Genomic DNA, 144,179 nt, shown 5'->3' on the forward strand with positions numbered 1-144,179 from the left:
TACACCACTGGTGATCGTCGAGGGGACACTGAATAGTGCACGGTACATCCAAACCGTCATCGAACCCATCGTTCTACCATTCCTAGACCGGCAAGGGAACTTGCTGTTCCAACAGGACAATGCACGTCCGCATGTATCCCGTGCCACCCAACGTGCTCTAGAAGGTGTAAGTCAACTACCCTGGCCAGCAGGATCTCCGGATCTGTCCCCCATTGAGCATGTTTGGGACTGGATGAAGCGTCGTCTCACGCGGTCTGCACGTCCAGCACGAACGCTGGTCCAACCGAGGCGCCAGGTGGAAATGGCATGGCAAGCCGTTCCACAGGACTACATCCAGCATCTCTACGATCGTCTCCATGGGAGAATAGCAGCCTGCATTGCTGCGAAAGGTGGATATACACTGTACTAGTGCCGACATTGTGCATGCTCTGTTGCCTGTGTCTATGTGCCTGTGGTTCTGTCAGTGTGATCATGTGATGTATCTGACCCCAGGAATGTGTCAATAAAGTTTCCCCTTCCTGGGACAATGAATTCACGGTGTTCTTATTTCAATTTCCAGGAGTGTATATTTTGACTGAGAAACAACTGCAAAGTACATTGTTGGATGTTGAAGTGATCAACAGGTCAATGTAATGGACAGTGACGTGAAAGGACATGAGATGAACGTGAAGAAGAACACGAAAAGGATAATGGAATGTAGTAGAATTAAACCAGGTGTTGTTGAGGGAATTATATTAGGAAACGAGACAATTAAAGCAGTAGATGAGTTTTATTACTGAGGCAGAAAAATAGCTGATGACGACCAACGTAGAGAGAATATAAAATGTAGACTATAAATGCCAAGAAAAGCGTTTCTGAAGAAGAGAAATTTTGCGACATCGAATATTGACTTAAGTGTTAGGAAGAACTTTCTGAAGGTATTTATATGGAGTTTAGCCATGTGTAGAACTGAAACATGGACGATAAACAGTTTAGACAAAAAGTGATTGGAAGCTTTTGAAATGCGGTACTACAGAAGAATGCTGAAGATTAGATGGGTAGATCACGTAGCTAATGAGGAGGTATTGCATAGAATTGGGGAGACAAGAAATGTGTGGCACAACTTGACTAAAAGAAGGGATAAGTGGATAGCATTCATTCTGAGACATCAAGGGACTACCAGTTTAGTACTGGAGGAAAATGTGGGTGGTCAAAATAGTAGAGGGAGGACAATAGATGAAGATGAATGTAGTAAGCAGATTCAGAAGAATGTATGTTGCAGTAGCTATTGGGAGAAGAAGGGGCTTGCACAGGATAGAGTAGCACGGAGAGCTGCATCAAACCAGACGTTGGACTAAAGTCCACAAGAATAACAATATGAAATGTGAGATTTATAATTTACCCGTCGAATTAAATGTTCGAAGATGTTTCGGAGTTGCAGCCGGTCGTCGTAAGCTTCACTCCCCGATATTTCGACTGGACACCTGTCAGTCTTTTCCGTGTTAGCCGTCAAAGGGGCAACAACATGGGATGATGACAAATATAAAAAGAGTTAAGAAAACATTGCAAGCATATTGGGCGACCAAAAAGTTTTCTTTTGAGGTTGTTGCTGCAGCGTTTATGCAACGTAGCCCGACTCCGATGCGGGTATACAAGCACTGACAGGGTAGGGATTAATGTAGCATTAGCATCTTTCTAACGTGCGTGTGGTAAATGCGAAAAACGTGAGCTGTGGCGACGTTATCACCAAATGCTTCCAAATATGGCCAACGTGCTGTTATTATTTTCTTAGCTGTTGAAGTACAAACACCGGTACACATCCATTGGGAAATGAAAAATGTGTATGGGACAGCAAGTCTGACGAAAACCACGTTTTTGGAATGGTGCGCCAAGTTCCATGTTGGTCGCGATTCGACACAGGATGCAGTTGATCTGGAAGAGTTCAGAAAATACACCAACTCAAGTGAGACACATTCGAGCACGGACCCTATAATCCTTACCTCTCTCCATGCCTTGGTCCCTTTTCAAAACGCCTTGAAATGTCGAAGATTTCTATCGGAGGAGGATTTGCAGCAGGCAGTTACGGAATTCTTCAGGTAGCTGGACATAGTGTTTTATCAAACCTGGTACGTCGGTCGGATGATTGCTTCAATGCTCATGGCGATTTTGCCTCATTCGCATACCGATACTGGACTGTACGGCCTTCGAAAGGAAATCTTTTTGGCGCCCCCTTATACCTAACAGACGATAGTGAAAATCTTATCAAGGATCACGATAATACTAAACAAACTAGAAAGTATATTTTGATGAGTTGTTAAATGTAAATTATATACCGCATACACAAGAAGACGCTGTATCACATCCGTTCGACTCAGATAATGCTACAGACATAACACGCAAAATATGCCTGGAAATACATTGAAATTTGAAAACTTGTGGTGTTAATGATGTAACTGGAGAAATGGTCAAAGGCACGGGAGTTATTGGAGAGCAATGATCCATGGACTCTCTTGTAAAATATGGAAATAAAGGAAGCTTGCTGGTGACTGGAAAATGGTCATCATAATCCCAATCACTTCAAAATCTCAAGAGGGTAAACTTTTTTAAATAACTGTTCAAATGGGTCTGAGCACTATGAGACTTAACATCTGAGGTCATCCGTCCCCTAGAACTTAGAACTACTTAAACCTAAGGACATCACACACATTCGTGCCCGAGCCAGGATTCGAACCTGCGACCGTAGCGGTAGCGCGGTTCCGGACTGAAGCACCTAGAACCGCTCGACCACAACGGCCGGTTGAAATTGTATAGCGTAAGATCAGATCCCTCGTTGAAGAAGATCTCATGGAAGAGCAGTATAGATTCAGGAAAGGAAGATGAAAAACTTCCAAGATGCTACTCCAGGCGGGTGTAAAATGAATGTAACGGAAAATACTGAACGCTAAAATGAAGATTATGCCCTGTCTGACTACCACCTGAACCAGATCTTAGGATCTCTTAATTGTGATATCATTTCATCCCTCTTGCTGTTTAACATATGATAAACGTTGTTTCTGTTTATACATTTATTGTAGATTAAAAACCCTTTATATTACAAATATTTATATTTCCTAACTAAAATTACTGATCAACTGCCCAAATCTGCCCCTTTTTAAGGCTACGCGATCTAATATAAATAACGCTGGACGACTGACATCATCTACGTACCAAACACTAGAAGACACTACTTTCAAAGATGATCTACAGTGGTGTGCAACCTCGGTAGAAATAAAATTTACATGATCATAGCTGTTTAGCTTTATAGCCCTAATAAGCCGAAGCAATTAGCAATATCACCGTATCTACCGCGTCCAGTGCGTCGGAGTGATGGTTCTCATACACGTCTGCGACGATGGAAGGACCCCAGCCAAAAAAATAAAACTCTTTCAAACACTAGGACGGCAGAAGATGGTCCTCTGACTATTACAGCCTAATACTGTCTTCTCCTCTCTGTGTTCTAGAGACAACAAACGCAAACTCCCAGCCACAAGAACGGAATTCAGATAACGTCTCTAAGTGAGTATAGACACAGGAAGTGCTCTCAATCACTGAACGCTGCGTTCTCAACGACTCCCTACCTGGAGGCGAAGTCCAGAATCGTATAAGTTCGCAACAGTACAGTGCCTAACGGTTCTAACTATAAAATCTCCTGAGATCAAGGACAGTAAGTCCCTGTACCAACAAAAGCTGATACTGAGCGACCGTCAAACCCAGGCGCTCAAAACGGAAGACCTATTCTCTCCACCGCTGGCTTCCCAGCAAAGCTCAGCTCCCTTTCCTCGTAACTCAGAAGGCGAATCTTATTCTCGAAACCACGGAATATTCTTCCTCTCTACAGATTCTTCCGAACGCCGACCAACCATATTTTAATCTTTTGTCGTCCAGCGCGGAAAGTTTGCGAGGAAATACCTATACTCATACAATGGTACGCTTCTCAGAGTAAAAATCCTCGGAAATAACCCAGCCTGTGATTTCCGAGGTAACGTTTCCTCGTTCCTCTCTGCTGAGTCCAAGATTTTCAGTTTCCGAAGTATTATCCAGTTATCCTTCCGGCCCCACTACCTCACCGGCCGGCCGCCGCTGTATTGTGCTTCCGCGCTCAGGTGCCCAGACCGTCCGTCTTGGCACTTCCTGTGTGAAGCAGGACCAACACCTGTGCGGGCTTTTCCACCCAGGGCTTGCTGTTTCATTTCCACTGGCGTTCCAACCTCTACTAGTATAGGCAATCATTCATTACGCCGTTTTGATAATAAAGACACTGCGTCACTTTTCATGCAATAAGCGTTAGCAACTATTTGCAAGGTGTATGTGACAATGTCAGTCTTCTTTAAATATTCATATATACGATATACAACCTGTTAAATGATACCTTATTGCGGTTGTAAATCATGGAAAAGTATGTAAATGTAGGCCGCGAAATTATAGCCATCTTTCAAACTTATTTAATTTTTGCTCTCCCCCAGTTAATGGGTAAATGCTACGAACACAACTGAGAGCTACTTTTTTGGATATAAAGAATGCGTTTGATGCTGTAAAAGGGGAAGATGTGTGGGAAACAGTGAAGAAAACTGTACTAGCGAATGACATGTCACATACAGTATTTGTACGAAGAACCTCACAGTAAAGTCAAACCACCCATACGAATGACTGAAACCTCTGACGTGAAATCTGGGTTAAGGCAAGGTGAAGCTACTCCTTTTTTCATTACTGTAATGAAGGAGATTGAAATAAGAGTACACTAAACCATCGGAAGTGAAAAAAATAGAAACATATTGTTCACTGATCATGTATGTCTGTCAGGTGACCAAGAAGGCATTCAGGATCAAATAAACACCTGGGCAGAAGCTGCTTAAGTATACGGTCTCATCTTGAGCCGGAAAAAAAAAGCGAGGCTCTGTTCATGAAAAGATGTGGGCAACCAATGGGATATGCTGAAATGGTGGAGAAGCAGCTACCGATGACCTGTCGTTTCAGATTGTTGTCTCGGATACACGTTCTACAGACAAAGATATCACTCACAGAATTCAAGCCGGTAGTAAGTTTTATCGCATAGCTGATGGCCTAATGTGGAACAAGAAAGTACTTCTAAAATGTAAGAGAATCATCTCGACTATAAAGGCCTGCTACACGCAGCATATTAAATAGCGAATATTAAAATCTGGGCAAGACCGGAACTCAAACCTAGAACCTTAGGCAACGCTTCTACTGACTGAGGTACCCAAACACGACTAACACCCGTCAAGCATTTTGTTGCCACTATGCCAGTGTGGTAGATGGTAGTCGAACTGTCTAACATTTTTATTCAGTAACAATCAGTTTTAAGGTTGTTTAGTAGCAACAAGCAGGTAACAGGCCCTACGAATTTTGATACCTTTTGCAACATACTACTTAAGCGTGGTAGGCTTTTCAGCATTGGCAGTCGTCAACACGAACTGTAGATCGCGAATGAATATGGAGTAATAGATGCATAAGCACATGCAGTTATCTTCGGGTCTTTGGGTGCCCCTTCCTCGCTCCCTCCCCCCCCCCCCCTCCCCCCTACCAGGCATTCAAAATATTGCGTTCTACGAGCTAAAAAGTACTCACAAGTGGATCACGCCTATACATCAGCACCAATTTTATCCAAAGTTATAGAATACGCAAGGCTTGTCAGAAAATAAAAATGAAAGAAGTGGGATCTCCAAACTGCCAAGACTTCAGAAAAATAGCAATTTTGGCTAGCGTCGAGAGGTCGAGTTCCGAAGCGGAAACTTTTTTATTTTCAATTTTTACATTACAAAACTGCTAATAAACCTAAATAATACTCAATACATTGCATTTATTAATATTTTCGTATCATGGATGAAAAGGAAAGGCGAAAGATAACAGACGACCGTTTTTACAAAACTCAACATCTAGTAAAAGAAATTTTGCAGGAAACGCACTTTATTGAATTACTTGAACGGTATAAATTGGTAATGTCTCTCAAAATCAGCCTACATTCTACATATAAACTTTAGATACATATCAGAACGGCGGAGAAACATTTCTATCAGCTTTAGTTTGCAAATAATAAAAAAATGTAAAAACATGAATTTGTTCCAAAAATGAACATCTACAGATTAATTATTTTATAGCAGGAATGTTCTAATTTATTTTAATCTACAAAACACATAACACTTAAATAAAATTCTTTATGGTACTGTACATCATTTTCATTGTCTTTTTCATCTCAACATTCTGGACTCTGGAGCCTTCCCATAGAACACTCGGGCTTCTTGTGATGATGTAATAAAAATTCCCTGTAGTTTCTCTACATCGTCAGTTTTATTGTACTCACCTGGTTTCTAGATTTAGTTACAGCTGACTGATCATTGTTCTTGAAACTTTATTAATTTTCTCCACTTCAGCAATGATCGGAGGGAAAGTACTCGTATGTTGTTTCGACTTTACAGAATAAGAACTCTGGTTTCAGAGATTTTGAATGGTAGCTTCTTTTGTATTAATTTATTAGTAGTGGTCTTGAAATCCATCCTAGACATATGAGTCCTTGTCCAGAACCACACAGGTGCTACAGTAGCTCGAAACCTCCTGATAGTGCTATAGTAAGCTTATGGTTTTAAGATCTCTCAATTACTTTTTAATGGTATCAAATGCCCTATCATGGGACATGTAACTGTGACCCCTTACTGGAAAGTAGTGAGATACTTTGTCAAAAACTAGTAATAAATGTCTATCAGAAGCAGTAGATGTGCGTATTTGGCCAACCTCGTTTTCTGTAGATATCGAGTGTAGAGAAATTTCACAGCGTTGTGCGCAAGAATAAGCAGACAAATAGTAAGTCTTCATAATATCCTTGTGCTGCCACAGATTCTTTTCATTTAGAACTGTACGAACACGTTTATAACTCTTTAATGTAAATTTTGTAGTTGCTGAGTTTTGTGAACAAGGTCCTCATTTTGGGATTTCCAGGAAGGGATTGTAAGGCGTACACGAAAACTTCGTATTTAGAATTAGATACTTTTATTATTTTATAGTTGATGATATACATATGCTGGGTAGATATTCATAGTAAAAACAGGTGAAGAAGTAATTTTCTCGGCATTTTTCAAACGTTATGAAAGCCGCATTTTTGTAATTGCATGATAATTTTAATGTTTCTATAAAATAACAGACTTGCTTTAATTCATAAAAGGTTATCTCTCATCGCATCACTGCAGTAAACTACGCTGAAAGCATCATTTATCCAAATATTGTCGACGATATAATTAACTTATTTTGATGAAGTCTGCTCGGGATGTGATTTCTTTTTCTCTCTCAATGAGATAAAAACAGATTTGAAGGTTTTTGCTCAAATTCTTTACCTGACGACAAAAAGACACTGGAGGATTGCATTAGCTGCTGAGGGCTACCCGAATTTCAAGATTAAACTAAAGGAATACGAAAATGTATTTGCAATACCAGATTTTCTTCTGCCTGTTCTTTTCATGCGGTACATGTATTAATAAATAAAATATATTGACCATTATTTTGGTTATTTCTGGTGCAAGCAACGTAAAAACGTTTCCGCATAGGGACTTGATCACACAAAGCTCGGATTACTGTTCTGCGCACTTCCCGCTGGAGCACCTGCTGCCCGAGAACTATACTGACGTAAATGTCTCATGTCCCGCCCGACCTGCGCCAAAAATGCTGTTTTCTTCTAAACGTTTGATTATCTATAGCTCCCACATTTTCCACTTCCAGTTGTGGTCAAAACCTTCATGCACTACAAATTTTGACGACGTCTGTGACGATGAGTACTAGCGCTTCCCTTGCTAGTCCAGTAATTGGCATCTTTCGTGCCTCATGTGAACATATTTTGATTAGCAGGTGTTGGTATCGTAGAAATTGAACACATTTTCGAAAGTGAAGAAACTACGCACACCCAAATTACAAGAATCTATGAGGACTTAAATGTGTTTCTCGATTTCACCTTGGTTGCATTGCGTTATTACATGTACGAGTTAATTTTCCCTGCAATCCCATATTCAAAGAAAACATACACTTCGCAACACCAGAACAAGACCCGCATACAGCATAAAACACATGTCACGAAACACAAATGAACAAGTATGACCTACGTACTGGAATTACCGTCGCTTCATGCGGACGCGTGCAAAACCAGAAAACCGCGAATAAATTCAGTGGCAGCTTTAGGCGACAGTATCCGTCATTTAAATGAGAGCTGGCATTTTTCCGTGATGTAATGGCACGTCCAGCAATGCGAGTCTCCACCGTTGTCCAATTTGTGCATATGCGCCCACTAAGCTATCTGCACTCTTTGGAATTAAATAATTTCGAAATACTGATTATACTGATTTATAATTCGTGTTGTTTATTGGCATCGTTTTCTGTCGCGATCCAATTAAAATTTTAATTTCGCTCACTTTAAATGGCACGCGAGTGCCAGTTATTCGTTTTTATAATTACTCCTGTGTTTATCTATCGGCGTCTGCCCTCAGCAACCAGCGTCAGCGGCAGTTAAGCCTTATCATGTGGAGCGCGGCTGGGGGGGAGCAATCTGGATGGAAGCCCGTTTCTTATCGGCGCACAACAGGTAGTCCGGACTAAATCCCGCCGTCTGGTACATGAAATACGCGCCTCGCCTGAGCTAGGCAGCCGGTGTGTGCTACCATCTGGTGTGTTTATAGGACGAAGACAAGGCTCGTGGTCGTTATGAGTGTTCCTCCTGAAATACTGACTGCTCAGCCCATCTGCAAGAGCAGGATGAAGTAGAATAAGTAACAGCGACAGAAACAATGATGCGGGGCTTCAAATATTTTGGGTTCACGGCTCCCTTGACATGAATATAAACACCCGTGGCTCCTTTTGCACATGACTTTCGACTCGAAGTGTTGGCTAAATAAAGTTAAGGTTTGAAAAGAAATGAATAAGAGAAGTTATTTCTGAATTAAATGTTGAAATACATTTTAATCAACTTTTAATGTTATTACATGTTATTCTTCCCACGAAATCAATAGGACAGATGAATTCGTTTCTTATACGTCTACATCTACGTGGATACTCTGCAAATCACACGTAAGTGCCTGGCATTTTTTCAGATATCGGCACAAGAATGGAAACTGAGACTTGAATCTATTTCCAGACTATTCTTATAATGCATGAATGACTTTGTCAACAATATTACTTGGGACCGCAGAGCGATTACCTATAACGAAGTGTCACAGCACAGTGTCACAAAATTATCATTTTCAGCGTGTCTGTGTATTACGAACACACTTATGACGTAATCTTTGGCTTAGAACGGATTAAACTGTTACATTTTTGGATGTGAATTTTGTTTTTCTATCCAGAGCTACTATAAGTCATTTCTCATGGCGTAATCAATCTCAGAATATCAAACCACATCATCAAAACCCATACACAGACACCCACCCACGAGACCAGTGGGTGTGTTTGCGTTCATTTGCGAATGGGACTGGACACTCCCAAACCGGTCGTGCAGTGAGAAACGATTAAATTGGAGTAGTAGTGGAAATAGTATACTTCATATCCCATAATCGTGGAATTGCAGACGCAATATTCACTTCACGAGGATGAAGTGATGCTACAGTTCAACATTCTGTTTACTTCCACGTGATTCAAGACAGAAAGTAAGCGAAATCGCCTTTTTGAAGGAACCATCCCAACCATCACCCAATGTGGTTTAGTGCAACCGTGAGAAACCTAAAATCAATATGGATAAATGGACACTTGAAACGCGCCTCCTCTTTCCTACTGTTTATTAGTATCTTATGCTTCATCAGACTGCTAGGTAGAAGATTCATAAGAAGATGACAACTTTCCCCGGGTATCGAACGGGAGCACTTCAGGTGTGAAACCATTGCCTCACAGTGCTACAATCTGGAAACCTCGCTCGATAGTGATTCCATCAGATATTGTGCTTCTTCAGTACTGAATAATATGTATAGGACGATTCCGTGATGGTGTTACAAACTTTGAGGAATGATGGAGAAGGGTTAAATGTATCAATTTGAGGTAATGAACCCTGATCCTGATACGTCCGAGCCTAAAGGTGTAAGCTAAAATCTACTGAAGTTACGCCTCAGCCTTGCGCAGAGCTCAAACTAAGAGCTCCATCTTCCTAACCCTGACCATGACGAACAGAATTCCCACAGAATACTTCCCAACACCGTCAGAAAATTTCCAGTGTTTATGGACTAGTAACAGCCCACGTAACTTGATATCTGATAATAATGAATTTCGTATACCTGCACAAGCTTCACAAGTTGTTGCATTTGCTCAAAATGGCGTCCTCCAGAGTCAATGCAGGCATAGAATCGTAGGACGAAATTTTTCGTAAGCGTTCTAATATCCTTGGTGTCGTTGGAACAGAGTTACAGCAGCGAAAATTCTTGCCAAGAGATCCTCTTCAGTCTCGACAGCTGCTTCTTACCCAAGACTTTTCACATGGAGCCACAACAAGAAATCAGTTAGGATGAGATCAAGTAAACGTGCTGGCCACGAAAATAGTATTTCCTATTCATATCTACTTCTTAGGGAGTATCTGATTCAGGTGTTCACGAACCCTCAGTCCATCACGTTGGAACCATATCCGTTGACGAATAGGAACCTGGGCAGTATGTCTCTCATAAACGTTTTGTACACTGGTGCGTTTAAGCGGGGAGGAAGACGATATGGCCTAAGTGCTTGCCCATACACTGACTGATAATCTGTGTTGATGGTTCTTCACGGCTGTTGCATGGAGATTCTCATTGGCCCAAACATGACGATTTAGCATTTCGTCTCAGGTGAAACAGGTTTCATGCGTGAAAAGTACATATGCAGGAAACAGAGGATTGACTTAAGGCGCTGCCACATTCATTGGCTGAACACGACACGAGATCCAAAGCAGAAGTCGAAGCATGCACTTCCTGTGGATGGTAAGGTTATAGCTGCATTTCCCGCCACACACTACTCTGCGAAACACTCATTTCACTTGCAGCTGATCGACTGCTGATTGCAGGCCCCTCATCCACTCGAGCAAACACTGCATCTTCCAAGTTGGGAATCCGTGTACTTCGTCGTCCTTTGCCGTTGTACTGTGGTACCACCTGCCCCGTTTCGCATAATCATTGTAACAGTCTTGGAAACATGGAGTGAGCCGGGTGTCTTCTACGGGGACAAACCTTATCGCTTCTCTGCTGTTTCCATATGCCTATCTATACACGAAAAATCATGTTTGCAATTTCTTTCACCGGATACAACTGCATTTTGTTAGGAGTGATCGACGTTAGTACGTCAGCTTGGCCGCGCGGGATAGCCGCGCGGTCTCAGGCGCCTCGTCACGTCCGTGCGGCTCCCTCAGTCGGAGGTTCGAATCCTCCCTCGGGAATGGGTGTGTGTGTTTTGTCTATGGCGTAAGTTAGTTTAAGTTAGATTAAGTAGTATACAGGCTTAGGGACCGATGACCTCAGCAGTTTGGTCCCATAAGATCTTACCACAAATTTCGAATTTTTTACTTCAGCTTGTAAATACAGTCTGCAGTCTTCTACAGTACAGACACAATGCTCCAGGATCGCTTATGTCAGTGGAAAGGACGCCATATGCATTGGATTAGTTACTATCACAACCCCTGCACCTAAGTGTTCCTCGGAATTGGCTACAATGCACTATTAACAACAGCAGAACCAGGATTACTTACCTCAAATTGATACATTTGTGCCTCTCCACCATCCCTAAAAGTCTGTAACATGACCACTGAATCACCCTATATGAGCTGCGTACTTGAAAATTATTGCGTTGGAGAATGATTACTTCCTCTTCTACTTCCCCGAAACATAAAGGAACCATAGCTCGCACGTAACAATCTGTGACTCTATCAGAAAAGAAATTATTCAAGACCGCCTTGAAATGCGAGGGCACGTTGAACAGTAACGCCTCCGAATTCTATATGTGAAAAATCTTAAAGCTTTTTGGGTAAAACAGACATTATTAACATTATACATCTTTATTCCTCAAGTCTACACCCACTACCGGAAAAAAATTAATACACCCTATTAGAGGTCTGCAATTCACTCAACATTTATTGTAGCAACGGTGCATGTGAGGTACATGAAATGATTACATGTAGATATGCATAGCACAAGCACCTACGTTTCTAGCATTTGTAGACTTAGAGAAAGCTTTTGACAATGTTGACTGGAATACTCTCTTTCAAATTCTGAAGGTGGCAGGGGTAAAATACAGGGAGCGGAAGGCTATTTACAATTTGTACAGAAACCAGATGGCAGTCATAAGGGTCGAGGGGCATGAAAGGGAAGCAGTAGTTGAGAAGGGAGTGAGACAGGATTGTAGCCTATCCCCGATGTTATTCAATCTGTGTATTGAGCAAGCAGTAAAGGAAACAAGAGAAAAATTCGTAGTAGGAATTAAAATCCATGGAGAAGAAATAAAAACTTTGAGGTTCGCCGATGACATTGTAATTCGGTCAGAGACAGCAAAGGACCTGGAACAGCAGCTGAACGGAATGGTCAAAGTCTTGAAAGGAGGATATACGATGAACATCAACAAAAGCAAAACGAGGATAATGGACTGTAGCCGAATTAAATCGGGTGATGCTGCGGGAATTAGATCAGGAAATGAGACAAATTAGTAAAGGAGTTTTGCTATTTGGGGAGAAAAATAACTGATGACGGTCGAAGTAGAGAGGATATAAAATGTAGATTGGAAATGGCAAGGCAAGCGTTTCTGAAAAAGAGAAATTTGTTAACATCGAGTATAGATTTAAGTGTCAGGAAGTCGTTTCTGAAAGTATTTGAGTGGTGTATAGCCGTATATGGAAGCGAAACGTGGACGATAAATAGTTTAGACAAGAAGAGAAAAGAAGCTTTTGAAATGTGGTGCTACAGAAGAATGTTGAAGATTAGATGGGAAGATCACATTACTAATGAGGAGGTACTGAATAGAATTGGAGAGAAGAGAAATTTGTGGCGCATCTTGACTAGAAGAAGGGATCGGTTGGTAGGGCATATTCTGAGGCATCAAGGGATCACCAATTTAGTATTGGAGGGCAGCGTGGAGGGTAAAAATCGTGGAGGGAGACCAAGAGATGAATACACTAAACAGATTCAGAAGGATGTAGGTTGCAGTAAGTACTGGGAGATGTAGAAGCTTGCACAGGATAGAGTAGCATGGAGAACTGCATCAAATCAGTCTCTGGACTGAAGACCACAACAACAGCACAAGCACCCATGCTGAAGCACTCAAATTAGTACGTGGTGTGGGTCTCAACGGACGTCAATGCAGGTACTGACTCTGGCATCCAGTCGATCGTACAGATTGCATATATAGTCCTGAAATAAGTTATGCCACGCCTGATCGACCTGTTCACGTAATTCTGTAAGGGTTGTTGGTTGACGAGTCGCACGAGCCACTTCTCGTAACATCATACCGCACACGTGCTCTGTTGGAGGCAAATCAGGAGATGATGCTGGCCAAGAACACGTCTAGCAGAACACGTTGTTTCACGGGCAGTGTGTTGGCGAGCAGTACCCTGTTATAACAAAACATCACCTTCCTATAGGAAGAACGGCAAAGGAACTGGTCTAAAAACATTCTGCATGTATCGAACGCTGGTCAGCGCCCTCTCTGGAAACGGCAAAGTTGAACTAGAGTTGTAGCTTATCGCACCGCAGACCATAATGCCTTGGAGAGGCCAATGTATCTGGCAGGAATGCACTCTACGAGACAGCGGTCACCAGATCTGCGCAAACGACCATCACTTGCATGCAGGCAGGATCTGCTTTCATCGCTGAAGACCACTGAGCGCCATTCCATCTTCCGAGTGATCCTCTGACGGCACCAGCCGAGCCGTGCCCGTGGATGCTGTGACGTGAGTGGAAGACCGGATAGAGGTGTGCGTGCCCGCAATTCCACTGCTGCTAACCGATTCACAACATTTTGTGTTGACACGTTCGGTTCAAAAATGGTTCAAATGGCTCTGAGCACTATGGGACTTAACAGCTAAGGTCATCAGTCCCCTAGAACTTAGAACCACTTAAACCTAATTAACCTAAGGACATCAAACACATCCAAGCCCCAGGCAGGATTCGAACCTGCGACCGTAGCGGTCGCACGGTTCCAGACGGAAGCGCCTAGAACCGCTCGGCGACAGCGGCCGGTGACACGTCCGGGCTCACAAGTCCTCATATCTGTGCTGTGGTGGCTGTACGATCTGCCACCCTTGCCCTTAAAATACGAAAATCCTGGCTGATGTATGTCCAGCATGGACGCCCAGAACCTTGCCTGCGGATGTGTGAATGTTCACGTGATCACTGACAGAACCATCGTTGCACAACTTCAGCAACACGTCCGACTTATGAAGGAAATCTATGGGAGGATCATCCCGCCACTCGGAAGGCCACAATTTGACCCCCCAGTCTCGCTCAGTGGGCTGTAAGAAGCATGAGTACATCTCCGTGGTGAGGATGCCTGCTTGCTTCACACCTTTGCACCACACTAAATGTTCTCGCTGCGAGCATTCCCTATTAAAGGGTAGACACGTATGGCAGTCCGGTAGCTATGTCACTACGCTATCTGTTGGCAGTTGAAGTTGAAACCATTATCCCCCAAGTGACATATGCTCTCATCAAGTCAAAATCGAAGTCGTCTTTTCAGGTGTACTTCTTTTTTGCGGCAGTGTGTAACTGTATAAGTAGGGTACCTGTTCGAAAGAAAACTCAGGCTCTCGTTGAACTTTTCAGCAGCTATGTCATCTGCGTCGGGGGTCCTGTATAACCTCTACCCAAATAAACTCACAGCAACTACCAAAAAGGACGATATTATAGTCATTTAAGGCATTTCCTGCCAAGTTATACAACAGTTTCAAGAATATCCATATCACACCACACAGGACCATCCATCGCATGAGATTCAATCAAACATGGAAAATAAATAATTTAATTCCACATATGTTAATATAAAGGTCATAAAAATCATTGGTAGCACAAAGAAGGAAATATTTTGGAGAAAAGCCTTGGTTGAAAAACGAAACAAATAGCTTTACACCAAGAAATTTATGCGGACTTCTAGAGTTATTAGCAATTATTAAAAATCCAGAAATGATGATTAGAATATCACAGAAAACTGAACATATCAGAGCAAGAACACTGAAATATACACAGAACAAACATATACGCAAAATTAAAACATTCACTAATAACGACTACCTGCAGACAAGCACAGCAAAAATACAACACACACATCACCACACATTTCAACTGAAACTAATAAATCCCACAGATACAAACTAAAACTGAAAGAAATACAGCTGAAGTACCAAGATAACCACGAGATACAAAATTTGATTGTAGAAACAGAAATCATCCTGAGAGAGGAAGGAAAACCTAACAGTAGCAACGTGAAGGCAGGGCTAACACGAGGACTGATCCACAAAGAGGTAAACAACATAGTCATGAAAAATACGGAGCAAACAGGAAACCTCAATTAGACAACAACACGCAAAAAATTAAAAGGAAAAGTACATCCCAGCAACTTCATAATCACATGAGTCAATACACAGAACCCAACAGTACTAATCAGTAAAGAACATTACACAGAAAAAACAAAGACTTCATGTCCTCAAACAACATCACAAAATTGAAATGCGATCCAGTGGCACCTTTCTAGACATACATACATACATGAAAAAACAATCTCAAGAACACCAAGCATATATTCACAAACAGAACCATCATACAAAAGAATCGAAAAGCACCAACACTCAGAAGCCAAACCAAAATTCACAAACCAAATGCCTATTCTTATGAGATCTGCCACAGATTTCATGAATACATCATATTATATTGCAAAACACGTAAACAAAGTCATACACCAAGGAACTTATAACACAAATAAAAAGAACCTTAAAATTCCACAAAAAAATACCTTATCTCCTTTGACACAGTATATGTACACCTCAATACCAACTTCAGGCACACTAATTGAAGAGAACCTACTGACATACAACGAAATAACCTCAGATAATATTAGACAAATAACCACAATCCTTAAAGTAATCACATATCAAAATTACTTCCAGTTTGGAAAGCAATATTACTGTACTCACAAAAATATGTCTTTCCAGTGGGAACACAATATTGCGAACAATGGCAAACATTTTCTTCAGTCGCACAGAAAATGCAATCTTAGATATAATAATCACAAAGAAAGGGTACAATTTTTTTCTCATACTGGTTTGTATGATGATATAATCTGTATGGTAGATAAGCCGGCCGGTGTGGCCGAGCGGATCTAGGCGCTTCAGTCTGGAATCGCGCGACCGCTACGGTCGCAGGTTCGAATCCTGCCTCGGGCATGGATGTGTGTGATGTCCTTAGGTTAGTTGGGTTTAAGTAGTTCTAAGTTCTAGGGGACTGATGACCTCAGATGTTAAGTCCCATAGTGCTCAGAGCCATTTGAACCATTTTGTATGGTAGATAAACCAAAAGAGGAAGTAAATCAACTTCATGCCAACATAAAGAGCATTCATGAAATATACGATCCACCACAGCCAAAGGAACACGAAAACAAATACACTTCTTGGATACAACAATAAAGAGTGACGACAGTAAGTACATTTAAAGCAAGCCAATATCAACGGACACAATGATACGAGCCCATAAACCATCCACAAAACCACAAACTAGCAGCTTCCCAACATATGATGTACGGACTGAAAAAATGGCTCTGAGCACTATGGGACTTAACATCTGTGGTCATCAGTCCCCTAGAACTGAGAACTACTTAAACCTAACTAACCTAAGGACATCACACACATCCATGCCCGAGGCAGGATTCGAACCTGCGACCGTAGCAGTCGCGCGGTTCCGGACTGAGCGCCTAGAACCGCATGGCCACCACGGCCGGCTGTACGGACTGAGTAAAATCTCAAATAGCAGAGCAAACTGTATAAAAGAATTAGAAACAATACAGCTCATAGTAAAAAACAATTAATATAACACTCCATTTAAGACGAGTGTCATAACTCCTTTCTCCAAATGAGGTTCAATCTTGCGAACATTGTATTAGACATCCCGAAGGCTACCTATTACGCCACAAGCGACAGTGTGTTCATATAGAGTGGTTACTGAGAACAAAACTGTCCTCACTGAAATAAACACACATAGTGACCACTGTCCCATTTGGGTCTCTACGAACTAATTGCAACCGCAATTTAAACTTCTTCTCGCCCTTTGGAACCCTCAAAAACAATTTTTCATAAGTTTGTATAGACGTATTTGAGCACTGTGGTACTCCACACCATTTGTAATCCATTTTAGAAACGTAAACTGCAAAGCAAGTTATCACTATGGACTAGTTTTACGACAACAGAAGCAGCATGTTAGCCAGTGACGTCACAGGCATCACATGCCTTAAATGGAGAGTTTTAGCGGGCTTCGAAATTATTTGAAATTCATTTCCGTTTTTCTTTAAATACTAAAATTTATGAGGAAAGAAAGCATGTTACAAGCATAAAGTAGCATTAATAACCATTTAAGACGATATCACTTACCCTATTATGTAGTGTTTATTGGATTGGGCTATGAGTCATGACGATGTAAGGGAGTTGTGCAGAAAATTCATAGCTGACACTGTAAATGTGCATCTTAAAAGTGACTGAGGAAGACATTCAGATGTGATTGATGAACTTGTGCAATACTTTGACGAAACTGTGCGTGCGAGATGCCAATGTCAATTCATAATTTCGGAACGCTCTGTAGACCTTTCTTAGTTGCAGTATATGAACTTTGAAACTAAGGTACACTCTGAATTGTGTAATCAGTGTCATTCTCCCAATTAGGCCAAAAAGTGGAAGCAGAAGCTGTCAAACCGCAGAACGATGATTACAGTTTATCTGGGAGCGCAAAGAAATTTTTGGAACTAATTTCATGAGTGACGAGTGAGTATACTGTGATATTACAGGTTTGTTGCGAGACTCTTACGAAACTGTAAAGTACATTCCAAGAACAAGGGCATGCGATGATAGCCGAAAGAATCATTCCGCTTCACGACAAAGTGTGGCCTCGTATTGCCAACATGTGAAACACCCAGAAGTTTTCGCAGATAGATTTATCAGCATCCTCCCTACAGTCTGGACTTGGCACCAAGTGACGTCCACCTCTTCACCAAGTTGAAGGCCTGGTTGGCTACTCAGCACTTCATTGTGAAGCGTATTATGTAAAAAGATGTTTTATTTTTTACTACTTTTACGAAGAAACCATCGCCTGTAAGAAACTGTTAATCACAAAGCGTATGTGTACTATCAATGATAGAAGTCGCAGACAATATGCGTAAGCCATAATATGTAACCTTTGTACTGCTTGCTTTTTTGTGAAAAACAAACGATGTGTTAGGGAGCTGAGACTCCCTCTTCTTGTTACTCACGTTTCAGATCTCTATGTGTTAGGAGGTAGGTGTTCTTAACTCTGCGTCATATCTGATTTATCGAATAATAGTCATTTTATCCATAATCAATCGCGTCTATAATACTGTAAAAAACCTCTGTCATTACTGTCATCATCATCATCATCATTTAAGACTGATTATGCCTTTCAGCGTTCAGTCTGGAGCATAGTCCCCTTATAAAATTCCTCCATGATCCCCTGTTCAGTGCTAACATTGGTGCCTCTTCTGATGTTAAGCCTATTACTTCAAAATCATTCTTAACCGAATCCAGGTACCTTCTCCTTGGACTACCCCCACTCCTCCTACCCTCTACTGCTCAACCCATGAGTCTCTTGGGTAACCTTACTTCTCCCATGCATGTAACATGAACCCACCATCTAAGCCTGTTCGCCCTGACTGCTACATCTATAGAGTTCATTCCCAGTTTTTCTTTGATTTCCTCATTGTGCACACCCTCCTGCCATTGTTCCCATCTACTAGTACCTGCAATCATCCTAGCTACTTTCATATCCGTAACCTCAATCTTATTGATAAGGTAGCCTGAATCCACCCAGCTTTCGCTCCCGTACAACAAAGTTGGTCGAAAGATTGAACGGTGCACAGATAACTTAGTCTTGGTACTGACTTCCTTCTTGCAGAAGAGAGTAGATCGTAGCTGAGCGCTCACTGCATTAGCTTTGCTACACCTCGCTTCCAGTTCTTTCACTATGTTGCCATCCTGTGAGAATATGCATCCTAAGTACTTGAAACCGTCCACCTGTTCTAACTTTGTTCCTCCTCTTTGGCACTCACTCCGTTTATATCTCTTTACCACTGACATTACTTTCGTTTTATCTCTTTCCCACTGACATTACTTCCGTTGTCATTACTATATTAATTTTATTTAATAATTTCGTATGTTTCAGGCAGGTGTATCAGGAAACCGTACACACACTGTTTGAAGGCAGAACAACCGATAGCTTACCGTTTCGCTTCGTTTAAGTATTGTATTCTCCACGAGTCGAACCTGCAGGTCTATCGTATTAAGTCGGAATTAATATGCATCATCACTTTTTACGTTGAAGCCAATACACTACTTGTATGGCCAACGGGCCTTCAAACAATTATGAAGTTCACAAGGGAAACTCCTCATCGCGCCCCTCTCAGATTTAGTGGTAAGGCGGCCCAATGGGAAGCCCGTCCAAAACTGAACACAGATCAAGCATGAAAATAGGAAGAAGCTGTTCTGAACTACGAAACAAGAAACAAAATAGAAACAGTGAACGGTCAAGGTTCAAGGTGTGCAACATCTGGCAAATTTCAAGAGCCACGGCATCGCGCTTTTCTGGTCACGGTGTTGAACTGCGAAGGAAGAGAGCCAGGCTCGAATCTGACTTGTGCCTCATTTATCGTCCCAAAATTATGAGCTGTGTCTGGGTCGTGCTGTAACGTACTTTCGCAACAGCGAGGTGTAAGGAAGGGACCTCTACACGTATGTATCTCCTCTTTGTTCTTCTCAAGTACCACATGTTATGACTCTGGGGTTCCCTTCTTGGAAATTTTGACCTTGAATTCCTTTATTGTAACATACTCCACAGCCGTTTATTTGTTGTTTTCATTTCTGGGAGAGGTTTTTACGGGATTTCGCCTGCTGTAACTATTCATCACATTTACTTGCGACCGTAATATATTCTTAGCACATGGCTCATATTCTACAGGGTGTTACAAAAAGGTACGGCCAAACTTTCAGGAAACATTCCTCAAACACAAAGAAAGAAAATATGTTATGTGGATATGTGTCCGGAAACGCTTACTTTCCATGTTAGAGCTCATTTTATTACTTCTCTTCAAATCACATTAATCATGGAATGGAAACACACAGAAACAGAACGTACCAGCGTGACTTCAAACACTTTTTCACAGGAAATGTTCAAAATGTCCTCCGTTAGCGATGATACAGGCATCCACCCTCCGTCGCATGGAATCCCTGATGTGCTGATGCAGCCCTAGAGAATGGCGTATTATATCACAGCCGTCCACAATACGAGCACGAAGAGTCTCTACATTTGGTACTGAGGTTGCGTAGACAAGAGCTTTCAAATTCCCCCATAAATGAAAGTCAAGAGGGTTGAGGTCAGGAGAGCGTGGAGGCCATGGAATTGGTCCGCCTCTACCAATCCATCGGTCACCGAATCTGTTGTTGAGAAGCATACGAACACTTCGACTGAAATGTGCAGGAGCTCCATCGTGCATGAACCACATGTTGTGTCGTACTTTAAAGGCACATGTTCTAGCAGCACAGGTAGAGTATCCCGTATGAAATCATGATAACGTGCTCCATTGAGCGTAGGTGGAAGAATATGGGGTCCAACCAAGACATCACCAACAATGCCTGCCCAAACGTTCACAGAAAATCTGTGTTAATGACGTGATTGCACAATTGCGTGTGGATTCTCGTCAGCCCACACATGTTGACTGTGAAAATTTACAATTTGATCACGTTGGAATGAAGCCTCATCCGTAAAGAGAACATTTGCACTGAAATGAGGATTGACACATTGTTGGACGAACCATTCGCAGAAGTGTACCCGTGGAGGCCAATCAGCTGCTGATAGTGCCTGCACACGCTGTACATGGTACAGAAACAACTGGTTCTCCCGTAGCACTCTCCATTCAGTGACGTGGTCAACGTTACCTTGTACAGCAGCAACTTCTCTGACGCTGACATTAGGGTTATCGTCAACTGCACGAAGAATTGCCTCGTCCATTGCAGGTGTCCTCGTCGTTCTAGGTCTTCCCCAGTCGCGAGTCATAGGCTGGAATGTTCCGTGCTCCCTAAGATGCCGATCAATTGCTTCGAACGTCTTCCTGTCGGGACACTTTCGTTCTGGAAATCTGTCTCGATACAAACGTACCGCGCCACGGCTATTGCCCCGTGCTAATCCATACATCAAATGGGCATCTGCCAACTCCGCATTTGTAAACATTGAACTGACTGCAAAACCACGTTCGTGATGAACACTAACCTGTTGATGCTACGTACTGATGTGCTTGATGCGAGAACTGTAGAGCAATGAGTCGCATGTCAATACAAGCACCGAAGTCAACATTACCTTCCTTCAATTGGGCCAACTGGCGGTGAATCGAGGAAGTACAGTACATACTGACGAAACTAAAATGAGCTCTAACATGGAAATTAAGCGTTTCCGTACACATGTCCACATAACATCTTTTCTTTTTTTGTGTGTGAGGAATGTTTCCTGAAAGTTTGGCCGTACCTTTTTGTAACACCCTGTATAAGCACTACACAACGTGACAATGCCAAGAGTACAGAAGGAGAACAGACACGTCAGCGACCAGAAGGGCAGTTTATAATTCTGTGAAAAATGAAAGAAAGGGGGGATTTGAAGACGGATTTCTCGGTTTGCAGTTCAATACCGTGATCACGCAACCACGTCTCATGGTTCCTCCAACTCGTTCGAGGTTGCACATCGTGAGCTTGTATTATGCTTTTTTTCCTCAGTTCCATGCACCCTCTTCCTGTTTTCATGCTTGATCTGTGTTCAGTTTTCAACTGGGCCGTCTTACCAACCATTAAATATAAGGGGGATGCGATGGGGAGTTTCCATTGTCAGTAGCCATCGGGGCATGACATCGAAAGATCACGACGCGCGATGGCGTAATTATTTGAATGACTGTTATTTGGTACAGTAGAAAGTTGATTATATGTCGACGTGTGTCATATTATTAACCACATCGTGCTATCGCATTTGTAGCGTATCTCTCCCGAGGCAAACAGTTGTTCATGTCTTGCATATTTTTATCGAAGTTTAAATATTTCTTTCACTTTTATCTGCCGGAAAGGAAAAATATGTTACAATTGGCCGACAATGAACTGAAGGATTCTGTCAACAACTGGCCGAAGTAGCAGGTAGCACTGCACGACGTATCTTTGAGTTAGGGTAGAGATTATGTGCAGAAGTAATGTCAACATCAAAGTACACCTACAGTGAAAATGTACTTAATTCATTAAATGACAAGTTACAAGCAGCAGGTATTTTCTGTGATTTGTCAAAGGCATTCGATTGTGTGAACCACAACATCCTTTTAAATAAATTAGAATTTTATGGTGTCACGGGCAGTGCTGCAAAATGGTTCAAGTCATACCTCGCTAACAGGCAACAAAGGGCGTCAGTGCAAGGGACTAGTGAATTAAGTCATCAGTCATCATCAGAATGGGAAGAAATTACATGTGGTGTCCCACAAGGATCCATCTTAAGGCCATTGCTTTTTCTTGTGTACATTAATGATCTCTCATCAGTTACACTGCCAGAAGCAGCGTTCGTTTTGTTTGCGGATGACACAAGTATTGCAATAAATAGTATGTCGAGTGTAGTTCTAGAAAGATCTGCTAATGATATTTTCATGGATATTAATAAATGGTTTACAGCCAACTAACTGACATTAAACTTCGAAAAGACTCACTATATGCAATCCAGAACCTATCAGAGGTTCCCACCCAGCATATGCATAAAGTATGAAGAAGAGAGAAGAGGTTGACTGTCTTAAATTCCTGGGATTACAACTTGATAATAAATTCAGTTGGGAGGAGCACATCACAGAACTGCAGAAATGCCTTAACAAATTTGTATTTGCAATTCGAGTGTTAGCAGACATAGGCGACATAAAAATGAAAAAGCTTGCATACTTTGCCTAATTTCATTCCATAATGTCATATGGTATAATATTTTGGGGCAACTCTTCAAGTCAGACAAAAGTTTTCAGAGTCCAAAAGCGTGTAATACGTATTATTTGTGGAGTAAATTCAAGGTCGTCCTGTAGAAAACTCTTCAAAGAACTGGGTATACTCAGTATATTTACTCCTTAATGAAATTTGTCCTAAATAATATATCTGTTTTTCCAACAAACAGCTCAGTTCATACATACAATACCAAGAACAAAAATGATTTGCACAAGGACTTAAAAGCACTTACTTTAGTTAAAAAAGGGGTCCACTACTCAGGAACACTCATCTTCAATAATTTGCCAGCAAACATAAAAAATTTAGTTACAAATAAAGATCAGTTTAAAAGGAGCCTGAAAGACTTACTAGTGTCCAACTCCTTCTACTCTACTGACGAATTTTTTAAATAGAAACAAATGATGTATTGTATATATTCATACTGTCAGTACTGTTACTTCAGCTTTAAAAAAAAATTGACATGTTCCACATCCAGGAGGATCTCCTCTGCACGGATCTATGGAACGAAAAACTAATCTAATCTAGGTGGTTTGTAATAACATTTTTTACTTATTTAATCTTTTTTTTAAAGGGTCAATCGAATGTAAATTTACGAGTAACTTTCGTAATGGGAAAGTAAATCGAAACGAAGCTTGGAACGTCAGCGACCGGCAGGCACTCAGTCGCAGCCTGGAAATGGCCAACTACGTCTCCAGCGGATTTGGCCATCTGGCTCGGCGCACTGATACAGTGCGTGGAGCGCTCAGGTATCTTCATGAAGCGACCGGCGCGGCGGCCGTTACTTGTCGCCGAGGGCGGCCATTATTCCTTTGTGGCTGCGACTGAAAGCCGATTCCGGCCGAAAAGTCGCGCGCTGCCCTTTGTGGCGAGTGCGAGGGCCGGCTTACGGCGGATCAGGACCGACTCGCGATGCTGGGGGGAAACTTATACTCCTCGGCACAACCACCACCACCAGTCTAGCGGTGGGGCCAGCAAATCTCATTAGCAGCGTGTGGCTCTTACAGATAGACGTGAACACAATGGGACACCTTCGCACTAGAGGTCATCATTTTTGTAATCTTATTCATTTTGTCGAGCTTCCAGGAGTGCGTTAATCGCACATTATGCTGAAATGAAGAGGCAACAGACATTGTTTTATAAAATTGCTTTCTTTATTCAGGCCATGTCGGATCTCATGTAAACGCAAGAGCGTTCCTACCGACGGTAAGGAGGTGGTAGCTCCCTCTCTACAGTGACAAAATTTTCTTTTATGATTTAATTTTAGGTCATCAACTAATATTTTTTTATGATAAAAAAGACACTCACGTAATATACCCTGAAATGCCTAAGCTTTTCACCTACACTTGAACATGATATCCTGCCCTATTCAAAGAGGCACACATTGCAGACATGCTGGTTATCGATGGTGTACTGTCTTCAGTGGCCTTTTGGTCTTTCCGTATGTATCGGATGTCTCAAAGGATGATCTTTGATTTGCGGTGGCCCATCATTTGCTTGCTGGTATAATTCGCTTTGAACTCAGCATAGTATTGTGACTCCAGTTACTCGCTAATTTTTTCTTATCCTTTTCTTGGCTTTGTTCCACATGGGATCTCAGGTTGCTTCAAATATTTTTGTGAGATCACTACATAGTACCGGCTTAAGCAACGCATTGCAAATCTACACTGAAGCGCCGAAGAAACTGCTGTAGACATGTGTATGCAATACAGAGATATGTAGGGCTCTGCGGCCGGCAACTCCTACAAAAGACAAGAGTCTGGCGCAGTTGTTAGATCGGTTACTGCTGCTTCAAAGGCAGGTCATCAAGATTTAAGTGAGTTTCAACGTGGTGTTATAGTAGGCGCACGAACGATGGGGCACAGCATCTCCGAGGTAGCGATGAAGTACGACCATTTCACGAGTGTATTGTGAATATCAGGAATCCAGTGAAACATCCGGAATATAAGAAATCCGATAAAGCATGAAATCTCCGACATCGCTGCGGCCGGAAAAAGACCTGCAAGAACGAGACCAACGACAACTGAAGAGAATCGTTCAACGTAACGGATGTGCAACCCTTCCGCCAATTTCTGCAGATTTCAATGCTGGGCCGTCAACAAGTGTCAGCGTGCGAACCATTCAACGAAACGTCATCGATATGGGCTTTCGGAGCCGAAGGCACGACGCAAAGCCTTACGCCTCGCCTGGGCCCATCAGTACTGACACAGGACTGTTGACGACTGGAAACATGTTACCTGGTCGGACGAGTCTCGTTTCAAATTATATCGAGCCGATGGACGTGTTGGAGATAGCCTCATCAATCCATGAACCCTGCATGTCAGCAGGGGTCTGTTCAAGCTGGTGGAGGCTCTGTAATGGTGTGGGGCATGTACAGCTGGAGTGATATAGGACCCCTGATACGTCTACGTACGATTCTGACAGGTGACACTTCCGTGAGCATCCTGTCTGATCACCTACATCCATTCATGTCCATTTTGCATTCCGACAGTCTTGAGCAAATCCATGCGACACCCCACACGTCCAGAATTGCTTCAGAGTGGTTCCAGGAAGACTCTTGTGAGTTTAAACACTTCTGCTGGCCATCAGACTCCCCAGACTTGTACATCATTGAGCTTATCTGGGATGCCTTGCAATGTGCTGTTCAGAAGTGAACTCTACACCCTTGTACTGTTACAGATTTATGGGCAGTCCTGCAGGATTCATGATGTCAGTTCGCTCCAGCATTACTTCAGACATTAGTCGACTCCATGCTACATCGTGCTGCAGCACTTTTGCGTGCTCGCGGGGGCCCTACACGATATTAGGCAGGTGTACCAGTTTCTTCGGCTCTTCAGTGTAATTGATTACATTCTTGTAGGACGAAGTAGCTTTTCTGATGTCGCGATTAGGCACTGTAAATCTTTCACTTTTGGCATTCTGAGTGAAGAAAATTAACTATTTAAGAAGGGGTTTGAGTGAAATGTCCATTTGGCGGTCTCTTTCCTTCGGACGAAGAGGCGCACGCCTGTGTACAATGATGGCTCCATAAGCAACCACAAATATTTTTCTTGAAGGCACTGACCGTCTTATCTCACAAGGGGATTAATGTATTAACTGTTATGGCTATTACCTTTGAAATGATAAACAGTTTACTTACTTTTCCCCATCTGTCTCGTTCCAATTGACTGCTCCCAAAAATGAAGATAACACATAGCTTTTTGCTGCTTGTACAGTACATGATCCGTTGTCTATTAGTTGTCGGATCCAAAGAATTTCATTACAGCATCGCATTGCAATACACATATCCGAAGGAATAACACGTAAAGTGAATACCTTAAACAACTATACAAGCAGCAATGTTCTGCAGACGAAAGCGACTTACGTTATTACGTAACTTGTATCAGTGTGAAAGAAGGCAATTTATTGTGCAGGACGCCTAACGAGTTTGGGAATATCTTAGAGTTCGTAACGAAGACTTATTCTGAAATTTCTTTCCTTGTGCCTTCATCCAAGCTACCAAAGTTTGCCCACAGGCCTATGTGCCAAGCTTGCCTGTCTTTCATTCCGGTAAGGGTTGCTCTCAGGGTACGCTTTCCGGTGTTCTGCTTAATAAATCAGTCTTAAGCGTCCGTAGGCGGCCAACAAGAGGCATGAGAAAGGAGTTGTTGCTCGCCGTGTCGTGGGAGCGGACACTGTCGAGTCGCCCTCTGATGGTCCACCTTTGAGAGCGATCAGACGACTTGCTGCCGTCTGCCTTTCCCCTTTTCTCCTGAACGAGTCACCAGCTAGCTCGAAAGTTACCCCTTCCTCCTCTTCACGTATTCTGTTAATTATCACTCAGACTGTTGCCCGTCCTCACAGTCTGCCCGGAGGAGCCCCCGAGTATCCCCAGTGCTCTATTCAACTGTTTTGTTTGGCACTCCTTTCCGATGTTCTCTCACTGCCATCCTTCCTCGTGCCACCACATCTGTGCGACTGAATGTTATATTGATCTCTCTGCATGTCATAGGTGGGTATTCCCAACCAGGTTCTCTGAGATTTTGGCTGGACCAGTGACTGGCTAGCCCGTTGGCGGAGTACCAAAAACTCTGCTATTGCGTGTGAGAGAATTGGTGGTATAACTTTCGATTCTCCCCGAATCACGAGAACACCGTGACGGTTCGTTAGATAGGACACGCTCATTTCATCTCTCTAGCCTGATCGACAGTAGATGTTGTGCCCCGTGTCCTTTCATCCTGAAGTCGATTAATAGCTGCACACAGAATTAACTTGTGTGATGCAACTTCCTGGCAGATTAAAAATGTGTGCCGGACCGAGACTCGAACTCGGGACCTTTGCCTTTCGCGGGCAAGTGCTCTACCACCTGAGCTACCCAATCACGACTCACACCCCGTCCTCACAGCTTTACTTCTGCCAGTACCTCGTCTTCTACCTTCCAAACTTTACAGAACCTCTCCTGCGAACCTTTCGGAACTAGCACCCCTGAAAGAAAGGATATTGCGGAGACATGGCTTAGCCACAGCCTGGGGGATGATTCCAGAATGAGATTTCATTCTGAACCAGAGTGTGCGCTGATATGAAACTTCCTGGCAGATTAAAACTGTGTACCGGACCGAGACTCGAACTCGGGACCTCTGCCTTTCGCGGGCAAGTGCTCTACCATCTGAGCTACACAAGCACGACTCACGCCCCGTCCTCACAGCACACACACTCCGCTGCAGAGTGAAATCTCATTGTAGAAACATCCCCTAGGCTGTGGCTAAGCCATATCTCCGCAATATCCTTTCTTTCAGGAGTGCTAGTTCTGCAAGGTTCGCAGGAGAGCTTCTGTAAAGTTTGGAAGATAGGAGACGAGGTACTGGCAGAAGTAAAGCTGTGAGGACGGGGCGTGATGTAAAGCTGTGAGGACGGGGCGTGAGTCGTGCTTGGGTAGCTCAGGTGGTAGAGCACTCGCTCGCGAAAGGCAAAGGTCCCGAGTTCGAGTCTCGGTCCGGTACACAGTTTTAATCTGCCAGGAAGTTTCATATCAGAGGACATTCCGCTGCAGAGTGAAATCTCATTCTGGGAACTTGTGTGATGCCCAATATACAGTACTGGCCATTGAACCTGAACACCTTGAAGGTGGCATCCAACAAACTTCAAATTAGCCTAAAGTGCACTACATGGTTGGATGCACTAATGATTAGCATAATAGTGCTACCGCATAACATATATAGGAGTAAAGTCATCTACAATCTATATGCAAGAAAGAAAATACAGTGGGTTACTGAAAGGGAAGCAGCGGTTGGGAAGGGAGTGAGACAGGGTTGTAACCTCTCCCCGATGTTATTCAATCTGTATATTGAGCAAGCAGTAGAGGAAACAAAAGAAAAATTCGAGGTAGGTATTAAAATCCATGAAGAAGAAAGAAAAACTTTGAGGTTCGCCGATGACATTGTAATTCTATCAAAGACAGCAAAGGACTTGGAACAGCAGTTGAACGCAATGGACAGTGTCTTGAAAGGAGGATGTAAGATGAACATTAACAAAAGCAAAACGAGGATAATGGAATGTAGTCGAATTAAGTCGGCTGATGCTGAGGGAATTAGATTAGGACTCGAACTCGGGACCTTTGCCTTTCGCGGGCGAGTGCTCTACCACCTGAGCTACCCAAGCATGACTCGCGCCCCGTCCTCACAGCTTTACATCACGCCCCGTCCTCACAGCTTTACTTCTGCCAGTACCTAGTCTCCTATCTTCCTTTTGCAATTTGGGGAGCAAAATAACTGATGCTGGTCGAAGTAGAGAGGACATAAAATGTAGACTGGCAGTGGCAAGGAAAGCGTTTCTGAAGAAGCGAAATTTGTTAACAGCGCGTATAGATTTAAGTGTCGGGAAGTCGTTTCTGAAAGTATTTGTATGGAGTGTAGCCATGTATGGAAGTGAAACGTGGACGATAAATAGTTTGGACAAGCAGAGAATAGAAGCTTTCGAAATGTGGTGCTACAGAAGAATGCTGAAGATTAGATGGGTAGATCACATAACTAATGAGGAGGTATTGAATAGAATTGGGGAGAAGAGGAGTTTGTGGCACAACTTGACAAGAAGAAGGGACCGGTTGGTAGGACATGTTCTGAGGCATCAAGGGATCACCAATTTAGCATTGGAGGGCAGCGTGGATGGTAAAAATCGTAGAGGGAGACCAAGAGATGAATAACTAAACAGATTCTGAAGGATGTAGGTTGCAGTAGGTACTGGGAGATGAAGAAGCTTGCACAGGATAGAGTAACATGGAGAGCTGCATCAAACCAGTCTCAGGACTGAAGACCACAACAACACAACAACTGATTCACAAGTCGCATTTGAGTGATGTTTGTATTGGGGAATATGCCTCGCGTCCGAATGCAACTTCGGCGGGATGAGGACTATCGAGACTCCAGTTTATCGTTCCACGGTTTTGCCGGTCGGTGCTGATCGGACCACACACAGCTAGCTTCAGAGAGGCTGCTGTTTGCTTGACAGTGCATGAAGCTACAGTCACGTCATGTGCCTTGAGTGAGAAAGTGGTTTGCTTGCAACAATGCGAACACCCTATATGGGCAGTGCGGCGACGTTTCGAGTTCCACAGATTGTCAGCATGGCGATCGTTGTTGCAACTTCCCTCGACGTAGTGACAGAGAGAGGCACGACGACAATTTTGGGCCCAAAGACAGCAGTTGACACGGTAATGACCACGTCGTTTTTTCAAACAAGTCTTGATACTGCTACAGCATCTCGATGGACGCATCCTTGTGTGAACATTCCGAGGGTAATGAACATTGTCAATCGCAATCGATATCGATACAAGCCCTGTACGTGGCGTGATGGTACTATATCCCACTGGGTACACAAAAATGGTTCAAATGGCTCTGAGCACTATGGGACTTAACATCTGAGGTCATCAGTCCCCTAGAACTTACAACTACTTACACCTAACTAACCTAAGGACATCACACACATCCATGCCCGAGGCAGGATTCGAACCTGCGACCGGAGCGGTCGCGCGGTTCCAGACTGAAGCGCCTAGAACCGCTCGGCCTCAACGGCCGGCTCCCATAGCAAGTGCAACATTTGTGATGTGTTAAGGCCGTTGGCTGTGCTCTATCTTGGAGGTCTCCGAGTCCCTGCCGTGGGCGTGAACGCCATTCACAGATTACGGTTTAGGCCTGTTCAGAGTGGCCGAGCGCTGCTTGCAGGGCCGTGCGGCAGGCGATCTATGATCGTGGGATATGTGATCAGCATGTCAGCTGTTACTGCTAGTAGCTGAATACTGACGATACCGCTGCTTCTTTATTCGAGCTGTTCCTTCATTGGCCTCACGAGGCTGAGTGTACAGCGTTCCAGATCTCCTGATCTCTGAAAAACCCGAGTAGATACCGGGAATCGAAACCCGATCTTTCCGCACTGAAGGCAGTGACGTTAACCGTATGGCTTCGGAAGCGGCGACGTTATTTTTCCACAAAATAAAAGAAGATCGCATACTGTATGTTGTGTGCTGACCTATGTCGATAGGGAGGGTATTCGACTGTTTTCCTGACTAGTACTTTCTTCAGATCTCTCAGAAACTGAAAACATTTGGTCATTTGTTAATGAGAGACTAGCCCGTCAGCACTCGCCATCCACTAGGATTAATGAACGCTGACATTCAGTTGGAGCAGCATGGAATGTCGTGCCCTTTGTTGTATTTGAACCTTCTTTCGGCTCTTTGTCAGCCAGGTCCGTGGCACTATTGCTGTCAGCTTGTACGCTGCCAAATCACCCAACAAATTTAATCACTTCTTCTTCCTACGATACGGTTGAGAAAGCGATATGCACATCTACAGATGGCGGTAGTATAGCGTACACATGGTATAAAATGACAGGAAAGTGTGTTCGTTTGTACTCAGCTGATTCAAGTGAAAAGGTGTCCGACGTGATTTTGGCCGCACGGCGCGAATCAAGACACTTTGAACACGGAATTGGAGCTAGATGCATTAGACATTCAGTTTCGGAAATCGTCAGACAATTTAATATTCCGAGATCCACAGTGTCAAGAGTATGCCGAGAATACCAAATTTCACCTCTCACCACGGACAACGCAGTAGCCGTCGTCCTTCCCATAACGACCAAGTGCAGCTGCGTTTGCATAGAGTTGCCAGTTGTAACAGACGAGCAATACTGCGTGAAATTATAACAGAAATGAATGCGGGACGTACGACAAAAGTGTCCATTAGCACAGTGCGATGAAATTTGACGTTAACGCGCTACAGCAGCAAACGACCGTCGCGAGTACGTTTGCTAACAGCACGATATCGTCTACAGCGCCTCCGGAGAGGCGTATTGGTTGCACCCTAGACCACTGGAAAAATGTGGCCTGGTCAGATGAGTCTAGATTTCAGTTGGTGAGATCTAATGGTATGGCTAAGTGTGGCGGAGACACCATGAAGCTACGGATCCACGTTGTCCACAAGGCACTGTGTAAGCTAGTGGTGGCTCCATAATGGTGTGGGCTGTGTTTACATAGAAGGGATCCTTTGGTACAACTGAGCCGGTCATTGACTGAATTAATATTTTCCGGCTACTAGCAGACCATGTGCAGCCACTCGTTCATGGACTTCATGTTCCCAAACAAAGATGTAATTTCTGTGGATAACAGTGCGCCTTGTCACTGGGCCACAGTTCTTCGCGATTGGTTTTAAAAACATTCTGGACAGTTCGAGCCAATGATTTGGCCATCTAGGTCGCCCGACACTGTAAGATGGCTATAATTCCGCACCTTACAAGCACTCATCCACATACTTTGCCGTTATCTAAACCACATTAGGTATTATTTGACAGGTAGTACACCGTATATACAGGGTGTTTCAAAAATGACCGGTATATTTGAAACGGCAATAAAAACTAAACGAGCAGCGATAGAAATACACCGTTTGTTGCAATATGATTTTCAACAACAGATGGCGCTGCAAGTGATGTGAAAGTTATAGAAGCAACGCAGTCTGTGGGTGCGCCATTCTGTATGTCGTCTTTCTGCTGTAAGCGTGTGCTGTTCACAACGTGCAAGTGTGCTGTAGACAACATGGTTTATTCCTTAGAACAGAGAATTTTTCTGGTGTTGGAATTCCACCGCCTAGAACACAGTGTTGTTGCAACAAGACGAAGTTTTTAACGGAGGTTTAATGTAACCAAAGGACCGAAAAGCGATACAATAAAGGATCTGTTTGAAAAATTTCAACGGACTGGGAACGTGACGGATGAACGTGCTGGAAAGGTAGGGCGACCGCGTACGGCAACCACAGAGGGCAACGCGCAGCTAGTGCAGCAGGTGATCCAACAGCGGCCTCGGGTTTCCGTTCGCCGTGTTGCAGCTGCGGTCCAAATGACGCCAACGTCCACGTATCGTCTCATGCGCCAGAGTTTACACCTCTATCCATACAAAATTCAAACGCGGCAACCCCTCAGCGCCGCTACCATTGCTGCACGAGAGACATTCGCTAACGATATAGTGCACAGGATTGATGACGGCGATATGCATGTGGGCAGCATTTGGTTTACTGACGAAGCTTATTTTTACCTGGACGGCTTCGTCAATAAACAGAACTGGCGCACATGGGGAACCGAAAAGCCCCATGTTGCAGTCCCATCGTCCCTGCATCCTCAAAAAGTACTGGTCTGGGCCGCCATTTCTTCCAAAGGAATCATTGGCCCATTTTTCAGATCCGAAACGATTACTGCATCACGCTATCTGGACATTCTTCGTGAATTTGTGGCGGTACAAACTGCCTTAGACGACACTGCGAACACCTCGTGGTTTATGCAAGATGGTGCCCGGCCACATCGCACGGCCGACGTCTTTAATTTCCTGAATGAATATTTCGATGATCGTGTGATTGCTTTGGGCTATCCGAAACATACAGGAGGCGTCGTGGATTGGCCTCCCTATTCGCCAGACATGAACCCCTGTGACTTCTTTCTGTGCGGACACTTGAAAGACCAGGTGTACCGCCAGAATCCAGAAACAATTGAACAGCTGAAGCAGTACATCTCATCTGCATGTGAAGCCATTCCGCCAGACACGTTGTCAAAGGTTTCGGGTAATTTCATTCAGAGACTACGCCATATTATTGCTACGCATGGTGGATATGTGGAAAATATCGTACTATAGAGTTTCCCAGACCGCAGCGCCATCTGTTGTTGAAAATTGTAACTACTGTAATTTCGAAAGTTTGTCTGCCTGAAAATGTACTGTTGTCCCAAGCATATTGCAACAAACGGTGTATTTCTATCGCTGCTCGTTTAGTTTTTATTGCCGTTTCAAATATACCGGTCATTTTTGAAACACCCTGTATGAATATTTAAAGGAGACTCGCATTGTCACATACGCCTTGTAAATATTTGTTAACGCTTATTGCATGAAAGGTGACGGAGTGTCTTTACTATTGTACTAGTAGAGGTTGGAACGACAGTGGAAATGAAACGGCTGGCGGAACTGAAGCCCTGGGTGGAAGGCCCACACAGGTGTGTTGGTCCTGCTTAAACACAGGAAATAGCAAGACGAACGTCGTAGCACCTAAGCGCTGGACCGCAATAGAGTCGCGACCGGCCGGTTAGGAGCCGAACTGGAAGGATTATACTTCGGAAACTACGAAATTCTTGGACGCCGGTGAGAGGAACGAAGAGGCGGCACCTCAGAAACCACACAGGCTAGGTTATTTCCAAGGATTTTTACTCAGAGGCGTACCATTAGGTTTTTCCTCGCAAACTTTCCACGCTGGACGACAAAAGACTAAAATCTGGTTGGTCGGCGTTCGGAAGAATCTGTAGAGAGGGAGAATATTCCGTGGTTTCGGGAATATGATTCGTTTTCGGAATTACGAGGGTGGGGAGCCGAGCCGTAGTGGGAGGCGAGCGGTGGAGAGGCCTTCCGTTTAGAGCTCCCGTGTGTGACAGTCACTCAATATAAGCTTCTTGTTGGTACGGACGGACTTGCTGTTTTTGCTCTCACGAGATTTTACAGTTAGAAGGGTTAGGCACTGTACAGTTTTGAACTTACACGATTGTGGACTTCGCCTCCGGTAGTCGTTGGGTACACAGCGTTCAGTGATTGAGAGCACTTCTTCTGCCTATACTTACGTTGAGACGTTATCTGAACTCCGTCCTTGTGGCTGGGAGTTCGCACTTCTCGTCTGTAGAACACAGAGGAGCTGACAGTATTAGGATATAGTAGTCAGAGGACTGCCTTCAGCCGTCCTACTTTTTGAAAGAGTTTATTTTGTGGCTGGCGTTCTTCCATCGTCGCAGACGTGTACGAGAACCATCACTTCGACGCACCGGACGCAGTACATACGGTAATATTGCTTATTGCTTTGGCTTATTACGGGTTATAAGGCTAAACAGCTGTGAACACGCAGGATTTATTTCCAGCTGGCCGCAGTGGCCATGCGGTTCTAGGCGCTTCAGTCTGGAACCGCGCGACCGCTACGGTCGCAGGTTCGAATCCTGGCTCGGGGATGGATGTGTGTGACGTCCTTAGGTTAGTTAGGTTTAATTAGTTCTAAGTTCTAGGGGACTGATGACCTCAGATGTTAAGTCCCATAGTGCTCAGAGTCATTTGAACCATTTTTTTTTAAATTTATTTCCACTGAAGTTGTACTACATTGTAGGTCATCTTTCAAAGTAGTGTCTTCTTGTGTTTGGTACATAGATGATGTCAGTCATTTCGCTTTATTTTTATTTAGATCGCGCAGTCATAATAAAAGGGCAGAGTTGTTTAATGGATCAATAATTTTAGTAAAGAAATATAAACATTTGTAATAAAGATTGTTTTTAATATACAATAAATGTATAAGCAGGAACAACGTTTATCATTTAGTAGGATTAGTTGCCTTCATCATTTATGTTTAGATTAAAATTTATAGAATTAAGAGATCCTAAGATCTGCTTCAGAGGGTAGTCAGACAGGCCCAAATCTTCATTTTTGTGTTTATTGTTTTCCGTTGCGTACAGTCAGTTTACACCCTCTTGGAGTAGCATCTTGGAAAACGACACCCATCAAACATTTATGGGACATAATTGAGAGGTCAGTTCGTGTGCAAAATCCTGCACTGGCAATATTTACACAATTATGGATAGCTAGAGAGGCAAAAAGGCTCAATATTGCTGCAGGACGTTTCCAGTGAGCTGCTGAGTTCATTTCACTTCGAGGTGCTGCACTACCCCGGGCCAAAGGAGGTCCGACACGGTATTAGGAGACATTCCATCACTTTCCTCTCCTCAGGGTATATACACAGAGGCGATGCGCGTAGCAGTGGTGTGTGCGGTACGCGTGTAGTAGGACCTTTCGGCCAGAGCTGGCGTCGGCCGTGCGCTGATAAGCGCGCTCGGCAGGGCAGCCATCTGGCAGCCCGGCGGCCGCACGCAGCGCACCACAATACGTGTCGGCCGTGTCGCGTCCCCCGCCGCAGACGTTAATTAAAAGTCCTCCAGCCGCAATGATTACAAGCGAGCACGCCCTGATAGCGCGCCGACACTGGCATATGGCACGGCTTAGCGACCGCCGGCCCTCCTTACAGCTACACACCCACCAACCTACACACACACACACACACACACACACACAAACACTGCGACTGGGGCCAAACGTGTACTCATTACTTCACTCACTCCCAAGCATCAACTCCGAAATCCGGCGTAGGGATCGCAAACTGAGAAAGCTGATTAATAGCATCTGTGTGAAACAGGGAAGTCTGTAAAATAGTAATGATTGTAACAGAGACTAATTTTTAACAATCAGGACGGAATGCGGGGACTGATCCGTTAGAACAGCGTTTCTCAACCGCTTTGTTGCGACACATTGATGTGTAGCGAATACATGACAGGTACGTCGCAAGATTTTTTATGTCTTCTAGTCTTCCGTAGATAAAACATCAACAACATAAAAATACTGGCAGAAGTAAAGCTGTGAGGACCGTGCCTGAGTCGTGCTTCGGTAGCTCAGTTGGTAGAGCACTTGCCCGCGAAAGGCAAAGGTCCCGAGTTCGAGTCTCGGTCGGGCACACAGTTTTAATCTGCCAGGAAGTTTCATATCAGCGCACACTCCGCTGCAGAGTGAAAATCTCATTCTGGAAACATAAAAATAATTATAGTGAAATCGTTTCTTGCAGTAGCTGAATGTGCAACAATTTGTCCATCATTATATGGGTACGTGATTATGCGCATAACAATAACAAAGTGTATTGAATGTACTTTATGTGTTTGGTTTTTTGCATCTACGAAAAAGTCCCTTGTGCCGTGTTTTGACTAGGGCTCGTCCACCCAAGAGTAATGTAACAGCAGCAGAGAGGGCTGCTTTACGCTCTCTCAAAGTTGACCCTGATATTGTTATTTTACCTGCGGACAAGGGCAATGCCACCGTTGTTTTAAATAAAGATGATTGTGTACAAAAGATGCAACGTTTACTATCTGGTTCAGCGTATCGCAGAATCGATGCTGACCCCACAAAAAGTGTTGAGAGAAAGACCAACAGCCTCCTGAAGAAACGTGGTTTGTCGCAGGACACTATCAAGAGTCTTAACACCTATAGTGTTGTTCCCCCTAGGTTATATGGCCTTCCGAGATTACAAGGAAGGAGTTCCTTTCCGTCCTATAGCGAGTAACATCGGCGCTCCGACATATCGTGTAGCCAAGCATCTTTCTTCTCTGTTGAGACCACAAGTAGGTCAGTGTGAACATCATATCAGGAACTCAGCTGATTTTTTACGTCATTTGGAGGGACTGCGGTTGAATGACTCTAAGTGAGTTTCGATGTAGTCTCTCTCTTCACTCGTGTTCCTTTGTCTGATTCGTTGCGGTTAATTGAGGCCAGGTTTTGTGCTGAATTAACTAATCTCTTTCGGCATGTGTTGACATCCACTTACTTTTTGTTCAATGACTAGTATTACGAGCAGACAGATGGAGTTGCGATGGGTAGTCCGTTGTCTCCTGTGATCGCAAATTTGTTTATGGAAGACTTCGTGGAACGTGAATTGGAGTCGGCGCCTTTATACGTTGACGATACCTTCGTTATTTGGCCTCATGGTAAGGAGAATTTGAATGTCTTTCTAGAACATCTGAACTCGATCCACCCGAACATTCGTTTTACGATGGAGGTGGAAGAGGATGGTTGCCTTCCCTTTCTTGACGTGTTGGTTAGGAGGAAGGATGCTGGATCATTGGGACATGCAGTCTACAGGAAACGTACTCACACCGACTTGTACTTACTGTCTAATAGTTGTCAGCATCCGGCTCAGCGTGAAGGTACACACGGCACACATGTCGTTTCTGACGCTGAGACTTTGCCAACTGGTGATAGACAGATTGAACGTGTGTTGCGCTATCGACCAACTGCACATCAAGTGATTGATGATAATTCTGAGTCAACATCTAAGTCTACTGCCTTTTTGCCTTACGTAGGAAACACTTCCAACAAGATCGGTCGTATTTTACGGAAATACGATGTGAAATGTGTTTTCCGTCCTCCATCTAAAATTATGCGCTTTTGAGTTCCGTTAAGGATGATCTTGGTCTGCTAAGGCGGGTGTGTATCGTATTCCTTGTAGCTGCGGCATGGCATATATTGGTCAAACTATCAGGACCGTGCAGGACCGATGTACTGAGCACAAACGGCACACACGATTACCGCAGCCAAGTAGTTCTGCTGTTGCCGAACATTGCTTGGATACTGGTCACCCCAGGTTATATAATAACACCGAGATATTGGCATGCACGTCCAGCTATTGGGACAGCGTTATTAAGGAGGCAGTTGAGATTAAATTAGCGAGCAACCTCGTTAAGACGGATGGAGGTCTCTGTTTAAACTTTGTTTGGAATCCGGCTCCCTCACTTGTCAAAAAACAGAGGGACAGAGTCAGTGCTACCTCACCTTCGAATTCGTAGTCTCACTATCGATAGCTCTGACTTTGGTGGCACTAGTGTTCAGTGTGTGTGTGTTATCTTTCCTGCTTCAGTCCGAGAACCGATGTTTTAAATTTGCATGTACGTCGCCTGTCCGTTGCAGTTTGCCTTGAAAATGGCGGGGTGTTCTCCCGCCGAAATATCGGCTGTCGCTGAAAGTGTTACCTGGCTGAATTCCCGGAAGTTATCTGACAGTTGTATACGCCAGGAGAAACACAGGTCTCACAAATCCCTTGTACGGTTGTCGCGAAAGCTTGAAACATACTTAAGATGGGTCCCGAAAAAAAAAAAAAAATGTTGAGGTACGCGGCTTTACAGTAATAAGAAATATATGATCCGAGATGTACGGTTTCCCTGCTAAATGTCATTCTATTCATACCCTGCAGCATCTTGCACGGTATGTTCTAGTGAAATCTCGACAAACTGTACAACATTGGAGAACGGATGCAAGCACCAAATTACCAGCTGGCCAGGGAATTCCCCAGTTTTTCAGTGTTTGAGCACCAACCTGTAGTACTGAGCATGTCACTAGACGTGATACAACACTCCTTTACTGAACCTGATGTAAAATAAAGTGTCCTAAACCCAAACTTTGGTTTTAACAGCAGAGTGCTTCGTTAGCTACGGTCCTATTTGGGGAGGTATACCCTTGCCTAGCTGCGACCTTTGACCTGGTTTAACTAGCCAGTTGAAGGAGGATTTCAGATTAAAGTGGACTCCGAACCACGGTGCTTTTCAGCATTTCCACATTAATAAACATTTACAGAGTTGAAACAACTGATAAGTGACTAATAAAAATCCTAGGACTGACTTGGAAACGCACCCTTATTTTTATGCCAGCATGTAGAGAATCTTAAAAATGTACGTCATACCAGTTTCCTCTAAATTCAAATGTATAGTTTACCAGTTACTCTTACTACTGCAAACTTCGTAATGGCTCACGCGTTTAGCGTTGCAAAGTTGGTGGTGGTGGTGGTGATGGTGGTTAGTGTTTAACGTCCCGTCGACAACGAAGTCATTAGAGACGGAGCGCAAGCTCGGGTTAGGGAAGGATTGGGAAGGAAATCGGCCGTGCCCTTTCAAAGGAACCATCCCGGCATTTGCCTGAAATGATTTAGGGAAATCACGGGAAACTTAAATCAGGATGGCCGGAGACGGGATTGAACCGTCGTCCTCCCGAATGCCAGTCCAGTGTGCTAACCACTGCGCCACCTCGCTCGGTCAAAGTTGAGATATAGCCAATATATATGTATGTTTTTTTTTTTTTTTGAGCAAACACATTCCTGAAAACCATTATGTGGTATTACCAAGCGAGGAGGAGCAGTGCTGAGCAAATTCGATCGGAGTCGGCACGACGACAGTTCAACTCCGCGTCCTACCTTTCAGATTTATGTTTTCCGTGATTTTCCTAAATCGCTTCACACATATTTCTGGAGGTTTCCTTTGAAACGGGCACAGCCGATTTCTGTCCCCATCCTTAACCAATCTGAGTTTCTGATCCGTCTCTGATGACCTCGTTGTCAGCGACGCATTAAACCCTAATCTTCCATTCTTTTTTTTCTATTTTTTTAATATTGTCAACCATTCGTAAGTTACAGTTTTTCAGTCTTTCCACTCAAAATAACTGGAGTCTAAGTAAGATACAACCATGGGGATCATATCAGTGCATCTCCAGATTTTGCCTTACGGCCTTGTCCATTATATTGCTGGCCCTATAGCCATTCGGGACATGCTGTTAGGAGTACTATCAGCATTACGTACCAGATTACAACCCTGTGCAAATTTCTTGGCTGGTTATTCCTATAATGATGCTAGACATGTTATCTTTTGTAAATATTTATTTTTTAATTTTTTAATGACTATTGGGCATCACACATACAACCAGCCTCAGAATCGTAGAAAGAAGATACCTGTTACACCCATTTAAACTGAATTAAAATCAATGATTTAAGGAAATTAACATTTTTACTATATAATAACGTAAAATAATTCTCTAAATTCTTATTTGATCATTTGTTATAAAATCATATAGGAGCTTCTACACACTAATCTCTTCTGTTGCTGAAAGAGATTTAATGCTTGTTGGTAAAGGATAGGTAAAATATTAGTTTCACAATTTCCTGATGCGATCTGTAGCAGCCGAAAAGTTACACATGTCGTTCCACGCTAACACCAGTGCGCAACAAGAACGGCATATTCTCAGGAGAGAGTACATATTCAGCGTTTCTTGCAGGTACAGTTCTGCTGCGGTACGCCTAACACGTGCGTTGCAGTTTTTGAGTGAAATGGTGCGGCAACAGGAAACTCACGCCAAAGTTGAAGTGCTTAGGACAGTACGATTTTTGTAGGCAAATCTGTAAATTTCACACAGTTTTATCAGGAAATTCTGACAGTATACGGCCAATTGCACTGAATCGTCCAGCCGTAATGGCATGGCGCTAACAATTTGACCAAGGCCGCACGACGATGGACATCCTAACCGGGAAGTCCAGATGTTTCACCATGCTGTTTTCATCTTTTCGGAAAGCTGAAAGAACATCTGAGGAAATAGAGTTTTCCGACAGTGAGGACTTTGAGACAGCTGCTCTCGAATGGCTCAGTGACTAAGGAGCGGATATCTATCGTCGAGTACCTGAACGACTGGTAGAACGTTGCAACTGTTTTGGCTCAAATGGCTCTGAGCACTATGGGACTTAACTTCTGAGGTCATCAGTCCCCTAGAACTTAGAACTACTTAAACATAACTAACCTAGGGACATCACACACATCCATGCACGAGGCAGGATTCGAACCTGCGACCGTAGCGGTCTAGCGGTTCCAGACTGTAGCGCCTAGAACCGCTCGGCCACACAGGCCGGCGACTGTTTTCTACAGAGACGTGTGACTATGGTGAAAGATAGTGTTATGTACGTGTCACTTCGCAGTGTAGTGCAGCATCCAGTATCCGTTATTTGGCATGCCACAATAAATTATAGCTTACTTTTTGAAATCCCCTTGCACATGCGTGCATGTAATTACTTAACGCGTCTAGTTTGACAAAGATGTTTTCGTTGTGCGCTAAGCTCTTTTGCACATACGTTACTAAAACAATTTAGCTTAAAATGTCTAAACTAATGTTACACCATTCATTCGCATTGACCCTTCACTGCACTCATGGCACTCTTGATGGTGACGTGAAAAATTACGCGACCTATAGCTCCGCAAATTTACCCGGAAACAGTTATTGGGGGACCTGGAGTAACCCTCTGCACTGCTTCAGTATCGATTCAAATGAAACTATAGAGTTCCAGACACCCCTTCAAATCTCAAACAGCCAGCCGATGTGGCCGAGCGGTTCTAAGCGATTCAGTCCGGAACCGCGCTGCTGCTACAGTCGCAGGTTCGAATCCTGCCTCGGGCATGGATGTGTGTGATGTACTTAGGTTAGTTAGGTTTAAGTAGTTTTAAGTTCTAGGGGACTGATGACCTCAGATGTTAAGTCCCATAGTATTCAGAGCCATTTGAACCATTTGAAATCTCAAACGTCTGTGATGTATATACGCAGACTGAAAGGACGAATGAAAGTATGTACCGAGACCAGGATTCGAACCCGGGTCTCTGTTAACTAGGCAGATGCGCCAACCACTGCGCCACTCTGCCACAGTGGCTCTGCACAACTATCCAGACTACCCTAGCACGCTTCCCTCCGCAAGCCAAATTCCCATTCACGCCTCAACCCACTTGGTATTGTCGCTAAACTCGAATAGCAAAGCGGAAGCTCACCAACTGTATTGGAATAGCACATCAGCATCCAAACAAATGGGGGATCCTGTCTGAAACGCAGCAGGGGTCGAGTACAAATTTTCATTCTTCGCTTTAGTCTGCATATATACATCATGGATGAGTGAGACTCGTAAAGGTCTCTGGAACCATACAGTTTCACTGGACTGAAGCACCTTTATGTGTGTTTCAGGCAGGATTCCCCGTTTCTTTGGATGCTGAGGTGCTATTCCAATACAGTTGGAGAGGCTCTGTAATACTGTTCTAATTTAGAGGGGATACCAAGCGGGCTGAAGCGTGAAAGGGAGTTTCGACTGTGGAGGGAGACACGCTAGGATAGAATGTACAATTGTGCAAAGCCACTGTGCCTGGGTGGCGTAGTGGTTAGCACATCTGCATGGTTAGCAGGAAACGGGTGTTCGAATCCTGGCCATGGTACAAATCTTCATTCGTCGCTTCAGTCTGCATACACACTATCAAATCAGTCTAAATAATGGTCTCCACTTGATTCACGAGATAGGATTAAAATTGTCACTACACTTATACTACTCATAAATGCCCTATAGCGATCTAAACGCTTTCAGAACAACTCCCAGATCCGACCACTATATCGGTTAACATATACCACTGAAATTCTCTACAGCGGATCCAGTTGTCTTCTTTTAACGCCCGCCGATAATTTTCATCCAAAAGAAGAAAGAGTAACGGCTCAAAATCAAAAAAGGAAAAACTCCACACATCAAGTTTCGACAGAATTTCTTGTCTTCAAATATATCTCGTCACGTCTATCTCGTTTATTAACCACCATCTACAGCTGACTAATAACTCCATGCTGTGCTATGAGGCCTCTCCCCAACGAGAATGTTCATGTTTAATAAATTGCAACACTCCCCTAGAAAACCGACAGATTAAACAGATTTGCACGCCACTGCACGGTGACACAGTTGCGAGCTCTAGCAAAGCTTTATATATTGGTCTCTGAGGATCACTCACTCCCGACCTGATACTCCCTACCTTTAGAACCTTGTCTTCGCCCCACAGGTTCCACGACTCGCCAGCTACACTCACAACGACTGAGGTCGGACTCCTCTGTTTCGCCAGTTACGAGAAGATGTACGAAATTGTTCTGATATTTCGGTATTTCAGCAGTTCAACCTCGGGAGCAGAATCCAGGCGATTGGTCATTTTCTGCTCCCAGTAACAGGCTCCCAGTAACAGCACTCCTCTGCAATGTGCTGCTTCCTGGCGAGACTTTTCAAAGTTGATTTCCAAGAGATGCAGGAATATTATTTATCACAGCCTCTCACTTCTTGCTGAAATATCAATTTATTGCTGGTCAGAATATTGAAAAATTTGGAGCTGAGACATATAAGGACTGGATAGTTGGTTGGTGTTCACACAGACTGCATCTACATCTCTCGATAAACATTTGTCAGAAAAGGAGACTTGGCATACAAATGTAGGCTATTTACATCATATTTTAAATCATGTAGCTTCTTTAGTTAATTTATGAAAAAACAAAGTAAAAAATAAAAACATGAAAAAAAGAAATTACAATGATTCTTAAAAATCATCATTCATAAGGCAAGAGAAAATCAATGGCAAATCAATGTAGTGTACCTGACCTCTTCTATAATATTAATCTTTCTGTTAAATACGACAAAAAAATAAAAAATAAATGACGCGACAAGAAGGAATTACACGAATATAAGCAAAATTGGTAGATGTGATGTACATGTCAAATTATTACATTTTCAGAAAAACTGGATCATTTATAGAAGAGAAATAGCTTCACAAACTGTGCAAGTCAATAACGCGTTGGTTCACCGCTGACACTTATGCAAGCTGTTATTCCGCTTGGCATTGATTGATAGAGTTGTTGGTTGTTCTCTTGAGGGATATCGTGGCAGATTCTGTCCAATGGGCGCGTTGAAATCCCGAACTGGTTGTACGGTCGTGTCCATAACGATCCAAGCATTCTTCATTTGGTTGATATCCGGTGATCTAGCTTGCAAAGGCAGGGTTGACACGCGCAAAGTCAAGCAGTAGGAACGCTCGCCGCATGCGGACGGTCATCGTCTTGCTGAAATATAAGCCCAGGATGGCTTACCAAGAGGAGCAACAAACCGGGACGTAGAATATCGTCGACGTACCGGTATGCTGTAAAAGTGCTGCGAACGACGACGAAAGGGGTCCTGCTATGAAATGAAGTGGAGCCCCAAACCATCATTCCTGGCTGTCATGCTGTAAGGTGGGCGACAGTCAGGTTGGTATCCTACCTATCCAGGACGTACCCAAATAAGTCTTCGCAGTCTATCGTGGCTCAGTTTGAAGCGGGACTCATCACTGAAGACAATTGCACTCCATTCTCTGTGATTCCAGGCCGAAGATGTAATCTAAGCACAGCAATAAGTAGGCACGGCTGGAGAGCTTAAAAATTTAATGCGTCGAGACCACGGCAAGATAATCCTGACCTACAAATAACAGCGATAGGGCGCCAATAAAAGAGATAACTGACCCTTTGGCCCCTATAGACAGACAGATAACAACGCTTTTACGCGTTTCTAGTAACAGAAGATACACAGTTTATATATAAGTTAAATGTGTTCAGTACATCAATCTAACTGTAGGGAAGGAAGCTACTGGACTGAGGTTCTACGTAAGAACCCTGTGGAAGTGTAGTCTGCTGTTATCCGACAACGAAGGAGATAACTTATAACAGACTCGTTTGACCGATATTTTATTATTGCTTCTCAGTCTGCGTCACGGATTCGTCTACTAAGGATAAAAGCTTCGACAGAAATACTTACCGAAGTCCAGTGTCAGAGGATACAAAAGCGCCATTGTGCATTGTGCATAAAAAGGGCACTGTCTTACAACCCGTTACTGTTCAAATTACAATCATAAAATTATTTTCATCAAAACAATATGTTTAATGTAGCATAGTAAGTATAATCGGACAGACTCTCGTATGGACCACACACTAGTAAGCATATCTGGCGTAGAGAAACAATTGAAAGCAAATAAATCGCCAGGTTCGGATGGAGTACCAATTCGATTTTATGAAGAGTACTCTACGGCATTGGCGTCTTACCTAGACCGCATTTATCGTGAATCTCTCGCCCGGCAACAAGTCTCAAGCGACTGGAAAAAAGCGCAGGTGACTCCAGTATCTAAGAAGGGTAAAGGAGCAGACCCGCAAAATTACCGACCAATATCCCTAACTTCGGTTTGCTGCAGAATCCTTGAACATACTCTCAGTTCGAATATACTCGTAATAAAATTTCTTGAGACTGAGAAGCTTACGTCTACGAATCAGTGTGATTTTAGAAAGCATCGCTTGTGCGAAACTCAGCTTGTGCTTTCCTCACATGATATACTGCGAACAATGGATGAAGGGCAACAGGCAGATTCCATATTTCCAGATTTCCGAAAAGCATTTGACACGGTGCCCCACTGCAGGCTGTTAACGAAGGTACGAGCATTAGAATAAGTTCACAGATATGCGAGTGGCTCGAAGGCTTCTTAAATAATAGAAGCCAGTATGCTGTCCTCGAAGGCGAGTGTTCATCACAGACAAGGGTATCATCAGGAGTCAAGACAACTTACAGAAAATTTCCAGTAGGTGTGATGAATGGCAGCTAGCTCTAAATGTGGAAAAATGTGAATTAATGCGGATGAGCATGAAGAACAAACATCTAATATTTGGAAACAGTATTACTAGTGTCATGCTTGACACAAATGATATGGAACGAGCATGTGAGAAATGCTGTAGCGAAGGCGAATGGTCGACTTCGGTTTGTTGGGAGAATTTTTAGAAACAGCTTTTTTTTTTTTTTTTTTTTTTTTTTTTTTGTAAAGGAGACGGCATGTTGGACGCTGATGCAACCTATTCTTGAGTACTGCTCCAATGTTTGGGACACGTACCAGGTCAGATTGAAGGAAGACATCGAAGCAATTCAGAGGCGGGCTGCTAGATTTGTTACCGGTAGATGCGAACATCACGTAAATGTTACGGAGATGGTCCGGGAACTCAAATGGGGATCCCTAGAGGGAAGGCGACGTTATTTTCAAGAAAAACTATTGAGGAAATTTAGAAAACCGACGTTTGAAGCTGACTGCCACAAGATTCTGCTGCCACTAACATGCGTTGAGCGTAAGGACCACGAAGATAAGATACAAGAATTTAGGGCTCATACGGCGTAGGCATATAGATAGTCGTTTTTCCCTCACTCTATTAGTGAGTGGAATAGGAGCGGAAATAACTACAAGTGGTAAGGGTAGCCTCCGCCACGCAGCGTACCGCGGCTTGCGATTTATCTATGTAGATGTAATGAAATAAAATTGGTACAAATTCACCAGTTTTTTGTATCTACTCTAAATGGTTTGCCTCGGAAAAGTTTCAAGTCTTGCCAGTCGCTTGCCATCTATTCTGACGTAAGTGAACTGTGCCATCTGTTCGATGGCCTCGGGCATCACAAGTCTGCACGAGTCTTCATTAGTTAGTGGGTGTAGGGTACCGCTACTCAAAAATTAAATCCTACACATTACTTTTGTACAGTACTGTAAAAAAGAATTATGCACTGGTGAAACACATGGCTGGAAGGAGGTTAACTGAAGAAGTTACAGCGTTAAGTTTTGTTGGCCTATGTGTAGTTGTGTTGGCTGGTGAACCTAGTTATCGGTCTCTAACAGGGTTATACAGCTTTACAGAATAACTCAACAAACCAATACTATGTACTTCTGAGTTCTGAAATGCTTATAGACACATATTTGTGAACACTGTTTCCCAATGTTAAACACATGTCGGCAGTAGCGGTAATGGTATAGCTAAAATATACCATTCCTTGACTTGGGATAAAGTCTCTGAAATGTAGCCTTTCCCTTCGAAAGTGTCATGAACTGTTTTAACTACACTGTAGTGTAGTGTCTGAGTTATACTACACAGGCAGAGACAATGATCCTTCGGACATGCATCCATTCATGCAGGCTTCGGATTATATACAGTACAACATAGACATTGTACTACACTATACTACACTACTGGCCATTAAAATTGCTACACCACGAAGAAGACGTGCTACAGATCAGAAATTTAACCGACAGGAAGAAGATGCTGTGATATGCAAATGATTAGCTTTTCAGAGCATTCACACAAGGTTGGAGCCGGTGGCGACACCTACAACGTGCTGACATGAGGAAAGTTTCCAACCGATTTCTGATACACAAACAGCAGTTGACCGGCGTTGCCTGGTGAAACGTTGTTGTAGTGCCTCGTGTAAAGAGGAGAGATGTGTACCATCACTTTTCCGACTTTGATAAAAGTCGGATTGTAGCCTATCGCGATTGCGGTTAATCGTATCGCGGCATTGCTGCTCGTGTTAGTCGAGATCCAATGACTGTTAGCAGAATATGGAATCGGTGGGTTGAGGAGGGTCATACGGAACGACGTACTGGATCCCAACGGTCTCGTATCACTAGCAGTCGAGATGACAGGCATCTTATCCGCATGGCTGTAACGGATCGTGCAGCCACGTATCGATCCCTGGCTCGACACAATACGCCAGTCACTACTCTTGATGAACAGTGGTATCGTGTTGAAGCTGCATGGGCAGCTGTATCTGTACACGCCATCCAAGCTCTGTTTGACTCAATGCCCAGGCGTATCAAGACCATTATTACGGCCAGAGGTGGTTGTTCTGGGTACTGATTTCTCAGAATCTATGCACCCAAATTGCGTGAAAATGTAATCAGATGTCAGTTCTACTATAATATATATGTCCAATGAATACCCGTTTATCATCTGCATTTCTTCTTGGTGTAGCAATTTTAATGGCCAGTAGTGTATTTCACGCCTTTGCAAGGTAATGTGACGATCGGAAAACAGTATCTCAAACTTCGCACGAAACACTGTAGTATAGATCGAGCATTGGGGAATGTAGACACTAAGACAAATGGAAGTTTGGGTCGATATTGGAAGCGTGCTCAGGTAACTGAAGTTGTTGAAGTGGATAAGGTGACCGCTCGCGACAAGCGTGAAATCCTGGTTTGATTCTCTGTCCAGCACAAATTTTCATTTGTTCTGAAATAGTCTTCAACTGATGCGGATCCATAATCGGAATTTGCGAATCATTTCGGGATTGTTCCGTCTTTTGTGAGCTCATTCTACTCAACTGACAAATTATGAAACAGCCTTCGTCAGAGATTCTTGAACCTGTAATTTCATATAGTTTGCTAATGGCTTGTCGCCGTAGCCAGCAGCCTGGCGAGTCAAGACATTATTACCACTGCTCACCGCGAGGATGAATGACTACGAGCACGTGACGCAGTAAGGCAGGTGTATAACAGAAATGGACACCATCGGAGAAATATTCCAGCGATGACATGGGCTGCAAATGGGGAAATCTACTGATATAAATGGCTTTGACAAAGGACATGTTAAGGGGCGGAACCTGGGAACGATATCTCGGAAACGGTGATGCTCGTCGATTGTTCGCGCGCTGCTTTGTAAATTGGATGAGAGACTGTAAAGCCACGAATAGCCAACAAGGTGCTGAAAGTCCGCGTGTCATCACAAACGTGGAGATCTGAAGCTTGCCCACTCTGCAAAGCAGTACTGGCGTCAATCGTAGAGAGGTTCAAATGGCTCTGAGCACTATGGGACTTAACTGCTGAGGTCATCAGTCCCCTAGAACTTAGAACTACTTAAACCTAACTAACCTAAGGACATCACACACATCCATGCCCGAGGCAGGATTCGAACCTGCGACCGTAGCAGTCGCGCGGCTCCGGACTGCGCGCCTAGAACCGCGAGACCACCGCGGCCGGCAATCGTAGAGAGGTAATTTGTAATTTGCAGAACTGACACGGGCTATTTTTGTATAAGTCTAACTGCCTTCTGCGGAACTGTGGCTTTAAGTTTTAGAAAAATAGGTAAATAAGTACAGTATTTTTTGGAAGATGTGCTAAGCAACCTCACAGTCAGATTATTCATATTGGAAATCCTATTATTAAGCAGCAAAAACTCAATCTTTTGCACACAGCGCACCTGTACGAATGCATTATTCACTGTCTCCTCTTGAGTTAGCAGTCATTACAATGACGACCTCATCAGCATAGGCTACTGTTCCGTTTGCTGAATTTACCTCACGTAAAAATTCAAGGATAGTGTTTATCGTTAGTTCCTAGAATACAGGGCTGCAAATAGACCCCTGATGACAAATTTTGGAGACTTTTTTGTCTTACACTGTCCGGCAAGGTATTTTATTCAACTTCTGCAACCATCTTCAAAGCTGTTGCAGAATTATTTTGGGAACCGAAAACCATTAAGACGTGCTAAAACCGCATGCTACCGTCGTAAGACATATCTATACGCCACAACTCCGGAAATTGTCGGTGGTGTCGTATCAAGTTCTAGAGCTATCCCCAATTGTGTGAATGTGTGAGATGGCTGTCAATGTCGTGTTCGCAAGGGTACGGTCCCTCCTAAAAACTGAATTAAATTAGCCTTACCACTGACAGCCTGCAACCTCACTGACAACCTGCAACCGCGAATAATATTCGTTTCCCAAGTTGTGGTAATACTCCATTCTAGTTTAATCAGGCTCTGTATTTGGAGTCTAATGCCAGGAAAAGTGGAACAACTGGGTAATGATATATTATAAAAACAACCATCAAAGAAAAATATGCGACTTGAACAAGTGTAGGTATAGAACATTAACTCCTACCCGATCTAAATTTGAGACTGGCAAAACATCGATGCCTTGACTCGAAGTTGCACCCTCATTTATACGACGGAGACACTATGTGGTTGATACTGATCAACAGCGAAGTTAAGAGAAACCACCACTCCGACTAGAACTAAAAGTAAAGTGCTGTTCGATCAAACAAATGGAACTTAACACATTTACTGTTAAAGATTCGCTATTGCCGAGCAGTTGTGCTTGTATCACCGAGTGTAGTGGTGGGAAGAGCAGTTCTGCACCACTGATCAACACTATGCTGCCGGCTGTCGTGCCGGCGAAGTGCGCTGCTTAGGTAAAAATTCTGACTACACAGAGGACGCGCGAACCAACGTCCGTACAATGCCGGAACAAACCAAGAATATGTCGTTCATAGACAAGGACCAGAGAATTGACTCAAGTGTGGACTCTTAAAGAAGCACTTCGTAATGCCTCGTTCTTCACAAAAAAAATGACATGTTCGTGTCACTGCTCACAGAGAAAGGCATGACCCCGTTCTTAATGGCGAAATCAGCACTTTCGAATCTAATGGTGAGACTGTTCAGTGAAGCCTTTCCAGGAATGTCTCAAAACGCTATCCAACGAAGCGTGTCCTATCGACTCCGGCCAGAGAGTACCCTCGCCACGGAATACCCTGTTTGGAGCAAACCTCGCCTCGTTATCGTCAACTCTCCATGCAGCCAATCATTGTGCCCGTCACAGACGGAATGCCTCCCACCCTACGAGTTACGAAACTATTAAATAACCGCCTTCAGCTCATACTCAGTTTGATAGAAACTTCTGGTGCAAATCGTGAGTCCTCCTCTGTCTACAATCCAGCCAACCAGACGCGTTTCTGTGTCTTTTGGTGGGAATAAGCATGGCATCTGGCATGAGAACGTCTGTGACTGTTAGTTCACATCTGTGGTAGGCATTCCTCGTGCATTCCTTCGTGTTAAAAAAAAGTTATGGTAGCGGTGCTTGTAAGATGCTGCCTCTACGATGTTATTTATACTTGCTGCATCGACTCGCCCCCGTCTCCTTAGCAACCGCATGGCCGCCGCGAGAAATCACTTTCCACCTGCTTCTCGACGAAGGGCAGAGCGACGACAGTGAACGCTCGGCGTCTTCTTTTCATAAACTACCCTGTCTGCAACCATTGTTCCCTGTTGCTGTCGGAGACCACAAAGTCGCACGTTCACCCTGTTGTCAGAATCAGAGCGAAATTGCGCTCGAAGCATCCACCTCTACAGAAATGTTAGTATGACGCTATCCATTATCAACCAATATATTGATTAATAATTCTATAACCTAAATGCGTCCGCCGCGGTAGCTGAGTGGTCAGCGTGACAGACTGTCAATCCTAAGGATCCCTTACTAAGTAAATTATATAAGAATTATCAAAATTATTCATTTATGGTGACAAAATCTCGCTCCCTCTTAACGTATACACTTCATGCAACCTGCAAAAAACTCGTAAATTACTATAGTTCCATATATATATATATATATATATATATATATATATATATGAATATATATATATATATATATATATATATATATATATATATATATATATATATGAAGATAATAACTGTTCTCGAAAGAACAGATACCATTGATGACCGTGCAGCTCCTCTAGAATAAACGATAATTAATTGAAACCCTCAGCTGCCGGCAGGTGTGTTGATATATCTCGATGGAGACAGCTGAAAAAGTGTGCCTCGACCGGGACTCGAACCCGGGATCTTCTGCTTACATGGCAGACCCTCTATCATCTTTCTTTTTTTTTTTCTTTAGACCGAAATGGGTTAAAAAAATACAGTTGGGCGCGAACAGGCGACTGTAAGATTAGGATTCACGACCGTTACCACTTTTTTTTTTTTTTTTTGCCAAACTCAAATTTCTTTTTCCTTTAAGAACAAATTATGAGGAATAAATAAGGAAAAGTTTTTTTTTTCAAAAGAAAACAAAGACTCCAATTATACTGGTTTCTCCTTCCAGTAAACAAAAATGAGTCTCCTTCGTCTTGTTGGCGAAGAAGCAATCTTTTGGAACAAAAAAAAAAAAAAGGTTTCTCAAAGCCAAAATCAATTTTTTTCCTTTAAGAACAAATTATGAGGAATAAATAAGGAAAAGTTTTTTCTTTTTTTTTCTTTTTTTTTTAAATTAAAGTCGTCGTGCGACTTGTAGTTAAAGTCCAGTTCTTACAGGAGCTCCTGAAGCGTATCCGACTACAGCATGCCAGCTCGTCCAAACGTGTCTTCTCATGGCTTAGGCGTGGGTTCTGGGTAGCAGATCTATTCAGTTCGGTTCGGTTTATACAGTTTTCAGCTTCTCAGGGCTTGGACGTTCCAGCTACTAGGTGGGTCATCGAAAGTGCTCCGTAAGAAATTGGAAAAATATTGTTTATAGCGTGGGTTGCGTATCAGGACGCAGTGTCGTTCGTTGAGATAAGTCCAATATCCTAGCGTAGACTTGTCGCCAGAAGTAAAAAGATAGCGGATCGTGTGGCCACAGATCCAATTCACAGAGTGAGTTTTGGCGGATGGGTAGAAAGTCTTATCGGGGTACAAAAGCATGTAGACGTCGATCTGAACCGGTGTCTGGCGAGTAAGAAACACCAAAATTCGCCGCGCAAGTGTCCAGACGTCGAACGCTGTGCCACAGTGGAACCGGTGGACATCCGTGTCATCCACTCCACAGTGGGTGCAGAGGGATGAATCGGCGAGATGGATGCGGTGCAGACGATCTCGGTTAACTTGTTTGCTATTCACGGTGATGTACCACGCTGATTGAACGTCTGATTCAAGAAAACGCGCATGGATCGCCTTCTATATGTGTCGCCACACGTACTGTGGATACTTACGTTCGATGGGGTTGGACAGGCGGCACTGTTGTAACAATTCGGAGACTGTTTTCGTGAGGTACAAACGTGTAAGTGGTAAGGACCGGTAGATATAACTGAACTCCAGGAAAAATCGTTGGATGTAATAAAAGGGGGTTGGAATGGTCGATACCAGTACCGGGGCGGACAAGGAGGCCGGTGCAAAGTTGTGAAGCAGGAGGCTAGTAAGGCTCTGCGGGCAACGATGCCAAAGTTTTAGTTGGGAGCTGACGTATAGTGCCGTGACACGAGTCGGCACGTGGATGAGTCCCACCCCGCCACGATCTCGTGGCAGTGCAAGGGATTCATACTGCACCTTGAATAACATCCCCGAGCTGACGAAGGAGCCGAAAGCCATCAACAGTCGTCGCGCCAGGAGATTTGGGACTGGTAGTACCTGAGCCACGTGTGGTATACGGGAAGCATGATACATGTTCACGTATTGCGCGCGTTGGATAACGTCGAGAGCTCGTAGCCGGTGATCTGCGAGATTTGCTCAGATTCTCTGTAGCAAGCGTCTACCATTGGTAGTCGCTGAGCGGCGCAGGTCTGCTGTGAAATCAAGTCCAAGACACCGTATAGTGGCGGCGACACTAGGGGGGGGGGGGGGGGCAGCGCATCTCTCCGGCAAGCCCTCACCAATGAGCAGGACCTTGGATTTTGACACGTTGAGGCAGCTCCCCGACGCTTCGCCGTAAGTCGCCACCCATGTCAGTGCTGCTCGTACTTCATCTTCACTGCGCAGATATAGTACTATGTCGTCTGCGTAGGCTGTACAACAAAAACGGTGGCCTTGCACAGCCATGCCTTCCAAACGTTGGCGCATGCCCTGGAGCAGGGGTTCCAAGGCGAATGCATACAAAATCGTGGAAAGAGGGCAGCCTTGTCGTACAGATCGTGCGATGACCAGGGACGGTGTGAGGCGACCATTGTACATGATTTTAGAGGTTGCACTACTCAACAGGCGCATAACCACTGTGACAATACCGCCAGGAAAACCCATATGCTGAGGACCTGTCCGTAAATAGAAGTGGTCAACACGGTCGAAAGCCTGGCTAAAGTCCAGTGAAGCCAAGGCGCCAGGGAGACGCTGATAATGCGTTAATGCTATCATGTCTCTGTAACGGCAAAGGGCCGTACGGATGTTGTTGTCGCCTCCTAGGGAAGTCTGGTCGCAGGATGTGACGTAACGTGCGACCTTCTTGAGTCGCGATGCCAGTAGCCGTGTGAATATTTTCATGTCTCTGTTGAGCAAAGTAATTGGTCGATAGTCCCGGACCCTCGATAACCCGCGCGGTTTATGTACGGGGATAGTAATGCCTTCTAGAAAGGTGCTCGGGACCACTGTCATCGGTGACATCAGCTCTTGTGCGATTGCCGTCCACGTGGAAGCCAACAAATAGTGAAAACTTTTATAAAATTCGATGGGTATACCGTCAGGTCCAGGAGATCTGTTATCGGAACCCGCCTTGATAGCATCTACCACTTCATCTGTGGTTACGTCATCTTGGTGGTCATGGACTGCATACTCCGGAAGAGTGTTCGTAGTAAGCTGAGCGACTTCTGTGATCAGTGCTGCGTATAGCACGGCAAAATGAGCATGGAGAGTACGACCGATGCTTTGTTGGGTGTCGCGCCGGCGCCCTCCCACATCAGTGAGGACTTGGATCAGAGCTCGTCGTCGTCGTCGTTGTCTTTCCTGAAGGAGGTGGTACGTCGACGGACGTTCTTGAGGGATTCGATTAGAAGTTCGAGAACGGACTACAGTGCCTTCCAAGTTACGCCGCATGATCAAGGAGATCTGCGCCTTCGTGCGATGGACCATCGACTGCCGGGCTGGTGAGAAAGGCATCGTCGTACAGTCACGTAGAATGGTGTAGTAGAAATGCAGGGTATTAATTTGCCACGCCTTTAATTCCTTCCCATAACTCATCAGAGTCTTCCTGAGGGTCGGCTTTGCACAGGAGAGCCACCATGATAAGGTGGAGTCATAGGCTTCTCGACGATGGTGGCAGCGTGCCCACGCATCTTCGACCATACGGCGACAGTCTGAGGAGGTCAGGTGAGCGACATTGAGTTTCCACAGACCACGACTATGCCACACTTGCTGTCGGGCGAGTGTGACGTCACAGAGGTACGCATCATGGTCTGAAAAGGCCAAGGGCCAGACTTCCGCATGACGTGTGCCATCAGCAAGGGAGCGGGTAACGTAGATGCGATCTATGCGGTTTGACGAGTGAGAGGTGTAGAATGTATAGCCCGGTTGAATTCCGTGGAGCTTCTTCCATGTGTCAACAAGTCGTAGACGGTCGATGACCACTGAGAGAGATGCACAAGGGGAATGTCGCGGGAGTTGGTCCGCGGGCTCTTGTGTCGAGTTAAAATCCCCACCGAGTACCAAATCGTCCTGCGGACCGGTGAAGAAGGGTGTGACGCTTTCGGCAAAAAAAGTTTGTCGGTCATGACGGCGGCCAGTGCCGGACGGAGCGTAGATATTAATAATACGCACGCCGAACAGTGTGAGGGCCATACCTCGCCCATTGGGGAGGCAGATGACGTCCTCTGCACGGGAGTCCGTCGCGTAGCAGGATGGCGACGCCGCTACCGGTATCGGATGCGGGGGAAACATGGGCGTTGTATCCGGTGGGAACTAGGAAGTCAGCCACAAACACCTCTTGTAAGAGTGCTATATCCACATCCGCAGAGTAAATAGTGTCTCTGAACATGGCCAGTTTATGGGGGGCACGAATGGTGGCAAGATTCATCGTGGCGATACGATATTGCTGTGTACGGCCATCCTCAGTATTTGCAGAAAGTGCGGTAGAAGTAGCCGGCAGGTGGAGACCCGCCGGTGGTCCCGCAGTGGTGATAATTACTAGCGGGGCGCCAGCCCCAGTGTCGCCGAGGTGGACTCCTGTGCAGACACGCTGGCAGTCTGTTCCACTTCTTCTTCAACGTCATCGGCCCAGGAAGCTGACGACGTGGACATGTGACGGTCACGTACTTCCGGAACTGGTGCTGTGGATTCCGCAACATGAGTGGCAGGGGGACCGCCGTCATCATTCGTTGACAACGGCGTGACACGTCCCTGGCTGGGAGAGTAGGCGCCACAGGAGGGGCGCCTGTTGCTGCCACATCGCGTGACTGGACGCAATGTGGGAGGTCACCGTCAGGTCAACATCTCGCGGGGCCGTCTGTGAGAGGGCGTCATCGGAAGGCGTTCGTCGTCGTTTCCTGTGTTTGCGAGGCGACCGCTGTTTTCTGATGTGGCCTTCTGAATCAAAATGTGATCGCCCGTCGTCTGACGCCGAACCCGTCTGGACAAAGGCAGACGTCGGCACGACACCGAGGTCGACGTCCATGGTTCCAACAGGAACATCGGTTTCGGTCTGCAACCCGGACGGCCCTGAAGCGAGCACTGGAGGCGACGCCGTGCTTGTGTCCTCGACGCGTTGTGCTGCGGCGGGTGGCGTTGACGATGCTGCTGGCGCAATCGAGATTGGTACGACGGGGTCCTGTGCAACCTTGGCGTAGGTGATGGGTAAGGACGTGACCGTCGAAGCCTGGGTCTCTTCACGTAACACGGCCGGCCGCGGTGGTCTCGCGGTTCTAGGCGCGCAGTCCGGAACCGCGCGACTGCTACGGTCGCAGGTTCGAATCCTGCCTCGGGCATGGATGTGTGTGATGTCCTTAGGTTAGTTAGGTTTAAGTATTTCTAAGTTCTAGGGGACTGATGACCACAGCTGTTAAGGCCCATAGTGCTCAGAGCCATTTGAACCATTTTGAACCGTCACGTAACGGCGTCTGTATTAAACGGCGGTGTAAGCATTCGGAACGTACATGTCCCTCCTGGCCACATCCTGCGCACGTTCGTGGCTGTCCATCGTACATGACGATGGCCCTCACACCGCCAATCAGCCGGGTTCCCGGGTTCGATTCCCGGCGGGGTCAGGGATTTTCTCTGCTTCGTGATGGCTGGGTGTTGTGTGCTGTCCTTAGGTTAGTTAGGTTTAAGTAGTTCTAAGTTCTAGGGGACTTATGACCACAGCAGTTGAGTCCCATAGTGCTCAGAGCCATTTGAACCATTTTTGAACCGCCAATCAGCAGGTACGATGGGACATGTTTCGTCAGCTCAATTTTTATTTGCCGGACTCCATTTAATACGGGGTAGGTCTTAAATGTTTGCCACTTCTCCGCGACGTGACCCAAGACCGTGCCATATGGTTGGAAAGCGGCAATGACCACATCCTGAGGCACCTCGAACGGGATCTCAAACACCCGCAATGTCCGGAGACCGAATCCAGCATGGGCGACTGTCACAGCACCCATATGTCCATCAGAGTGTTTAAATTTCAGTCCGGTGGCATGACGGTGAATTATGTCATTGCAAATTTCCTCCGTCGACATCTTGGTTTAGACAACACTTCCAGTGATGGAAAAATGTATGCTGATTACGTCCTGGGGGTTCAAACGTAGATCCTCACGTATGAACTGTTCGACTTCGAAAGCTCTGGGTCGTGGATGTTCGGCCTGAAACGTTACTTTGATCGTTGCACGGCGGTACGAGTGCGCCATGGTGTACGTTAGTACTGGACTCGATAGACACAAACACCGCGACGCGGAAGTAATCACCGCCGAGAGCGGAGCGTCGGACGGCGCGCGGAGCAGCTCCGCACGCTAGCACGGCTGCGAGCCGACTGTGTCATCTGAGCTACAGAGGACACAGATGAATAGCGCGACTGCAGGGACCTATCACTTGCACGCTTCCCGTGAAACCCACATTCCCAACTGTCCACAATCTACATACGTAATGTTGCTAATAGGTATTTACCCATCCACTCATTAATCGCGCACACTTACGGGAATTGTCACCTTAGTGTGCGCGAGTAATGAATGGACGGGCAAATATCTATTAGGAACATTACGTATGTAGAGTTTGGACAGTTGGGAATGTGGGTCTCACGGGAAGCGTGCAAGTGAGAAGTCCCTGCAGTCGCGCTATTCATCTGTGTCCTCGGTGGCTAAATGAATAGATCGTCTGCCATGTAAGCAGGAGACCCCGGGTTCGAGTCCCGGTCGGAGCACACATTTTCAGCTGTCTCCATCGAGGTATATCAGCAACACCTGTCGGCAGCTGAGGGTTTCAATTAATTATCGTTTACAATAGTTCTTTTCTAACAGCTGGTAAACATACTTGGTTGATACTAGACGTACTCGTATCTCCAAGAATCTTCTACGCCACTTTTAAACTTTCGCAAAGGTTCCTCCGCTGGGCCGAAGTTTTTTCCGCACAGCAGTGCAGTTTGTATCGGCAGCTGATACAGCCCCTCCCTCGCTGTATTCTCGAGGATTCTCAGCGGGCTGAGTCAGGCGGTCTGTGATAAACGGGCCTCTGTGGCTGCCGCGGAATATGAGGTGCCGGCTGTCGGGGGCGGAGGGACCCAGGAGGCGGCTGGGGCAGAGGCGGAGGGGCGGCGGTGGGGGCGGCCGCGGCGCGCCGGATAATGAGGCCCGGTGTCGCCGCCGCATCTGCGTCCGATGCGTGATTTACGCCGACGTGTTTGCAAAGCCGTCTTGTAAATTATGACGGGGGCTCCGCCGCCGCCGCCGCCGCAGCAGCCGCGCCTCCGCGTGATCGATAGCGCGGCCGGCCCGTCACAGCCGTCACATTGACTCCCGGGCGTCCCCCCCCCCCCCTCTCCTGTTTATGTACGTGGGTCCCATCCCCCAGGCACTCACTGCGCCTCTTCCTCTGCCCCTTTTTTACGTACTTTCTGCAGGTCTCGCAGCTCCCCATTGCGAGGTCCCCTTAATCATCGGTTAATGCAGACAATCGCTCGCAGGGGAGTACTGCGGAGATGTCGACCGCGCGCTATCCGCCTGGCTGATACGGATGCGACGCTGAACCGGTGTAGCCTCTACTGTTAGTGAGGCGCGATCCCAGGGCTGACAAGTTCTAGATTCGAACTCCCTCTTGAGAACTGATGTCTAGTGTTCGAATACCACATTTGAGAACAAGAGCTACCGTTTCACGATGGGGATCGGCTCGAATCGGCAGTTCTAGAGTCCAGGACGAGAAGAGTTGTAGATGATTCTCGTAAAAGGGTCGTTTATTGGAGCATAGTAATGTATATAATTGCAACCAATAAGGAAAGGATATGCTGTTTATTGTGAAGCGGTGGACTATAAAAAGCGAAATAATAATTTTTAATGTTACAGTTTGTAATGGGACTTGAATTACGCAACCATTTTGGCACCTCACCTGAACCTCTCGATACCAGCAATATTCTACTGTGTTTCTGTAACGTAGTTGACATATTTCTGAGACAACATTCAGATTTGATTTCATTAATGTAGAGGTACTGTGATACATCGATATGTTTATATTGCAATGATATTATTATGATGTGAATTCTCTCTTTTGTCACTATGATCTTTGACGTATTTGTAACTCTGAATTTTGGGCGCGTAACCGATTATTAGTTGTTAGAGATTTAGAGAGTCGAACCTTGAGAAAGTCAAGTCTTGGACGTCATGTTGGAAAGACGCATATTGTAGTCAGCTTATAAAATGTGAACTTTAACAGTGAGGAAGATGTTTTCAAGTATGTTTTGTATTGTGAAGTGATGTTTTGTGTGTTACGTGATATTGCAGCAAAATTAATAAAAAAGAAGTGTAACTTAAATTCGGAGTGCTGATTACTTTTTTACATCACCACTGTCCTGCAAAAGTGTAATCTTCAAGAATGGTTTGTGAAGCACATCTATAAAACTTTTGAATATAGCAGAATAAAACCTAGGCCTCTTTGCATCCGAGCTTGGGATCATCACCACCTAGGTTTTCGACGATTGAGCCATGATTTTACAACGAGACCAGCGTGGGAAATACGAAAAGACGAGTGCCTAGTTTATGTATTATTATGTGGAATGACTTTATTAACTGTGCTCTGATGACACCTGCCACATAATAACTTTGTTGTTACCCGAAAATGCAGTATTTAGCAGCGTGAGCAACACCACAATCATTATTAAATTTTGACCTTTGTTGTGTTAGGGTTGTTAGAACGTGGGTGCCTTGCCGGTATAGGCAGCACCAAATATTCAAAAATTAACTGTAGATGTGTTTCAGGGAAAGTACATAGTGAATCTGTTATGAAAAATATCGACAAAAACCTGACAACCAAATATTAAGGAGGAAGAACCACAGGACGAAAAATGGACGCAAAAAACGATGGGACGACAAAGGATTTAAAATAAACACTACGAGTGGATTGCGACGGAGAAGACTTCAGCTATAAGTTAAATAAAAATTCTAACGAATTTTGTAATTTGGTATTGTCATTTCCAGTGGTTCATTTTTTGTTAACAGTTAATAATGGATAAAATTAATGCAGGGGAAGAAATAGTGGGGGAGGATCAGAAACTTGATAGGTTAGAATTAATTATGCAGCTTTTGAGTAAGCAAAATGAAAATATAAATAATTTAAAATCTGAACTGAGGGCTGAAACTGACGAAAGGTTAGGGGAGAATTTGAATAAACAATTAAATGTAATAAAAACTGAGTTAACTGAGGTCAAAGATACACTGGAAGGTAACTTAAAGGTAATAGAATCGAGGGTAGATAATGTGGAGAAAAAAAATTGTTTTTGAAAATGAGTTCATTGCTGAAAATAGTAACAGTCAGGGAAATTCAGGAACTTCAAAATGAAAATGAATCACTAGACTTGAAGGTAAACAATGTCAATGCAATCGGTAGTGTTGAGAAAAAGGTTGACAGTTTAGAATAAAATCTTACCAATAAAATAGACACATTAAAAACTAAAATAAATCAAGTTGAAGAACATGTTGTTAGCAAAAATTTGTACAGTCATGGACCAGTATGGTCGAACCTGTTATTGAAAAGTTTTCCTTGTGATAATTTGCACCCAGTTGGTTTTTTGCACCATTGCAAGGACAATTTTGTGCCAGGAATGTCTGATAATTCAAATATTAAATTTGTCAAAAAATTTCTTGAAGGGAAAGCCCTATCCTGTGCTAACCAAAATTTCGATCAGTGGGAAATCTTTGCAAATTTTGAGAAAAGCTTCTTAAACAAATTTTGGTCAGAATCTGAACAGGGGAGAATTCCATCTGAGTTTTTAAATGGATCTGTTTTCAGAGGGAGAGTGGGCATCATGAAAGCATTTTGTAAAGATCAATTGAAAAAATTAATACATTTAGATAAACCTTTTGATGAAATGACACAAATACATGCGCTGAAAAGAAGGCTACCTGAAAAATTTCAATGGGATTTAGTTCATGGGCCTGATGATTCTTTGGAAGAATTTTTAAAATATGTGGATAAATTGGATAGGGCATTAGGAAGAGGGAATATGCAAAATTTTAACAGTGGTGAACACCAACAGGGAGGGGTGGTATTCAAACAGGTATGGAGAGAGGAGAGAATACAGAGACAATAGACATGAACAACACAGGGGAAAGAATAGCGATCATAATGGTAATGACAGAGACAGGGATAGAAATTTTGGATATAGGAACAGGTGGGATGACAGAAACAGGTGGGATGACAGTAACAGGGGGGAACAAAATTGGAGATCAAATAACAGAGAAAACAGGCAGGAAAACTCTGGACCGCCTCAATGAGGGTCTGCAGTTTTGGGGCGAGAAAATTTAATCATAATAGGACCTACAATAACAACTGGGAATTTACAGACAGAGGAAGAAGGAGAAATGTAACTTATTATTATAATAAAACCAATGAAAGACAAAACAAATACACGCCACAAATAACAGACACTCATGTTCAACACCAAATTAATACTTTAAATTTTGATCAGAACTCTTGGGATACAATAACAGAAAATAATCATGTTGAAAGCAACAAGGTAACTACTTCTGAGAATAAGCTAGATGAGGATATTGCAATTGTGTCAGAATTTTATAATTGTGTAGAGAATGATAATCTATGTAATTCTGAAGCATCTGACAAACATTACAGCTTTGATTTGAATAAGTTATTTGGTGAAAATGAAAAATTATGTGAAGAGAGAGAGATGGAACTTAATGTGACTGTGGATAGGATGCATGATGAGGAAAGTTTTGATTTTGATGAAAATATGGAAGCTAATGCTGTTGTTGAGAGTTGTACGGAGGTAATTAATGGTGAGATTAATGCTGTGGGTGAGTATCAGGTATTCGTTGAGATTATTTCAAGTGAAGTAGTGAAGCTATGTGATGATGAAGTTGATAATTGTGAGCATTATGATGAGGTAAATGTGGTTAGTAATGAGGAAGTTTTAACATTGTTCCATGGTTTCTTGGTAGAACTACTTCATAATTACGAGGGGGGATCGGAAAGTAATGCACAATAATTTTTTCTCCCCTGGTATTGCAGTGAGGGTGTTGTCATTGCACGAGGATATAGTTTGAAGTCTACAGAAGGTATTTTGTTTTCGTGCGCATCTCTACCGACAGAATCCTAAACTCCGAAACAAACATGGATCACATGTTACTGTTGTCAACTTGTGAAGAGCAGCGAAGTGTGAAAGGTGGGCATGTCGTTTTGATTTTTGTAAGTTATCGACGTGCACTTCAGAGAGAGAGAGAGAGCAAGTTATGTTACTGTTAAACAATCTTTGGTCTTGTTGTGGCAGTGTTTTCCTCTGCGCAGTCTCATACATTCTTAATTGAAGGGTGTTGGGTGACGGACGTATTCAGTACTGCTGTACTGACTTGTGATTGTATTTGTTTAATGAAGGAAGCTTACTGTGAAGGACAGCAAGCATGAATACAGTTATATATTGGAAGACGAAACGAATATAAATTTTGAATAAAGTTATTATTTTTTAAATAGAAGTTTGAGGTAAGACTGCAGCTCTGTGCAGCTAGTCGGAATGATTGTCAGCTAGTTAACTTGCCTAGAACAGAGAGAGAGAGAGAGAGACCAACCCACTTCCCTGAGTCATGCATTATGATATCAACTCATTAAGCTGTTTGACTTCTTATTCTCTGTTAACATTATACCCCTTTCAAATCATTTTTCACTTTTCGAAACTTAATATTGTTCAGACCAGTGTTATGCCTGAAGATCATTCGAAATTTTACTCTGCCTTTTTGAACAAAAGGTGACAATTATTGAACTACATGAAAAAACATAAATTAGTTACAAACTAAGGCGTGCACACATTTTATCCGAAATGTAAACGTCACTACAGACAGTCGGATTTAGGTTATGACATGTTCGATGTGCCTGCCATCATTGGCGATGATGTGGTGCAGCCCAATAGCGAAATTCTGCTTGACTGTCGGAACATCTATGCTGTCGTGACCTCCTGAATGGCTCTTTTCAGCTCAGCAGTGGTTTCGGGGTTATTTCTGGACACCATGCCTTTAATGTAGCCCCACAAAATGGCGTCCCATGTGTTCAGATCCGGAGAATATGGCGGCCAATTAAGGCCCATGCCAGTGACCTCTGGGTACCCCAGAGTCAATATGCGGTCCCCTGGGGTCGAGTTCCGTCTTGCACGAACCACATCCTGTCGAAATGATGGTCACTATAGATGATAGCGATGAAATCTTCTCTCAAAACCTTTACTTACCGTTCGGTAGTCACCGTGCTATCAAGGAATATCGCACCGATTATTCCGTGACTGGACATTGCACACCACACAGTTACTCGTTGAGAATGAAGAGACTTCTCGATCGCGAAATGTGGATTCTCAGTCCCCCAAATGCGCCAATTTTGCTTCTTAACGAATCCATCCAAATGAAAGTGGGCTTCGTCGCTAAACCAAACCATGCGTGCGCATACTAATTCCCATCATGCCCCGCGGACTACCGTGCAGTTTGAACGCCCTAATGCAAACTGTTCAAAATTTATGATGATTTTATTTCATATAGTTCATTAACTTTCTACCTGTACATGTTGTTGTTGTTGTTGTTGTGGTCTTCAGTCCTGAGACTGGTTTGATGCAGCTCTCCATGCTACCCTATCCTGTGCAAGTTTCTTCATCTCCCAGTACCTACTGCAACCTACATCCTTCTGAATCTGCTTAGTGTATTCATCTCTAGGTCGCCCTCTACGTTTTTACCCTCCACGCTGCCCTCCAATGCTAAATTTGTGATTCCTTGATGCCTCAGAACATGTCCTGCCAACCGGTCTCTTCTTCTCGTCAAGTTGTACCACAAACTCCTCCCCAATTCTGTTCAATACCTCCTCATTAGTTATGTGATCTACCCATCTAATCTTCAGCATTCTTCTGTAGCACCACATTTCGAAAGCTTCTATTCTCTTCTTGTCCAAACTATTTATCGTCCATGTTTCACTTCCATACATGGCTACACTCCATACAAATACTTTCAGAAACGACTTCCTGACACTTAAATTTATACTCGATGTTAAGAAATTTCTCTTCTTCAGAAACGCTTTCCTTGCCATTGCCAGTCTACATTTTATATCCTCTCTACTTCGACCATCATCAGTTATTTTGCTCCCCAAATAGCAAAACTCATTTACTACTTTAAGTGTCTCATTTCCTAATCTAATTCCCTCAGCATCACCCGACTTAATTAGACTACATTCCATTATCCTCGTTTTGCTTTTGTTGATGCTCATCTTATATCCTCCTTTCAAGACACTGTCCATTCCGTTCAACTGCTCTTCCAAGGCCTTTGCTGTCTCTGAGAGAATTACAATGTCATCCGCGAACCTCAAAGTTTTTATTTCTTCTCCATGGATTTTAATACCTACTCCGAATTTTTCTTTTGTTTCCTTTACTGCTTGCTCAATATACAGATTGAATAACATTGGGGAGACATACTTTATTCTAAAATCGTTGTCTTGGCTTGCACTTCATAGGAATAGTTATTCTCCCCACTTCACTGTTTAAAGGTTTATCATTATCCACTGCCGCATTGTACCATATGGTATGCAACAGTTTGAGTATTTATTTAGAAACAGAAATGTAGCTTAGCCGCTGCCTGCTTGCTGTCTGCTGTTGTGCTTTCGAAAAATCTGCAACAATGTTGTCAAGACACGAGGTAAGTGGAAATTTTGATTAGGGCCAGATAACTGTTATACCTTAGTTGCACATTTAATGTAAAAACAAACTGTATTCGGACCAGTTACAGTTGACAGGTGACAAGTGTAGTTCGATATCTGTGGGCTGAAGGGCGTAAACCGGGTGAAATTCACAGGGACATGAGTGGCGTGTCTAGGGGTGACAGTATGGACCGTAGCAATGTCTCCAAGTGGCGTGCATTCTTTCACGAGAGCCATGTGAGCCTTAATGATATGCCAAGCTCCGGACGATCGGTAACATCTGCACCCGCCCACAATGTCAAAGCCATTGAGGTAGCAATTTTGAACGGCCAGCGTGTGCAACTGCTAACATTATTGCAGCAGTCCAACATTTCCTATGTTGCGGTGCACGATACTGTTCATGACACCTTGAAAGTTCATGAAGTTGGATCTAGCTGGGTGCCTAAGAACCTGACAGAAAACCACAACGCCACCGAATGATAACAAGCTTGTATCGATTAACGGGCTACGCCGCAAAAGTGCATAACTTCATGAAAGGAATCGTCACTGGTGATGAGTCGTGGGCGTACCACTACACGCCAAAAACCAAAGAGGCCTCTGTGGAGTGGAAATAAGCTGGTTCCCCAGTACGAAAAAAATTCAGTGTCCTAGTCTGCTAGGTAAATGCTTGTGACAGTGTTCTGGGATATGCATGGTGTGTTACTGGTGGTCTTCGCTGAACACTGGATGACTGTGAATGCTGCAGCCTACATTAAATGATTCAAATGTCTCTGAGCACTATAGGACTTAACTTCTGAGATCATCAGTGCCCTATAACTTAGAACTACTTAAACCTAACTAACCTAAGGACATCACACACATCCATGCCCGAGGCAGGATTCGAACCTGCGACCGTAGCGGTTGCGCGGTTCCAGATTGTAGCGCCTAGAACCGCTCGGCCAACCCGGCCGGCCATTAAAAGTTTGTTTAAGATGCACCATGCCCTTCATGACAAACGCCACAACATTAATGCTGGCCCCCACGTTGCTGCTCCTATTCGTAAGATTTTATGGGAGATGCTCCAGCGTTCACCATGCAGCCCGTTCATTGCACCGTTGGACTTTCATGTGTTTGGTTCCATGAAGAAATTCATGGGCGGCCAACGCTTCGCGAAGGATGCGAAAATGAAATCATGAATATGCAGATGGCTATACCCCAACCAAATGGACTTCTACTAACAGGGCATATTCAAACTGGTACCACGATGGCAGAAATGTGTTGAGAACGTTGGCGACTACGTAGAAAAGTAAATAAGAGGTGTAAGTTCATTTTCGATTTTTTTGTTTTGTTACCTCTTAAACTTTTTGCTAATAAAATAATTGTGCCTTACGCATAAATGAAATGCTCAATTTTGTGTATGTTCTACGGCATTAGTCTGATTTGGATAACCGGCTGAATGTTAATATTTTTCTGATTTGCTACCTGTATGTTTATTGACTGTTTCACATTTTAATTGCATTACCACTGCACTGTCAAAGATGACATTTTCTCTGTGTACCCGTACCTCACTATTGGTTCAAATGGTTCAAATGGCTCTGAGCACTATGGGACTTAACATCTATGGTCATCAGTCCCCTAGAACTTAGAACTACTTAAACCTAACTAACCTAACGACAGCACACAACACCCAGTCATCACGAGGCAGGGAAAATCCCTGACCCCGCCGGGAATCGAACCCGGGAACCCGGGCGTGGGAAGCGAGAACGCTACCGCACGACCACGAGCTGCGGACGTACCTCAATATTGATATGTAAAACCCCTTTCAGTATTGCTCACTAATATTGTACCTTCTTTGACGATGATCATGGCCTTGTAAGCAAAAAACCGTTAACAAAAATAAATTAGTGCGTACCTTCACGGAATTGTGATTTCATTTACAATTTTAATAGTTGCCTTAAAATGATGCGAGAAAGGCTACACTGTGAAGAATGCGTGACGACCAAACAAGTTTTTTTCTTTATTTTCGCTCGGAAAGGAAATGTTCGAAAAACTAACGTAAGAAATGAATGAAGCTTTATTTCATTACATAAAACTATATTCTAGGTTAAATCGTACAAGAAAATTAATAACAATACTCTGTTAATGCACTACTGGCCATTAAAATTGCTACACCACGAAGATGACGTGCTACAGACGCGAAATTTAACCGACAGGAAGAAGATACTGTGACATGCAAATGATTAGCTTTTCAGAGCATTCACACAAGGTTGGCGCCGGTGGTGACACCTACAACGTGCTGACATGAGGAAAGTTTCCAACCGATTTCTCATACACAGACAGCAGTTGACCGGCGTTGCCTGGTGAAACTTTGTTGTGATGCCTCGTGTAAGGAGGAGAAATGCGTACCATCACGTTTCCTACTTTGATAAAGGTCGGATTGTAGCCTATCGCGAATGCGGTTTATCGTATCGCGACATTGTTGCTCGCGTTGGTCGAGATCCAATGACTGTAGGCAGAATATGGAATCGGTGGGTTCAGGAGGGTAATACGGAACGCCGTGTTGGATCCCAACGGCCCCGTATCACTAGCAGTCGAGATGACAGGCATCTTATCCGCATGGCTGTAACGGATCGTGCAGCCACGTCTCGATCCCAGAGTCAACAGATGGGGACGTTTGCAAGACAACAACCATCTACATGAACAGTTCAACGACGTTTGCAGCAGCATGGACTATCAGCTCGTAGACCATGGCTGCAGTTACCCTTGACGCTGCATCACAGACAGGAACGCCTGCGATGGTGTACTCAACGACGAACCTGTGTGCACGAATGGCAAAATGTCATTTTTTCGGATGAATCCAGGTTCTGTTTACAGCACCATGGTGGTCGCATCCGTGTTGGGCGACATCGAGGTGAACGCATATTGGAAGCGTGTATTCGTCATCGAAGTACTGGCGTTATCACCCGGCGTGATGGTATGGTGTGCCATTGGTTACACGTCTCGGTCACCTCTTGTTCGCATTGACGGCACTTTGAACAGTGGACGTTACATTTCAGATGTGTTACGACCCGTGGCTCTACCCTTCATTCGATCCCTGCGAAACCCTACATTTCAGCAGGATAATGCACGACCGCATTTTGCAGGTCCTGTACGGACCTTTCTGGATACATAAAATGTTCGACTGTTGTCTTGGCCAGCACATTCTCCAGATGTCTCAGCAATTGAAAACGTCAATAGACAATAGAAATACACACGTCTTACATGGTCAATCGTGGCCAAGCAACTGGCTCGTCACAATACACCAGTCACTACTCTTGATGAACTGTGGTATCGTGTGGAAGTTGCATGGGCAGCTGTACCTGTACTCGCCATCCAAACTCTGCTTGACTCAATGCCCAGGCGTATCAAGGCCGTTATTACGGCCAGGGGTGGTCCAATGAATACCCGTTTATCATCTGCATTTTTTCTTGGTGTAACAATTTTAATTGTCAGTAGTGTAATTTTATTTGTTAAGAACAAATAGCGTCGCTACCCATTTTTTTAACAACCGTCCAGTATCTCACCATGCCAATTTTCGACAATGTAGCATAGAACACTTTATTGTATAGGATCAGCAGATGACGTCAGTTCTCGATTCTCCGACGGCCCAACACTGCCCCAGATACAAATACAGGGAAGATATTACTATAGCCGGGTGTGTGGCCGTTACGCACTGTACCCTAACAGGTTGGCTGTACTCGTAAAAACTCTAGATTTTCACTTCTCAGCCATGTATTCGACTCCTGCTGACTATCGTGAACAAAGTTTTTGATTTCTTGAAGTTATCGATCCTGACGATCGTTAGTCTATATACTCATGAATTAAAGTGAACTGCTCTGAAGCCGGCCGAAGTGGCCGTGCGGTTAAAGGCGCTGCAGTCTGGAACCGCAAGACCGCTACGGTCGCAGGTTCGAATCCTGCCTCGGGCATGGATGTTTGTGATGTCCTTAGGTTAGTTAGGTTTAACTAGTTCTAAGTTCTAGGGGACTAATGACCTCAGCAGTTGAGTCCCATAGTGCTCAGAGCCATTTGAACCATTTGAACTGCTCTGACGCCGCCAACATAGGCAGTGGTGGCAACAGTGACGCAAATAGTGTTGCCAAATCCTCTGCCCATCCAGAAGTTTCCGGACGCTCCAACGAACTTTCTGTGTTTTACGTTAACCAGTGCATATTACTATGTTATTATTTGCAGTTTTTGAAAACATAAACTTCGACACGTTCCTGTTTGATCGAATCTGTCAAATGTGATTTGAGACTTTCTCGGCGTATTCCATTCGTGAAATCTTCTCGGGTGATCAGCCGAGTAAAGGCGTCGTCTTCTCGCAACGTTTCGAAGGGTTTCGTACCCATCATCTTCGCTTGAAGATGATGGGTACGAAACCCTTCGAAACGTTGCGAGAAGACGACGCCTTTACTCGGCTGATCACCCGAGAAGATTTCACGAATCTGTCAGTTTATAACGTTCTGTTACATATTTCACCTTTTACTGCAGCCATATCGAAAATTATAATATTTTAGGATAAACGGTGCAATGTTGTTGTTCTTGTTTTGGTTTTCATTCCGAAGATTATATTTGTTGCAGGTCTCCACGCTGCTATAACCTGTGCAATCCTCTTCCTCTGCATAAATATATCCACATCCGGCAATCCAGATTTAATTACAATGAAATGAATACCCCTAGCTGCATACAGGCGTTGATAGAAGTCAACGGGGAAAGTTGAAAATGTGTTCCCCGACCGGGATTCGAACCCGGGATCTCCTGCTTACATGGCAGACGTTCTATCCATGCGAGACACCGAGGTCACAGTGGAGAGTGCGACTGCAGGGACTTATCTGTGGCACGCCTCCCGTGAGACTCACATTCCCAACTTATTGTCCCACACTATATTCATAGTGCCCCTGCCCATTAAACTCATTACTCGCGGCTTTTTGCCGATTCCCGTAAGAGCTCGGGCACTGTTTGTGCATCCGCACAGAAGAAGATGGTCAAATGGCCGGTAAGCCATATATATATTTATATATATGAAGAAGGTATCTGTTCTTTCGGACATGTCCGAATTCTTCATATATAATCCCGATTTAGGTTTTCCGTGATTTCTCTAAAACGCTCCAGGGAAATGCCGGGATGGTGCCTCTGAAAGATGCACGGCCGATTTTCGTCCTCATCCTCGACACAATGTGAGCTTTTGTTCCGTCTCTAATGACCTCGATGTCGAAAAAAAGAAGAAATTCAGATGATAAACGGGTATTCAAATTTGGTTCAAATGGCTCCAAGCACTATGGGACTTAACATCTGAGGTCATCAGTCCCCTAGACTTAGAACTACTTAAACCTAACTAACCTCAGGATATCACACACATCCATGCCCGAGGCAGGATTCGAACCTGCGACCGTAGCAGCAGCGCGGTTCCGGACTGAAGTGCCTAGAACCGCTCGGCCACAGCGGCCGGCACCTCGATGTCTATGGGACTTTAAATCCAATCTTTCTTGTTTCTGCATAAATCCTGCAACGCGCTTAAACCTGGTTACTGTATTCCAGCCTTGGTCTCTCCCTACAATTTTAACCCCCTACATTTCTCTATATTATTGATAATCCCCTCTAAATTGACTATTTCTTGGTGGCTCAGGATGTATCCTATGAACTATTTCCTTCTTTTATTCTACCTGCGACAAATTTTTACCCTAGTTCATTTCAGTACCTCCTCATAAGTTATTCGATCTACCCATCTAACATTCAACACTCTTCTGTCGAACTACAATTCGAGGTTAAGACATCTCTACTTTTCAGAAAAGTTTTCTTGCTATTGCCAATCTGCACTTTATATTCAAATTTTTCTGTCTAAATAGCAAAACTTAAAGAATGTTTTTAGTATCATTGCTGCTCTAACTCACTCAGCATCATATGAGTTAAATCGATTGCAATCTGTCACCGTTGTTTTACTTCTGTTCATGTTCATCTGATAACATTTTAAAGACACTATACATTCCATTCATCTGCTCTTCCAAGTCAGCTGCCGTCGCTGAGAGAATTGCAATTTAATCAGAGAACCGCTAAGTTCTCATTTCGTCTCCCTGATCTTATTGCCTTTCTAAATTTCTCCTTAGTTCCTTTAACTGCTTGCTCATTATGTAGACTGAATAGCATTGGAGAGAGGCTACATCTCTGTGTCATCCCCTACTCAGCTCTTGCTTCCCTTTCACGCAATTCGATTCTTGTAGCTGAACATTCCTGTATTTTATCCCTACTACATTCAGTAGTTCAAAGAGTATAGTCTAGTCAACATTGGCATAATATTTCTCTACAAATGCTATAAAGGTAGGTATGTGGATTCTTTTACAAAAACATGATTCTGTTTTACGTTACTTTTAAAGACACTGTGATGACAAATTTATCAGCTTTTGCTAAAATAAGTTGACAATAAGAGCGGAAGAGTAGTCTACCGCCTGAAAGAAGGTCCAGTTCAGTCAGTGTTTCGTGTGGTCAGGCACGTGCGAAGAATGGCAGTGTGTTGACAGCCAGTTTATGCCGTTGTGTGTTAAGGCCGCACAGAAGAAAATGTAACAAAGTGTCTTGAATGCGGATATATGCATGTTAATTTTTATAATAAATTTTTATAATGCTGAACACAATGAGGCCAAGTATCACTTAAATTGTTTACAACAACTCTAAATATGGCATTAACAGACTAGTGTGGAAGGAGGAAAGATAATAATTTAAAACAAAATTAACACACCCAAGGTATGCACTATCTGAAAAGATAGTGTACGTGAACCGTAGACGATGCTAGAACAACGAAGTGAGTCAAAAAGCTACCCTACATATTAACCTATCAGAAACAAAGGCCATGACTATGACTTGGAAGCCGGCCGAAGTGACCGTGCGGTTCTAGGCGCTACAGTCTGGAACCGCGAGACCGCTACGGTCGCAGGTTCGAATCCTGCCTCAGGCATGAATGTGTGTGATGTCCTTAGGTTAGTTAGGTTTAACTAGTTCTAAGTTCTAGGGGACTAATGACCTCAGAAGTTGCGTCCCATAGTGCTCAGAGCCATTTCAACGATTTTTTTTATGACTTGGAAGAAATTCTGATACTTGTGAATAGCACCGAAGTTAAACACACACAGCAGCGTACAGACCTCGAACAAGTATCAATCAGAAGTTGAAAATTGATATTCGCCTAAGAATACGGGGAAAACTTATTGGATATTATCTCTACGTCTAAGATGAAAGGAATTCCATAAGTGAATCAGTTTTACTCTCAGATATGATTCTCCGACCTGATGCCTCACATCTAAACAGGAAAATCACTGAGACAGAGAGTGAACTGGAAGACTGTACGATGAATGCAACTCATTGAGACGGGGCTGTTAAGAAAGAGTTAATATACGAAACAGTACTAAGCCATTCGCCAACACCAGCTGAAACACTAAAATAGCAATGGTCTGTGTAATATAATAAAAAAGTTTTATTATTACTTTTTTTATAAGTAAATCTTTTGCTACCAGTCACGATTATTCTTTATTTACTTTTCGCACGAAGCGTTTCGGGAAAGGATTCCTATTTTCAAGTGCACTTAAAAATAAATAAATGTTCTGCTACCAGTCCCGATTTTTCTTTATTTACTTTTCGTACGACGCGTTTCGGGAAGTGCACTTAAAAATGGGAATCATTTCCCGAAACGCGTCATACGAAAAGTGAATAAAGAAAACTCGTGACTGGTGGCAGAAGATTTATTTATAAATAAACCGATTGTTTTCACAGTCGAAAGCTTTCAAAAACCATTTAGAATGGATCAAATCATACAATTACTTGTTCTGTCGCAATCACAAATATCTAGTTCTTATCAATTCCATCATCTGCTATACACACTTCATTTCTGTCTCCTCGTTGGTGATAATTCTTTTTAACGTACAATGGTATCAAGCTATCGCTGGTACTTAATACAGCGTAAGCAACCCAAAATTTTCGTCATCTCACTGCTGTACTATGCAAATCCGACGTAAAGGTCGAGTGCGCTTCTGGTTTGCGCGCCGCGCGGGGTAGCCGTGCGGTCTGGGCGCCTTGTCACGGTTCGCGTGGCTCGCCCCGTCGGAGGTTCGAGTCCTCCCTCGGGCATGGGTGTGTGTGTTGTCCTTAGCGTAAGTTAATTTAAGTTAGATTAAGTAGTGCGTATGCCTAGGGACCGAGGACCTCAGCAGTTTGGTCGCATAGTTCTTACCACAAATTTCCAATGTCTGGTTTGGGCCTGCCTGCTACGACTGCTACCAGAAGAAGAAAATCTAATCAGATTTCATTGTTTTTCACCTTCCGTTTGTTACAGCTGAAAATCAGTCGGCAACAGATACATCGGGAAGTACCACGAGTAAGTTTGATGCGTGTTCCATTTCGTAATTGAGACCTTTCGTTACAGTGTTACAGTGCCTTATGGTTAGTATTACACGCCTCGTCAGGATTTCCTCTCTTTATGCCCATCGCTTCGTCTCAGAGTAGCACCTACATCTAATATCTTCAGATATATAGGGTGTATCAAAAAGAACAACCGATTTTAAAAAAATCATAGCTATTATGCAATTTGAGATATGTGCGTGAACAACGTACTGTTGGAAAGAGCAAACTCTCGAATTTTAACACGGTTCCTGATATGTAGCACCAGTGTGCGCCCACTTCAGTTCTAGTAAAAATCGTATCGGGACAACAGAAAGCGTTTTGTGTTCTATGTTTCGCGCAGTGGGCGTCAGTAGAAACTGTTCAGCGTGACTTTCGTACAGCACAGAGCATTAGATGATGGCATGAACAATTCCGAGAAACAGGTTGTTTGTATAAAGGCGAATTGCCGGGCCGTTCCGAGTGTCTGACACAGAAGACGAACGCATCCGCTATAGTTTCACAAGGAGTCCGCAGAGACTGTATGTGATTATTTCTTGTGGGTGTTTATAAAATTCTCCAACAACAATTAATGAAGTGAGACATCGCATAACAGCAGCTGGGGAAGTTGCAACTCAAGAAATTCTCGCTGGAGTGTGATAATTTGAATACTGCATTCCAATAGGCCGTGCATCTCAATCGGGGCATATTGAACACCTATGAAAAGGTGTGAAAAAAACTTTTTGAGCTTTCCGTTCATCAAAAAACGAAATTCATTGAATATGTTTATTGGTTTCGGAAATATAGACGTGCCAAATCCGATGATTCTTTTTGATACATCCTGTATTTTTCACATATTCTGACGTCCTTTACGGCTACCAGCAGCATCATCCATGATGCGTGGATTTGTATGACGCAAAGTGAATTTCGTAAAATGATTAATGTCACGGAATGTTAACACTAATTTACAGTAGTTTTTTTCCTCTTATGTCACGTCTTATGACTATATTATTTTTTAATGAATTCTGTCTTCTCACAATTCGTGATTAATCACGTACAATTTTAAGAATCTTAAATTTTAAATATTGGCGATCTATATTATCTGCTTATTTAGGTAAAATTTTAAGAAACTCTTAAACTCTAAATAATTTCAATATAAACATAGATACTTACTTATTAATGTTTTATTTAATTCCTTTTCTAGATGTGAAGATGATAATTAAACGTGATCGAAACCAGTTATCAAGTGTGATTAACTGCAAATGAGACTGTTATAAATGATTTTCAAAAGTATCTCTCTCTCTCTCTCTCTGTCTCTTTCTCTCTCTCTCCAGATTTAGGTTTTCGTGATCTCCTTAAATCGCTTAAGGCAAGTACGGGATGACTCCTTAGAAAGGGCTCAGACGGTGTTCTTCCCTATCCTTGCCGAATCTGAGCTTGTGCTACATGCAGGGTGAAAATTATTTAAACCGACAAACTCTGCGAGGTTGTAGGGGACACCAATACAAATATTTTTCCCTAATGTCATTTTTTCCTATGAGGTGTATTTAAACCGGTAGAGGAAGATTTCTCTGGTGGCAAATTAATTAAACCAACAAACATTTTGCAATTTTTTTATGACCAAGAGACAACACATTAACACAACCCAATTTCAATTGCAGTAGAGTTTCAAAAATACCACCATTGACACGTAAACAAAGGTTACACCGTCGGATCATGTTCTGTCTGACATGGGCAAAAAAAAAAACCCAGGAGTATCCTGAATTGTTCATGCTGCTGCTACTATCCGGGCAACCAGAACCTCTTCTGATGCAACAGGAGTTGCGTAAACAAGGTTGCGCTTCTCTATGGTTCAAATGGCTCTGAGCACTATGGGACTTAACATCTGTAGTCATCAGTCCCCTAGAACTTAGAACTACTTAAACCTAACTAACCTAAGGACATCACACACATCCATGCCCGAGGCAGGATTCGAACCTGCGACCGTAGCAGTCGCGCGGTTCCGGACTGACGCGCCTAGAACCGCGAGACCACCGCGGCCGGCTGCGCTTCTCTCCCCACACAAAAAAGTCCAGAGGGGGACATATCTGGGGATCGAGCAGGCCATGGTACAGGACCACCTCTGCCAATCCACGTTTCTGGGAACCGTCGTTCCAGGAATCGACGCACACGACGACTGAAATGTGCCGGCGCCCCGTCATGTTGGAACCACATGGGTTGTCTTGTAGGGAGCGTGACGTCTTCCAGCAATTCTGGCACTGCTCTGGCGAGAAAATTGTAATAGTGCCTGTCATTTAATGGCCTAGGTAGCAGATACGGCCTAATTAAACAGTCACCAACAACACCGATCCACACATTAACGAAGAACCGCACTTAATGAGCGCTAGTAACTGTGGCATGTCGGTTATCCTCACTCCAAACATGCGAATTGTGCATGTTGAAGACACCATCACGCCCGAACGTTTCTTCATCGGTAAACAACACAGAGGATGGAAATGTAGCATGCATTTCACACTGTTCCAGGTACCACTACGAAAACTGTGCTCTGGGTGGATAATCAACTGGTTCCAGGTTGTGGACACGCTGTAAGTGAAATGACGTAAAAATTGCTCTCGAAGGACTGTTCTTACATTCGTCTGATCCATCCCCATGTTACGTGCAATTGCACGAGTGCTGATTGAAGGATCCAGCTCCACATGCTGCAAGACAGCTTCCTCAAATTGCAGCGTTCTTACCGTGCGAAGGCGTCCCTGTCCAGGTAATCTGCTAAATGACCCGGTCTCACGCAGACGTTGGTACACAGCAGCAAAGGTCGTATGATGCGGGATACGGCGATTAGGATATTGTTGCTGATAAACCCGCTGTGCCGGTCGTCCGTTGTGGTGCGCTACGTAGTACGCACCAACCATATCAGTGTACTCACTCCAGGTGTATCGCTCCATTAGTAAACAGAGACAATGCACTACTACACTGGTGGACAGCAGTAGCCTACAACTGAAGAGCGTAATAAGCCCTCTAACAACTGAAGATCGTAATGTGACCACTAACAACTGAAGAGCGTAATACGGCCTCCACCGGTTTAAATAATCCTCATAGGAAAAAATGACATTAGGGAAAAATATTTGTTTTGATATCCCCAACAACCTCCCAGAGTTTGTCGGTTTAAATACTTTTCACCCTGTACGTAATGACCTCATCGTCAACACGATATAAACCCCAATATTCCCTCCTTACTTCATCTGCCTCTCGTGCTTTATGGACTGGAAGGAGTTGCCAACCACATATAATAACAGTTTGTGTTTGATTTTAAGAAACAAATGCAAATAAAGGTAATTTCACTATGTAAGTGGTCAAATATTCTTACAGTAGTAAGCCTCATTTTTTTCTGTGTCACGCTATTGGCTGAGGGTTGAATAGGGTAAGTTACCTCTCCTAATATTATGAATATTCAAATTGCTTTCGAACTGATTTACTATATTCACAGCACTGAGAAGATCTGATGGCAGATAGGGAAAACTGACTATAGCTCGGGTGCTCTTACGAAGAAAAACAAGACGTAGAGGACAGAGAAGCTGGCGCGATGACCTGCGATCATATGCAGGAACGTTACAGCCAATAATAGCATAGGACTGACATAAGTGGAAAAAGTTAAGAGTAAAGAACTTTGCCCAGCATTACGGTCAATGACAGCTATGAGGACTGCGATAAAAAATTAATAAAAATGTAAGCGATAATGGAAATTATTTCTCGAAACGCCTACTGGCCGTAATAAATTAAGTAGGAGCAAATGCTTTGATATTAAAAATTAATCGGTTGTTTAGACAGTTTCAAATCAGAGAATGGTTTATATTGAGATAAAGAAGAAATAGACGGTATATACCGAGCTTTCCTCGGGCGTTTTGGGCAATTTTTCACTTTGGTTTTGCCGGAGCGAAGAAGACGGGCAGGAGAGAACTACGTAGATTTCTCGCCGTCGGCTTTTCCTCCTTGACTGTTGTTCAGTACTAGGCTGGCAATAAATCACGCTCATCGAAATAAATACGAGAACGTATAGTGCAGCGTGAAGGGGAGAAAAATATTGCACCGGCAAACAGATGTATCCGGAGCATTACCCAGGCGAGGCGAAAAATGTCTTGCCGCTTTTTCTCGAGTCGCTATAAGCAGATTCTCATCACTCAAACTACAAGAGCTTCGGAAGTGTTAAAGGTAATGATAGCTATTTAGAAAGCGATGGAGTTTTGTAGCGAGCATTTTTCAAGCCTAACGCTTCCCGGATAAAATGATTAAGCATCATTAGCGAAAATGTCTCGGAGATGAATTGAATATATAGCCGAGTTCCGCAAGGGGCTGCGAGGGGGAGGGGGATTAAACCAGGAAATCATACGGGCGTTCCAATTTCAGGCAGAAATAACGAACCATCTGCTGCTTTTGCCGAGCAAACAATTTCTCACAACGACAGCACCGAAACGGCTGCAGGCAAATTTTTAGACAGTCTCATTTATAACGCGGCGCTTTTATGACGGGTGTGTGCGTGTGTATATATACGCTAAGGAATGATGGGCTTAAAGGAGGGAGGAAGGCGCGCAATGAAAGTAAAAAGAGACCTTGTAAAGTTTCTTCATCCCGCTATTTGTCAACAGCGCCCTGATGGATGCGGGGGATGAACAGCCATTTCAACGCGCTCCCTTCATTCTTACGTGCTCCTGCCCTTCCCGGTTCGTCCTAATCCGCGATGACTTTTTTGATGATGATGACGCCAATTTCGCACGCGCTGGCGTTCCTCGGGCCTTCCCCCTTTCTCCGTTTGTTCTGCGTTTCTTTCGTGCTGTGCGTGTGTATATATAAATTACCGGAACGCAAATCCGTCGGCGATTGTTTCGCGCGCGGCAGAGGAAAACACAGGTGGCCGAGAGGCGGGGCGCTGACGAAATGCGCCTGCGCGTATACCGCCCGCATAACTCCGCTCCCGCATCGGGGAAGGAATATTTCTCACGTTACAACGCCAGAAAGTGTTTTCGCCTTCCGGGCGCGCTATGGCATCTTTTTCTTGTTCCCCCTTCCTTCTCTTCATTTCGCATAAAGAACCGCTCGTATTACTCGCGCGAAAAGGTAAACGACAGTAATATCTCGTTCTTACTCCCATTTGGAATTCTTTGCATGTTCCGCGACGGATTGGGGGGTTTGAGCAGAAGGGGCAGGTACTTTGTCGGCAACGAAACAACGCTCTGCGATGCGCATGATCTGCTTTCCTGATTCCAAGCCGCCTGTGAAACATGAAACATGTAGCGATACACTGATACTGAAACATGGAAGCGATCTAATGCGCAACAGGCACGTCTCTTAATTCCTTTTTTTTTTTTTTTTTTTTTTTTTTGTAGTGGGTTTTGGAGAACACACCATGGACCCAGCAATTAAAACAATTGTGTGAGCGCACACAGAGCACATGATAAGAGATCGTCTCTAATAACCTTGGCGTAAACGGGATTTTAAATCCTAACAACATATTTTTATCACAGATAACAAATATAGTTGTTCAGGATTGTTGAGGGGGAGAAAGATAAGCAATAGATAAATACAGCAATTCCTTGCGCATTGGTAAGTAATCTAGTAATACAATGGTTTGCAAAAGATAAAGATTAAACAATACAAACATACAGGGCAAAACAACTACAAATACAGGATTTTATAGTATTGAGTGGACATAAAAAGAAACACTTTCCTACGCAACAAAAATGTCATAGGTGCACCGTTTTCCCGCAATGGGTCCGTTAAGGTTTAGACTTTACTGGTGTTGTTTTAGAAACTTTGCTGACATCCTGTGGATTTTCTTTTGTGGGGAGGATAAGAAATCAGGAGTGTCTATAGCTGCCTGACAGCTATAGACACTCCAGGGCAGTTGGTTGCCCGTTTGACTGAAGCTGCAGTCATTATTCATGAAACAACTGCTTGTTTTGGGCGTGTTAGACAATCGTTAGCAATCCGATGCCAGTTGGTGTATGGACAACATTTTCAGCAACGTACCTAAAACAACAGTTGTCATGTTATCCTCTTTGAATCCGAGCGAGGTGGCGCTGTGATTAGTACACCGGAGTCGCATTCGGAAGGACGGAGGTTCAAATCTGCGTCCGGCTCTCCAGATTTAGCTTTCCCGTCGTCTTCCTGAATCACACCAGGCAAATGCCGGAATGATTCCTTTGAAATGGCACGCCCGATTTACTTCCTCATCCTATAAACATTCCGAGCCTGTGCTCCGTCTCTAATGACCTCGATGTCGACGGGACGCTAACCGTAATCTTCTTTCCTCCTTTAGTCTCTGAACGTCACTAGCGTAAAATCTTCTTGGACCCCTAGCTGGAAAACAGTACAACTGTGACATTTTTGTCACGCAAGAAAAATGTGTTGTTTTTTATCTCCTCTAAACACAGATTTTGTATGCGCTGATTTTTTTACACTCTGTACTCTGAATATGATACTATCACTTGACAAACAGTCCATCTGATGGTACACAAGCGCTGCATGGGAATAAATCCGCAATTCTTTGTACAAGCTACAATATGTTGAAAAGTCCATAATGACTCTGTAAGCTGAGATACTTTCTGTTGGAAGTGGTGATATTATGAAACTGTGTAACAGATTAAGCAATTCGGAACGCCACAGTGACTTGCTAGTCGCAGTGTAGCGCACACGGTAAGGTGATTTAAATCACTTTCTGATGTAGAGTCGCACGAACACTATAAGAAGCATCTCATCTCACGTCTGTCATGTATAGGGGACTAGGGACGTTGCTGTGACGGAAGGAGGGTGGGTCAGGTTTTTGCGTCAAGCTCGGACTGGCGAAGAAAATCACTCCAGAATATTTCAAAGGAACCATACATTTGCCTTAAGCGATTTAGGGAAACCACGGAAAAACTGTGTCTGTGATTTAAACTGCTGTCTGCCCGAATGCCAGCCGGATGACTTACCACTATGACACCCCCTCGACGCTGTGATGAAAACGGTTCCTTATCGTCAGAGATGCCAAAATTTTCTTATGTATCTCTATAGTGACTTTTTCAGTAACGTCGCTGCTACGATTTATCGAAGGTAAATAATAAAAACATTTTCGATATATCGAATACGTGGTGTAGAGTTTCAGAAGTTTGATACATAGAAATGAGGGGGTCTTGTTTCTGTGCTGATGTAGTGAGAAGAACACAATTTTTGAGAAGAAAAAGTGATTTACAGTAACAATTGAAATAGCTACACTATCAATATTTTTGAGGCAGTCTATTAAAGGAAAGGAGATTTACTAAAAGCTTGTTACAGAGTCTTTTTAGTTTGTTTTCCTGTGTTGGTGTTACTAACCATTTAAAACAGATTTTCCGTTTTGACAGAAGTCGCAACACCATTTGTGTGCTACCTTGCTTAAATGTGGTGTCGGATGCACTTATTGGTGTTGAGAAGTAGAGTGATTTTTTTCTGATTCAACGTCTCGGAGCATGAGACAAAGGCATTTCATTACTCATAGTAACAGTTCGGTGCACGGCATCTGTGAAATGTTTCCGTACATAAGTTTCAGAAACAATGTCCTATCACACTTGATTGGCATTAAGCTAAACTGAGTGGGCAATTTAAAAAATAGACGGAAGATGCAATATGACTCTCTACCAACTGCAACAAATTACACAAGGTTTTTCACATGGACTTAGTGGAACAACCGCTCTGATCTGATCGAGACTCATAGTTACCTACTGGAATAAGTCGTGTAGTTCACCTTGAAATTTGTGGTAAACTTCTATGGGACAAAACTGCTGAGGTCATTGGTCCCAAGACTTACACACTACTTAATATAACTTAAACTAACTTACGCTAAGGACAAACACACACACACACCCATGCCCGAGAGAGGACTCGAACCTCCGACGGACCCGTGACAAGGCACCCTACACCGCGCCGCTAGTTAGACCTTTATATTAGGGTGAAGCACACGAACATGTCAAGGAATATAAACGAAGTCAGTAAGACTTCCAAGTCCTGCCATAATAAAGCATCTGCCATACAGATGAGTTGAGATGTCATATCAATGTGTTACTAGAAATTCTTACTGACTCTTCGTTCTCTTAAGCGTATTTCACAGAATGTGTAAATGGCAGTGATTACTTGTGTCCAGTTCCCAGTAAAAGTACATAGGAAATATAATTACGGAAGCTCGAAATGATGGGAAAATGGATCGATACTATCTATAGATCTCGACAAAAAAATCAATATTTCCGATACATCGCAGCCATATCTGTCTGTTATGAACGTCAAGTTCCTTGTTCACTTAGTCATATTCGACACGACATAAATTTCTGAAAGATGCTTATGTAGCTGAGGAACGATGTGTATCACTTCTGTTTAACATTAACAGCTTCATAGCCGGCAGCTTTCTTGGTCGTTCTCGGATGTTAGATAATTGTGAAATATTGAAACCTCCGAAACTCACCATCAGCTCTCAGCTCGGTGGGTACCGAAGAGGAATACTGAATACCAGCCTAATGAAAGGAAATGTGGATGCATTGCCAATGTAAAGATGGAATATAACGTCTACATTTTATATGTAAAACTAAACTCCGTCCGAAGGCCCAACGGTACCGACCGGCCGCCGTGTCATCCTCAGTCCACAGGCGTCACCGAATGCAGATATGGAGGGGCATGTGGTCAGTACACCGCTCTCCTGGCTGTATATCAGTTTACGCTACTTCTCAATCAAGTAGCTTCTCGGTTTGCCTCAGAAAGGGTGAGTGCACTTCGCTTGCCAACAGCGCTAGGCAGACCGGACGGCCACCAACCCGAGTGCTAGCCCAGCCCGACAGCGCTTAACTTCAGCAGTCTGTGGGGAACCGTTGTTACCACTGCGGCAAGGCCATTGGCGACATTTTATATGTAGTGGAAAATAATTTGTCACGTACAACTTGTAGTACGTAATATCATAAATGTGCCTGAAAATAACAAGTCGTAGAAATCACATGATTTAAAAAAGGTCGTTTACATTACAGCCTACTGTGGACCGTGTTTCCTTTCATTAATGATATAAGGGAGATGTGAGACTACAGCTTTCTTCGAAAATGTCCGTGAATGTTGTCACAAAACGAAGAAAATACAGGAGCCACGCTGATAACTTTTCAGATCGGTTTCTACAGCTATCTTGCCTGGCTGTGACGTATCATTTACTAGATCATAGGAGCATGTATAGATCAAGGATTATACGTGAGGTGTAATTTTCGTTGTAGTAAAATGAGCGTAGGAATATCACCGAGTTTCAGAAGACGTGGCCGGACAACCTCTACCTGGGTTGCTCCCTGAGCGACGAGATTGATTTGCTATGAGGTCAATGCATCTTGTTGGCACAATGTTAAGATTACTAGCAGCACAGAGATACTATCGGAATGAAATATTCTGTAGTAAACTGCTACTACTAACGAAAGGGGGGGGGGCAGTAGTCTGACGTGACTGCGGCAAAACACAATAACACTGTGGTAGCAGTGCTGATTGACTGAAGGACATGACAAGGGAAATGCATAAGTGACCTCTGCCAAAGCGGCGCAGCTGAGGACTACGCGACAGCGAAATTAAATCACATTTGTTTTCTTATATAAGGAGCGATGAAAATGTTTCCGTTCGAATGCCGTACAGTCCAGAATCAGTATACGTTCAGTCAGAAACGCCATGAGCATTGAGACAAACATCCCACTGACGCACCAAGGTGAAGATACGCGTTTGGGGAACACCGTGTCCTGCTGCGCGGAGAAGTCTGCAACTGCCTTCTGCAGACCCTCACCTGACAGGAACAGTTGATTCTTCAAGGCCTTGTTTAAGGGGCCGAAGGGATGATAATCACATGGGCAGAGATCAGGATTACAGGGCAGGTGTCTTCCACTTGAGTTGTCGTAACACCTGCGTTACGACATTTTCGGTATGGGGACGTGCGTCATCATGAAGCAGCAGCACCGTTTGTCGCACCATTCCACAACGGGGATTTTCGACAGACATGCTGCCCGATACATATTCTCCATTCTTCGATGGATACCTGCCGGCAACCAGGAAAAAGATAACAGCACGTTGGTCCTGTTTAGACCCATTTGGTAATAAAATCGTCATAATTCAAATTTCCGCATTTACTGCACGCACGTCGGGAAGACACGAATATCACGTAATCCCTTGCCTACGTGTCACTGCTTATCTACCCGCATTCGAGTCGAGCTATGTCGCATGTACTGTGCAGCAACGCTCTCAAACTGAAACTTTATGATCGCTTCTCATAATTCTATGTGGGTCGTTTAATAAGTATTGCCCCACTTTTTTTTCTCAGAACAAATTTATTGTTAAGAGTCAGAATTTACTGACAATATACATTAACATGTCTCGTCAAAGTCCTATTTTTCTAAGTAGTCTCCACCACGTTCTAAGGCCGTACGCCTACGTTGTGGAAGAGCGTGTATTCCCTGCTGGTGAAAGTTCTTGTCCTGTAGGCGTAGCCATGTTTTCACTGCATGACTGACACTCTCGTCATCTTAAAAGTGTGTTCCCCGTAGAGAATCTTTAAGCGGGCCAAAGATATGCACGATTCAGCATGTCTGAAGCAGTGGTTGTGACAAGACATCCCGAGCGTGGCTGATCATGGAGCTCTATTTCTGCATTTCCTGAGGCTGTAACTGTCTTTACCCGTCGCCCAATTGTAGTCCTATCAACTGCAGCATCGCCATACAGAGGAAGCAAACGTTTATGGATGTTCACCACGGTTTCTTTTTCTGCACACAAGGACTTGATAACAGCAAGCTGCTTGTAACGCGAGTCGTATGTAGATGCCACTTTGACGCTGTCTTACTGCTCTGCCATCTGCCGGAACGGTTCGAAACTTCACCGGCTCACAGAACAAACATCAAATGTGAAGCACCAACAAGGAAGTTTTTCTATGTATATTAATGGCTTTTTTTAAAAAAAATGTGTATCATTACTTATTGAACGACCCTCGTATAACACGCGAAGGCCAGGTTTGTGATATGATAGAAATAAGACGCCAAGATGAAAGTTGATTATATTGAGAGGCACCCAGATGCCTTGCTCACACTGTGGCATCAAGCAGTCAGGCCTGCAAGATGAGTGGTCTGCCAAGCGAGTGGATTCATTCTTATTTATCGAGTAACATGAACACTCGTACTCACAATTAAGTTACAAATTATCCTCCTGTATGAATAATACGCAACGGAAACGCACATCTGACTATCAGTAATTTACAGAACTCTGACTGTTCACTACGGACTGGCAATACCACATTTTCTTTTTGTCTTTTAACGGCTTTTATCAACACCTGGCCATCGCACTAAATATGAGTGGCGCACACATTATAAATTCTGGATATCATGACAACATACCATTCGAAGGAAAAGGCCACCAATCTTTTTCTTTTCACTATCTTATTTATTCCGATGAATTCTATAACCTAAACACACAAATTCTATAACCTACAACAATAACACATGAGAAATTCCGTCCAGTGGGCATGGCTTTACATTGGTGATTCTCTACCTTATGGTCTGGTAATTATTTAACGCTACAGTGCACTTTCTGGATAGGATGGTGGATCTTTTGCTATATCTCACACTTCGACTCTCACAATCATCGTCACGAAACTTTCCTCCAGGTCGAGCGGTACAGAAGGAACAAGTATAACCCACTAATCTTTTGAAACTACCTTGCTATTCTCCCATGCAAACCACACATACCCAAATTGCATGACATACACCACACTACAACATGGAATACAATACAATAAATAGTCACAACACTATCACTTTCAGCTTTCCCACTTCAATTAGTATTTATCCCAGTTTCACACGACACTGCCCCACTTTGTAACTCTACTTTCCTACTATGAATTCTGGAGATATATGCACGTCTTCCTGTGCAATGCAAGCCACGTGGCGTTGCTGGATAGACGGTCGACTCACCTTGCTTCTCTCTCAGAGTTTGAATCTGGCGTCACACGGAATCATATCACGCAAAGTAATATTAAGAACATATTCATCACACACGCGAGTCCTCAACTGATACCATGGACGAGTACTTCTCTTTATCCTTTGTCTCATACACAGATTGAGACTCACACAGTACTCACCACGTGGAAGTACTCGTCTCTAATTTCAAGTCCTGCACACGCCATTTCTTAAATATTTCTGTAGTGGACTGTTAAGGCAGCCAGTCCACAGTGAAGTAGCCGAAAGGACACGCGTCAACTCACGCCGTCTGGCGTTAAGTCTGGAACAGGATACGTGATGAATGTGATAAAGAAAAGAACGTAGCTACTAGAACACTTAACTTTTATATCGTCCTTTGGTATACAGCATTCTTGATGATACAAGTGAGACTATCTTGAGATACATGCAATGGTACAAATGGCGCCTTGCTAGGTCGTAGCCATTAACTTAGCGGAAGGCTATTCTAACTGTCTCTCGGCAAATGAGAGAAAAGGTTCGTACGTGTAGCCGCTAGCAATGTCGTCCGTACAACTGGGACGAGTGCTAGTACGACTCTCGAGACCTGCCTTGTGGTGGCGCTCGGTCTGCGATCCTGACAGTGGCGACACGCGGGTCCGACATGTACTAATGGACCGCGGCCGATTTAAGCTACCACCTAGCAAGTGTGATGTCTGGCGGTGACACCACAATTTCAACTTATGGTACACACGCTATTTCTTAAATATTTCAACTTATTTTACACACGCTAGTAATTCAGCTTAACTTGAGCACACGGAAGTATTTCAACTTATTGCTACACGTGGTTTCGTTGTGACCGTTGGTCACTTCCGAAGATTACTACGATCCCATTAATATTACCTGCCTGACATTTAATTCTCCCCACAAAAGTTCCTGAAATAGAGAAATTATTATTTCAAACTACTCTTAAATATTCCACATGCATACCATGTCTCCACTCTTTTGTCTTTACGGAGCACACCTAAGACAGGTCTTAACAACACAAGATAGCGGCAGAGTGCTGAAACATGGCCGTTCTTCAGGTCCTCTCGCACCCCTGCTGAAGTGGGGGAGCACCTTGCTACCGTATTGGTCAGCCACATTTCAGGCGCTCAAAGCTCAGGTAAATTTCATCTCTTTGGTCCCACCAAAGGTGGCCAAAGGATCGTCTCAAAGATGATGATATATTCACATTCACTATCTGCGGTTAGCAGACGACCATACATTCATTCATTTCACAGATCTCACCAAACCGGATGTAGGGATTTACTTTGTGGGAGTGCACATGTGATCAATTAAATAAATAAATTGTCATTCTTTCCCACACTGGGAATACTTCGCTGTATTAATTGAAATTGAGTTATTTTACAAAAAAAGTGTGTTGTTCTGACAAAAATAATGAAATATGTTGTACCTATTTTCAATGTCGGGCGGTACTGTACCCTTTCAATATACCCTGATGAGCAAAAACATTGCGACCACTGGTCACTGCGGGACTGAATGCTCGGTTGTGGCCTCGCAGTCACGCGACGCGGCAAGGAAAATACACCAGCGGAACCGAAATCAATAGAGAATCACTCTGACAACGATACAGGGTGAAAGTGGTGAAACACACTGACGTAAGATGGGTGTTTGGTTAATTTGCGGCAGGGACCAAACGGCGAGGTCATTGGTCCCATTGGATTCGGAAATGTTGGGGAAGGAAGCCGGCAATGCCCTTTCAAAGGAACCATACTATAATTTTGCCTGAAGAGATTTAGGGAAATCACGGAAAACCTGAATCAGGATGGCTGCCCTTCCGAATGAGAGTCCAGTGTGCATTGCGCCACCTCGCTCGGTGACGTAAGGGACTTCGACAAAGGGCAGATTGTTGTGAACCAGACCTGGGAACGAACATCTAAGAAACGGAGAAGCTGGTCAGCTGTTCTACTGTATTGTGCTACAGTCACGAGCGTCTATGGAAGGTGGTGAAACCGCGAGTAGGTGTAAAAGTTTTGGACGTCCACGCCGCACCTCAGAATGTGGAGGTAGAAAAATTACCGTGTCTGTAGAGAAAATAAGCAGCAACCTATATCACATCTGACGACAGTGTTCATACGATGCTAGTACAGGTACAAGTGCTTCGGTGCACAGCCCTCGACACACACTGTAAACATTGGGCTCCACAAAGGACAACTCCTACTTACTTCCATGGAGACCCAACAACATTGTCAATTACGGTTAAGTGGGCACTGAATCATCAAGATTGGACCTTAGATCAATGGAAACGTACCGTCTGGTTGTATGAATCACGTTTATTGTAACTCCAAGTCGACGATCGTCTCGGGATACGCCATAATCTACTGAGACACGCAGGCAGGCCGGTGCGGGCAGCATCGTGGTATGGGGGACATTCACCGTGGTCCGACAGGAAGAAGATGCTGTGACATGCAAATGATTAGCTTTTCAGAGCATTCACACAAGGTTGGCACCGGTGGCGACACCTACAACGTGCTGACATGAGGAAAGTTTCCAACTGATTTTTCATACACAAACAGCAGTTGACCGGCGTTGCCTGGTGAAACGTTGTTGTGATGCCTCGTGTAAGGAGGAGAAATGCGTACCATCACGTTTCCGACTTTGATAAAGGTCGGACTTACTCCTCGCGATTACGGTTCAACGTATCGCGACATTGTTGCTCCCGTTGGTCGAGATCCAATGACTGTTAACAGAATATGGAATCGGTGGTTTCAGGAGGGTAATACGGAACGCCGTGCTGGATCCCAACGGCCTCGTACCACTAGCAGTCGAAATGACAGACATCTTATCCGCATGGCTGTAGCGGATCGTGCAGCCACGTCTCGATCCCTGAGTCAACAGATGGGGACGTTTGCAAGACAACAACCATCTTCACGAACAGTTCGACGACGTTTGCGGCAGCATGGACTATCAGCTCGGAGACCATGGCTGCGGTTACCCCTTGACGCTGCATCACAGATAGAGTGCCATTGGTTACACGTCTCGGTCACCCCTTGTTCGGATTGACGGTGCTTTGAACAATGGACATTACATTTCAGATGTGTTACGACCCGTGGCTCTACCCTTCATTCGATCCCTGCGAAACCCTACATTTCAGCAGGATAATGCACGACCGCATGTTGCAGGTGCTGCACGGGTCTTTCTGGATACAGGAAATGTTCGACTGCTGCCCTGGCCAGCACATTCTCCAGATCTCTCACCAATTGAAAACGCCTGGTCAGTGGTGGCTGAGCAACTGGCTCGTCACAATACGCCAGTCACTACTCTTGATGAACTCTGGTATCGTGTTGAAGCTTCATGGGCAGCTGTACCTGTACACGTCATCCAAGCTCTGTCTGACTCAATGCCCAGGCGTATTAAGGCCGTTATTAAGGCCAGAGGTGGTTGTTCTGGGTACTGATTTCTCAGGATCTATGCACCCAAATTGCGTGAAAATGTAATAACATGTCAGTTCTAGTATAATATATTTGTCCAATGAATACCCGTTTGCTGGCCGGGGTGGCCGAGCGATTCTAGGCGCTACAGTCTGGAACCGCGCAACCGCTACGGTCGCAGGTTCGAATCCTGCCTCGGGCATGGATGTGTGTGATGTCCATACGTTAAGTTAGGTTTAAGTAGTTCTAAGTTCTAGGGGACTGATGACCTCGGAAGTTAAGTCCCATAGTGCTCAGAGCCATTTGAACCAAATTTGAATACCCGTTTATCATCTGAATTTCTTCTTGGTGTAGCAAATTTAATGGCCAGTAGTGTATTTTATACCACAAACAAAAAGCGAATGGCAAAAAGACTGACACCACGATTCTGCTGAATTGAAGGAATTCAGTCGTGCCAAGCGGAAAATGCCGCAGCGGAATGCTAAATCGAACGTCACGCCATACCGAGCACTTCCGAGAAGTATAGAACTAAGCCGATATGGGCCGAGTCTCTACTAGCACGCGGCCCGCACATCGCACTCGTGTGCAGTTTGCCCGTAATGTCTAATCAGGATTTCGCGATACCTACGGTTATTTTACGCAATTGTTTTAGTACATGCCTAGATTCTTTGTTTGATGCTGGTTCTTGAAACTTTTTAGAGCTGTTTCCGCGGAAAATCAAGCGTCTATCTTGAAGTGTTAGACAGTTAAGGTCTTCAGCATCTCCTTGACACTCTCACACTGGTCCAAAGAACCTATGTGATCCTGCTTGAATAACTCCATGATGCCTGCTACTGATAACGGAAACGTAACAACACCTACAGCTAAATCAACAATTTTGCCATCGCAAGTATTTTTATGATGAAAGAGCGAACAAATGTACCTAGGAAGTTATTACATCCAGAGTAACTTACAGCATGTAGTCACTGACTTTAACTAAAAATGATGTACTGATAGATGAAAAATCTTTTAACAGGATGCTTCTAAATAGCCTGAAACTGTGCAACGTAAAATAAATAAGTTGTAGGCATGATGGGGTCACTGAAAAAATTCAAAGCAACCAGGGTAAAAAAAGCATCAAACCTGTGACCATTTCTATTGCACTTCTTTGGCTACGTTCAAAACAACCTGTTACTCCTGTCTGATATCGGTGGCACGCAATGTAGCAGTATTCCATGCGGGTCACACGTGTGATTTGTGAGAAATTTCCTTTGTAGACAAAATTTCCTCAGTACCCTCAAATGAACTACAATCTGCCAGCTGCTTTGACCACGACTTTATGTGAATCATCTGAAAAAGAAATGAGGTCAATATTAACACTGGCTGCCATGTCATTGATAAATAAGATGATGAACAGGGCTCCTATCATACTTCTCTGGGGTGCACCTTAACTTACTTTTAAATATGTTGACATTCATGAAAGATTACAATCCGAGTCCACCCTTGCAAGAAATCCTTAATACACTCGTACTTCCGTTATAGTGATACGAAAGTAAGAAGATGGTAGTGGCAGCGTCCCGTGTATACGTGACTCAGGAGCCCATGGCGTCATTCTGTCGTGACTGTCCGTATCGGGCCCTTCGAAGTGCCCGTAGAACATCTAACGTGATTGTCACGTTAGGTTGGATATTGTGAAATGCTTAGCCACTGGAGTATTCATTCCAGGTAGCATAATGCAGGGGTTTCCAAACTGTGCGTCGCGGCTCCTAGAGACGTCGCCGTCTTACAGTACGGGCGTCATTGTGGTTCGGTAAACATGATGATCTGATTTACTTGCTTTCTGAGTAAAGGAACAAGGTGTGCCAAGGACGTAGCCAGGATTTTCTCAAAGGAGGAGTGGAGGGTTCCGATTCCTTAAGGAGGACCTTAAAAAGACTCAAGTTTTTCATTTATTCTTAAAATTTCCATAAAAGCGACAAACGATTTTGTTCGAAAACGATTTCGGAGTTTTCACCAAGCAGGGATATAATCTCCTTACTTAGGAGTGCTATATTATGACAAACCACTCACTTCACACACTCTTCTTCTTTCAGTCTGGATGTGAGCTGAGGAAGTGATCAAGAACGGCCAAGAGCTAATTTTTTGGGGCACCGTAATTATTACTGAGGGGACTTTTGGAATAAAGAGATCTGTGTTCGACAGAGAACCTAGAACAATTTTTTGTGGCGAAAATGCAAATGATCCAGCGTTATTCAGTCTTGCACTCTCCAAAATTTTCTCGTTTAACTATACATCTCCCATTTCTTGCAATGTAAGGAAGATCATTTTCTGTATTAAAGAATGTCCCAGGAGACAAATGCATGAGCCTGAATAAGGATAATTTTGTTTGTTACTTATTTATCATATGGTTTTGAGTGCCGGGAGTCTCTAAAGAGATGCTCGACTCGCCCTCGATGCAACTCTTTTATAAGCAAAGTCTCTGCATCTTTAAGAGAATTGGACTCTTTTTAAGGAAAGAAGGGTATTCGGAAGAAATTGGATGTGATCTATAGTAAGGAACCAACCACAGCATTTGTCTAAATTGAAAATGAGAAATTAAAGACAACCATTTTCAAGGCTGCTGCGGATGGATTGAAACCACCTTGCCTCCCGAATCTAGAGACTGCTAGCTCAGCGGATCGATACGCAGAACTACCCAAGGCGGTGGAGAATTTGAAAAAAAATGGTTGTTGTAAACTGCTTTAAAATAAAATAAAATCCATCGCAACAAAAGACTGAATTTGAAATTGAATGTTTTTCCTTTGATTGTGCATGTTTAGTCATTTGATAGTACATGAACGCATGCACATTTTAAGATGTAATTGTGTGTGGGACTGTTGGCTTCAGTTATTACAGTATTATGAGAGCTTAAATAGATTTTGGACGGAAGTAGGAAGTGGGAGGGAGGAATGTAGACTGCAGTCAGCTCGGATCTCAGATGAATTCAAACGGCCCGAAAAAAAGAAATCTTTTAGAAACAGACGAACTACAAACAATATCCTGTCATCACATACCTCTTCCGCTCTCCACCCCCCCCCCCCCCCCAGCCACCACCCATTCCCCATCATTCCGTATCGGAACTGGTTTTCGTAACTGAGTATCGCCCCAGTGACCAGATCGGTCACCAGTCTATTCCAGTCTCGTATTGTTCGTGGAAAGAAGGATTGTCGGTATGCTTCTGTGTGGGCTCTAATCTCTCTGATTTTATCCTCATGGTCTCTTCGCGAGATATACGTAGGAGGGTGTAATATACTGCTTGACTCTTCGGTGAAGGTATGTTCTCGAAACTTTAACAAAAGCCCGTACCGAGCTACTGAGCGTCTCTCCTGCAGAGTCTCCCACTGGAGTTTATCTATCATCTCCGTAACGCTTTGGCGAGTACTAAATGATCCTGTAACGAAGCGCGCTGCTCTCCGTTGGATCTTCTCTATCTCTTCTATCAACCCTATCTGGTAAGGATCCCACACTGCTGAGCAGTATTCAAGCAGTGGGCGAACAAGCGTACTGTAACCTACTTCCTTTGTTTTCGGATTGCATTTCCTTAGGAGTCTTCCAATGAATCTCAGTCGGGCATCTGCTTTACCGACGATCAACTTTATATGATCATTCCATTTTAAATCACTCCTAATGCGTACTCCCAGATAATTTATGGAATTAACTGCTTCCAGTTGCTGACCTGCTGTTTTGTAGCTAAATGATAAGGGATCTATCTTTGTATGTATTCGCAGCACATTACACTTGTCTACATTGAGATTCAATTGCCATTCCCTGCACCTTGCGTCAATTCGCTGCAGATCCTCCTGCCATTTGCACTGCTAATGATATAACATTGAGCAAATTTTTTAAAGAAACACAACAATCGCCGTTTGGGCGATATTTTTATTTATGGACGTAATTTTTGGGAGACACAGACAATGCAATGTGTATTTTTATGCACTGATTTTAATTTAATGTTATGTATAATGATATTTACTGCTCCGCTGCCTTACGAAATACTGAAATACTGCAACCGCAAAGTTCTACTAGCCTCCAAATAAGGAATCCAGTGCTAACACTAAACTGCTATTGGTAGGTAATTAGGCTATTATAGTAGTGCGTATATATTTTTAACTTGCCATAACGCTAGCAGATGAATCAAAATCGGTTTTCCTCTTCTTTTTTTGTTACAAACTTATCCATAGTTCTAGACTATCACAATAGCATAAAACAATAAACGGTAGCACTTACATTAAATTTAACTGCAAGTAAGAACCGAACTGATTAACAAAACGACAGCTGATCTCAAGCAAGGCCAACAATAGGACTTGGCTAAAATAGGAATGAGCGATAGCCGATAGTGCTATGGATGTATTTTATATTGAGCCAAGGACCTAGAAACGATGTAGAGGCTTCGTCCCGCTGTAGCCCTCAGTGGTTCACAACCCCACAACAGGCCACAGCAGTCCACCCACCCCACCGCCGCCCCACGCCGACCCCAAGGTTATTGCGCGGTTCGCCCCCAGTGAACTCCCCCCCCCCCTCCCCATCTCCCGGGAATGTCTCATACCAGACGAGTGTAGCCCCAGATGTTAGCATGGTAGAGTAATTATGGTGTACACATATGTGGAGACAGTGTTTGCGCAGCAATCGCCGACATAGTGTAACTGAGGCGGACTACGGCAACCAGCCCACATTCGCCGAAGCAGATGGCAAACCGCCTTAAAAAACCATCCACAGGCTGGCTGGCACACCGGACATCGATACTAATCCGCCGGATGGATTTGTGCCGGAAACCGGCACGCCTTCCCGCTTGGGAAGCAACACATTAGACGGCGCGGCTAACCGGGCGAGCAGCTTAAATCTATGGTTGGCCTTGCTGACTATCGATAGGCCTATTCCTTTTTCGTGTATGATTGGAAATCAAAATATGTTTCAATTTCGTTAAACGGCAACTAGGTTGTGTGTAATTTCATTTAGGTGATTTGGGGGGGGGGGGGGGCGGTCCGAACTTCCTGGACTCCCCCACCCCTTTGGCTACGGCATTGCGTGAGCGGTAGCAGCGACATCCAGCGAGCCAGCAAGTAGGTGTTGTTACTATGGCAGTGTGGTAGATGGCAGTCGAATCGTTTTACGTGTCTCATTTATTTTTATTTTGTAACAACGAGTTCGAAAGTTAGTTTTGTCGCATCCAGACTGTTTTGAACTATTGTCTCTCTTCTGTGATTTGCGATTGTCTGTCAGCATGAGTTTTTTTCAAATGTAATTACCAAACGTTATGCTTCAAATGTATCAAGCAGTTCTGAAGACATGAGAAGAGGAAAATGCAGAAAGTCGACGACAGTTACGTGAATTTCGATTTTACGTGTATTGCTACCGGAACTGAAGAGTGACCACAGTCGTAGGTACTGAAAGCATGCTTCTTAATAAAATGAAACGACGTTTGGGGTCAAATCACAGTAGTGTGGTAAACAATTCACGAGAATATTTTTCCCCCGAGTTAAAAGAAAGTACAGAGAAAAAAACTTGTTTAATGCAAGTTACAATTCCTACAAAGGATTTTCTTTCATCTTTCAAAGTTGCCTACCGCGTAACAAGGAGCAGCAAACCTCGAATCATAGGGGAACGCCTTATTCTACCAGCTGCTCTGGAGATGCTATCTGTTATGATGAGTGAATCCGCTATCAAGCAACTGGCAAGTGTGCCCTTGTTAGACAAGACTATCAGTCGTCGAGTTCTCAATACAGCTTGTGGGGTAACGGTTTCTTTTTTTTTATTATTATTCCTATGGGACCAAACTGCTGAGGTCATCGGCCCCTAGACGTACACACTACTTAAACTCACTTAATGCTAAGGACAACACTCACACCCGTGCCCGAGGGAGGACTCGAACCTCCGGCGGGAGGGGCCGCACGATTAGTGACGTGGCGCCTCTAACCACGCGGCGGTGGCGGGTTTAAATAGGACGATGGTTGTTACTATGGTACGCCGTCTTTCCCACGCGAGCCTGGCAACTAATTTCGTGGTCAGCCAGAAAGCGAAGGAAACCATACTGACCTTAGTTTCCAGTCTGCACGGCCACATTCTGGTCCAGCCCACCGAAAGAAGTGTTTCTATTCTCCTTCTACTTAGCGGGGTCAGGACTATGATTTTAAATGAAAGTGTAATGTTCTAGTTCATACATGTATTGAGTAAATTCTCTCATGTAGAACATTTTGAAATTCACTATATTTAATTGACAGTAAATCTTTTTATCATAAATAGCACCACTTTGGCAGTTGGCTCTGAGCACTACGGGACTTAACATCTGTGGTCATCAGTCCCCTAGAACTTAGAACTACTTAAACCTAACTAACCTAAGGACATCACACACATCCAAGCCCGAGGCAGGATTCGAACCTGCGACCGTAGCAGTCCCACGGTTCCGGACTGAGCGCCTAGAACCGCTAGACCACCGCGGCCGGCCTTTGGCAGTTCAGAGGCGACCTCCACGGTACGCTTCTATCAGGTTGTCTTACGCCCTAACTAATAATACTCAAATGAATGTTTGAAATAAATGCTCGCCATAAAAGTGGAAATAATAGTCGCCACTTGCCACGTGGATTTGTAATTATCACGGACGGCACACTAACAGTTATTTTGGCGAATTCTAAGCGATCCAGGACTGTGTACGTTCCTCGCGAGTTCACTATCCGTTTTTACCGCAAATACGGGATTTATCACAGTTCGTCTCTGACGCCACCCGGGGCAGAGCACGATTCGACGTTTAACAGACTTAGATCTTATATCTGCTGAGTGCAAAGTGAACTTTAATACTTAAAAATAAAAAATTGAGATACGGTACACTACAGCGTCACCAGCCTTCCGCGGTCTAACTGTGTTGGTGAGACAGTAAATATAAACCATAGGGCAGAGACATTGCGTCACTGCAATACACTTTGGAGGTGTGGCGGTGGGACTTGGAGTTCCGTACCACCCTGCAACGGTGACAGTATTCTGTCCGGCATAAAAACGTAGTCCGACATGGGCAGGTATGATTCGAAAGTCGTGGACGTGGAATGGAGGACTAGTCCTGGCAAAAGAGGCAGCCGTGGTGGGCGTGCCAGGCCCACGCTAGTCCTGTTTGGAAGCCGATTCCTCGAGGATGGTCAGCGGAACCGGATGGCGATGTCAGCGAGGTGGATGTGTAGTCCCAACGTGGGGTAGCCCGTGGACAGTGTCCCGTAGGGCAACCACTTTCTCATAGAGCCACTGCGCGTTGTTGCGTTTGGTCTCCTTGACGGGGACGATATCTGCTTCCTCATGGAGAGTCACAACCCGCGTGAGTGGCGGGGCGTGCAGGCTCCACCTGAGAACCTTGCTCTGCAAGCGCTGCAGCGTCCGCATCCTGGTGACACTAATCGTGGCCCATGCAGTGCAGCCATACGTGACGGCAGGCAGGAACTACTGTTTTTTTTTCTTTATTGTTATTTTGAAACCTGGTTACAGGCAGGCCTGCAGCAGCATACCACGCCGCTGTGTGGCCGCAGAGAAACACAAAGATACAAATGAAGAAAATTAGAAAAAAGATGGTGGACATATAAACGGAGACAAACACTTTTTAAAATACAAGGTGCCGTTCACGGGCGTAGAGTCCAAGATAAAATTGTTCAGACACTTGGACACAGACAGAGACGAAAATTGTCACACGTGAACGTAGGTGCACAAAACGAATAACACTGAACCACATAAGCACAAAACGACGGCACACACAGAACACGAGGCGTTGATCTCCGGCGCGCGAATGTTCACTAACCGTGTACGAGTCCGGGGACCTGCCAAGATAGGAGGAGGGGGGGGGTGGGAGAGAGGAGAGCAGATGCCATGGGCAGGGGAGATAGGGGGAAGGGGGAAGGGGGAGGGGAAGCCCAGGGGAAGAGGGGAGGAGGGAGGGGACGGGGGAAAAGGAAAGAGAAGGGAAGGGAAGAGAAGGGAGGGAGGGTGTCTAAAGGAAAGGACACAGGAAGTGGGGGGGGAGGATCAAAGTTGATAGGAGGGGTAGATGGAGGGGAGGAGGACATCATCAGGGAGGGGGAGCTGGCGGAAGCCACCTTGGGAGAGGGTAAGGAGGGTGGAGAGATGGAGACCGGGTGGGACGTGGGAATACAGGCGCGGCAGCAGGCGGGGGTGGGAGAGGATGGGTGAGACAAGTGGGTGAGGAGGATCGAGTTTGTGGGAGGTGTACAGGATCCGTATCCTCTCAAGGAAAAGGAGGAGGTGGGGGAAGGGGATGAGATCATACAGGATCCGCGTGGGGGAGGGGAGGCGGATGCGATAGGTGAGGTGGAGAGCATGGCGTTCAAGGATTTGTAGGGATTTATAAAAGGGAGGGGGGGGGGCGGAGATCCAGGCCGGATGGGCGTAACATAGGATAGGACGGATAAGGGATTTATAGGTGTGGAGGATGGTGGAGGGGTCCAGACCCCACGTACGGTCAGAAAGGAGCTTGAGGAGATGGAGCCAGGAGCGTGCCTTGGCTTGGATTGTCCGGAGATGGGGAGTCCAGGAGAAGCGACGGTCGAGGGTGACGCCAAGGTACTTAAGGGTGGGAGTGAGGGCGATAGGACGGCCATAGATGGTGAGATAGAAATCAAGGAGGCGGAAGGAAGGGGTGGTTTTGCCGACAATGATCGCCTGGGTTTTGGAGGGATTGACCTGGAGCAACCACTGGTTGCACCAAGCGGTGAACCGGTCAAGATGGGATTGGAGAAGGTATTGGGAGCGCTGCAGGGTGGGGGCAAGGGCAAGGAAGGCGGTGTCATCGGAAAACTGGAGAAGGTGGACGGGGGGTGACGGCGGCGGCATGTCCGCCGTATACAAAAGGTACAAAAGGGGGGAGAGGACGGAGCCTTGGGGCACACCGGCGGAGGGGAAAAAGGTGTAGAAGTCGGTGTTATGGATGGTGACGTAGGAAGGACGGTGGGAGAGAAAGGAGACGATCAGACGGACGTAGTTAATGGGAATGGCGAAGGTTTGGAGCTTGAGGAGGAGACCAGCATGCCATACGCGGTCATAAGCTCGTTCGAGGTCCAGGGAGAGGAAGATTGCGGAGCGACGGGAATTAAGCTGGTCGGAAAGGAGATGAGTGAGGTGAAGGAGAAGACCGTCGGAAGAGAAGGATGGCCGAAAGCCACACTAGATAACGGGAAGGAGGCGGTGCTGGCGGAGATGCTGGTGTATGCGGCGGGTGAGGATGGATTCCAGGACCTTGCTGAAGACCGAGGTAAGGCTGATGGGACGGTAGGAGGAGACGGTGGACGGCGGTTTGTCAGGTTTAAGGAACATCAGGATACGGGAGGTTTTCCACAGGTCGGGGTAGTAACTGGTGGACAGGACTACATTGTAGAGCCTGACCAGGGTGGAGAGGAAAGAGACAGGAGCTTCACGAAGGTGACGGTAGGTGACACGATCGTGACCAGGAGCGGTGTTGCGTTTTGTGCGGAGTGTAGCAATGAGATCCGGTGTAGTGATAGGGGCATTGAGTTCCGTGTGTGCAATGTCGTCCAAGTACTGGAAACCAGGAGCGAGGGGAGGGACAGAGGTGTCAGTTCGATCGCGGACATCCGGGAAGAGGGAGTAATCGAACTGGGGTTCATCAGGGATGGAAAAGACATCGGAGAGGTAAGAGGCAAAGTGATTGGCCTTACTAAGGGAGTCAGGGAAGGGGTGATCATCATGGAGAAGAGGATAGTAGGGGGAGGGTTTAGTTCCGGTAAGGCGACGGAAGGCTGACCAGAACTTGGACGAATTGATAGGTAGGGTAGCATTTAAACGGGTGCATGTCTGTCGCCAGTCCCGGTGTTTCTTAGCCGCGAGCAAATTACGAATGTGTCGCTGGAGTTGCCGGTGCCGTCGTAGTGTGTCCGGGTCACGCGTGCGGGGGAAGGCACGGTAGAGACGGTGGGATTCACGGAGGATGAGGACGGCCTGTGGGGGTAAGGTAGGACGGTGGGGGTGGACGGCGACAGGAACTACTGCTTCTCGGGCTGTATTTATATATACTTGCCGCAGCGGACGGCCGAGGTGACATCTGTTGTCTACTGCCTTAACACACCGCAGAAGCCGCAGAACGACCGCTGCCTCGGACACATAATCTTTAGTAACAGAGTTATGAATAAATTTAGAACCTTCTTAATTTTTAAATTTTTAAGTGTATTTAGGTTAGTTATTTGAAAGCACAGAAAGTTTCAGTTCGCCGGAATAAAAGCTTTGCCTTCTAAAATTTTTATCGTGGAACTAACGGTAGATCGTTACCTCTGATCCATAACTGTACTAGAACTTGTATTGGCTATTATTAATACTACAACCCTAAAATTTGGTATAGCTCTATTACTTAGTAGATTTTATCATCTGCTTTAACTATAATTTTTATCATTAAAATTACAGGTACTTAATCTATTACAAATGGGTATATTTTAGTTACAAATCTGGTTTTTATTAAATTACTCAAAAACTATAGGAGGTAGCTTAACGTGGTCTCTTAGTTATGATTTTTAGGATGAACTGAAGCGTAAAACAAATTTTTACGTTTCTAAGTACAGTTTTTAGCGTTTTTCATTTTTCTTAAAAACGGGGATTCCGGGTGTAATTTTCGTTCTTTAGCTATGAAACTTGCTCCAATTATTTATGAGCTCCATAGGCACACTCTGACCATATTCTGGCTTTCTAGCTTTATTATTTAGCGCCACTTTTTTTCTTAAAACTACATTTTTACAGAAACTATCAAGTCTAGGTACATAAAGACTTATTTGAAAGCACAGAAAGTTTCAGTTCGCCGGAATAAAAGCTTTGCCTTCTAAAATTTTTATCGTGGAACTAACGGTAGATCGTTACCTCTGATCCATAACTGTACTAGAACTTGTATTGGCTATTATTAATACTACAACATATTTGAAATGTTATTACAATAAAATATATGATAACCAAGTATTATAAGTCCGGGCACAGTCGCTCGCGTCTGTATCTCACACGCGATATAGCGCTTGTTTTGCTTCAGGCTGACGACATTAATGATCATTTGGTTGAAAACTCAAAGCTAATGTTGGTTCAAATGGCTCTGAGCACTATGGGACTTAACATCTATGGTCATCAGTCCCCTAGAACTTAGAACTACTTAAACCTAACTAACCTAAGGACATCACACAACACCCAGTCATCACGAGGCAGAGAAAATCCCTGACCCCGCCGGGAATCGAACAGCTAATGTTGATTCAGTTGGATGATTATACAGAGAACCACAACGATGTGCATCTAATTTGTTATTAACGGTCTGTACATAACAACATATTTCATGAAGATCTTCTTTTCTGTAGGAAAATAACTCTTAGGAAAAAAACCAAAGGACCTCTCTGTGCTACTATACTCTTTTGTGGATGAAAACAGCATTGACTGGAAAAATTGTGTAGGTGTGTGTGTATAGACGGAAGCCTCAGTATGGCTGGATGATACGCCAGATTGCAAGCTGTGATTCGTGAAGAGACTCTTCATGCTATTTTGACATACTTGCTTATTCACAGAGAAGGGCTGTCTTCAAAATCAAGAAACCTGTCTTTCATGAAATTCTTCACTCGGTGGCCTAAACGGTGAACTACATTAAAAATCGTATACTTAAGTGGAGATGTTTCCAACAAATGTGCGTTGATACGCAGACTGAACACAGTTCGTTAATTTATTACAGTAAGTCTCGCTTTCTTTCAAGTGGTAACGTCTCGAAAAGGGTCTGTGAACATAGGTATGAATTCTACTCTCACCTTGTTCAAGAGAAATATACGAGTTCTTAGAAGTTCGTATACATTGACTTTGTTTTGGCGTTGGCGTGCCTTTGTCACATTTTGAAAAGTTCAGATCCTTTAATGTATCCCAGTGCTCCGCACTAGTCAGACGAAATTTTAGCCTTCGGGAAGTAACTAATGCTGAAGGAGAGAAAGTTGGATGATAAAAATGTACATTACGTTCTCTCCGCTCTCTACGCGATTTTAGAAGACGATAACATTCAGTTAAGTGAAGAATGCAGGCCTGCATTTGCGGGGCATTTATCTGAACTCAGTGATTACTTTCTGAACTACTTTCCACAGTACGTTGATGAATACAACTGCATCAAAGATACTTTCTGTATAAAACTTCATACCCCAAATTGAAATCAAGGTTCGCTTCCTCATCACTGCTTGAGATTGGAAGCTTGCTGAGGCAGCAGTATCTGTAAGTAGATATCAAGGTTTTGACAGCTTTGATACCTTTTGCAACAGCCTACTTATATAACAGGAAATACCGTCAACACGAAATACAGACAGCGAATGAATGTGGAGGATTCACTATTTCTAGTCTTGTTCTGAGATTTGAAGAACTGATGATGAAGAAGCAGGCTCATCCTTCTCACTGGTTTCGCTGCAAGAATAAAATGTATTAACTTAGAGGTTGATTGAACTGTGTTATGTCAACAGTTAATGAGGAAATAACTACTCTCATTCCTTTTTTTTTCGAAACTTTAGTTTCCTTACCCCACGCTCCGAATGGGGCGTCACCCGTGAAAGAAGCTATGGGTATTTATTTCCACATTAGGGGAACCGTGGACCCAAACAGTCTGAAAAGCATTACATAAAGAAGGGACAACAGTATTTTTCCGAACATATATAGATATATTTCTTTTTTTAGAGACCATCAGAAGCAGAAACAGAGGCACAGTGTGGCGCCTACACCGCAGTCGGTTTCCTGTGTAAGCAACGGCTGGAAAATGTAGTGTGGGACAGAGACGTCGCCTCTCCGCGCAGGACGAAATCAGGCACCTGCTTTCTTAAAAAATGGTTGAAATGGCTCTGAGCACTATGGGACTTAACATCTGTGGTCATCAGTCCCCTAGAACTTAGAACCACTTAAACTTAACTAACCTAAGGACATCACACACATCCATGCCCGAGGCAGGATTCGAACCTGCGACCGTAGCAGCAGCGCGGTTCCGGACTGAAGCGCCTAGAACCGCTCGGCCACAGCGGCCGGCTTTGGTTGAGAAATTGAATTAAAAAAAATACGGAAGGGAATTACTCGGAACCCAATGAAGAAAAAGCAAGAGAGCAAGTTTCATCAGATTCCATATCAAGAAAACGTATAAAGACGACTGGAAAGAAACATAGTTCCAGCATTTTTCACATCAAACAAATTTGGGTGAAAGGTTAAGGAACCGTGAAGTTTTCAAAAAGAAGTGTTTCTACTCTCCTGGCAGGTAGCATACTGAGCAGGATACAAACCGGATGTATAAGAGCAGTCACGTAGAAATTTAAACAACAGAAAAACGTTGCCACTTCCAGGTCAGCTTTGGCAATGTATTTCATTGACAAATAATACTGGCTGCAGCAGGTTATCGATTCCTGTCTTATCCACAGCGGAGAAAGGTCGGATACTAAATGTCCTGGAAGGAACTGAAAACTTACGAAGTCCCCACTCCCGTAGACTTGTTGCTATTAAAGAACTCACCGTCCTGTATCACAAATATATTTTAGCTAATGGGACATTTATGTAATGCAACATTTTTCCTTGTTTTTAAATGTACAGGTTCTCTTTCCTCCTAACGTTTTGATGGTTCCGCCTCCCTTCTGTCACTTCCAGCTTTTCCGGTTCAAACAGTTTACCAATCACATATCTGATCCATACCGGGCCCACGCTGTGTCACCAACACTCGCAGGTAGTGAGTATTTACTACTGCTTAGTGTCCCTGTTAGTGTTCCCGGTCGGTACAGCATAGGAGAGCGAATTTTATGGAATTTAACTAAGTCATTCCTCACAGTATGTATTTTAGCTTTCTGTTTTTATTGCATCTCACACGTTTTATGATTCTGATGGCTTTCGTGTCCGGTAGCGATGTAGGTTTTTTCTTCGGTTCCCCTTTTTTATCTTTCTACACTGAACTTTTGTTCCATGATAACATCGCGGAGAGGATGACGTCAGATGTTGAAGTGATTTTCTTTGCAACGTCCTGTTCTCTCTTGTATTTTATTTTAGAAATTGTAATTGTACAGTTCTATGTTTGACTTTTTTTTAAACTTAGCGCAAACCCCCTACCCCCCACCCCCAGTCCCAGTCCCAATTGCCTCACAGGCAATATTTTTCATTATTTCAGTTTACACAAGATGATCGAACGTCAAGAGTTCCGAAACCGGTCGTGTATGCAATAAAAAATTGTTGATTGAACAACTGTTATGCAGTTTCTTCGTTTTACAAAACGTAGTAAGTGTTGGTTCGGTACTGAGGCGAAAGCTTTTCGGAAGTCAAAAAATACTGCATCTACCTCAGTGCCTCGATCCAGGGTTTTCAGGAAGTCAAGTGGTCCAGGGGCCGCTTTGAGTGGGAGAATGGACTGAAGAACAGCAATACAAGAGAACACAGACGGCTGGGAGAATCGACGTCGACCTGGACGCTAAGTAGCCAGGAGCGTGTCAAGTGGTCTCGGATGGGGATGGGGATTCAGTGTACGCGCGAGCAGCAGTCGCAGCAGCCAGCATTCCTGCCGCGGAGCCATTGAGGCGGTGGGCGGTGCCTCGTGCATTCCGCGTCGCACAGAATTAGCGGGCCAGCTATTCTACAGCTGTGAATGAAGCAAGCACAGGTGTCCGCTCGCTTTCTGGCCTGAATGGCGGCCCGGGCAAACTTCCGGTCCGTAATCCTCCGCTGAAAGCGAGCCCAGCCGTCAATGGGCAGCGCGCCAGTGTATGAACGGGCCGCGACAATGGCCGCTGTTGTCCGGGCGGCCAAAGTCAGCAAGTCGCCGCGAGGGGCGGGCCCAGAGGCTGCGAGCGTGGCTGCGGACGCGGGCGCAGGAGGTCCCCTCGTAGCGCGATCGGCTGCGGCTTAGCACTATGGATATATCCTCACTGCATCTCCAGCTTAACAGATGCGACAATGAGCAAAAAAGTACTCGGCTTGGAAGCAGAAGACTTACAAAGCGACATGTTCGGTTTTTTTAAGTCCCTAAACTCTCTCCAAGTTTTCTTCAAGTTAATGGATTCCATCTCTGAGGTAAAATTCTGTAATTATACAAAGTACCCATGTACGAAGCTTCCTGGCAGTTTAAAACTGTGTACCGGGCGGTTGTAATTAAAATGCAGCTATGCAGCTACTCACACAAGTTCGGTATGGGCTGCAGTTATCGTAAGGCAGCGTAACTTGGTAGATATTTCAATGTGTTAATGTGCAAGCGATTTACTATGAGACAAAGGTTAGTTCCAGTTTTGGCCACCAGGTGCAATCTGGCGCTGGGAATACAAGCAAGACATGGACAGAAAAGATCAAAGTGAGAAAGGCATAATGTTGACTTTATTAATACCTGCTGCTTACACAATTTGTTCAGTATGAGTACCGGGGATGTCAACGAGTTGCAGCATCCGTAAACCGTGATCAACAGTTGCTCGCAGCAATTCCGGTGGAGTCTGAGCAACGTGTTCCCTGTATACTGGCCCTCAAATCAGGTAGAGACCGAACGTGTCCCTGGTAATCGCGTTCTTTTAGATATTTCCAGAGCCAAAAGTCACTTGGGCCGGCAGCTATGACCGAGCGATTCTAGGCGCTTCAGTCCGGAACTGCGCTGCTGCTACGGTCGCAGGTTCGAATCCTGCCTCAGGCATGGATGTGTGTGATGTTCTTACGTTAGTTAGGTTTAAGTAGTTATAAGTCTAGGGGACTGATGACCTTAGATGTTAAGTCCCATAGTGCTTGGAGCCTTTTCAATTTGAAAAGTCACTTGGGTTCAGATCAGGTGATCTTGCAGGCTATACCTCTGGTAAACCTCTGGAAATAACTCGTTCGTGGGACGTTGCGTTAAGCAGGTCTTTCACTGGGCGAACGACGTGAGGTGTTAACCCGTCTTGCATATCTTGCACGGAAAGAGTGGTCTCCACACAGCTGCGCTCTCCCAAAGCAGGAATCACTTGCTGTACAAGAAGGTCTCGATAAAGTGGACACGTCACGGTATACGTGACAGGCCCTCTGGGTATATTCTTTTCAAAGGAAAACGGACAAGAATAAAGCTACTTGTGAATCCACACCACACAGTCACATATGGAAAGTGCAGTAACTCTTCGTGCACAGTACGCGTTTTAACAGTGCCTCAAACTCGTCAGTTGTGTGTATTCACTGCAACCTGTAGTATAAAGTGTGATTCGTCACTCCATAGAATACTGCCCGGCACATGTGATCAACATCGATTGGTGCGAAAAACCGAAGAGAAAATTCACAACGTTGCTGCGGATCATGAGATTCCAATTGCTGCATCATCTAGGTCTTCTATGGGTACGAATTCAATATAGACCGCAAAACTTTCTGTACTGTTGTCTATGGCACGGACAGTTCTCGTGACACTGCACGGCCACTAGCACTATCCAGGGCGCGTTCTGCATCGTCAGTTACAGTAGCAGCAACCTCGTCCGTAACTTCCACTTGAGTAGGATGCCTTCCTCATCCAGTGCGACAACAATCTCACCCTTGTTTTCGAATTTCATTATCATCTTTAAACCATTTCATGACATCGGCCCTCTTCTCAGACCTTTTAGTGGGCGATGCACTCTCAATGCAGCTCTGTAATTGCAGCCGTTCATATAAAAGAGTTTCACTAACAGCACACGGCTTCTCTTCTCGATAACCAAACTGTTCATTCACGTTATGACTCGTCAAATGACAGCATACATGACATACCGTCATACAAACAGCGCACAGCGCCAGATTTGCACCTGGTAGTTAAAATTAGAGCTAATTTTCTTTCCAGCGTAAATGGGTTCCACATGAACGTGTTAGCATAGCTACCAAGTTCCGCTGCCATACAATAATTCCAGTCCACACTAGAACGTGAGTAGCTGTTACTTAATCATAACTGCCCGGCACCAGCACTAGAATTAGAATTTGGGATGTTTACCTATCTTAGGGAAGTGTTTTATCGACTTAGTTATCCAGTCGCGTCTCATTCCGGGAGTGTTATTCAAGCGCCGGCCGAAGTGACCGAGCGGTTCTAGGTGGTACAGTCTGGAACCGCGCGACCACTACGATCGCAGGTTCGAATCCTGCCTCGGGCATCGATGTGTGTGATGTCCTTAGGTTAGTTAGGTTTAAGTAGTTCTAAGTTCCAAGGGACTGATGACCTCAGAAGTGAAGTCCCATAGTGCTCAGAGCCATTTGAACCATTTTTTGTTATTCAAGCAAAGAATGTAGGAGTATTCGTAGACGTCTGGAAGGCAGAAGAGAAGCGAAAGGTAAGGTTGCTACTATCGAGTCCCGGTCCAGCAAGCAATTTCAGTCTGCCAGGAGCTTTCAGATCAGCATATACGGCAGTGCAGAGTGAAAATTCATTCCAGGTGCTTACACATGGTTGCCATTAGCCCTTATTGGACTCTATAGCATTTTCAGACAAATATTTCCATAAGCTCGTCTGTCTGTGATTGGACCGGAGTATCCTTTTACAGTTTTATTTTATTCTATTTAGGCTCAGCTTGTTCACGTTTCAAACTGCTGACTTTGCAGCCTCTGCTGATATATCCAGCATTAGGAAACGAAAAGTTGCTCGAGGATTCCTCGGTATCCAGCCTGATGCCCATGAAGCAAAATTCACCAACGACGCAAATACTTTTATGAAAGCATTGAGAGTGGGACTTATTAGGAAAAGTTAATATAGTTCGTATTTGCCACAGTGCCCTTTATTACAGGCTAACAGTTTTTTGTAATTGATTTTTCATCTTCAGGCATTTGACCGTCGCCAATTACAACCATGAGAGTTACCAGCCTGCAAATATGTAATGTTGTAATTATGCCTGGCCAAATGTCTAAAGGAAAATTAATGGTTCAAATGGCTCTGAGCACTATGGGACTCAACTGCTGAGGTCATTAGTCCCCTAGAACTTAGAACTAGTTAAACCTAACTAACCTAAGGACGTCACAAACATCCATGCCCGAGACAGGATTCGAACCTGCGACCGTAGCGGTCTTTCGGTTCCAGACTGCAGCGCCTTTAACCGCACGGCCACTTCGGCCGGCGGAAAATTAATGTTATGAAACCTGTAGCCATTAATAATGGACAAGGCCGAAGTCATAAGATTCAAAATTTTGGAATACAGTGGATGTTCGAACTATTCTTACTTCTATTTCTTTAGTCTCCAATTCATAGCGCACATTCATGGACAGGTGCAACATCCTCAAGGATATCTTTCTCCATTTCGTAATCAAAGACGTTTCTTGCACATTTATTCTCTTCAGTTGATTTACTGCGTGAACCCGAAATCCACCAACAAAATTTCGGAGGTTTTCGGAGCTGTTTTCTATATTGGTACAAGGGTCTCCTGTTGTACTTTATAGAATAATTACATTTTGTTTGACTACTTACCCCTCAACCCCCACATTTATTTCTGTATACGTATTGCACTGTACAAATTTGCAGAATAGCGCCTAGGACGCTCTGCGTTTCTCGTTGGACTCATCCACGGTACTTGTTGCTGACAACAGAACGCCCAATTTACTCTTCGTCTTCACGCCTGAGTGAAGTACTACTTGGCTCTGTGCAGGGTTTGTTTTTCCGGCAGTGTCGATTGTACGTAACAGCGATACACAGCAGTATGGTTCAAATGGCTCTGAGCACTATGGGACTTAACATCTGAGGTCATCAGTCCCCTAGAACTTAGAACTACTTAAACCTAACTAACCTAAGAACATCACATACATCCATGCCCGAGACAGGATTCGAACCTGCGACCGTAGCGGTCGCCCGGTTCCAGACAGTAGCGCCTAGAACCGCTGGCCACCCCGGCCGGCGGTACGCTGTACTGGTCGACGACTGATCCAATGTCTTGCTGCATCAATATCCTCCCAACCATTCCACATACTGATTCCTGCGGTGTGCATCCTTCATTTGGCCAAACAGATGGAAGTCGGAAGGTGCGAGATCCGGGCTGATTTTGTAAACGTCTCTATGGTAACGCCTCTTCATAGCTCTGTAAACGGTTTTCATTTTCGCCTACGGCCGTTTGCGCTTAGGGCGTTGAAATCTATCAAAAGCGCTGCCAGCTGTCTCCCTTCCCCCACCCTCCTGCAGCCACCATCTGCCGCCGTGTCGCCTCTATAGTTTTGTTTTAAGTGCGTGCTCAGTGTTGTGCGTCCCCTGTCCGTGTTGCGAACAGCCTCCATACTGTCGATAGTTGCATTTTTTTATCTCGCGCGAACAGAAACCAGACTGTCGCCGCGTTTTTTTTTTTAAATTGCGCCTGTCTACTTACTGTGTGTCTTCATCCGTATCGTCAACGCCGCGTTTTTTATATTATCAATTCCACAACTTGTAACACCGATTATGCAGGATGCATGGCATTGCTACAGATATATAACGTTTTTTTCAATTGATTGTAAATATTTGTAATTTAAATGCTTTCTTTTAATAAGTAAGGATATTGCTTCACTGTATGTTTACGTTCAGGTAGAAGTCTGTTGACGTTTCATTGTATTTGTCTGTGTTTTACTGCGAAATTTATAAGCTCTGGGGAAAAGCCAAAGGAATTGTTATTTGCATCGGCTAGCAACAATAATGGCAGTGCTTGTGCGTTGTAAAATCTTTGGGTACGGAGTTGTCGTGCAGAGCACGCTGAGAGAGAGGAGAGACGGGTTCCAGCGCTTGTAGAGTGTGGATGGTGGTGTTAACGCTCTCGCAGTAGGGAGTACCATTTTCGGCGGCATCATGTACGCGCGCCGGCCAGATGTCTAATGCTGGAGTACGGAGAGTGGACGGGTGGAAGAGGCTGTATTAATTACGATTGTCCGTTCCTATGAACGAAATACCACAATACGCTACCGTCTTGAACAACAGCAGCAGTTCCAGCAACACAGTTTCGTCGTCGGCTCCGAGTTTCGTCGTATGCACCGCACTGAAGTAAGACTGTTCATTGGTGGAAAGTATTAACGGCTAACCCAGCAGCACAACTGAATGTGATTTGATTGATAAGATTTATTTAAATAATAATCGGTTAACTAAGGGCGATAGTGTCCTATTGCCCCCAAACATTGTTACCAAGCAGCATCCTTGTTCCTTTTTGTTCCTAATATGCTGAGTGTCATAAGAAACAAATTGAATAGTTACAGCCAGTTTATTAATGAATAATTTCTCTTTTAAGAATTTTAGCCTCAGTCTACTTTCAATTAACTGTTGTACAACAGAGGCATCAGTATGTGACTAAAGCAAAGCAATTTCATTTTTCAAGTTTGAGAGTGAATCACTGGAAAAAATCCAAATCTAAAGAAATGCACAAATGCAGAAGTTTTATTTATTTTACATATAGCTTGGAGCACATGGTACGTATTCTAGTATTTAATTCTGTTGCCGGCCGCGGTGGTCTCGCGGTTCTAGGCGCGCTGTCCGGAACCGTGCGACTGCTACGGTCGCAGGTTCGAATCCTGCCTCGGGCATGGATGTGTGTGATGTCCTTAGGTTGGTTAGGTTTAAGTAGTTCTAAGTTCTAGGGGACTGATGACCACAGCAGTTGAGTACCATATTGCTCAGAGCCATTTGAACCATTTAATTCTGTTCAAGTCAGTAAAAATAGGCTCAGTTGTTCAGACAATAATATGAAATCCAATTTGCAAAACAAGTAACGGCAAAGTAAAAAGCGCTTACCCTTTTTCTAAATTTCTTTGATGACGTTATGCTGAGGTCACTGAAAGTCATTGTTCACGTAACGAAGTTCAGTACTAACATACAGTTTAATTGCATATTTTCAAATCATCACTCGATTGCCTTTTTCAAAATTTAATGCCAAACATAACGTAAGTGTGACTTCTCAGTTTTCATCATCATTACATACTCACTTAAAATTAGTGTAAAAAAAATTGGCAACCTTTATTTGCCACGTCAGAGTTTAATAATACATGTTTATCTTTCCCATCATCTTGTACAGGATTTTGGATGGAAATTGCCGTAGTGGGCTGGCGACCGTTAATTACTTCCTTTTCGTTCATTAGTGTAACTTTTGGGTTCATGATCAGTGGTACCCCTTTCTGCTCATTGTTGTTCGTGAGTGAATGCACAAAATAACTTTCATTTTCCAAATTATATCCCTGTTCGGTTTAATTACTTTTATTTTTAGTAAACTTTCCATCAGAAGGGTCAGTTGTACACTTTCCTCCTACTTATCGGTATCTCTTCTTCGAGAAAGATAGCCTTCTCCAATTAGAAAAAATCTATTAGACTACACGCTATCCACGGTCATATTTTATGTAGATAGGCCGATTAGTAAGGGGGAGGTTACAAACTCTCCGCCAATTTACAGTTTTTTTTACAATGTCACCGTTTTATCGCCTGTTTTTCTTGTTTTTTATGTTCTCATTATGTTTTTTAACTTTTCTGTAGGCTGTAAAGCAGCACATCACGTTGCTGCCAGTCCGCCACCCCCTCGGGGGAGGGTGGGGGGTGGGGGGGTGGGGGGTGGAGGAATTGAAATGCAAAAGCAAAAAAAAAAAGAGAAAAATCAGCTGTCAGGAATTTCCTTAATTTAAATCGACTACAGGAATGTCTTAGTTGTAAAGAATAAATGTATTAAAAACTTCATGCATGACTCGATTTTTTTACGTATTCAGTGTTTATAACGTCATGTCTGATAATGATGGGGGGGGGGGGGGGTTGGGGTTGTTTGGGAAAGGGGACCAGTCAGCGAGGTCATCGGTCTCATCGGATTAGGGAAGGAAGTCGGCCGTGCCCTTTCAAAGGAACCATCCCGGCATTTGCCTGGTGTGATTTAGGGAAATCACGCAAAACCTAAATCAGGATGGCCGGACGCGGGATTGAACCGTCGTCCTCCCGAATGCGAGTCCAGTGTCGAACCACTGCGCCACCTCGATCGGTATAACGTCCTATCTCCTGATCTATTTGTCATACAACGATATAATTTTGTACATACATTCAGAGGCATATATGGATACTGTGTGCAAAATGTGTTACGAATACAGTTTATTAGTGGCCACAAGCAATAAATTGAGATGTCATGGATGATGCGGCATTTTTTCACTCGTTTTTATGACTTCATATATCGTGAACTATGATAGGCGGGTGCTTCTTACCCCCTCAGCAATTGTTGCTTGACAATTAGGGATACGTGCACCAAGTTTGGTTAAAATCGGTCCTGTGGTTTATGGGGAGATGTGGGACATACACACATACATGCATGCATTTTTAAAATATATAGTGCTTTTTAATTTCTAAGAGGGAACTTAATGTCATTGATATTTACATGAAAATATCATTTGCTTCTAGCACGTTGGATACACTGTATTTAAACATTTGAGTACGAACTTTCAGGTAGTTAGTTGAGAAACGTATCGTCAAGAAGCATATTAATAAAATAAAAACCTTTCCAGGTGCGACTAGGACTCACACACTGAAGGTTCTGTACAAACGTAATTATCTTTATAGGCAGTTTATCCATTCCGGGAATCGAATATTTCAACGCTTTTTGCCTGTTATCGACATTGGTACTGGCAAGATGTCGGTCCAAGGGACTTAAAGACTTTAAAAATGTCGGATAACAAACAACAGAGGAAAAATGTTTTAGTATAACATAAGCAGAAATTAACAATTTTCTGATTTTTCCCGTTACTTTTGTTGTGAAATCTTTCTTCTTGCCATATTTCATGATTCTACGCCGAGGGGAAGTATCCCAAATGTTTTAATGAGTGATTTTGCGAGTATCTAAATGTGTGATATTAATGGCCGTGTCTTTTAATTGCATTCACTTGGAAGCTGAACAGTCTTATACCACGATAGGCCTATAGACCTCAATGTCTTGACATAAATTTCAACTTGGTACATCGACCCATTCCTGAGAAAAAGCAATTTGAGAAGTCGGACAGACATACAGACGCACAACAAAGTGATCTTATAAGGGTTCCGTTTTTACTGATTGAGGCACGGAAAAGATATAATTTGCAATTAACTTTTGGATATCGAAGCAATCTACCGTCAAAAAAACAAAAAAATTAAAAAATATTTGAACGAATACATACTGACCATTCTGAGATGGAATATATCTTGTGTGCTGGCCGAAGTGGCCGAGCGGTTCTAGGCGCTTCAGTCTGGAAACGCGCGACTGCTACGGTCGCAGGTTCGAGTCCTGGCTCGGGCAAAGGATGTGTGTGGTGTCCTTAGGTTGGTTAGGTTTAAATAGTTCTAAGTTCTAGGGGACTGATGACCTCAGATGTTAAGTCCCATAGTGCTCAGAGCCATTTTACATCTTGTGTACTCCTTAAACAACTTAGTTCTTATGGCATGACACGATCTCAAATTCGTCGAATCAGTTATACTAAAAAACAAAATTTCAGGGTCTGAATCCTCTAGGATAAATTTCTGCTAAGGCACATTGTGAGACTACCAAAGACCTGTGTGGGTATGGTAAACTTCTGTCTGTCAATACATTAACCTATCAGTTGTTTGCCGCAGACGCTGGAAAACTCAACTACAGCCGCTGGTTTGGTAGAAGCGTGACCGCGACTGGGGGGGGAACAGGAAGTGTGGGTGCACAAGTTGGCGGCGAGGCGTTTATCTCCAGCGCGGCGCCGCGCTATCTTACGGTCCGCGTAATCCTAGGAGGCCCTCGCGCCTGCGCCCGGGGCTCCATTGTATGGGGATTAATGCGCAAGTTGGCCGCCTCGTTATATAGTGCGGCGGAGTTTTTAAAGCTCGCAATCCCCGGCCATTAAGGCCGGCACAACAACTGTCGCCCGGCGCGGCCGCCTGCGCTGCTGCCATCTGCCGCCGGAAGCCACAAAACTCGCATTAAAGGAAGTCACGCAAAAATGTCGTGAGTTAGAGCGGCCGCCTTGTTTATAAAGGCATCAAAGTGCATTTGCACGCCCGCCGGCGCCAGCGGCTGCGAGCCGTAAGCCGCAGTGAGACCGTTCCCGCCAGCTGCGCCGCGCCACGCCGCGCCGCGCCGACCTCTGCTGCCTGCAATCCTGCGCCAACGCGCTAATTTGCACGAATATCCCATTCTCTTGCTTCATAGCCCGTGTTATCGCGTTCGTGTGCTGCTCGTGGGTCAAAGATACCACATGAAAGTAGCACATTTTTCTATACAGTGCCTAATGAAATGTATTCTGTTATAGTGGTATCCAGTCCTAAGCTTTCCGCGACAGTCTCTCCTTTGCAAGCCCCTCATCTCTATATACCATAGTTATCGCACTAGTACATAAGTTCGTGGCGTTCCTCTACTATTTAATAAACACAACAGAGACACATAACAGAGAAACTTTGGTCATCAATAATATGGTTTTTTTTTTCCCAACATTTGCAACAGTCTGCCACCGCTGGAGTAACCTGACGTTGAGGCGAAGAACTCGTCGAGCCATGTTCGAAGCGTATTTTCATCAGGAAAGGAAGTTCCTCGAAGATTGTTCGATAAAGAGCGGAAAAGGTGAAAATGTGAAGGTGCAAGATCGGGTGAATAAGGTCGGTGCTGCATTTCACAACCCAACTCCTGTATAGTGTTTACCGAGCGAGGTGGCGCAGTGGTTAGACACTGGACTCGCATTCGGGAGGACGATGGTTCAATCCCGCGTCCCGCCATCCTGATTTAGGTTTTCCGTGATTTCCCTAAATCGCTCCAGGCAAATGCCGGGATGGTACCTTTCAAAGGGCACGGCCGACTTCCTTCCGCGTCCTTCCCTAATCCGATGAGACCGATGACCTGGCTGTCTGGTCTCCTTCCTCAAACAACCCCCAACCCAACCCTGTATAGTGTTATTTATCAGTCTAGCAGAATGCGGGCAGGCGTCTTCGTCGAGTAGGGAAAGAAGAAAAGAAAGGAGACGTACAGAACAATAACAGGAGAAAGAAAGAACCGGAAGAACTACAGGACAACCAACATTACTATGGGCAAAACAGGAAAAGAAAACCACAAAGAGAAGCAAGAAACAGGTAGAAAGGGTAAAAACAAGAAAGCAGATGACCGTGGCTGCCCGACCACGAGAATAAAAAGTATTGATCGTTGTTCTTGGACTGCTTCTCCAAGACGTCTCATTTGTTGACAATAAATGTCAGCATTGGTGGTTACATCTCGGGGAAACAATTCGTACTACATCACACCGTCGCTGTTCCACCAGATGCATAATAATGCCTTTTAGATGCGGGCAGGTCTTTGTACGGGGAGCTGCTGCTTTGTTTGGACTCAATTATTCATTTCTTTTCCTTGTGTTAGCATAAAGACATCATTTCTCTTCAACAGTAACAACACAGAATAGGAACGATTGATGATGTTCGCGAGCCAATTGATGACGAGCAAGCAAGGGATGTACATACGGCCAACCGCTGATTTTTCTGATTTTGGCTTAGACCATGTGCTGATCGTATACCCGATTTTGAACCTTCCCCACTGCATGAAGATGTCGCACGATCATTGTTCATCACATTTGCCAGTCCTCGAGTACACTGTCTGGGATCTTTTTGGATTCATGCGTTTCAACAATCTTCATCAAATCCTGAGCGTGGAGAGTCAGTAATGTCAAAACGATCCGCCTTAAAATAGGAAACACTTTTTTTTGGTCTTGTCTCAAATGGCATTATTTCCATACACGGCGCAAACGTTTCTGGCTGCCTCCGCTGCTGTCACCCCTCCATTGCGAATTTCTCCATTGTCTCTCCATTTTCTAGCGTTAACATCTCCCCTCCATCTCCAAATCACAAAATGACAACATATAAACTCAAATAGTAATCGTGAACTACAAATTAAAAAAGTGACAATCCATCAATAGACCCATAGCAACCGGAATACCAACGCGCATAATAAAAACGCTACGAACTTATACACCGTCCTTTGGCATACACAGACTTGAAGCTGTTTAAAGTAGTCAAGTCTAGGTATCCCTCTATAATTTTTACGCCTCCCACATCTCACTCCTGTACTAAGCAGGTAATTCGTTAATGTCTCAGGATGTGACTAGTCAACCGAACCCTTCTTTTAATCAATTTATTACATACAATTGTTTTTCCCAAACTAGATTCACTGTGAAGTTTGGTGACATTGTCAACGAGGAGAACCAGGAGATACGCGATCAGCTGTAAATTTTTTATTTATGTTAGGGATTGAAAACCCATGAAGTCAAGGTCGCAGACTAACATAAATAAATAAAAAGAATAATAAAAAACAGATTCACTACCTCCTCGTTACTTATTTATTCTATCCACCTAATCTTAAGCATTCTCTTGCAGTAACACATTTGAAACTCTCCTACGAACTTATTGTCTGAACAGTTTATTGTTCACGTTCCTCTTCCGTACAATACTCCACTCCAGACAAATACCTTCAGAAATGGCTTTCTCACACTGAAATTTATTTTCGGTCTTAACAAATTCCTTTTTTCAGAAACGCTTTCCCTGCTATTGACAGAGTGCATTTTATATCCTCTCTGCTTCCGCCATCACAGATTATTTTGCTGCCCAGTCGCCAAAACTCATCTTCTATTTTTAATGTGTCTTTTCCTAATCTAGTTCTGTCAGCACCACCTGATTTAATAAAACTACGATCCATTACCCTTGTTTTACTTTTGTTGATAGCCATAAAATATGTTCATGGCACTATCTATTCTGCACAAATGCTGTTACAAACATTTTGCTGTCTCTGATAGAATTACAGTGACATCAGCAGACTGCAATGTTTTGATTTCTTCTCCCTCAGCTTTAACTATCCTCCCAGATGTCTCCTTGGTTTCTTTTATTGATTGCTTAATGTACAGATTGAACTACAACAGAGAGATTCTACAAGCTTATCGCACTTACGTCTCAACTACTGCTTCCCTTTCATGTCCTTCGACAATGTGTTTTCGTTTCTGAACCAGTAGTACATAATTGTACAGATCCTGTGTTTTGCCCCTTTTACCTTCAGAATTTCGAATGATGTATTCCAGTCAACACTCTCGAACACTTTCTCTAAATCTGAAAATACTACATGCAAAGGTTTGCTTTCTTTTTTTCAATCTATCCTCTAGCATAAATTTTAAGATCATTATTGCTCCTATATTTCCCCGGAACTCAAACTGATCTTTTTCAATACGGGCTTATACTAGTTTTCCCATTTCTCTGTAAATAATTCATGGCAACATTTTGAAACAATGACTTATTAAATTGATGGTTCGATAACATTTGCAATTGCCAGCAGCGGTTTTCATTGGATTTAAAATCATTGCACTTTTCTTGGATCTGAAGGTATTTCGCCTCTTTCTTACATGGTGCGCACCAGGTGAAATAATTTTCTCCCAGAGAACTCAATAATTCTGATGTAACGTCGTCTACTCCATTTTCCTTGTTGCGACTTACGTTTTTCAGTGCTCTGTCAAATTCTTCTCGCAGTATCGTATCCGCCAACTCATCTTCACCTCTTTCTCTTTCTTTTCTATAATATTATCTTCAAGTTAATTTCTCTTTATAGCCGTTCTATATAATCCTTCCCTCATTCAGTTTAACCTCTTTCGTTTAGTCCTGACTTGCCATTTTAGCTTTTGATATTAAACAGCTGTTTCTCTTTTCTCCAAAGGCGTCTTTAAATTTCTTATAGGAAACAGTGGATCTACGGATATTTAGGAGAGGGGAAATCTCGCGTACAGGCGTATGACACAAGTTACACACAATTACCTGACCACGTTCGAAGTCCGTGAGTTCCACGGAGCGCCCCATTTTGCTCTCTCACGATGTCTAATGACTACTGAGGTGGCTGATATGGAGTACCTGGCAGTAGGTGGCAGCAAAATGCACCTAATATGAAAAACGTATGTTTATTGGGGTTTCCGGATACTTTTGATCATATAGTGTGAAAGTTAACGCTGGTGGGGACTGTTTAAATGATTGAGAACGTAGGCAAAAAATGGTTCAAATGGCTCTGAGCACTATGGGACTTAACATCTCTGGTCATCAGTCCCCTAGAACTCAGAACTACTTAAACCTAACTTACCTAAGGACATCACACACATCCATGTCCGAGGCAGGATTCGAACCTGCGACCGTAGCAGTCGCGCGGTTCCGGACTGAGCGCCTAGAACCGCGACACCACCGCGGCCGGCCACGTAGTCAAAAGTTACTATACTAACAACATTTATTTTCCCAAAACAAGTCATAAATTATACTAAACAAGTTATTGATTGAATACCGTAAACAACTAACAGGTGGTTTAAGACTACAATGGACAAGAATCCTGGGTGGCAGAAGGGAGTCAAGTACTCTGGCTCTAAAAATGTGGATAACGCCATCTGCATTAATCTGACGCTGAGCAGACTTTGATTGATCAAATCTACTGTAGTTTCTCTACATAGGTGCAGTTGAGAGCAAGTAGCGATTGAGATCTGTACGCCCTGACAATGCTGGAGCGGCAATACGTTACCCTGTTTGCTTCACGCGGCGATGTAAATTGCAGTTGGCGAGATGTGTGCGGTGGAGGTGAGATGCGAGGCGGCACCTATGAATCGATCGCGGCTATGAAAGAAATTTAAAAATCTCACGGTCTAGCGATCAGGCAGACGGATCGCAATTTACTCTCTACCAGAGACCTGAAATCCCAGTAGATTTCAGTGTGTGTCACACCCGTTCGCTGGTTGTACCAAGGACCAATCTGGCACACTTTTACGACAGAGCACACAAGGATACCAAACGTCAAGGCTGATAAACCAAAAACGAATAAGTGTGCCCTTGGCAAACGAGCAGTCCAAGATGTTTGAAGTCACACTGTCGGTACAGTAACATCTTCACCACAGGTTCCCCAGTCTAAACTACTCGCAAGTGAAGTCAGTTTTAGGACAGGTCCCAAGTACCAACCACACATGCCAGAGCTTCGACCAGAAGTGCTTCCAGACCACAGTCCCACACCTGAGTCCCTGGCAACTCTCTAGAAAAAAAATCCGTTTTCCCACAAAGTGCACAGATGACTTCACCTTCACCCCGTCTTGATCCAATCACAGGGCTCTACAGGCTTTAAATCTTCTCTCCCACAAGACAGCACAAACTCATGTCAAACCAGGGCAAGAGTTAAGAAACCTGCGTCTCTGGAATAAAAGTAAACCCTCAATTACTGGCTTTTTTAAGTTTTCGCAGAGGAGAAAGATGATTTTCTCCGAAGTCGTGTCGCTTCCCATGGCAACAAGCGAACAGATACAATCTTAAAGATCTTTATCTAAATCGCCTGTGCCTTGGAGCTTGTTAGTCCTAGCCATGAGGTGTAATAAAGATTCTATCTCTAAATGTTTCTCAGATACTGGAGTTCCTTATACAACCGAGGCAGCCGATGGAAGTGGTTCTCAGGGCTATTTGCAGTATCGGCGAACATGAAAACTTGTGAATTTTTATTACATGGCACTGCACACAATCACAATACCTTGTTTATGACTCCACTGCGTAGACACGTTCCTTCAGGCCGTCGCCGCCCCCCCCCCCCCCCCCCCCACCAGGCCAGGCTTCAGCTCGCGCCACATCAGGTATCACGGCGTCATGGACTGTGCGGCTGGTCCCGGCGGAGGTTCGAGTCCTCCCTTGGGCATGGGTGTGTGGATTTGTCCTTAGGATAATTTAGGTTAAGTAGTGTGTAAGCTTAGGGACTATTGACCTTAGCAGTTAAGTCCCATAAGATTTCACACACATTTGAACATTTGAGGTATCACGGCATTGTTCTGCTGGAGACCTGTCTCAACAAGGGGTTGCCCTGTCTGCCCTGTATGACTATGGGCCTGTCCGGCAAGACTTACTGAGGGTTGGGCTCGCCACCAATTGCTTTCATCTCCCAACATGCCGTTTCTATGAGCTAAGAACCATAAAAATCTCTCATGCCTTTACTGCCCTACCAGGCTCCATCAATGTCTACTCAGGCTGTTAACTTTCTAGAGTCCCACTCAAGGTGCATCAGGTTGTGATGAAATATTTAATAATTTTCCGTATACGAAAAATAGGTGAGAGAGTAACGTGTCCTCTCTCAAGTGTACCATCTCCCTAATTTGCGCCCTTTCTGAAACTGCTTCAGTTTTAACTAGCAATTACGGTATCACAGATTAAAAATTGGTTTTGAAGTCTCTGTCTTACCGTTATGCAAATAATACGAAACCTTCCAGTGTCTCCAGTTCTCTTCCATGTATACAAACTAATTACATGACTCTTAAACCAAGTTGATTAAATTATGTTCCACTAGTAGACTTAGCCTTTCATCCGTTCCGCCAGTCCACGTTCTCCTACCATTTTTCCTTCTCTTCCTTTTCCTACGATCGATTTCAAGTCCCCCATTACAATTAAATTTTCTTCTCTCTTTGCTATATGAATGAGTCCTCGTATCTCATCACACATTCTTTCCATCTCTTCAACATATGTAGAGCTACTTGGTATGCAGATTTATACTGCTGACATGGGTGATGGCTTCGTTTCTACTTTGGTTACGGTATTGCATTAACTATGCTGTTCATAGTAGCTTACCTGCATTCCTTTGTATTATTCATTATTAGACCTACTCCTGCGTGACCCCTATTTGATTTTGTGTTTATAACCCCTTTCTCACCTACTGGAAGTCCTGTTCTACCTGCCATCACACTTCACTAATTCCCACTATATTCAGCTTTAACCTATCAGTTTCCCTTTTAAATGCTCTAACTTAGCTACGCCAGTGACGTTTCTCTTCAATTTTTCCCCAGTTATACTGGCACACAAATGTAACAGAAGTAAAATGTATAGAAAGATAAAAATCGTGTAGGTCACTTTTTTGTTGTATTGGATACTTGTTTTCGGTCCTTTTTTAGGTCATTCTGAGATCCATTAATTACGAATTACCGTGAAGCGAAGGGAATCACTTAGCGAAGATTCAGTTATAACTCAACATAACAAAAAAATCTAACACACTTACGTAACAAAATAAAGGAAGGGACATAGACAGCGTTTTCTTGCTATTACTGGAAGTGGTCACGGTGTTCTGTGGATATTATACTTTTAATTGCAACGAAGAATAGTCCATATTTTTACTTCTGCCGCTGCAAATTTCACGTTGATGTGCGAGAATGTTGTTATTAAGTTAATATTTGTCCTCCGCAAGGCAGGAAACACATCAAACATATTGAGTAGAGCTGATATTAGGCACATCAAGAGACTTCATCTTTCAAGATGGCAATATGGGCCCTCACATGGCTGAAAATGGTCGTCATTTGTTTGATGAGCAAGAGAATAAATCATAACTCTTATACTTCCAACATTCAAATGTTATGTGGCACATGGACTATATTATAAAAAATAATTATAGTACCGTAACACTGTTCCAGTATTGGAATAGCTCTCGTGCTAGAAACAATAAACAATTTTGATTATAATAGAGACGTGACTTACATTGATCTGCAGGAAGTCCGAGGCTGTTTCGGATCCCAAAGGTGGCCCCGCACCGTTTCAGGTGGGCGATCGTGCAACTGATAGCGAAAGGTGTATTTGCAGCTCTCTTCTGCTGTGGAAATCGAGTTCTCTTCGCTCCTGCTGAACACGTTCCTTCAGGAGAGATTCACTGCCTTGCATGTAAATACCTCTTGCTCTTGGGATCAATTCACCCACAAAAAATTTGGCGAACTATCTAGCCAACAAATTAAGACCTCTTGTGGGCAAAACGGATCCCTAGGTGAATCGTTCGACACACTTTATAGAACGCTTAAAGGAGAATACAGTTTTACCCACAGACAGACACGGTGAGTTTCGACGTAAAGTCGCTATTAGCAAACGTGCCAGTCGACGGAACTATTCCATCCTACAAAAACATGCCCCAACAGACATATTCGATCTGGTTGAGCTAAGTTTGTAAGTTTGTCATCAACATATTTCAAAAGATGAGGAAAATACTAGAAGCAGGGTGACGGCGTAGCAGTGGATTCTCACATGTACCCATTGGAAGTAGCTATATTCACGAAGACTAACGCAGCAAGTTATTACGAGATGACATTCGTTGAAGTGAGGCATGCAGCCGTCTAGTACGGTGGCTGCAGGGTGGCTATGCTTTTTTTTTTTTTTTGACAGCACAGCTGACGCTGCCTAGCGTGAGAACTGCATAGCATAACATTCAGTCGATACGAAGATTCATCCCGTCTACGAATCTAAATCATCCATATTAGTTATTATCCGATTTTGTTCAAATTTGGCGCACAGCCTTTTGTTATTAATGGAATAATGCTGTCAAAATTTCAGATTTTTATTTATTATAGTTCTGGAGATAAAGAGAATTGCAATTTTGTCATATAATGACATGGTTGGAGACCGTGTCTGTTATTTGAAGACAAATGTTGATTATGTTGAGACAGCAACCAGACACAAATTTATTTTGAGTTCCTTTTTGCAAAGGGTACCGTTACCTATTTCGAATCGTTATGATTCATCTTCAGACGGTTTTCACTCTTTCCTTACATGTGGTGCGTTTTTTTTTAGATTAATTGTCCTAAAATATAAATAATACATAATTATAAGCACGCCACACAGATGGTTGCGTTACAGATTTTCATTGGATGTGACTTACGTGAAATGTCGGTTTGGAGTGTTTGCTTTCATTACATTCGTCCAACAGATGTGAATACATTCCCACTGCATTCTTGTCGTTGCACACGTAATGCCATCGTGTCCAGTAGATGCAACTCCGATAGACATGATGGCTTTTCTTGACGGTGCTACAAGTATTATACTTTACACAGAATTTTTCGTGGCTACAGTCGTTTGCCCCCAGCGTTTTTTTGAAATTGTGGCGTAATTTCAAGCTCAGTGAGAGCCATGACAAAATATAAGTGACTGCGGACTCAAAAATACACCAGTAGACCGAAATTCGGTCCACTGTAACGTTGGGCAAAACGTCGATTTTACCAGTAATACACATTTTGATCCAGTGATGCCACATGCCAGTTGGAAGATAGTAGATGTACTGATAATGGTTTCAACGTCGTCCGCAAACAGATAGCGTCATGGCATTTCTACCAGAGAGCCATATGTGTCTATCCTTTAATTGGGAATGCTCTCAGCCAGAAGGCTAAGTGTTGTGCAAACGTGTGGAGCAATGAGGTAACCATGCCACAGGGACACACTAGTGCTCCTTGCAGCAAGTGAGCGGTTTTGAAAGGGGGGACGGTTCTTTCGGAGAACTGCCAAACAAGTTGGACCTCCTGCATCAGTTGTGCAACGAAACTGGTGTGAGCGGTCACGTGAACATCCACGCATCCCACCAGGATCGTCGCATTGTAAAGAAGGTCGGACAGTTACTACATCACAAATAAGAAGGCTTGTGAGCCCAGACGTGTCAACACGAGCTGTTGTGAACCAGTTATTAGCAGTGGGACTGTGTGCACGTACACTCACATCTAGCCCGTCTTCTACTCACGGAGGACGACGGTTCAATCCCGCGTCCGGCCATCCTGATTTAGGTTTTCCGTGATTTCCCTCAATCGCTCCAGGCAAATGCCGGGATGGTTCCTTTGAAAGGGCACGGCCGAATTCCTTCCCCGTCCTTCCCTAATCTAATGAGACCGATGACCTCGCTGTCTGGTCTCCTTCCCCAAAACAACCCAACCCAACCAACCCTTCTACTCACGCCACAGCATCGACGTGCACTGTTCGACTGGTTCCGTCAGAGGATCACTTAGAACATGCAGTGGCGCGCCATTATCTTCAGAATGAAAGCGGATACTGCCTGCATGCAAGTGATGGTCGTTTGCGCGTACAATGACCCGGTGAGCGCTGTTTCGTGGAGTGCGTTAGTCCGAGACACACTGCCCTCTTCCCCCCCCCCCCCCCCTCCCCCCGCCAGGCCTTATGGTCTGCAGCGCGATACGCTTCAGTTCCCGTCCACCTTTGGTGTTTCTGGAGGGGACGCTAACCAGCACTCGGTACATGCAGAATCTTGTTAGACCCATTCTTTTGCTATTCTTGCAACAGGACGGTGATGTGTTTTTTTCCAACAGGATATTGCTTGCTCACACACTGCCCGTGAAACTCTACGTGCTCTGCAACTCGTGCAGGAACTTCCCTATCCAGCACGATCTCCAGACTTGTCCCCAATCGAGCTCGTGTGGGGATATGATGGGACGTGAGACTTGATGATCAACAACTCTTAGAAAACTACGTGAATAGGTCGAGCAGGCACGGCATAACGTGTCCCAGAAAAGTATTCGCCATCTGCACGATCGACTGGATGCCAGAATCAGCGTCTGCATTGTCGCCCATGGAGGCTGAACTATGTAGTAATATGAGTGTTTCAGCAGGGGGACGATACCTGGTACCCCAGAACTGCTTGTGCTGTTGATCTGTAAATGTAATCATTTCATGTACTCTGTATGCATCGTTAATTAGCAATTACGGTATCACCTCTAAAAGGGTGCCCTCGTTTTTTCCTTTTTTATTTATTTATCTACACGTCAAGTTCCGTAGGACCAAATTGAGGAGCAACTCTCCAAGGTCATGCAACGTATCAGTACACGAAATTACAACATAAAAATAATAACAGATAAAAATAAATGTTCATGAACCTGAAAGAAGTTAGTCCATAAGTTTTAGTAAACGCTATCAGCAATACAATAAGAATCAGCTTAATTTTTCAAGGAACTCCTCGACAGAATAGAAGGAGTGACCCATGAGGAAACTCTTCAGTTTCAATTTGAAAGCGCGTGGATTACTGCTAAGATTCTTGAATTCGAGTGGCAGATTATTGAAAATGGATGCAGCAGTATACTGCATACCTTTTTGCACAAGAGTTAAGGAAGTCCGATCCAAATGGACGTTTGATTTATGCCGAGTATTAACCGAGTGAAAGCTGCTTATTCTTGGGAATAAACTAATATTGGTAACAAGAAACGACAATAAGGAATATTCATATTGAGAGGCCAATGTTATAATACGCAGACTCGTGAACAGAGGTCGACAAGCGGTTCGTGAACACACACCACTTGTTGCCCCAACCTCCCGTTTCTGAGCCAAAAATATCCTTGTAGAATGGGAAGAGTTACCCCAAAATATAACACCATACGACATAAGCGAATGAAAATAAGCAAAGTAGACTAGTTTTCGTTTCGTAGTATCACTCACTTGTGATACCTTTCGAATAGTAAAAATGGCAGTATTAAGTCTTTGAACAAGATCCTGAACGTGGGCTTTCCACGACAGCTTACTATCTATCTGAACACCTAGAAATTTGAACTGTTCAGTTTCACTAATCATATGCCCGTTCTGATAAGTTAAAACGTCAGGTTTTGTTGAATTGTGTGTTAGAAACTGTAAAAACTGAGTCTTACTGTGATTTAACGTTAGTTTATTTTCTACAAGCCATGAACTGAGGTCATGCACTGCACTATTTCTAACCGAGCCAATGTTTCACACAACATCCTTTACTACCAAGCTAGTGTCATCAGCAAACAGAAATATTTTAGAGTTACCCTTAATACTAGCGGGCATATCATTTACATTAATAAGGAACAGGAGTGCCCCCAACACTGATCCCTGGGGCACCCCCCAGTTGACAGTACCCAACTCAGATCCCACATCACAGCCGTTATCAATATTGTGAATAATGACCTTTTGTGATTGGTGTAAAGAATGGCAGCTAACTCTAAATATAGATAAATGTAAATTAATGCAGATAAATAGGAAAAAGAATCCTGTAATGTTTGAATACTCCGTTAGTAGTGTAGCGCTTGACACAGTCACGTAGATTAAATATTTGGGCGTAACATTGCAGAGCGATATGAAGTGGGACAAGCATGTAATGGCAGTTGTGGGGAAGGCGGATAGTCGTTCATTGGTAGAATTTTGGAAAGATGTGGTTCATCTGCAAAGGAGACCGCTTATAAAACACTAATACGACCTATTCTTGAGTACTGCTCGAGCGTTTGGGATCCCTAACAGGTCGGATTGAGGGAGGACATAGAAGCAATTCAGAGGCGGACTGCTAGATTTGTTACTGGTAGGTTTGACCATCACGCGAGTGTTACGGAAATACTTCAGGAACTCGGGTGGGAGTCTCTAGAGGAAAGGAGGCGTTTTTTTCGTGAATCGCTACTGAGGAAATTTAGAGAACCAGCATTTGAGGCTGACTGCAGTACAATTTTACTGCCGACAACTTACATTTCGCGGAAAGACCACAAAGATAAGATAAGAGAGATGAGGGCTCGTACAGAGGGATATAGGCAGTCATTTTTCCCTCGTTCTGTTTGGGAGTGGAACAGGGAGAGAAGATGCTAGTTGTGGTACGAGGTACCCTCCGCCACGCACCGTACGGTGGATTGCGGAGTATGTATGTAGATGTAGATATAGATGCTGCCTGTTGCTAAAGTAAGAGGTGAAGCAGTTGTGAGCTACTCCCCGTATTCCGTAATGGTCCAACTTCTGGAGCAATATTTTGTGATCAACACAATCAAATGCCTTAGTTAAATCAAAAAATACGCCAGGTGTAATTTTTTATATAATATCGCGCGTTATCGCATCCAGAAAACTATCATGTCAGATTACTATTGGTTGTATATATAATATAAACTGCGATTCCTTGTGCGTGGCGGATGTTACGGAGGCTGCGGCGCGGCTAGCGGCCCGCCTGACGGAGCCGCCAGCAGCTGAGCGGCCCCAGCCAGCACTGAGCCGCGCCGCGGGCGGCAGGTGCCCGACCCCGCCTCCCCAGGGCGGCGTAATGCGCTCTGGCTGCGGCTGCGGCTGCGGCTGCAGCGGCCATTAACAAGCCGATAATGACCGCGCTGATTAGCCGCAGGGCCGCGCACCCCCGCCCCCACCCCCGCCCCGGGCCTTTTTTACTGCCCGCGGTCAATTATTGCCGATCTGTTTCACCGGCCGCGGCGAAAAGCTCGGCCGGCCGGTCTCCATTGGCGCATTCGTTTATCTCACTTCTGTGCGGCGGCGGCTCTGTCTCATACCGAATATCGCATTCACGTCTCTGTCAATACATTCACCACACTCGGTCGTAATGCTGAAGTCCAGCGAAACATTGCGTCTAGTGATCAGGTCATTATGATAACACATCAAACTTATAATTAAATGCACTTATAGAGGATGCGACAGCTAAGACAGGCTACCCCAAATATAACCAGAATGAATAAATATATGGACATGCGGCTTTCGCCACGTTTTAGCGGACAACACGGCGAATTTCCTGACGTTCGCAAGTAATTTTTATCGTTTATAGTCGCCGAATCACGACGTAAGCTTTGTTTATCTCTAATGATAAGAGGCTGGTTTGATAAGTCTGGCAAAAAAGCGAGATAAAATGTTTGTTTCGTGAACAACCCACAGTACTTCTCGGCGGTCTCTCTGGAGAGATATACACTTGGTCTAGCGACCTCCCAGGTTCTGTTAAACTCTGCAAAATGCTCGTTGACTACAATTATCGCTTCCTTATTTGATGAAAATTTCTTCCCAGCAAGCCAAATTTTCAAGTCAGGCCATAGTAGGAAGCACTTGGCGCGAAGTCTCTTGAATAATGTGGATGAGGAACCAATTCAAAGCACAATTCATGCACTTACGCCATTGTTATCGCTCATGTGGGTGATGGTGCATTATCCTGGTGAAAGAGCAATTTTTTACGTGCCAGCTTTGATTTTTTCTCAGCCGACACTAGTTGCAAACGAGCCAACAATGAAGCATAATATTTTTTCCAAGTAATCTACGAAGATTATTCCTTGGGAATCTAAAAAACAATGGCCATTACCTTACCAGCTGACAAAATGGTCTTCACTTTCTTCGCTGAAATTTCACCAGCCTTTGTTCGTTGTTTTGACTGTCGCTTTCGTTCTAATGGTTCAAATGGCTCTGAGCACTATCGGACTTAACATCTGAGGTCATCAGTCCCCTAAGAACATCACACACATACATGTCCGAGGCAGGATTCGAACATGCGACCGTAGCGGTCTCGCAGTTTCAGACTGAAGCGCCTAGAACCGCTTGGCCACACCGGCCGGCGTTTTCGCTCTAGTGTGTGATGATGGAACCACGTTTCATCAAGTCACAAATCAGCGTAAAAAGTATTGAGGACTGCGCTTGAACATAGCCAGAAATTGTGTTGAAATGTTGCGCCGGTTATGCTTTTGGTCAACTGTGAGTGGTCACCTAGTACACGGCTTCTTCATAGCCAGTTCTTCGTACAGGATACTAATATGCTCAGGCGAGATTCCTGCGATCTCAGCAATCTCACGAATTTCTGTCTGGCTGTCTTACATTACCATGTCACGGATTATGCTAATGGTTTCCTTTGTGGTGACCTCAATTGGATGGCCGGGTGGCTCTTCGGTGCTTGCCCGACCACATTTGAATTCGTTAATATAAAAGTAAATGGTCTTCAGTGGTGCTGCAGAATCCACGTGAACTGCATCCAATACTGTTTTGATTTGCGCGTCAATCCAAACTTTCAAATGAAAATGTCTAGTAACAGCATTACATTACAAAATGGTTCAAATGGCTCTGAGCACTATGGGACTTAACATCTATGGTCATCAGTCCCCTAGAACTTAGAACTACTTAAACCTAACCAACCTAAGGACATCACACAACACCCAGCCATCAAGAGGCAGAGAAAATCCCTGACCCCGCCGGGAATCGAACCCGGGAACCCGGGCGCCCATTACATTACATTACAGTTACCTCCTGCTTCAATCGTAGTCGACACGCTGACAAATTCCAATGGATGTCAGCAATGAACTGTACTCTGTATATTGTGAAATTCTTTATACGATCCTTGTAATAATCAAGCTTACCAACGATGACGGCGCAACAAAAATTTTCATTATTTCATGGAAAATTACCAAACATCCCTCGTACTTTATTCTTTGGAATTGTAACAGGGTTCTAAGAAAAGTTCACGGTCATAATACATACGGCACTTGATCAAATAATATCAACATAACAGCACTACAAAGCATTGTCCCACCGTCAGGGGAAGAAGTTCCACAAAATATTACGTTTGTTTGCGTGGACATCTTCCGCAGCAGCTGTTAAAATCTGTTACTACTGGTTATCTACCTAGCAGTCAGTTCAAGACAGATAACCAATAGTAACAGAGTCCCATAAAAGTCTGTCCTATTATACCAGATGAAAGCAAGCAAGTAACTCGGATACGATTCGTGTGTTTATTATCACCGCTGTCATACCAAGTGCTCCACACACTGACCTCCAACACTGCTACACGATATAAAGAGATTCTGGAGAAACAATACCGCACTTTGAATTTCATCTGTAGGATGGCAGCACAAGTCCGTGTTATAAGGCATTTCATGTCTTCCAGAGTCGTCAGTGTTTCCTACTAGACCTCATGCTTTTTAATTTTCCCCCCAGATAAAAGCACAGAATGTTAAGTTTGGGCCGGCCGGGGTGGCCGAGCGGTTCTAAGGCGCTACAGTCTGGAACCGCGCGACCGCTACGGACGCAGGTTCGAATCCTGCTTCGGGCATGGGTGTGTGTGATGTCCTTAGGTTAGTTAGGTTTAAGTAGTTCTAAGTTCTAGGGGACTGATGACCTCAGAAGTTAAGTCCCATAGTGCTCAGAGCCATTTGAACCATTTGAATTTGTTAAGTTTGATGAGGGTACAGATCATTTTGCGTTTCCAGGACGACCATTCCACTGCACTCTCAATATACTCGTAAGAGGGTCTCTCATTACATATGAGGAATGGAAGGGATATCCGTCATGTTGGTACCATATTGATTGCCTTATGTCCAGTGCGGTGTATTCGAATAACTACGGCAGCGTTATTTATTAGGAACTAAAGAAACTAGAGTGTATTTAGAATCCAATCAATGAAACAGAAAACAAAGACACGGGTCTTGAAAAACACGCGCCAAACGTTTATAGATGAAAAGCGTTGTTTTTCCGCTCGTTTGAGTCATCGTAAATTTTCAACTGACGATCCGTGCACATTACGAAGGTGGACTTGCCCATGGTTTGTAAACGATGCTTCTTCCTTAAAAATAATTTTGCCTTGGTATGCCGCATCACTTTGGTCTTTACGTAGGTAACATTCGGAGAACTGTAACCAATTGTGGAAGTCAATGCCAAGAATCTGTAGATGCAGCGAAATGTGAAGAAGATGAAATACGATGGAATTAAGTTTTCGCAGAACACTCGTTTAGTTGACCTCTTTCGTACTTCCGAGATGCCTCTTTGCATTTGCATTGTGTGTTACTGCTGCTAAGATGTTAGTTTCATTTCTTTCAAAAGTTGCTCTTCTTTCTCCTTGACGTATTTAATTCTTCACACTTCCAGTTTCTAGAAATCCTTTTTATAATGTTTGCAAAGACAAATCGTGAGAGTTTGGCACGATCTGGATACTGTTCATTAAACAGACACATCGCTGGTCCAATAGTTTGGCGACATTCGCCATAAACGATTTTCACTTTTCCGACCGTCGTTATTTTGTGAATGTCTCAATAGCTTTACGAGCAAGTTACCTGACTGCTATAACAGCCGAACACTGACTGATGGGCTTCAAGCGCACAGGTAAGCGCAAGAACCATACCTGAATCACGTGTTCGCATACATTTGGTATAACAGGGTAGACGTTTGCGGAACCCCTTCTCCTAAAGAGCGGGGCGGTGGTTTAGGACACTGTTTTGTCGTTGAAGTTCTCTCAGAAGCTTCTTTCAAATGCCACAGTAAAAAGTATATATTTCCATTATAAAAACAAAGCCGGTACTGCAATTCAGCGACTATAATTGATAAAAACTAAATGCGAAATTCAAGTAATTCATTATACTGTCCGTGAAAACCTCGCCTCGATATGTTTATCTGTTCTGGGTATATTTGGGGTAACCTACCTTATCTTTCTCACCCTACATGCAGGGTGAATCCTATAAAACTCAGCATCCTTTCATTTCTTAAAGGGTTCAAAATATCGATTCATCCACGGTTTTACCGAAGAGTACCATTTTTTAGGCACCCTTTTATCTTGGAATTCGTGGCAATTGAAGTACTAGTTTCATATGACCTAAGGATATACATCCAGGCCATGAAACCGGTTGTCATACAGTGAAAACACATGAAACAGCTTTTCCTAAGTACCCGAGAAATGTGAGAAAGTTGAAAGGGAAGGCTGCAGGAATTTATTTTTGAATCATTCGTTTTCTGATTAGTTTGATGCAGCTTCTCACGAATTCATATCTGTGCCAACCTTTTCATCTCAGAGTAGCTCTTGCAACCTATGTCCACAATCATTTGCTGGATGTATTCCAGTCTCTGCCTTCTTCTACAGTTTTTACTCTTTACAGCTCTCTCTAGTACCTTGAAAATTATTCTCTGATGTCTTAACAGATCATCCTGTCCCTCCATCTTGTCACTGGGTTTTCCAGATATTCTTTTCCTCGCCGATTCTATGGAGAAGCTCCTCATTTCTTCCCTTATCAGTCCGCCTAATTCTCTCCATTCTTCTGTAGCACCACATATCATGTTTCTATTCCCCTCTGTTACAGTTTTCCCACAGTCCATGCCTATTGCAGTATAAACTCCATCCCCCACCCCAGCCCGTTACATGCAGCAAGAGGACAGTCCTATGCCACTGAGATGAAAGGTATTTCCTCTTGGCCCTACTTTACACGAGACGGAAACAGGGCCAGCTACGGTTGTTGCGAATTGAGCTATATTCTAACTTCTAGCGTATCAGGAGGGGTATAGGGAATCTGATTTCAGATGTTTGTACTTGTGCACATTGAAGTGAACAAATTTTGTTAAAACAAGTGAACAGTCCAAAGGCTTGACACGTTAGCGGATCCTTGCGTAAAGCCTCATTCGGCGGTGTTAATGTCGCAATAGCCGATTCCCTTGATAGTTCTACGAAATGTTCCAACACCAAAACGAAAAATGTTATATCAGAGTTCTCGTTTCTTAAGAGGTTTAGAATGCCGTCATAAAACGAACATCTTTCCATTCAAAAAATAGTATATTTCTTCCATGTATCGGCTTGTACGAGAGTAGTAAGGACTATTACCCGTACAACAAAATTACGTGCCCCTCTGTGTACTATTATTTGCGATAACCTAGTTTTTATATATGTAATCATTCATGAGCCTGCTGCTCGTGATCTGCTGGTTAGAGTTGCTGCCTCAGAGCTCTAGGTCCTGGTTCGATTCCCGGTCGGGCCGGAGATTCACTCTACTAGGTGACTGTGCTCTGTTGCCCTCATCATCATCGTATTATCGTAGACGCGCCAGTCGGCGAAGAAGCGTAAAATGGAAATATGTGCACCAGCCGGTCCAACTACAGCAGGCATGGTGTTCTGGCCAGAAACGCCATTCGATCTGTTTTTTTCTTTTTGCCATTCACGAAACAAAATGGTGCAACTATTAAATGATTAGCCCTGTGTAAGTACTTTCCACTTCCAAATGAGGTCACGCAGAATTCAGTGATTGCTACCTTCTCGGCTAGTTATCTCCTGACATGGGCTCAAAAAATGGCTCTGAGCACTATGGGACTCAACTGCTGAGGTTATTAGTCCCCTAGAATTTAGAACTAGTTAAACCTAACCAACCTAAGGACATCACAAACATCCATGCCCGAGGCAGGATTCGAACCTGCGACCGTAGCGGTCTTGTGGTTCCAGACTACAGCGCCTTTAACCGCACGGCCACTTCGGCCGGCGACATGGGCTCTGGTTTATGCAGTCGTACAGTACAGCACTACACAGTAATACGTGTAAAGTACTTTTGAGATAACTAACTATTTTAACTACATAAATCGGTAGAGCGTACTTTCGAAGTGTTGTGTTTAGAAATTAATTACTTTAGCCTGTAAACCTGACGGAAATCAATGTCTTTTTCGAGATATTTAGGGCAATAAATCTGCTGGTTAGAGTTGCTGCCTCAGAGCTCTAGGTCCTGGTTCGATTCCCGGTCGGGCCGGAGATTCACTCTACTAGGTGACTGTGCTCTGTTGCCCTCATCATCATCGTATTATCGTAGACGCGCCAGTCGGCGAAGAAGCGTAAAATGGAAATATGTGCACCAGCCGGTCCAACTACAGCAGGCATGGTGTTCTGGCCAGAAACGCCATTCGATCTGTTTTTTTCTTTTTGCCATTCACGAAACAAAATGGTGCAACTATTAAATGATTAGCCCTGTGTAAGTACTTTCCACTTCCAAATGAGGTCACGCAGAATTCAGTGATTGCTACCTTCTCGGCTAGTTATCTCCTGACATGGGCTCAAAAAATGGCTCTGAGCACTATGGGACTCAACTGCTGAGGTTATTAGTCCCCTAGAACTTAGAACTAGTTAACCCTAACTAACCTAAGGACATCACAAACATCCATGCCCGAGGCAGGATTCGAACCTGCGACCGTAGCGGTCTTGTGGTTCCAGACTGCAGCGCCTTTAACCGCACGGCCACTTCGGCCGGCGACATGGGCTCTGGTTTATGCAGTCGTACAGTACAGCACTACACAGTAATACGTGTAAAGTACTTTTGAGATAACTAACTATTTTAACTACATAAATCGGTAGAGCGTACTTTCGAAGTGTTGTGTTTAGAAATTAATTACTTTAGCCTGTAAACCTGACGGAAATCAATGTCTTTTTCGAGATATTTAGGGCAATAAGTTTTGCAGTTAAGAGATCTGAAATTATGTAATTAGTACTATTATTATGAGGAACGACGTATTAGACTTCATATAGCTCTAAAATCAAAAATATGAACTATTTTTTTCGTTTTATTTCCTGACACTTTTATACGTTTACTGTTTATAATTAAGTGAGTTGACTTTTATTTGCATTGAAAGACAGGGAATTTTAAACAAAGCAAATGTGCCAAATTCTGGAGACGTAAGAATTGTAGCCACAGGGATTCGCCACAGCAAACTTCTGTGAGGTTTAGTCGAAGTTTTAATGACCGCTTCGAAAAAATAAAACAGTTTGTTTCCAGGTATCTGTCTGCAGGTACCATGACAAAATAGCGCAGCCCATCTCCACTTTTATAAAAGTGCTGCGCCATGCGCCACATTGTATTGCAAACAAACAAACAAAAAATCAACTACGTAACTATGTTTTCGAGATGATAATTAAAACTGTGCGAATACCCATTACATTGCACTTATTGACAGGTTACGTAAATTTTCATACCGTAATTTTAAGGGGAGGCTGACACACCTTTTCTCAGTTTCACAGTGAGGAGACAACTTTCGGGGAACATTTTATTCATGGTTCAAGTGGCTCTGAGCACTATGGGACTTAACATCTGAGGTCATCAGTCTCCTAGAACTTAGAACTACTTAAACCTAACTAACCAAAGGACATCACACACATCCATGCCTGAGGCAGTATTCGAACCTGCGACCGTAGCAGCAGCGCAGTTCCGGACTGAAGCGCCTAGAACCGCTCGGCCACAACGGCCGGCATTTATTCATGGCAGAATATACTCGAAATGGGCTGCTAGATGAAATGTGATTTCTTTTCAGAAGGCGATGATGTCGGATCAAAAATATTAAACTAGTGCCTTACAGAGTGTTTCAGATGGTTTCCAAAGATGACAGTTGTTAATGTGTGGTTTAGTTTTCTGCAATTTTGACCACAAAGATTGTCACACCCTTTACGCTTTGGAGTCATAAAAGTGCAGTGAAGGTATTTGAGCTCCAGTACGTTGAGGAGAATACACACTCCCTCCTCTGCTGACGTCAACTACAGACTGCCTGCGACGAATTACTTAATGAATATCGAATTTTATTTCCCCTATAATTGATTTTGTGACCATGCGTCGCCAAGCTGTGGGTGCAAACCGTAGTCTAACCAGGATTCAGACGAACCAGGATTCAGACGAACCCGAATGACTCTTCACACAACTAAAATCTTCTTTTATTAGTCACGGTTCTTCAACATTAGATCCTTTTCTCTAACAAGGGGCGGTACCATGGATAATTTGGACGTAGAGTGTTGAGTTATGTTCGTGAGTAAAAGCTTGTGATTTAGTAAAACAAACTAAGTCTCAATACATCTTTTACAACAATCCCTCGCCTCCCCCGACCCCCCTCCCCCCTCACCCGACCCCGAGCTGAGAGGATGTAATATGTCAGAATGTCCGGGAGGTATGGTTTGGGAGAGAGGGATGACTCACGACGAAACGTGCAGAGGAACGCCTCTGACGTAGTTTCTCTAGAGGATACAAATGGAATGCTCTTAATAATTACCACGTCAGCTTTCGTCAGCCCGCTTTGGCCCCTACACACAGGTCATAGGCGCTGTTGTACCTGCAATATATGGGTTCTGCACAGCACGTCAGTGCCCTGTGCTACCCTGATTACTTCATACTTTTATACAGTGCCCGCCGGGCCGGACCTTCTCCCCTACACGCGGTGTCTGCCCCGCAGAATCGTTTGCTAAATATCAACATTGCCCGCACCTGCCATCCAATGTGACAGTAAGTCCCTTAACTACTACCTCCCAGCCATAGCTGGCTGTGCGAAATTTACAAGGATTCCCGAAATCCACGCCTTTACTTGCGAGGTGCCGGGGCTAGCAGTGTATTTAACACTAAATTCTTCTAGAATCTACATATGTAAATGATGCTCTAAGCCCCCCCTATTCTAACTCCGACTTTTGCTGTTGCACATGGATTAAAAAGACACGCGAACTGACTGTAATCAACCCTGCAAGTGGAGTAGAAAAGAGTGTGGCACCTGCAATAATTTAATTTGATAAATAAGTTAAATAAAGGAAGGTTTCATTAACGTAGTGAGTAATGATAGGGTTGCTCTACCGATTAACAGAATGAAAGTTCTGTCCAAAATAACAATATGATTTATTAAGACTAAACACAAAATAATAAACAGAAACACATGAAACATTTACAATACATCAAATTGGATCAAATTGGATACTCAAACAAACGCTGTGAAGGTGAAGTTGTCCCTAAACTAGATTGTGACGTTTATGACGAAGTGGTATGTGGAGCCAATTCCTTGCCCTCAAATCTTAAGAGAGACACACAGCTAGCCCAACATTAATTGCTGCTACATTAGTGAGAACTCAGACAATGAACACCCAAGATAGAACAAAGTTAGAAAAGACGAACAGGCGCGCTCTGCTGAGCTCTGATTATCGCCTAGCAAAAATGCCTGCTTTGCCGGTGCTGCGGACGTACATTACCAAGCTGTCTTCTTAGCTGCAAGGACACGATCTGGCATACTGGAAGCGATGGCTGGTTGCTTCGACGTCCCGTCGTGGTGATGATAATGTCGCGAGTATAGCCCGAAACAAATTGTCCTGGTCTGGTTGTTCCAGACTAAAGACTTCCTATCAATACAAACGCGCCTCTCAGGGAGACGAAGAAGGCTCGCCACACAATCACCGACGGTACAGTGATTGATTTTCACAAGCGAAGTCACACAGTAACTCCGATACAGTCAACTTTAACCAAAACTGCCCAAGACAGACAACATAGGCCGCTTGAACACAGAACGCTCAATTGCCAACTGTACTCGGAAAGTTACGTTGAAGTCGAAACTTCAGCAACTTGGTTAAACAGTTACAATCAAATAAAAGTATGTTAGACAGCCAACGGAAGGCCGGCTGTCCAGAGCAGCGAGAGCTCAGTGTTGTAACCTACTCCGACTGAAAGGCGAGAGCTGACTACCCACAAGAGCACACGTACAAACCGAACACAGAACCTTCCCGCCCCCACGACAGTGGCCGTGGTTAACCATTCCAACCAGCAACTCGAAAACCGGCGGAAAATTCCACTCTATTGCCGGAGCACTACCATTCCACCAATGGAGATTCTTGGCGCCAATTTCTGCGCCGATTTTGCTACGTCACGGAGCTATGCCCTGACCAAACCAATCACAGTTACGATTTTGCAGAAAGCGCGGGAATTTGCCCGCCAAAACTGCCTGGGTACACAAGTCATTCCCACGCCTCGCTTGTAGCCCGCCAGAAAGTGTTTTCGCTAAGTTTCTGCAAAGTAACGGGACCTCTAGCCCAGCCGCTACTTCAGGCCCCTCCGAGCGTGTCTCCTCCGCTATTCTACCATGTCGGCGTCTGGAAAGCATTCACTCGACTCCCTTACACCCATCAGCTTACCCTTTCAAGATTAGCAGAGCCCGCCTGTCACCGGACCACTCGGGTGACAAGAGACGCTGCGTGGGAAGTCCGCATGTGAAGGAATAGCAACTTTACACCGCATGCAATTGGAGAGGAAAATCGTAAGATAGAAATATGAGACGGGGCTCATGCCACCTCTCATAGCCCCTACGCCATTTTAGATTGTAATTGGTGAGGGGTTGGCTCACTTAGGAGCAAGGTAGTGAGTCAATCGCCCAAGAACAATCTTGCAAACTGACTCCACATGCCGCACTCTATAAAGAAAATCACTGCAACTGAAAAATGCAGCTCATAGAGGGCGGATTATTTATGATGTAGCCAAGTTCACCTTCTTAATATGGAACTCTAACAGTCACATCACACATCCATACCCAAGGAGCCCCTTCCAAACACCGATTCACACAGACATTCACGCACTAAATATGGCCCGGGCATGTGAGCCAAATATGGATCAGTTTATTCTTTACAATCAGAGTTGGAGTGCTCTGCAATTAAATGCCCAAGATGTTACAACAATTTGAATCATTAAACTAACCTGAACTCATTCACACATGATACTATTTAAGTTAACAATCCTCTTTATGAGCTTTCAGAATCTAATTACAATCTCCGATTCATTCTGTCTCCCTGCAGCAAGAATAACCTTTACAAAACGTTCCCGGAACTGATGGTCCGTTCACAATGACAGTGGTGGTATCTGCTTCAGTTTATGGGGACTTCAGGCACACTGTTTGCATACACACAACAATAAATACAAAATACAAAAAAAAGACGACATGGTGTGGAGAACATTACAGTAATTTGTAATTTGTGCATCCTACTCTATCACTTACATAAGGATTACAGTGTAAAACACAAACACATACAAGGTATAACATACATTACAAAAACAACACTAGCGAAAGAAATTTTAAGAAAAAAAACATGGTTCATGGGACGTCAAGTTGTGCGTGCACATTGCACAATATTCACGACTGTGTTGAGAATGAGGCACTAAATCACATTGTTAGAAATATTCGAAGCACTTCACAAATTCCTTAGTTTCTCTGAGGGGGTTGGTATGTTGAGTCATATGCATTGATGCACGTGGCTCCATGTCTCGAGCATCGGAGGGGGGCTTTTGGGATCGGGCCACAGTACTGACATCACATAGGGCTAAACGTCGGGTGTTGTTGCTACGTTGTTGCAACAGCAATAGGGAGTGCTGGGGCATCTGCAGTACGCTGTTGACATTGCAGTCAGACCCACGCATATGATAACGGCAGTACGGTAGGAAGACATAGTGATAGGCTCTCCTCATGTCGATTAAATGTCTCTGAGGCCTGCTAGTTGGGATGCATCACTAGTCCAGATCTCTTCTCTCCCTGGACAGTACTTTACGTTTCCCAATATTGAAGTTCGACGGGGGATGATGGCACTTGGAGTGACTCCACAAGTGTGTGAGGTCATCCAGACAGGATCGAACTAGGAGCGACGATTGCAACAACAGCTCTCTAATAGAGAGGAGAAGTTAGAAATGAGACAATTCATTTGTTAGAGTTTGTGGCACGATACTGCTTTGTGTATGCAGATCGGCCAATGCTAGTGAGTTGTAAAAACCCAAACAGGTGAGTATATAGCGTCCCTTTCTGTCCTGAGGCACATGAGGCGCAGGTTCTGACACCATATGTGATCTTCTTCGGGTACTCACGACAACGTGGTCTGCCGCAGGGAATCCCTCCAAACGGCTGCCGCGTCCGGAGAGCTAGCTGGCTGTCGCGTGTGGGTCGCGTGTCAGTGTCAACGGCCAGCCTCACTTTCGCTTGTGGCCTGGCGAGCATCCCGCCTAATCCCTCAGGTATACGGCCCGGTGACTGTCAGCTTGCAGGACCAGACGCTCGCGCGCCCTTCTCGTTAGGTGGCGCACTGACACTCCCCTTCTTGCAGGTAGCCGAAGACCTCTTGTTTTTGCTCCGGCTGGCCTCTGCATTGCCTCGACACCCGTCATCTGCACAATTCTGACAAATATCTTATGCCTAACTTTTTCCCATGACCTTCTATGTTATAATAAATTTACATAACGACACATTGATGGTCTGTCATTTCAGACACTCTTATTTTACTTTTATAGTTATTAATCTATGGCTATCATTATAACAAGATCTTGGTGTATCTAATCTAGAGATGGAAATAATTTATCTTGATATTTGTGTAGAGACCGATCTCACTATTGTATATGGTGTGTGACAACTGATGCTATGTATTGGATGAACAACTAAATGTGCGGGCCCGCACTAATATTACTATTAATTATATAGATCGACAGTAGACATGCTCAAGAATTAACTACCATTTGCCAACGATCTACATTCTATGTCTTTTAATTAAATTATGTTGTTATGCAGGTCTAAGTTCTACTGTGCTATAAAGAACATGCAACTATTCTTCTTTCGCTCGCCCGTCGTCCCTCCATCTCGGGTCTGTGGTTTGGTGACCTGAAAAATAGCATCCCAACAGGCGCACGCCAAACACTTGTGGTAGAAAACCACCACAATATTAAGGTTCTAGTTATTGTTAAATCCTAAAGTTTAACTTATCCTAGTATATGGTACTCTCTCTCTCTCTTTTATTTTATTTTATTTTAATTAATTATTTAATTAATTTATTTATTTATACATTTTTTTACCTTATACAACACTCTTACATAATTCCTGTTACGCTGAGATGTCTCGCTGCTCGCCGTTATTGACGACAGTGATGTGCGCGCCGTACGACATGGCCTCCGAGTTCTCACTACGCCTCACTGAAACTCCAGAGACTGGGTTAGCCATGGCTATACAAGACAATAAATTTATAGTTGCAACTTCTTTTTCTATGTTATGCGGTATTCGCGATCAAAGCACACCTTTCTAGAGGCAATGTAATATGACCAAGCCAGGACTGGTTCCTGTTGAGGATTCCGTCGCCCACCACACACCAGCTACACAGTATGTCACCAATCTCCAGGTAGAACTCCTTGGTTATTCATCTGTGACAGTCACAAGCAACACACTAAATCCCCAACGAGCACATTGGCATGGTAGGCTTTATGCCCGCATTTGTACCGTCTAGGCCCTAGGGCACCATTGGAGTCAAACGCTCACAGATTCACCCGGACTTGCAAGACAACGATGCTGGCGCATCTCTGTAAAAACTATACTGCCCATATTCATCCTCGAAATCACGCAATATACCACAATCTTGCAGTGCACTGACGTGTGCCTGCAAGCATTGGTATGAACGTCTCAAGAACTGGTTGTGGCCGCTATGGAGCGTATCACGACATCCCAGAACGCTTCTAGGAGCACGTTCTTGTATCCGCCCGTTTGTGCGACATCTCCTCACTCATCATTATCCCTCAACATGGACACTAGACAGGAAAGGACAAAAACATTGCTCATGGAAAGGTAGTGCCTCCTACTCCATCGACATTGGAAGTCGCGAACATATACAAAAACAAAAAAAAAAAGACTAGCAGCAGTAAATTCTTTTACAAGCCAACGCATCGTATTAATACTTTAACAATCTTAATCTATTAATGCAACGATTATTGTTCCCCGAAGAACGGTTCATATATTTGCCTATTCTACTATGTACATTACTTAAACTACTATTATTCCACGAACTCCTTTATGTGAGAGATGTGGTGGAGTCCTATGGACTTCTTTCCTTTCAGCGTCTCCAATTCGTAAGCACTGTGGTGAGCTGCTCTCCTTATACGGTACGGGCCATTGTAAACAGAATAGAATTTTTGGCATTTCATTTTTTGTTTGTTCGAAAGTCGGAAAGACTTCACGAGCACCCTTTGTCCAATTTGGAAGTGTCGTAGACGAGCTTCCCTGTCGGCACGTCTCTTCCTGACCTCTGCTGCAGCCCGTATCCTCTTGAGAGCCAAATCCACTATGGCTTGGTGCTGCGTTCGCGCCCTTGGTGGGAAGTTTACGACCTCGGTTATCAAGTCCTTAGGAATCCGGTTTTTCAGTACTGTAATGGGTGCCAATTTCGTTATCCCATGGGGTGCCTCATTGATCACCTCCTGGAAGTCTTTAAGGAAAACGTCCCATGTCGTGTGCTCTTTGTTACAGTACAACCGGCACAAGTTTCCGAGTTCCTTAATAACCCGTTCTGCAGCATTCGAGCTCGGATGGTGTGAAGATATAAAAATGGGATCAATTTTACATCCACGCAAGGTCTCCTTCCATGTTTTTGACTTAAACTGTGGCCCGTTATCAGAAATAATTCTACTCACATGACCAACCTGTGGTAGGAAATCCCGGATTAGGGCTCGTGATACAGTTCGTCCTGTCGCCCTCTTGAGTGGCGTAAAGGTAACGTATTTGGACGTTAGTTCAACAAACATTAATACGTAAGTATATCCTCTTCTTGTTCTTGGAAAAGGCCCCATCAAATCTGTTGCTGCTAATTGTCTTAATTTGGTCGGTACGTTTGGGTACAATGGTGCCTGCATGCTCACAGTGGTGTGCTTAGCCTTTTGGCAGTCTTTACACACCGACAGTACCCTCCGAATTCGACGCTCCATGTTTCGAAAGTAACACATGGTCCTTAGCTTGAGATTGCACTTGCGTGGTCCGAAGTGTCCATAGCTGAGGTGAGTATGCCATAAAACCTTGTTTATTAGGTGTTCAGGGATGCATACTCCCCATTCAGTGTCATTGGCATAATTTCGGTGGAAAATTATGCCTTTCCGCAAGAGGTTGAACTGCCTGATGGTAGCGAGTCTTCTGTCTATCCATTTCTGTTTCAATAACACAAGGGCACGGTCCTTGTCTTGCTCCTTCTTATGTCCTGCATACTACAGGTAATAAAATTTTCAAAGGCTGCTTTCTGCATATAGAAAAGGCAGTAGTGATTTTCCTCCAGATCTTCTTCCATGTTGTGCTCAAATCCGAACGGTGACCGTGATAAGGCGTCTGCAATAATGTTCTGACTGCCGGGGATATATTCTATCGAAAAGTTGTACTGCTGCAGATATGATGCCCACCTAATGAGCCGCCTGTGATTCAGCTTTGCAGTCATCAGGAACTCGAGTGCCTTGTGGTCTGTGTAGACCCTCGTCTTGCGACCAAACAGAAGGTATCTGAATTTTCCAAACGCCCATACAATAGCCAGCGCCTCTAACTCGGTTACTGAGTAATTCCTCTCACTCTTGTCTAGTACTCTGCTACCAAACGCAATTGTCTTCCACACCCTGTTTCCTTCATGTACATAGTCCTGGAACACCATGACACCCAGATCTGAGTATGAACTGTCCGTTACTATGCAAAGCTCTTCTGCTAAATTAGGATGTGAGAGGATGGGTGCTTGTAATAATGCGAATTTTAATGCTTTCCATTCGGATTCGGCCGCCTCATCCCATTCCCAAGGAATCTTCTTTCCTGTAAGTTGATGCAACCTAGGACTGCTCTGAGTTTTGACATGTATAAAGCGGTTGTAAAAATTTATGATCCCCAAGAACCCCCTTAACTGCTTCTTTGTCGTAGGAATGGGAAACTTTTCAATCCTTCGATCTTTTCGGGATTTGGCGCAATGCCCTCACCCGTGATGATATGTCCTAGAAATTTGACAGAGGACGTCCCAAAATTCGATTTTTCGATATTGATAGTCACTCCGTATTCCGTGAATGTCGCAAGGAGTTCACCGAGGACCGCATTGTGCTCTCCCCAAGATTTCTCCGCGATCAGCAAATCGTCCACATAGCTGGTGACATGACGTTTCAGATTATTGCTTAGTATGCCGTCCAGCCCCCGAATGAATGCGGCAGACGAAACGTTCAAACCAAATGGTAGACGACGAAACCGGGAACATCTTCCAAATGCTAAAAAGGCTGTGTACTGTCTGCAATTTGGATGGAGCTCGATCTGCCAGAAACTTGATTTTAGATCAACTGATGAGAAGATTGATATTCCATGGAAGTTTTGTAAGAGTTCCTCTAATCGTTCCGGTCTGTCTGTTTCGGGTTCTATTATGGTATTAATTTGTCGCGAGTCCAAGACTAAACGAATACTACCATCTGCCTTCTCGACTACTCTTAACGGGTTATTATAGGCTGAAGCCGTAGGTTCTATTATTCCTTCACTCAGCATTCGCGTAATTTCAGCTGCTACTTTCTGTCGATATGCCAAGGGGATTGGGTAGGGTGACACACGAAACTGGTTGTGCGGACGTACACGGAATTCATATTGGAAGTTCTTTATTGATCCTGTCTTGGGAATGAAGACCTCCGCATGTTCTACTAGTAATTTATGAAGTTCTTTGCGGTGGTCGCACCTTATATTCTTTATTGCTTCCACTTTTTCTCCTATTTTCTCCTTTATTTCTCCCATTATTCCGACTTCATTCTCATCCGTGTCCTCTCCTCTACCCGCAACGTCGCCCTGTTCTTCCTTTCTTTCAGACACGCATAGTTTATCCGTACACAGTTAGACGGTAGTTGAGCTGGGATCAGCTGGTCGTCGAACTTAATGTGGACGGGATTCCCTTTCCTCAAAACCACTTCACCTCGTCCTAGATCAACTATCGCTTCATGTTCATTTAGGAAGTCCGTTCCTATTATCATGTCGATCGCCAGATTTGGCACGATCCAGAAGTTAGACTCTATTTTGTGTCCTTGGCAGGAGAATTCCAGTCTTGTTTGTTGGGTGACCTCCGTACATTTACCCGCAAACGCCCCTTTTATTTTGGTTTTCTTAACCGATAGGACAGGTCAGTCCATCTCCTGAGAGCACCTCTTGTGTGCTGCCTCAGATATTGCTGTTATGTAGCTTCCACTATCTATTATCGCATTCATACTCTTTTCAGCTATTGCTACAGTGATAAGAGGCTGCCGATCCTGTCGAGGAGTTGTTTTATGTTCTTCGAGCAGGATTTCTGATAAATCTTCGTAATTTATCATCCGTAGTTGGCCAGGACCGAGATTACGTGCGAAATTCCGGCGGCCTATATTCGCACTAGTCTGGCGTCAATCCCTTGTTACGCTCCCCCTCCTCTGACGTGCATTAGGATTTGCGGGTCTAGTTTCAATCTCCTGGCTCCACTGTTGTCCTTGGTTTCGCTCTCTCCAATTACGGTCGCTTTGCCGTTCGTTATTCCTCCTATCCCAGATTCCTTGTCTAGATTGACCCTGCTCCCTGACGTTCTGGTTTCCGTGTCTTTGGTTTCCATAACCTTGAATAGCGTAACCTTGACTTCCGTAACCCTGGTTTCCTAACTGACCAGTGCGATTATGCGATCTGTTGTCGTCTTCCCTTCCTGGCCCGTGGTATTTGTTACAATGCCCCTTCTTCCTGTCCTTTGCGTCTTGTTTATCAAAGACTACTTCGAGTTCGCGCAATAGACTCTTGAATGCTTCTATGTCAGATCCACACTTCCTGACAAGTGTCTGTTGGTACCTAACTGGCAATTTGGAAAAAAAAGGTTCAAATGGCTCTGAGCACTATGCGACTTAACTTCTGAGGTCATCAGTTGCCTAGAACGTAGAACTAATTAAACCTAACTAACCTAAGTACATCACACACATCCATGCCCGAGGCAGGATTCGAACCTGCGACCGTAGCGGTTGCTTGGTTCCAGACTGTATCGCCTAGAACCGCACGGCGCAATTTGGAAAAGCAAAATTTAATGATTTCTCCGTTGCTATATGGACTATCTAAAAATTGAATCTTCTTCAGTAAATCATCAATAAATTTGGTTGCACTCCTATGCCCGGACACTTTCAGTTCAGGACAAAATATTATTTCCTCTTTAATCCTGTCTTGCGTTTCCTTTGACCAGTAGGTCCTTGTGACAGCCAGAGCGAGAGCACCAGCAGCAGCGAGTACTGTTTGTATAAAGCGTTTATTTTGCATTTTGTTTACGACCTTCCACTAAGGGAGGGATTCTATTTGTGTACTATAGCACCAGCAGCAGCGAGTACTGTTTGTATAAAGCGTTTATTTTGCATTTTGTTTACGACCTTCCACTAAGGAAGGGATTCTATTTGTGTTTATCTGCTCTGCATAGAAACTAACAGTTCTTGATCGTTAGGAGAGAAATTTATTTTGTACTTATTTGCTGCGCTTAGCTTTTAAATAGTTTTTCTGGGAAAACCTAGCGTAGTTTTCGCGTCTCGTATTTCAGTGAGTGTTTCTTGATTATCAGAGTAGCTCATCAGAAGATTATCTTGGGAATTTGTCACCGTATAGAGTAGGGTAAACATAGTCATGTGTAGGGACTGTGGTTGTTGTGAGCGGACGCAAGGAGAATTGGCCACTCTTCGGGGGCAGGTGGAGGCTCTGTCTGTTAGGCTCATCGAGCTCGAGGCGCAGGCGTCGGCTCGTAGTGGCGTTGGGGCAACTGTGGTGAGACCTATGCCTACTTCGGTGGCCTTGGAATCACATGGAACCCCTGATGTCGCTGCGTCTTCCGGCAGTGAGCATCTTACCGGTCAGCCATCACTCCAGGGTGAATGGCGGACAGTGGTGGGCTCGCGCGTGCCTGGCCGAAAGGCGAAGGTGGGATCTGGCCGCGTGGCAGCTGCCTTACCCCTTTCCAACAGGTACGGGGTGCTTCCTAGTGGTGATGACATCGTTTCCGAGCCACCACAGGATGCCTCGCTTGTTGGGCCAGTGGCCGATTCTCCGGCAAGGTCCCGACAGTCACAGAGGGCGGGCCTATTAGTTATAGGGAGCTCCAACGTTAGGCGGGTTATGGAGCCCCTCAGGAAAATAGCGGGTAGGTCGGGGAAGAATGCCAGTGTGCACTCGGTGTGCTTGCCGGGGGGTCTCG

Source organism: Schistocerca nitens, chromosome 5 (assembly GCF_023898315.1).
Source record: "Schistocerca nitens isolate TAMUIC-IGC-003100 chromosome 5, iqSchNite1.1, whole genome shotgun sequence".
NCBI classification, from domain to species: Eukaryota; Metazoa; Arthropoda; class Insecta; order Orthoptera; family Acrididae; genus Schistocerca; species Schistocerca nitens.